The sequence below is a fragment of the Cervus elaphus genome, chromosome 23 (assembly GCF_910594005.1).
Source record: "Cervus elaphus chromosome 23, mCerEla1.1, whole genome shotgun sequence".
Classification (NCBI taxonomy): Eukaryota; Metazoa; Chordata; class Mammalia; order Artiodactyla; family Cervidae; genus Cervus; species Cervus elaphus.
In genome coordinates, this window is record NC_057837.1 from 55683811 (window position 1) to 55827989 (window position 144179).

Sequence of the window (144179 nt, forward strand, 5' to 3'; positions counted from 1 at the left end):
ATTGGGTCGGGCCCAGGGATGTGCCAATTGCTGTTGACTCTGAGGCTTGCTGTTCGCCAGTGTTCTGAGCCTCTGACATCTTCTCACACAACTTAAAGAAGGAACATTGTTTCCTCTCTCCCTGGGTGGGGCCCAGGAAGACCCAAATAAGCAAATAAATTGTTTATTTATTGGGCTGTATTGGGCCTTAGTTATGGCATGCAGGACTTTCACTGCAGCATGCGGGCATCTCCATAGTTGTGGCTCTGAGGCTCAGTAGTCCTCGTGTGCGGGCTTAGTTTCTCCGTACAAAAAATAGAAGCCCCTCTCTCCTAGAAGAAGGGAAGCCCCTGCCTGGTGGGGCAGAGGGCACCGGGTTCTGTTTTATTTCTTTACAATGCTTTGCCAGGGAGGATTCTCTGCCTCCTTGTTTTTTTCCCCATCTCTGTTTTCCAGATTAGCCTGACTTGATGGGCAACCCCTCCGTGGTCCTTGGGGTTTGTGAATGCAGTGGCCTCTGGCCGCATGGGTCCCCAGGGACATTCCTGCTCCCCCAGGGGAATGGCCATCTCTTCATAGGCACTGATTTTTCACATTTGTGTCAAAGCGCAAATTAGGTGTGGGGCGAGTCTTAAGGTCACTCAAGAGCTTTGGCTGCAGAGAAAGGATCCATGCTAATTGCCAGACAAAGCCATAGTAGGCAGTGTGCAGCAAACAGTGAGTTCAAGGGTATCCTTGAATCCATGGGGCAGGGACTCCAGGGGACCAGACGGGAGACAGGATTGAGGGAGGTCGTGTGTGTCCCTGTTGCGATGCTCCCCTGCCTTCCCCCTCCTCTCCTGACTCACAGGGAACTCCAGTCTTAACACGAGCCTCTCCTGGGACTCCTCTGACTACTTTTTGGACCTCAACTTTTGCTGTTCCACCTTCCCAGTGTCCAAACACAAAGGTGTACCAGGGAGCTGCTATGTCCTCTCCCCGGAGGACTGTGATCTCTGTGAAGCCTCAGAAGCTCTAATCCTGGTCCACTCAACAAAGTCTGTATAGACCAGTTGCAGGGTGAGCATGAAAACGCCAGGGATCTTGTCAAAATGCAGATTTTGACATGGCAGGAGTGGGGGGGCCTTCCCAACCCCGAGGTTCTGCGTTTCTTATTAGGGGTGCAGAGGCTTCTGTCATCACCTGTGCTGAGTCCACCAGCTCGAGTAAGTGTACAACACGCCTCCCAACAGAGCATCCCCACCCCTGTAGGTGTCCCTTTCCTCCCAGCCACTCACTGGATGCATCACGTACTCAGCAGGGAGAAGATGCTTCCTGTATTGGGGATGATGTTGGTCATGATGAATCACAGTCAACAAGATAGAACTAATTTCAGTACCAGGTGCGTTGTTCCTATGAACGATTCCAAGTGGGCAGGCTATGAGTGTCCCCTTTTATAGATGTGGAAACTGAGGCTTGGATTAGCTAATTATCTGCCAAGCTCACGGCTGAGCTAGCCTTTGGGTTGGGTATCTCTATCTGTATCTTCTCACTGAATGTGATGCAACATGGTCAGACTTCTGCCTCGGGGAAGATGGAGTAGATGGACTGCCTCCATCCCTCTGCTAAGTTTAGTGAAAACCCATCAACAGTGTAGGAGGGTTCCCTTGTCTCTGCATCTTCACCAGCACCTGTTATTTCCTGTCTTTTTGAAAACAGTCACTCAAACAAGTGTGAAGTGATACCGCCTTGTGGCTTTAACTTCATTCCTCTGATAATAAAGATGTGGAGCATCTTTTCATTTGCCTGTCGTTCATCTGTATGTCTTCCTTGAGAAAAAGTCTGTTGAGCTATTTTGCCCATGTTTTAATTGGGTTTGTGTTGTTGTTGTTGAGTTGTACAACTTCTTTATATATTTGGGATAGTAACCCGTTATCAGATAGGACTTGCAGATAGCTTCCCCCATTTGATATACGGTCTTTTCATTTTGTTGATGGTTACCTTCACAGTGCAGAAGCTTTTTTTTTTTTAAATTTGAGGTAGTCCCATGTGTTTCTATGTTTATGTTTAAAATCTCCCAAAACTAATGAGTGAATTCACTGTCATTGCAGGATACATGATAAACATAAAAATTAATTTTATTTAATTTTAATTCTGTATCAAATACAGAACACAAGACTAACAATGCACACATAGACATCAAATTAAACTACAACACTACTTGCAATTGTTGAAATAGTTAGGTATAAATGCAACAATATGTGCCTATGACTTGTGTGCTGAAAAACTATAAGTGCTGTAGCTGTTGCACCCTTAGGCATTTATGCCAGAGAAATAAAAACTTGTATTTGCACAAAGCCTGTGTGTTAATGTTCATAATAGTTTTATTCATAATAGTCAAAAATTGGGGAAAGCCCACATGTGTGTTAATGAATGAAAAGTGCATCCATACCATGTAATATTATTTGACAAAAAAAAAAAAAATCAAACTACTAATACTAAACATAACGGTAGATGAAACTTCAGGGAACTATGATGAATGAAAAAAAGATCCCAAAAGTCTACCTTCTAAACAATTTCATGTGTATAAGCTTCTTGAAATGACAACAATTTATAGAAATGGAGTACAGATTGGTCATTGCCAGGCACTGAGAAGAAGTTAGGGGTAGCCCGGAAGATGGTGTGGGTATTAAAAAACAACGTGAGGTTTCTTATGGTCATAGAAATGCTCTGTATTGTGACTGTATCAACATCGGACCCCCACAAGGAGACTTAGCACAAATTTGCATGATGCTACCACTGTGGGAAACTGGGTAAAAAGAGCAGGCAATCTTTCTGTGTTTTCTTAAAACTGCATGTGTCTCAGACTTCCCTGGTTTTCCAGCGGTTAAGTATTCACCTACCAGTGCATGGGACATGGTTTGATCCTTGGTCCAGGGAGATCCCACATGCCAAGGAGCAACTAAGCTCATGTGCCGTAAGTACTGAGCCCTAGCTCTAGAGTCCAGGAGCAGCAACTACTGAAGCCTAAATGCCTAGAATCTCAGCAACAAGACAAGCCACCGTAGTGTGAAGACTGCACACCGTAGCAATGAGAGGCCCCTGTTTGCAGCAACCAGAGAAAGCCAGCACGTGATACACAAAGACCCAGTACAGCCAAAACTAAAATCAAAATAAATAAACTAATAAGTAAAAAGAACTGCATGTGACTCTACAGTCACATCAAAATAAAATGTTTAATTATTTAAACACTCGCTGATAACACCTGAACTAACACATCAGTGTAAATTAAATTAACTACACTTCAATTTTAAAGAGTCACTGATATAAGGATTCTTTACACAGCTGATATGAAAGCATTTTTGAACCCCAACCTCCCTGAGACTAAGTAGGCAGAGGGCTGTCAGTAAGAGAATCCAAGAAGAAATCTACTTTGGTTTTCACACGTGACCAATCAATATTTGAAATCTGCACAACTGGCTGGTCTAAAATAAATATGTCTTCAGTGAACTGGAGAATGCAAATTCTGTTTTTGAAATTGTTCTGGGACTGACACAGAGAATAAAAAAAGGAAAAGAAAATTCAAGAAAGTGGAAAAAGCTATCTACCAAAATGAGTATAAAAGTCAAGGAAAACAGATCTTATGGAAAGAGGCCTTCTGGAATGAGTTGACCCAGATGCATTTGATAGAAATAAGTAAACATAAATTGTCTTGCTTATATTGAGAGAGTTTGACTTAAAACATAGTTCTTCATATCATCTGGATCAAAGTTCTCTACTTTATGGTGAAAATGGTGATGGGTCTTCTGAGACAAAGCTTCTCTATTTTATTAACTAAGACATCTTGGTGTTTAAATATTTTGGGGAAGAAAGTCAATTTTCTCTAATTGGTCAAGGAGGGACTTTTGTAATAACTGTACCAAGGATTTACTCTGCCCGAGAGCTCTTCTGAGGCTCCATCAGTCCATGGCACATAGCCTGCCCTCCTGGGGCTCATGGTCCACCAGGCAGCTTGCCTCATTTCATTCTCATGGTAAGGAGCTACTCTAACCATTTTTATTTTACAGTTTAGTGTTTCTCAGCTGGGGGTGACTTTGGCCTCCTGGGGACACACTGATACGTCTGGACACGTTTTTGATTGTACCGACTACAGAGGTGCTACCGGTATCTAGTGGGAGGAGACAAGCGATACTGCCATCCCCTTTCCCCCACAGGACGACCCCACAGCAGGAAATGATCCCAGTGTCAACTCTGCAACAACTGGGAAGCTGTTATGGCTGAAAAAACAGCTGCCGAGCAGTCAGTTCACTCTGGCTCTTGGACAGAGGAGATTAGCCTGTCGGCAGCATGGCAGAGAGTCGAACCCAGGTCTAAGCAGCTGCCCTGAAAAACAACTTGACTGTCTCTGCGTGAAAACCTTGAACAGCTGGCTGCTTGGAAGCACCTGATTTGGGGGGTGGGGGGGGGTCCAACTGTCATCACCATGGGGACCAAACATCAAGAGCCTTGAGCTGAAGACCTGCGGGAGTTCTCACATAATCCCATGCTGTTTACATTTTTCCAGACCTCTCCCCAGATTCCCACCTTGGATTCTGCTGGCCATTGACTCCTCACTGTTGTCTTTAAGTTTGGTTTGGGCTCTGCAAGGTCTCAAGCAACAAAAGTGAAGTTGACTTAACTCTGGCCCAGAGAAGGCATAGCTCCCCTACAATGTATGGTACTTCTCTTCTGCCTCAACTCAACTCTTTCATCCCATATTTTTTTCTCTTAGTTTGAGCAAAAAGATGATACAGGGGAAAAAAAATATGAGACCAAGAGAACATATTTAAAACTAATCTAACCATAAAAACCAGAGGTCACCACCACCTCCTCTCAGAGCAAACAGCACTTTATTACTTTCATCTGTGTTGGCTATTGAACCTTAAATTAGATCAAAGGAAACAGGGTGCTTTGCTGTTTCTTTCTCTCTTGCTTAAACAAATAGTAGCATTCTCAGAAGAGAACATGCACTACAGCAAATTACGTTATTTTCAATAAGTTCCAACAGTGCTGCTATAGTAACTGTCTTAACCATGATTAATGTAGAAAACATTAGGAAGGCATGTTATTATTATTCTAAATTAGGTTTTGCTTGAATTAATTTTTATGCATGGTTACTAAGATGTAAAAGAGTTTCTGAGTTGCTAATTGTAATATTCCTTCTTTGGAGATAAGATGAGATGGGTAATGCAACAGCACCCGCTGAATGATTTTTAGTTTGACTATTTGCCTACAGGCCAACATGTTATTTAGTCAGTAGCCTGCTAAGGAACTGTATCTTGACACTCATGGAGGTTTTAGTTCAAGACTTTCTTTTAGTATCATCCACCCGCTTCAAGGTTGCAGAAGAAGCACAATGGTAGTTACTGTCACATCATTTTCACAGTGCATTGAGGGAAGGGAGGGAGGGAGGCAGCCCCTGACTGAGCCAATGGTACCCTCACCTCTCTCTTTTCAAAGTTCCTTTTAATCAGTTATGATGGGAACAATAAAAACAAGAATGTAAGATGCACCAATTGAGCAATGGCCATATGCCAGGTATATATCAAATGCTGTCCATTCATCCATTTATTTCACAAACAACGGTGGAGTGTCTGCCACATGCAAGGTGTGGTGGGCATTGCTGAAGGACTGAAGGATGCTCTCTCTGTTCTCCTGGAACCTACACTTTAGGGAGATAGATGAGGGGTTATCTGGGAATAAGTGGGACCTGGGGAAAGTGGCTGGAGGTGAGTCAGAGAGAGAGCGGATATGTGGTCAGATATTGCAGAACCTCCTGTGACATTCAGGGGAGCTCAGTTTTTCTTCTGTAGAGTAGAAACCAACTCATGGGGCTTCCAAGGTTGTGCTAATAGTAAAGAATCTGCCTTCCAATGCAGGAGATGTAAGAGACACAGGTTGGATCCCTAGGTCAGGAAGATCCCCTAAGAAGGTCATGGCAACCCACTCCAGTGTTCTTGCCTGGAGAATCCCATGGACAGAGGAGCCTGGAGGGCTATAACCCATAGGGTCCCAAAGAGTCAGACATGACTGAAGCTTCTTAGTATATATACACAACATCAGTTCAGTTCAGTTCAGTTGCTCAGTTGTGTCCGACTCTTTGTGATCCCATGAATCACAGCACACCAGGCCTCCCTGTCTATCACCAACTCCCAGAGTTTACTCAAACTCATGTCCATCGAGTCAGTGATGCCATCCAGCCATCTCATCCTCTGTCGTCCCCTTCTCCTCCTGCCCTCAATCTTTCCCAGCATCAGGGTCTTTTCCAATGAGTCAACTTTACGCATGAGGTGGCCAAAGTGTTGGAGTTTCAGCTTCAGCATCAGTCCTTCCAGTGAACACCCAACACTGATCTCCTTTAGGATGGACTGGCTGGATCTCCTTGCAGTCCAAGGGACTCTCAAGAGTCTTCTCCAACACCACAGTTCAAAACCATCAATTTTTTGGCAGTCAGCTTTCTTCACAGTCCAACTCTCTCATCCATACATGGCCACTGGAAAAACCATAGCCTTGACCAGACGGACCTTTGTTGGCAAAGTAATGTCTCTGCTTTTTAATACGCTGTCTAGGTTGGTCATAACTTTCCTTCCAAGGAGTAAGTGTCTTTTAATTTCACAGCTGAAATCACCATCTGCAGTGATTTTGGAGCCCCCCAACAATAAAGTCTGCCACTGTTTCCACTGTCTCCCCATCTATTTCCCATGAAGTGATGGGACCAGATGCCATGATCTTAGTTTTCTGAATGTTGAGCTTTAAGTCAACTTTTTCACTCTCTTTCACTTTCATCAAGAGGCTCTTTAGTTCCTCTTCACTTTCTGCCATAAGGGTGGTGTCATCTGCATATCTGAAGTTATTGATATTTCTCCCAGCAATCTTGATTTCAGCTTGTGCTTCTTCCAGCCCAGCGTTTCTCATGATGTACTCTGCATATAAGTTAAATAAGCAGGGTGACAATATACAGCTTTGACATACTCCTTTTCCTATTTGGAACCAGTCTGTTGTTCCATGTCCATTTCTAACTGTTGCTTCCTGACCTGCATATAGGTTTCTCAAGAGGCAGGTAGGTGGTCTGGTATTCCCATCTCTTTCAGAATTTTCCACAGTTTATTGTGATCCACACAGTCAAAGGCTTTGGCATAGTCAATAAAGCAGAAATAGATGTTTTTCTGTAACTCTCTTGCTTTTTCAATGATCCAGTGGATGTTGGCAATTTGATCTCTGGTTCCTCTGCCTTTTCTAAAACCAGCTTGAACATCTGGAAGTTCACAGTTCATGCATTGCTGAAGCCTGGCTTGGAGAATTTTGAGCATTACTTTTATATACAACATAGCATGAGATTAAAAGCCAGCTCCATTTGAAGAACAAACAACAGGTTTGAGATGATTCACAAAAGATGAATCTCAGTCACCCAAGTACACAAGGAGGACCTCACATTATTCAGTGGGTAGCTACATGCAAAATAAAATGATGTTGCACTGCTTGAGCTGGGGAGGAATTTTAAATTTGGTGATACCATGTGTTGACAAAGATGTGGGGAATGTTAACATCACCAGGAACTATGAGGCAAATACCCTGACAATCAGCCAACCATTACTTAGTCAAACAGATCATAGGAATATGCTCAGAACCAGCCATGCCTTCTGTGGTTCTGTTTGTCGATACAACCCTCACACAGGTTCCCAGCGGGACAGACACAGGAGTGGGAAGGGAGAATGTGGTGGGTGCACACCATCACCTTTAAAGAGGAGATGCATGTCCTGTTGAATGGATAGATCTATAAATATGGAGATAAGTAATGTGAGAAAGGGAGAGCTGACAAGATGCCAATGTGCATTCTCCAAGAATACACTCAGGCAAAAAGGTACATGCAAAATGAAGGTGGTGTTACTTTTGTTGGGGAGGGGATGGGAGCCATGGGGCAGGAGAAAGGCAGGCTTATACTATACTGACAAAAAGTACTAAGCTCTCTGACTGATGGTATGTTTCACACAAAATATTTGGAGAATTTTCATTTACTTTAAGATTCTACTTTGCCAAAGAAGCTGCTAATCTAGGACTTTAGTCATCTGAAAACTTGAAACTAGAATGTGAACTCCCAAAGAGCAAGACCATGGCTGGCTGGGGAGGAGTATGTGTTGTTTAGTCACTTTAGTCATGTCAAACTCTTTGCAACTTTATGGACTGTAGACCACCAGGCTCCTCTGTCCATGGGATTCTCCAGGTAAGACTACTTCAGTGTGTTGCTGTGCCCTCCTCCAGGGGATCTTCCCAACCTAGGGATTGAACCTGTGTCTCCTGTGTCTCCTTCATTGCAGGTGGATTCTTTACCCACTGAGCCATCAGGGAATTATAAGATGCACAAAACTGCTTAGGAAATAGAAGTTACTGGGTCAGCAGTATAAAAGACTAATTAATATAAATGAATACAAAGTCAATATCTTTTCTTATGGATGTTTCTTCAAGCTCCATTTTGCTCTTCTAAGCATTTCTCACCATTGGTCTTTATTATGAGCACATGTGTTGGCTTCCTTGCCACAAACCACACTCTGTCCTTGGGGTGTTCTCACTTCCCCACCCGTCGACCTGGATCATATCTGCACACTCTTAGTTCTTGACTTGACTGTCACTTCTTCAAGGAAGACCTCCTGACCTCCAAATGAGGGCAAGATCACTGTTAAGTATCTTTCTCTCCCATTCGGCATTCTTTTGCTGGCGATCTCACATGATGACAATTATATAATTATTGTCTAACTATTTTTTAACGGCTGTATCTCCTGTTGGATTCCCCAAGCCCAGGTATTTGTTCTGATGTCACGGACTCCCTTGGACCAGACATCTAATATGTAATTTATAAATTTTATTGCTGGAATAATGAGCTGTTGGAATAAAGGAAAAATGAGAATTAGAGAATTTTTCTTCTTTGGAACAGCTTAAGTTAAAGGCTTTGAAAGGGCAGAGAGTTGAAGCCGTAGTGCTAACTCGCCTCTCCACGGACTTTAATTCTCAGCCCAGTCCTTGACCTTCATTAGCATGTTCAAGGGGCAACTTATTAATGGGGTCTCTGAGTTCACACAGATAAAAAGCACTTTTCTCCCCCAAAGTTTCCCAACATCTAGATGATGAGGGCAGGCAAGCTTCACTTTCAGATCTCAGGGCCTCTTTTCTCCTCAAAACTCATCAGATATTTTTGACCATAAACCTTCTTTTAAACAATTTGGTAAACAAAGGTTTAGGCTCTAAGAAAAAAGAACATGAGATGTTTATTCCTAATTGGCAGTTTTCTAGTGTCGGCCATGAACTGGTGATTTAAATTGTGGGTGGTGCATGTGTACTTATCTAGTGTCCCAGGAAAATATTTGGTCTCCAGAGCATGGCCCATTCTGTGGCTTTCTGTGGGGTTTGGCAGTCTAAGCCTGGGGGGGTTGGGGAGAAGCCACAGGGGTGGGAGCAGCTTAAGTCATCTGGCTCTAGATTTGAGGAGGTCTGCTGTTTCGGGCTTCCCTCTTTCCATCCTAAGCTTTGAAGTGGGAGACAAGACGCCAGGCAGGATTCTTTGTTCATTACTGCCTTATTTGTGTCTGTTTGTTAATTGCCTTTTATTATCTGTTGAATGGAATAATTTTGTGCACAATCCACTGAATTCTGCTTTTTATTAACATTTTATTTAGAAATGTTTTGTACTGAATGGGTTTTATGAGTGACTGTGTGTATGTGTGTGCCTGCATAGCTTTATCTAGCAGTAACTGATCCATTGCCAACAATTAAATCTCCAAAACTCAGGGATTGGGGATATATATTTTTCCAGTCCAAAACCCAGCGACCTTCTTTACCCTTCCAGATCCACTACATTTTCTTATAACATCGGCTTTTACATGTCCTTTGGGCAATTTTGTCACTTTGAAAAGATATTTTAAACTGAGTGATATTTTGGCAGTACATAGGTGATGTCTTACATGTTAAGTGTATGTCCTTGCTTTAATGCATGTCATATTGAGATCTTGGAGGGATGCCTAGCAACCTTCCCTGAAGACATATGCAGGGGAGACTAGTTTCCTCCACTCTTCTAGGCACATAGGATCTGGGTGTGAGGATCCCTCAAGAAAGACAGAGCCAGCTAACGGTTGCTTTACACTGTTTCCATTAAAAATTCAGCTCTCTCCCAATTGCATTTATCAAATTTTCTTTATCACTTTTAAGCCTGGAAGCAGAGCCCTAGCCTATTGATGGTATAGATCTTGGGATGTTTAAATAACTCTATATTACATTGTAAAGCCCCAACTTAGGGGGAAAATAGTTTCACAGGATAAACTCACTCTAGAGCCACTCTCCAGGTGTTAAAATTTAAAGTTCTCAGAAAAAGTACAACTAACAGCTACCTGAGGATTCAGAGGAGTAACCTGCAGCCAGCTTGTGTGGATGGTAAGTCAAACGTGAGAAGGGACCCATGCAGAGGTGAGTTTTCTGTTGTTTTTTCTCCTGATTGGTTTCCCAACATTGACTTCACAATGGCCTCAGCTGCTATACTTCATAGTAGTGAGCACACATGAGCACCCAAAACTGGAAAACAACCCCCATCGCTGTGGTCAGAGTTTCAGGAAAATGGGCCCCAGCAGGCCAGGGAGTGAGAGAAAAATTCACCTTTTTTCTTTTTCTATTCTTTCTCTCCTAGCCCTGCCTCAAGCCCTGCTACAACTTTGGAGCTGTGTGTTGGCAAAGAGGGAAATTCAAATGCTGAAGAACCCCTTAGTCCTCACAGAGAACTGGGAAAAGGATCCCCAAGAGGGTAGAGAAAGCAGGAGAAGAGACCTGGAGAAGAGTCTCTCAGATTCTGGATAAACCAACACAAGTCTCTAGCTTCCCCTCCAACAGCACTGTTATGCCCGATGTCCGAATCCCCGAGCGGGAAGAGAGAAGGCCTCCAAGACAATGCAACTCGCAAAAAGGGAAGTTTATTGCTGACTCGAGTCAGGGCTCCTGCCGCATCCAACTCAGTGGTGCGGGATCAGAGAGCCCCGAGCCCAAGCTGTTACACAAATTTATAGGGTGAGCACACGCCGTTGGTAGTTGGTTTAAGTGGATTGCAAAGCAATTTCATTGGTCAAAACTTTCGCGAGGGCAGGACTTTCCCAGGGGTTTCTGCCCCGTTCCTAATTGGCAAACAGCAGTCAGTGTTAAGCGAAAGCTGATCCAGGTGGCCTGATAATCTTACCACCCAGAAGTAGGAAGGCCTACTCCTAATCTAAGTTGCCTGCCATGGCATCACTTCTGCTCGCCTCACATTCCCCCCTGTCTGTTGTTCAAGTAGAGGAATCTTCCTCTTTTCCATCTTGGGCCACTGGCTGATATTGAGTATCAATAATGGCACTATAAGTGGACCCAGGAGGGTGGAAATTAAGGTAGTCAGCCAGGGGGAGCGTTGAAACCAAGACTCAAACCATCTCTGCTGGGCTTCCCATTCTCTCTTTTGTTGCACCAGTCCCTCTCTCACTTTTGCCATAGATTCTCTTACCTTCTTGTATGGTCTGCATAGAAACAACATTCTTTTCCCAGAGCCGCACAGACCCCACCCTGTTGGAGAAAAATCAAGTCTAATCCTCTTTTATTCTGCAAGACCACCTCAGACAAGGAAGTCAAAGACTTCTCTAAGTGACTGATTGATTCTTTTATGTGAGTTATATCTTCATCTACAGTGGCTCGTAGGGAGGAAAGCCCTTGGCCTTGCAGAGATAGTGAAGCTTGGTTAAATTGCACCCCTATCTGAGGTACTTGGCCCTTGGGATTGCGCCACACTCGGGGCTACCAAATCTCTGTTTCCTACGTCCCATTCCCGGGGCCCATCACAAGAGGTTACACAGCTCCAGCTCCTGCAATAATAGCTTTCCATGCCACCACAGGTTTTCCAGTTATTTCTTATGTTGCCCAGGCACGCGAAGAACCCCTCTTGGCCGAGTTTTCTCCCGGTCCCTATGGCCCCCCATGCCCCGAATTGTGGGGATTTCCCCCAGGATCCTTCCCCGGGGAAGACTCCCCTCAGATCAAAGTAAAGGTCTGGCCACCAGGTGTTCGGAGGGTGGACTCCTGAGGTTTCGTTGAGCAGCTCATGGGTCTGCCCGTCGCTGAGTTTCCAGTTGATCTTGGCAGGTTGATGGGGGTTGCGACTAGTCGCTCCTGGGTCGATAAGGGCAGCCATCAACAGGAGAACTAGGAGGCCTCCTGGCGGACGAGTTTCAGCTTCAAAGGATTTGACGGGTGAGGACTCGCCTTCCATTCTGCTCGCGCTTTTTCTTGTTCTTCCGGTGTGGGTTGCCGCACGTGATTGCAGTGAACCCAGGGTCCAATCCCGTCGACCTTGACAGCAGTAGGAGTGGTAAGGAGAACAACATAAGGGCCTTTCCATCTAGGTTCTAATACTTTAGATTGGTGCCATTTTACCCAAACCCAATTACCTCGGCCAATATTATGTGACGGGATGGCCCCCTTATTTTGACCCTCATGTATCTCTCGATTCAATTTCCAAACATGGTTATGCACCTTACTTAATGCCATCAGAGTTTGCTGGAATTGTCCCAAGGTCCTGCTCCTGCCAGCCCAAGACTGAACAAGGTTGCTATGGTGACCGCACTGATTGGCTCTCTCTTTTGTCTTAGCATTTCCTGGTCCCAATGTGAGTACATAACCTCTTCAGAGTGGTATAAGATTTTTGGCATTACAGCAACTAAGACACAGAGGGGGTGGCAGGCATTTTCCTTTGAAAATAGGACACACAGGAGGGGGTCTTCCATACAGAATCTCAAAAGGGGTAAGATTCAGCTTATAAGGGGTGTTGTGTGCCTGAAAGAGTGCGAAGGGAAGGAGGGTCACCCAGTCCCCGCCAGTCTCTATTGCCAACTTTGTCAAAGTTTCTTTTAGGGTCTGATTCATTCTCTCAACCTGTCCTGAGCTCTGGAGATTATATTCACAATGTAACTTCCATTTCGTCCCCAGAGCTTGGGCCAGCCCTTGTACAATCTGGCTCACAAAGGCAGGTCCATTATCAGAGCCCATAGTCCCTGGCAGCCCGTACCTAGGCACTATCTCCTCTAAGATCTTTTTAGCAACCACTATTGCTGTCTCTCCCTTAGTGGGGAAGGCCTCCACTCACCCCCAGAAGGTATCTACCAGAACCAACAGATAGCGATACCCGTACTTGCCTGGCCTTACCTCAGTGAAATCTATCTCCCAGTGTTGCCCTGGCTTTTCCCCTCAGTACCTCATTCCCGTGTGCTGCTTCTTCTCTGCCCTCATTAGCTGGCACGCTTTGCAAGTCTGAATTATCTCTTGTACAGTTGCATTTTGTCGAGGGAACCTCAGGCAGGCCGTCTGGAGAAGTGTTAGGGTCTTTCTTTCTCCCAAGTGTGTAATTGTGTGCAGGTGTTCATACAGGTGATGACCCAGGGTGGCAGGCAATATCAGGTTGTTGTTTTGATCTTGGTACCATCCATCTTTGTCATCCTTCTGGAGGGTGGTATCCTCGTTGATCCAGGCGAGATCAGGGAGGGAATATTCGGGAACTGGTGGCAAGGTCCCCATACCAGGAGGTGGAAGTCCCATGGCTAATATGGGGGTGGCGTAGTCCCGGCTAGCCACTTCTCGAGCAGCCAAGTCAGCGGCACGATTGCCCCATGCCTTAGGGTCTTCTCCTTTCTGGTGACTGGGGACATGTACTATTGCTACTGCCCGGGGCAGCTGGACAGCTTCCAGGAGCCTGTGGATCTCGGGCAAATTTTTGACCTCTTTTCCCTCAGCTGTCCGAAATCCCCTTTCTTGATATATTGGACCTTGAATATGCACAGTGCTGAAAGCATATCGACTGTCAGTAAAAATGGTGACTCTCTTCCCTTTGGCTCGCTCCAGAGCCTGTATTAGGGCAATCAATTCTGCTTTTTGCACAGAAGTGTTTGGGGGAAGTGTCTCAGCCCATATCGTCTGTCCTGAATCATCAACTGTGGCAGCTCCCGCCTTCTTTTGCCCATCTTTTACATAGCTACTCCCATCGGTGAACCATCCTAGCTCACTATTGTTTAGGGGTACATCAGTTAAGTCTTTCTGTGCTGCCAGGGCCTCAGCCAGTATCTCACTGCAATCATGGAGATGGCGGTCTTTCTCTGGGTTAGGTAGGAGTGTGGCTGGATTCAGGAAGCAAGGGGTCTGAAAACGCACCTGTGGGGCATCGAGCAGCAAGGCCTGGTAATGTGTCAAGAGGGCATTGGAGATCCACTTACCCGGCGGCTGCTTCAAAACCCCTTCAATGGCATGGGGGGTGTAAACCAAGAGTTGCTGTCCATACATCAACTTGTCAGCGTCGCGGACGAGGAGAGCAGTGGCTGCGATGATGCGAAGGCAAGGGGGCCACCCAGTGGCCACCGGGTCCAATCGCTTCGAAAGGTATGCCACCGGCTGCTTCCACGGTCCCCATTGTTGCGTCAAGACCCCCTTTTCTATTCCTTGCTTTTCATCTACAAACAGCTGGAATGGCTTATTTGGGTTAGGCAGGGCAAGGGCTGGGGCTTCTAGTAGGGCCCGTATGAGTGTCTAGAAAGCCTGTTTCATTGGCTCAGTCTAAGTCCAGTTTGGGGTCTCTTTACTTCCCTCATACAAGGGCCGGGCCTTCTCAGCAAACCCCATGATCCACAGTCTGCAATATCCAACAGTCCCCAGAAACTCTCTCACCTGGCGGGGGGTCTTGGGCTCTGGTATCTGTAATATTGTTTTCTTCATGGCCTGGGTTAGCCACCTTTGCCCCTGCCTGATCTTATACCCCAAATAGGTGACCTCTTGCCGGGCTATTTGCGCCTTTTTTTTTTTTTTTTTTTGCGCTAGCATGATACCCCAAGGTGCCTAGGGTCTGTAAGAGGTCCCCGGTGGCATGGCTGCATGCCCCCTCTGTGGTTCCAGCCAACATAAGGTCATCCACTTATTGTAGCAGAATGACCTCTGGGTGGCAAGTCTGATATTCGTAGAGGTCCTCACTCAGAGCCTCATTAAACAAGGTAGGGGAGTTCTTGAACCCCTGTGGGAGGCGGGTCCAAGTTAATTGTACTACCAGTTGGCCTTCCCCTTCGGTCCACTCAAAGGTAAATATCTCCTGTCTCTGGGCCACCAGGGGTAGGCTGAAAAAGGCATCTTTCAAGTCCAACTCAGTGTACCAAGTGTACTCAGGCAGCAAACTGCTCAGGAGAGTATACGGGTTAGGGACAGTGGGGTGTATGTCACTAACCCGTTTGTTGACTTCTTGCAGGTCTTGGACAGGTCCGTAATCTGTCCCCCCTGGCTTCTTCACTGGCAGTAAGGGGGAGTTCCAAGGGGATTGGCACCGCTTGAGAATTCTGGCATCCATGAGACGTCAAATGTGGGGAGTGATCCCCCGCCGAGCTTCCTGGCTCATGAGGTACTGTCTCACCCTCACAGGAGTTGCCCCGGCCTTTAGCTCAATAACGACCGGATGTCTCTGTTTGGCCAGTCCCATCCCTGCTGTTTCAGCCCAGGCCAACGGGTATTTATGGACCCACGGTTGTACATCTGGTGCTATGGTCTCTGAGGGCTTAGGCGAAGACATGTATCGGCTGTCCAAGTCCATCCGTGACTGTCATTCTCCCAGGGTCAAAATGAATCTGCAACAAGTCTCTTCCAAGTAGAGGGGTTGGGCATTCTGGTATCACCAAACACGAATGGGACACCTGGTGGGTCCCCAGATCTACTTTTCGTTCTGTGGTCCAACAATATATTTTGTCCCTGTGACTCCTTGCACCAAGCTGGTTTTCTTAGACATTGGTCCCAGTTTTTGATTTAAAACAGAGTGTTGGGCACCAGTATCTACCATGAAGCCAACGGGTTTCCCCTCCACATGTATGGTTACCCAGGACTAGGGGAGGGGTGCCGAGTCTTGACTCCCCTAGTCACTGTCTTCCCCCGCATATAGAACTCGAGTTCTAGGGGAGATTCTCTCTCTCTCTGGGTCGTTCCTCTCCTCGGGTCCCTCTTAGGGCACTCGTTTTTCCAGTGCTCCTGTTCTTTGCAGTAGGCACACTGATCTTTCTTTAGGGCCTGCCTTTTTGGTTTCTCTTTTTCTCTCGTCCGGGGGTCTTGAGATTCCCTCAATTCTGTTCCGGCCTTTATCCCCGCAAAAAGAATCTGGGCTAGCTCCCTCTGGTTCTTCCAGTTTTCCCTCGCTCTATGTTCTCTATCTTCCTTCCTGATCTTCTCAGCTAATTCCCTTTCCTCCCATCAAATTCGTTCTTCCCTTTCTTCTGGGGTCTCCCTATTATTAAATACCTTTTCAGCTGCTTTCAGTAAATCCTGTATTGTCTGTTCTCCCAATCCCTCTATCTTTTGTAATTTCTTCCTAATATCTGGGGCTGCCTGATTTACAAACGCTAACAGAACTGCAGCGTGTGACTCCTCAACCTGGGGGTCCACAGGTGTATATTGCCTGAAAGCTTCCATCGGCCTCTCTAGGAAGGCTGCCGGGCTCTCAGTGGGCTCTTGCCTTACTAAATTTACCTTTGCCAAATTTGTCGGCTTTCTTGCTGTGGCCTGCAGGCCTGCCATCAGAGTCTGGCGGTACACTCGAAGACGCTCCCTACCTTCCGCTTGCTCAAAATCCCAGTTAAGCCGCAACAGAGGAAACCCCTCATCCACGAGATGAATCTAAGAGGTCAATGAGGCCTTTGGGTTTCTCTGAGCTTATAAGAGGTGTTGTGCACCTTTGCCAGAATTTGCTCCCGTTCTTCTGTGGTGACTTTTCTTGACTAGCAAAGACAAGTTATGGGCCCTGGCCCTGACATCCGAAAAATGGTCAGTCATGAGGGAAAGTGGGGTAGATTCCCCCTGACCCATGGTCAAAGAATAAATGGTAGGGAAGAGAGAGGGAGAGAGGAAGTCACTGAGAACGACCACCAAAAATCCTACCGGGAGTGGTGGCGGCCAAGAGGTTGGGCTTATGGTATGCTTTTGGAACTGTTTATATGCCTGCATCATTGCACAGAAGTTTTCTTGCTGGGGGTGGGCACCCTAGGGGTTTCTAGCCCGTTCCATAACCCTCTTATCCTCTCACGGGAGTCTTCAAGTGGCAGGCACCCTAATGGCCTTTAAGTGCCTGACCTGTGCCCACACAAAGAATTTTAGGCCATGTCCTCAGTTAAGGATGTTAAAGGAAAGTTTCACCCGGTCGGGCTCTAGTTACTGAGGCTCACTTATTGTAGGGCCTTCAGAGTCCGCCAGAGTGTAGCCCTGGCCGGGACTCATCAATTGCCCCCACAACCATTTGCCTGTTCACTGAAACTCCTGAAAAGAGTAGGAGTTGAGGGCAGATCAGAGAAGAAGGGGAGAAAGAGAATAAGTCAGAAGAGAGAGAGGAGAACGATGCACCAGAAGAGAACGAGACCAGAGACAATGCTGGCACACACACAAACACGGAGAGCTGAAGACAAACACATGGACAGACAAACGTCGGCTGACAACACAGCGCTGGGTTTTCGGGCCCCCTGAGTTTTCTTGCCTCCCGGTACTAGGTTCACCTTACAGAATGGCGTCCACTGCTCAACAGACTTGGGATCAGGAGAGGAACTCTCCTTCCCGCAGAGCCGGCTGCCTTCCAGCGCGCTCGCTGGCCTTGGTCTTGTGCCAGCTGGAACGTCCAGTCTGTCCCCAACCCTCTATAGTAAGCTTTCTCCTGTGCCAGATACCTTCCTGCTTCACAGCAGGGCCTTGGATTTACACTGGACTTTCCTGTCCTGCCTGAGCACCGGTGCTATTATCTATCCTTCCCCTCTGTCCTAGAAGTGTTCTCTTCCCCCGGTCAAGGGATCCCGGACAAGCCCCCAAATGTTATGCCCGATGTCCAAATCCCGGAGCGGGAAGAGAGAAGGCCTCCAAGACAATGCAACTTGCAAAAAGGGAAGTTTATTGCTGACTCGAGTCAGGGCTCCTGCCGCATCCAACGCAGTGGTGTGGGGTCAGAGAACCCCGAGCCCAAGCTGTTACACAAATTTATAGGGTGAGCACACGCCGTTGGTAGTTGGTTTAAGTGGATTGCAAAGCAATTTCATTGGTCAAAACTTTCACGACGGTGGGACTTTCCCGGGGGTTTCCGCCCCGTTCCTAATTGGCAAACAGCAGTCAGTGTTAAGCGAAAGCTGATCCAGGTGGCTTGATAATCTTACCACCCAGAAGTAGGAAGGCCTACTCCTAATCTAAGTTGCCTGCCATGGCATCACTTCTGCTCGCCTCACAGCACAAGTTCAGCAAACACCAGAAGCTGCATGCAAAGAACATAACTACGATATGAGTTACCTCAAGTTTCAGATGGTCCTGGGGATGCCTGCAAGAAGCAGAACCAAAATTTAACAGTGAGGTGTTGAAAAATAAACTCACATAGCTACCACCTCTTACAGAGCTTACACTACATGGCAGAACTTGTAGTCTGAGCCTAACTGGGTTGATTACCTGGCAAAATGATGCAAACCACAATAAACCTTACCCAGAGGATTGTAACAGGAGTCAGAGCATAATGTTCAAATTGTTCAGAATCTAATTCAGAACAGCCTAATATACAAATCCAAGAGAAACATGACCAATTGTCAAGGAAAATACTACCATATGATCAGAAATGACCAGATAAAGATATTAAAGCAATTATTTGAACTATATTCCATCAAGTAAAAACAAACACAAACAAAACAAATAAATAGAAATACAAATTTCTCAGAAGGGAAATGAGTGGTATAAAAAAAGAATTGAATGAAAATTTTAGAATTAAGCAGTGAATTTAATTTGAAGTTAAATTCATTAGATGAACACAATATTAAAATGCAAATACAAAAAGAACAATTGGCTCTGAGGCTAAACCAAGAAAAAAATTCCAATCTGAAGAATCTTGAAAAAAATTTAATAAAAATGAACATCTACTGGATGATATCAAAATTCTAACTTTCTTGCCTGTTATCAAAAGGAAAGGAGAGATTATTGCAGGAAAAATTAAATAAATGATAGATGAAGATATCTTAAATTTGGTGAAAACCAAATTTATAGATTAAAAAACTAAAAATAATAATTTAAAAAAAACCCAAAACCCTCAAAACCACACAGACACACCTTAAAGTACTGAAAAGTAAAGAGACAGGAAAAACATTGAGAAAACAGTTTGAAGATGAGGATTCTTCATCAGAAATCATGGAGGTCATCTTTTTAATCACTTAGTCTTGTCTGACTCTTTGTGACCCCATGGAGTGCAGCATGCCAGACCTCCCTGTCCAACACCAACTCCTGGAGTCTGCCCAAACTCATGTCCATTGAGTCAGTGATGCCATCCAACCATCTCATCCTCTGTCGTCCCCCTCTCCTCCTGCCTTCAATCTTCCCCAGCATCAGGGTCTTTTCAAATGAGTCAGCTCTCCACATCAGGTGGCCAAAGTATTGGAACTTCAGCTTCAACATTAGTCCTTCCAATGAACACCCAACACTGATCTCCTTTCAGATGGATCTTCTTGCAGTCCAAGGGCCTCTCAAGAATCTTCTCCAACACCACAGTTCAGAAGCATCAATTCTTCACCACTTAGATATCTTTACAGTCCAACTCTCACATCCAAGTATGACTACTGGAAAAATCATAGCCTTGACTAGACGGACCTTTGCTGGCAAAGTAATGTCTCTGATTTTTAATATGCTGTCTAGGTTGATCATAACTTTCCTTCCAAGGAGTAAGTGTCTTTTAATTTCATGGCTGCAGGCACCATCTGCAGTGATTTTGGAGCCGCCCCCCCCCCCCCCGCCAAATAAATTCAGCCACTGTTTCCACTGTTTCCCCATCTATTTTCCATGAAGAGATGGAACCAGATGCCTTGATTTTTGTTTTCTGAATGTTGAGTTTTAGGCCAACTTTTACACTCTCTTCTTTTACTTTCATCAACAGGCTCTTCAATTCTTCTTCACTTTCTGCCATAAGGGTGATGTCATCTGCATATCTGAGGTTATTGATATTTCTCCCAGCAATCTTAATTCCAGCTTGTGCTTCATCCAGCCCAGCATTTCTCATGATGTATTCTGCATATAAGTTAAATAAGCATGATGACAATATACACCCTTGACGTACTCCTTTTCCTATTTGGAACCAGTCTGTTGTTCCATGTCCAGTTCTAACTGTTGCTTCTTAACCTGCATACAGGTTTCTCAGGAGGCAAGTCAGGTGGTCCGGTATTCCCATTTCTTCAAGAATTTTCCACAGTTTATTGTGATCTACACAGTCAAAGGCTTTGGCATATTCAATAAAACAGAAGTAAATGTTTTTCTGGAACTCTCGCTTTTTCGGTGATCCAGCAGACGTTGGCAATTTGATCTCTGGTTCCTCTACCCTTTCTAAAACTAGCTTGAACATCTGGAAGTTCACGGTTCATGTACTGCTGAAGCCTCGCTTGGAGAATTTTGAGCATTACTTTGCTAACCTGTGAGATGAGTGCAATTTTATGGTAGTTTGAGCATTCTTTGGTAGTGCCTTTCTTAGGGATTGGAGTGAAAACTGACCTTTTCCAATCCCATGGCCACAGCTGAGTTTTCCAAATTTGCTGGCATATTTAGTGCACCATTTTCTCTTTCCAGTATCATCTTTCAGGATTTGAAATAGCTCAACTGGAATTCATCACCTCCACTAGCTTTGTTTAGTGATGCTGCCTAAGGCCCACTTGATTTCACATTCCAGGATGTCTGGCTCTAGGTGTGTGACCACACCGTCATGATTATCTGGGTTGTGAAGATCTTTTTTGTACAGTTCTGTGTATTCTTGCCATCTCTTCTTAATATCTTCTGCTTCTGTTACGTCCATACCATTTCTGTCCTTTATTGTGCCCTTCTTTGCATGAAATGTTCCCTTGGTACCTCTAATTTTCTTGAAGAGATCTTTAGTCTTTCCCATTCTATTATTTTCCTCTATTTCTTTGCACTGATCCCTGAGGAAGGCTTTCTTATCTCTCCTTGCTATTCTTTGGAACTCTGCATTCAAATGGGTATATCTTTCCTTTTCTCCCTTGCTTTTCGCTTCTCTTCTTTTCACAGCTATCTGTAAGGCCTCTTCAGACAGCCATTTTGCTTTTTTGCATTTCTTTTTCTTAGGGATGGTCTTGATCCCTGCCTCCTGTACAATGTCACAAACCTCCATCCATAGTTCATCAGGCACTCTGCCTATCAGATCTAGTCCCTTAAATCTATTTCTCACTTCCACTGTATAATCATAAGGGATTTTACCTGAATGGTCTAGTGGTTTTCCCTACTTTCTTCAATTTAAGTCTGAATTTGGCAATAAGGAATTCATGATCCAAGCCACAGTCAGCTCTCAGTCTTGTTTTTGCTGACTGTATAGATATTCTCCATCTTTGGCTACAAAGAATATAATCAGTCTGATTTCAGTGTTGGCCACCTGGTGATGTCCATGTGCAGAGTCTTCTCTTGTGTCATTAGAAGAGGGTGTTTGCTATGACCAGTGTGTTCTCTTGGCAAAACTCTATTAGCCTTTGCCCTGTTTCATTCTGTACTCCAAGGTCAAATTTGCCTGTTACTCCAGGTGTTTCTTGACTTCCTACTTTTGCATCCCAGTCCCCTATAATGAAAAGGACATCTTTTTTGGGTGTTAGTTCTAAATGGTCTTGTAGGTCTTCATAGAACTGTTCAACTTTAGCTTCTTCAGCATTACTGGTCAGGGCATAGACTTGGATTACTGTGATACTGAATGGTTTGCCTTGGAAATGGGTCATTCTGTCGTGTTTTTTTTTTTTTTAAACAATGAGATTTATTTTTTAACTAATTAATTAATTTATTTTACTTTACAATATTGTATTGGTTTTGCCATACATTGACTTGAATCCACCATGAGTGTACATGTACTTCCATCCCTGAACCCGCCTCCCACCTCCCTCCCCATCCCATCCCTCTGGGTCAACCCAGTGCACCAGCCCCGAGCACCCTGTATCATGCATCAAACCTGGACTTGTGGTTCATTTCACATATGATATTTTACATGTTTCAATGCCATTCTCCCGTATCATCCTGCCCTCACCCTCTCCCACAGAGTCCAAAAGACTGTTCAATACATCTGTGTCTCTTTTGTTGTCTCACATACAGGGTTATCGTTACCTTCTTTCTAAATTCCATATATATATGCATTAGTATAATGTATTGGTGTTTTTCTTTCTGGCTTACTTCATTCTGTATAATAGGATCCAGTTTCATCCACCTGCTTAGAACTGATTCAAATGTATTCTTTTTAATGGCTGAGTAATATTCCGTTGTGTATATGTACCACAGGTTTCTTATCCATTCATCTGCTGATGGACATCTAGGTTGCTTCCATTTCCTGGCTATTATAAACAGTGCTGTGATGAACATTGGGGTACACGTGTCTCTTTCGATTCTGGTTTCCTCAGTGTGTATGCCCAGCAGTGGAATTGCTGCATCATATGGCAGTTCTATTTCCAGTTTTTTAAGGAATCTCCACACTGTTCTCCATAATGGTTGTACTAGTTTGCATTCCCACCAACAGTGTAAGAGGGTTCCATTTTCTCCACACCGTCTCCAGCATTTATTGCTTGTAGACTTTTGGATCGCAGCCATTCTGACTGGCGTGAAATGGTACCTCATTGTGGTTTTGATTTGCATTTCTTTGATAATGAGTGATGTTGAGCATCTTTTCATGTGTTTGTCAGCCATCTGTATGTCTTCTTTGGAGAAATGTCTGTTTAGTTCTTTGGCCCACTTTTTGGTTGGGTCTTTTACTTTTCTGGAATTGAGCTGCAGGGGTTACTTGTATATTTTTGAGATTAATTCTTTGTCCATTCTTCATTTGCTATTATTTTCTCCCATTCTGAAGACTGTCTTTTCACCTTGCTTATAGTTTCCTTTGTTGTGCACAAGCTTTTAAGTTTAATTAGGTCCCATTTATTTATTTTTGCTTTTACTTCCAATATTCTGGGAGGTGGGTCATAGAGGATCCTGCTATGGTTTATGTCAGAGAGTGTTTTGCCTATGTTTTCTTCTAGGACTTTAATAGTTTCTGGTCTTATGTTTAGATCTTTAATCCATTTTGAATTTATTTTTTCTGTATGGTGTTAGAAAGTGTTCTAGCTTCATTCTTCTACAAGTAGTTGACCAGTTTTACCAGCACCACTTGTTAAAGAGATTGTCTTTTCTCCATTGTATATTCTTGCCTCCTTTGTCAAAAATAAGGTGTTCATAGGTGCATGGATTTATCTCTGGGCTTTCTATTCTGTAACACACAGAAATCCCTTGCATTCCTATACACTAACAACGAGAAAACAGAAAGAGGAATTAAGGAAACAATTCCACTCACCATTGCAATGAAAAGAATAAAATACTTAGGCTTATATCTACCTAAAGAAACAACAGACCTATATATAGAAAACTATAAAACACTCATGAGAGAAATCAAAGAGGACACAAATAAATGGTGAAATATACTGTGTTCATGGATTGGAAGAATCAATATAGTGAAAATGAGTATACTATCCAAAGCAATCTATAGATTTAATGCAATCCCTATAAGCTACCAATGATATTTTTCAGAGAACTAGAACAAATAATTTCACAGTTTGTATGGAAATACAAAAAACCTTAAATAGCCAAAGCAATCTTGAGAAAGAAGAATGGATCTGGAGGAATCAACCTGCCTGACTTCAGTCTCTACTACAGAGCCACAGTCATCAAGACAGGATGGTACTGGTACAAAGAGATTCTGTCGTTTTTGAAATTGCATCCAAGTACTGCATTTTGGACTCTTTTGTTGACTATCATGGCTACTCCATTTCTTCTAAGGGATTCCTGCGCATTGTAGTAGATATAATGTTCATCTGAGTTAAATTCACCCATTCCAGTCCATTTTAGTTCATTGATTCCTAGAATGTCGATGTTCACTCTTGCCATTTCCTGTTTGACCACTTCCAATTTGCCTTGATTCATGGACCTAACATTCCAGGATCCTATGCAATATTGCTCTTTATAAGCATTGGACCTTGCTTCTATCACCAGTCACATCTACAACTGGGTGTTGTTTTTGCTTTGGCTCCGTCCCTTCATTCTTTCTGGAGTTACTTCTCCATTGATCTCCAGTGGCATATTGAGCACCTACTGACCTGAGGAGTTCATCTTTCAGTATCCTATCTTTTTGCCTTTTCATACTGTGCATACAGTTCTCAAGGCAAGATATTGAGGTGGTTTGCCATTTCCTTTTGCAGTGGACCACATTTTGTCAGAACTCTCCACCATGACCTGCCCGTCTTGGGTGGCCCTACGCAGCATGGCTTGGTTTCATTGAGTTAAACAAGGCTGTGGTCCATGTGATCAGATTGGCTAGTTTTCTGTGATTGTGGTTTCAGTCTGTCTGCCTCTGATGCCCTCTCTCAGTGCCTACTGTCTTACTGGGGTTTCTCTTACCTTGGACATGGGATATCTCTTCACGGCTGCTCTAACAAAGTGTAGCCACTGCTCCTTACCTTGAACGTGGGGTATCTCCTCAAGGCTGATGCTCCTGAACTTGGACGTGGAGTATTTTCTCTCGGCTGATCCAGCACTGTGCAGCTGCCACTTGCCTTCATCAGAAATCATGGAGGTCATCTTTAAAACCCCAAAATAAAGCAATTTTCTCCCCAGGCATTATGCTTGATGATTAGAAACTACAAACATTTCTGATTAGGAATGAGGCAAGGACACCCACTCTCACCACTATGATCCAAAATTTTTCCCGTCCTGGCCAGTGCAGTGAGAGGAGGAAAGGAAATGGAATATGTACAAATTGTGAAGGAAGACATAAATCTATCTTTGCTCTTAAATGCCAAGATCGTCTGTGTGAAAAGTCTTTTCAGATGAACCACCCTCTCCCAAAACCCTGGAATTAGTAATGGAGAATGGAAAGGTCATAGGATATGAGACTAGATTAAAATATGAAAGTCAAATATATAACCCAATCTTATCATGAGAAGGGGTTTTCCCTGATAGCTCAGTTGGTAAAGAATCTGCTTGCAATGCAGGAAACCCTGGTTCAATTCCTGGGTTGGGAAGATCTGCTGGAGAAGGGATAGGTTACCCACTCCAGTATTCTCAGACTTCCCTGTGGCTCAGCTGGTAAAGAATCCGCCTGCAATGCAGGAAAGCTGGGATTGATCCCTGGGTTGGGAAGATCCCCTGGAGAAGGGAAAGGCTACCCACTCAAGTATTCTGGCCTGGAGAATTCCATGGACTGTATAGTCCATGGGGTCACAAAGAGTCGGACATGACTGAGTAACTTTCACATCATGAGAAAACATCAGATGAACCTATTTTGGCATACAGATAAATAAGGAAAGCTTGAGAAGCTATCACAGACTTGAGGTGAATTAAGGATACACGGTGAGTTATATATGTGCTTTGGAAATTAATCCCTTATCTGATAAATGGTTTACCAATGTGTTCTCCCATTCTGTATGTGGCTTTTTCTCTCATTGATGGTTTCTTTTGCTGTGCAGAAGCTGTTGATTTTGATGTAGTCACACATCTATTTTTGCCTTTGTCGCCTGTGCTTTTGGTGTCATGCCCATGAAATCACTGCCAAGATCAATGTCATGAAGCTCTTCCCTGCACTTTTTAAAGATCCCAGCTATCCAATGGATTTGGAAAACCACAAAGTGTGGGGAGGGGGGGTCATTTGGATCTGGCGAATCCTAGATGGGAGAAGAAGGAAATTAACAGTCAAGAAAATCTCCAGGTGCCATTAGAGCTCAGAATCCCACCACTTTTGCCTTTGCTCTTGAAAATTTCTGTGAAAGAAAGTCATTGCAACAGTGAAGGACTCTGTCTGCTTAATCTGGAACTGAGGACACCCTCAGATTGGGGGCAAAAGAAGGGAAACTGGCGTTTACTATCCCTGTCTGACTGATACAGACTCAGAGGCCATTGGTGATGATAAATATTGGAACACAGCTCAATCCACAACCTTCCCAAGTGGTCCATGAATTTAAAAAATGAAAATCTTGCCATCACAAGCAATCAGAAGTCTGTTCACTCACTTTTATCATTCCAAGGGGAGAGATCAAAATCCGTGATGTCCTTGGCAGGTGGTGCTTTTAAAAACAGACCTCTAAGGCAAATGTGTCTGAATGAATGTTTAATCTTCTCTTTCTCCTGCTGTGGGCCAGAGAGCAGGGTTGGGTCCAGAAAGGAAGAGCCCAGAGAGTCTGGAGACTGGGATACCCCCTCTGCTCAGACTAATACCCAGCAAACATCCTTGATGTATTGCACTTGGAAGGGCCCCCCACACCCCTGCCATAAGCAACAGAAAGGGCTGGGCTGGTGCGTTTTCATCAAGCAGGAAAAGGTGGAGAAAGAAAAAGGTACAACAACACATACTTGGGCTGAGATTTCTGTTCTAAGCACCAAGGTGGTTTTAGCTCTGCTTCCCTAAATAGGCCTTACCTGGTGGTCCAGATGGTAAAGAATCTGGCTATAATGTTGGAGACCTAGGATTGATCTCTGGGTCAGGAAGATCCCCTGGAGAAGGGAATGGCAACCCACTCTAGTATTCTTGCCTGGAAGAGTCCATGGACAGAGGAGCCTGGTGGGCTACAGCTCCTTATACCTTATGGGGGTTGCAAAGAGTGGGACATTTTTCACACTTTCCCTAAGTTACCTGGTACTGTTAGTAATTGCTGTTTCAGATAAAACCTTCCTGAAACAATGTGTCTCCTCACTTGAGCTAGCCCTAGCTTTTACCATTTCCAGAGACCAGCTTTTATCTGGAAAATGCTAATGGGACCAACCAGCAAATACCTGTAACACAAAGCAGGCGAGGTATCTCTGAGCACCAGGAGTGTGGATCGAAGCTCATGGAGAAGTTCAGTCTGACTCTCTCTGTGGCCAATATCTGTTATGCCTGTAATTGCTACTAAAAGTTCAGGGTGGCATTTCACTGATGCGCCTAAAATAGTCTTCTTGGGGTTGTTGGATGTGATTTGACAGTGGTTAAGGTATAAGGGGCAGTGATCCCACTGAAATCTTGTCTAAGTCATTTTGATAAGTGAACTGCCTTGCAAAGGCACCTTAATTGCTCCCATATTCTTCAATTGTTCCATTTAGCTGGGTCCTTTAAAAGGTCATTAATCAATCACTAAAGATGAGGAAGGTTTTCCATTTTGCTTGCTTAACAAAACAGTGCTAACAAACTATCTCCCACTTAATTTCAGATTAGCTGATACCAGGGTGCCTGGTACTAGCAGGCAGTCAATCTCTTTAATTGTGCTTTGGAGAATGTGTCTGCTCAGCTCTGGGTCGATGGACAGGGACCTAAAGTTTAGGGTTTGGAAGGAAGATCTCTTGTCAGGACACAGGAGAAATCGTCAGCTGGATGCAGCTTATTTGCTCATTTGATCTTAAGTTTGATGAAGGAAAAAAAAATCTCATGCAAAACTGGAGAGACCAGGTCAGTCTTGTCAACCTGTATTCACACAAGGCATAGAGCTGTGCTTGAAACTTGGTTCTATTGAGTTGAACGATATCCAGTGATCTCCAACCAAAGATAAATACTATTGACATTTTGGACGGGAAGACCCTTTGTTGTGTGGGGGCTGTTCTGTGCATTGTGCGGTGTTTAGCCACATCTCCAGCCTTTCCCTCCAACCCTAGTAATGACAACAAAAACTGTCTGCAGACATTGGCAAACATCTCCTGGGGGCAAAGCAGCCCCCATGTATTGAGAGCCACTGGTCTAGACCAAGGGTTCCCAACCTCTAAGATCTAATGCCTGATAATCCGAGGTGGACCTGATGTAATAATAATAGAAAAAATTGCACAATAAATGTAATGCTCTTGAATCATACCCAAACCAATCCCCCTAACCCTGGTCCATGAAAAAATTGTCTCCCATGAAACTGGTCCCCGGTGCCAATAAAGTTGGGGACCACTGACTAGACCACGAAATTATGCTTTGTCTACATGTACCTGGAAATGGTTCATTTCTCAAGATTAATCTATAACGCGGAGTGAATATTGACTGTGTCTCCTCCACTTTTATTTGGTAGATGTAGTGGCTTTCCTGGTAGTTCAGATGGTAAAGAGTTTGCTTGCAGTGTGGGAGACGTGGGTTTGATCCTTGCGTTGGGAAGATCCCCTAGAGAAGAAAATAGCTACCCATCCCAGTATTCTTGCCTGGAGAATCCCATAACCTGGTGGGCTACAGTCCATGGGGTCCCAAAGAGTTGGACATGACAGAGAAATTTTCACTTTCATAGTGTTCATAGACCTCATTGGGGTCTTCTCTTCTCTAGAGTTGGCACATGTATGTTTAATATATGCACTTTTATATCTGTGTGCCTGTAACAGCCTATCTCTTGGTAGGTTCTTCATTAATTATCTTTAGGAAAAAATGAGCAGGTATGGCTTATGGAGATGAAAATACATATCAACCATCTTAAAACACTGCTTCCTTGTTTACTTTCCAGTGTAGCAAGAAGTCAGGGTAGAAGGCCCAGGGTGAGCATCCTGTCTGAAAGTAGACAGATCAGGTGTTGAGAACCGGGTCTCCTGCCTAGTGTTGGGTAGATTTGGGAAATCCTCGCAGCCTCCCTGTCCTTGGAATCCTTTTCCTGAAGATGCAGTTCTGCCTATGAGGTTGCTGTGAGCCCAAAGGAGTTAACACAGGCAAAGTTCTCAGGACTGGAGCTGGCATGGAGGGAGATGCCTAGGCAGGCTGCCTGCTGTCATGTGGGCATCCTCATGGGGTCACTTGGATGCTGTCCACTCTCAGGCCTTTTATTCATCAGTCTCTGTACCATCTGTGACTCTCCAGAGACCAAAGCCCCTGTGTTACCTCTCACTGTGTGTCTGGAGCCTTGCTGAATGCCTAAAACATAGTAGACACTCAAAGGATGATTATGGGATCAATTGGAGAAACAGGAGTGAAAGTTCCAGTTTGGGCAGAAGACGGCTTCTTCATGAACTCAGGATGCCTGTCCCAGGACGTGAACCCATGTGACACCACCCTGCCTCCCAACAAGGGCCTGTCACATCATCTAGCACAGCCATGACTCCTCCCAGCTTCCCAGCCACACACTTCCTGGGTCAGAACCACCTCCACACGTGGGAAACAATCAGCCATGAGTTGACCACCTGCTGCTACTGCGTGCCTTCCCTCCCCTTGGGAAGGAACTATTCCTGGAAACATATGGGAACCTTTGACGCCTTTGCTCTAAAAATAATAAAGAGAAGGTTTACATTCCAGGGGGATATTAGAAAAGTGACTTCAGATTAACACAGAGATAAAGAACAAATGTTTCTTTATAAGTGTATATATGTGTGTGTGTGTATATATATATGTAGAGATTAGCTGGAGTGAGATGTGGTAGTCTGTTTTTCTGTTGTTGCTTCTCTCACAGAAGGTAATTATAGTTCTGGGCATTTTGCGTGCACTATTTTGTATCTTGTAAAATTGCAGATAGCATGAGGGAAGCTGGTGAGATACTGAAGATTTGGCTGTGTTCTCCTGAAATCAAACAGAAACAAAATTCTCGATGTTAAAGCTTCATCCAGGATGGAGGCAGGTGGGAAGAGGGGAAGGACACAAGGCCTTAAAGAGAGACACATAAACAAAGTTCCTCTGCAGCTTTGATCCAAGCAGGAGGCTCTGTCCACATGTCCCCTCCTCCCAGGCTTGTCCACTATTCTCTCCTGTTGGAAGCTGGGATGGAAGGTGGGTCAGGTCCTGGGGTTTTCAGGAGTCTTGAGGTTACCTCCAAAAACATAAATATTCCAGCAAGACTGGACAGCTCCCATTCTTTCCCTTTCATTTCAGCTCACAGCCCCAGAAAGCAAACACCCAGTGGTCTGCCTCGGGGCTTCAGCAACTCTTGGAAATAAGCAATTGTTGGGGAGAGAAACTCCCTTACCTGATGTTTGATCATGAATAAATGAAAAGACTCCGGATCACAGAGGAGTAAGGCAGTGGTTTCTGCTTGGAAAACTGAAGAGGGTTTCAATCTTTTACCTTTCCTTTTGAGTGCGTGTGTCTGTGAGCATCTGTGTCACGTGTGTGTGAGAGTGTCTGTGTGCGTGTGGCAATGATTACACGTTAATAATGTTTTGACTTCTCCACTTTCAATTTCAGATCCATTATTATCCAGAAACAGGTTGTGAATTTAAGCACCATTCAATTGAAGTTGACAGGCATTATTGACAGCAAGAGACTGTTTCTAAACTTGAAAGTAGAACAGATAATTACACTTCCAAACAGACCCATACACGACAGATAAATCGGAGACGCACAGAATTTACATGGGAGGGGTTTTAAGATGGTCCGGTTCTTACAACATAGGACATGGGTGGCCCTCAAGGGACACTGCAGCTTCAAGTCCATTTTCAGGAAAACGTATTAGAAATTTTTGTGCTGTCATCCAACATTGACTAGATATTAACATTGAGGGTCCCGAGAGCGGTACTGATTTTCTTACTAAAAAATCTTATTATCAAAATAATTAATATCAGAATGTAATAAAAATGTTTTCATGTGAATCAATAAATGTATTTTCATTCTAAGTTAAACAGTAACAAGTCTATTTTGGTCCATATATTAAGTCATTCTGTACTATTTAACAAAAATTCAGAACAATTAAGTAACTTGCTTCAGGCCAAGCAGCTATTTAGAGAGAGAACCAGGCTGAGGATTTGGGTCTCCTGAGACCTCTTCTAATTATTTTTCTCTTGATCAAGAGGAGAATTCATATTCATGAGGATTGAAGGAAAATTGAAATCACTTTTCTATTTTTCATCTTCTGTCTCCTTGCTCCTCATGTAGTAATGGCTTTATATAGAAAGGCAAATAACACATGTTGAAACAACATACACACATATATGTTCAAGACAAATATATGTTTTCTTTAAAAAAAAGAATCCATATTTTCACCTGCAGTGAGATTCTTTGCTTTCCTAAGTCTTCTTTCTCGCTTGTGCTACTCTCTAGAGCAAAGTAAGCTGATGGAAGAAAACATTTTAATACAGATGAAGAGCGCAAGACCAGGTAATTTGATCACTGGAGGCCACCCTCCTTCTCCCCAGCAAACTTTAAGGAAAAATGACATGAATGAGCCAGAATTTGATTTTTTTTAATCGTGCCCTAAAGGATGAACCTAGATCCTTCGGTACTTTATTGCAAGCCCTGAGGTAGATTAAAATGAGTTTATCTTCCTCCTGTTCAAGTCATGACACATGGGCAGAAATATACATATGTCTCTTTTTCCAAGCTCTGTCTGCTGACTCTCTGGCACAGGTAGCAGCAACTGTCTGCTACTGGATCCTTCACTGGGATCTAGGTGGGCCTGGGGTCTGAGGATCCCAGGAAACACCAGGAGAGTTAAGTTTGTTCCCCAGAAATTGAACTGGGCAGCCCAGGACACTGCATGAGGCTAAGTGAACCCAAAATCAGCAATTCATCTATGAGTATTGAGCAGTTAGCTTGAGACTGGCCATTTCTGCCTCGTGGTCTTATATTCAGGTCCAGAAAGATAAACCAAAAAGATCACCAATATCATTTCTCTTGGTTGCAAAGGTCTGTGGACACTTGCTGATACCTAAATGATAGATTTGACTTGACTCGTTTACACATTTTTTTTTAGCATATATGGGCCAAGCATCTACTATGATCCCAGTGCTGGGCTCAGGCCTGCCACAGGCTATGGTCAAACCTCAACCTTATATAGGAATTAGGCAAGAGAAACCTGAACTCGGAGGGTGGGATTGGGGAGGAAAAGATGTCAGGGAAGGGTTGCTACAACCTGGGATGTGATGGGATTGGGCCCCGGCAGTGCCGGGCTGTGCTTGGGGACTGCTGCTGGGTACAGAAACATCTTCATCAGGCCTCAGGCCTTCCTGCTAATCCCCTTTGCTAGGGGCAGAGGGTTGGTGGGCTGGAGGCGTCCATGACTTTGGCATCAAGCTAGACTGGGAGAGTGTTTCCTAGGTGGTGCTAGTGGTAAAGAACCTGCCTGTCAATGCAGGAGACATAAGAGACACAGGTTCAATCCCTGTGTTGGGAAGATCTCCTGGAGGAGGACATGGCAACCCACTCCAGTGCTCTTGCCTGGAGAATCCCACGGATAGAGGAGCCTGGTAGGCTACAACCCACAGAGTTTCAGAGAGTTGGACACAACTGAACTGACTGAGCATGCACTTATCTTCTTATGACAAATGATAATGACGTAAGCTGAGAGTAGATAATGCACTTTTCTTTTAAAACAAGTTTTGTAAGTGACGCAGGTGATTCAATCAGAAAGAGTTCAGAAAGTGATGACATGGTTTGTGGGTACAGGATGCAAACATCTCCCATGGAGGCCACCAGCCCATTGGTTCCCATTTGGGTTCAGTCCTCATTCTAGAGAGGTCCCAGGGCTCAATGTAAGAGACAAGCACCCTGGCTGCATCCCAGGTGGACAGGGCGATGCTGTCCACAAGGAACAAGACAGAAATTCCAGAATAGCCTGTCTCTCTTGCCTGGGTGGTTGGAGGGTAAATGTGGGCTGTGGGTATCCTGGGGAGTGTTCACCTACGCGCCCTTCTTATTGGCAGTTTCTAAACTAAACAGCAAACCCTTTTCAGAAATACCTCATTAGTAATATAAATATCAGCCCACACGTCTGTCATTTAATTTGAATGATAAATATTAAAATATCAAACACTGCATTGTTTTCTATATTTAAAATTTACACACAGCTCTCTCTAGAGGTGGAAAGGAAGGGATGAGAAATTGAGAGGAAGGGAGCGAAGGCTGGGGGTCACAGACTCCACGAGCTGCCCATTTTTCCCCTCCCCCATCCAGGGCACACTTGTCAAGCTTCCCCCATCCCTGCTACGGAGGCTTCGGAAAATACAAAGCAACTGACACCCAACTGGCTGGGGTTGGGTGGAGATGGGGGGCAAGTGCTCCAATACAAGCTCAGGTTCCAGGGACGATTTTTGTGTGTTATAACCCAACAGCTTTTAAAAGTTTCAAACCGTGTGACACAATATTTCCACTGCTAACCATTCTTCCCTTGGGAAATAATCAATGAGGTGTATAAACATATCTGTATGAAGATATTCCTCACACTGTTTTTATAACAGAAAAAGCAAAAAGCAAGGGATCCAGAGTCTATAAGTAGGTGAAGAGGTAGATGGTTAAATGAACTGTATTTCCACATTCTAAATTGCCACAAAATCTTTTTGTGGAATCTGAGAACTTCCTGAATTATTATGTAGGAATTTTTCTTTTTTAAATAGTGCTTAGGCCTAATCCTCCAAAAGTAAAATTTTATGAAATCACTGGGTTGATATGCTACTTATATATATTTTTCAAGTACAAATTAAAAATACATAATGATTAAGACATCTTTATCCATATATGATCTAAGGTCCCCTTGGAAATTAGCAGTAGGAAAACATTGCATGTTGGGAAATATTGATCAGACAACTTCCATTGTGTCACTTTATAGTAATTAAGATGAGGGTAGAGTTTTATATTTGTTAACAGACAAGTTTATTCCACAGATGTTGCTACATGCCAGCAGTATGTTTTGTCCTGGAAACACAGGACAAAATTATGAAGTTCCTGGTGGAATAAAAAATAACAGATTATAAAACAATGTGTAACTTGTTACCTCATTATCATAAAAACACACACACATGCACAAACTGTAGTTATACCTGCACATTGAGATTGTGGGTAACTTTCTTTTTGCACATATATACTAATGGGCTTCCCTGGTGGCTCAGTGGTAAAGAACCCATCTGCCATGCAGGAGATATGGATTTGGTCCCTGAGTGGGGAAGATCCCCTGGAGAAGGAAATGGCAACCCACTCCCATGTTCTTGCCTGGAGAGTCCCACGGACAGAGGAGCCTGGCAGGCTATAGTCCTTCGGGTCGAAAGAGTCAGACATAACATAGCATCTAAACAACAACATAGAGGTTCTGCTTTATCTCAGATAAAGATGGGTGACTGCTGCTCATAAAATGTAAAAAAAAAAAAAAAAAACGTTAAATAGACTGGTGCATCTCCTCCTCTGAGGGTGAGAGGGCAACACCTTTTTAACAAGCAGGTACAGTGCCCACTTGTGAGTTTCTTTTTTTTTTTTTTTAATCAACAATTACCTTATTTAAAATTTTATTAAAGTGTAGTTGATTTACAAGGTTGTGTTAGTTTCAAGCCTATAGCACAGTGATTCAGTTATACATGTACATATGTATCTATTCTGTTTTAGATTCTTTGTCAAAATAGGTTATTATAAGACGCTGAGTTTCTATTATATTCAGTTTGGTTCATAGGGGACCCTCCATGGTGAAAGCCAGTTTCTTCCATGATCTAGAAACGCTGGTGGTAGTTCTGTGTTGCCATCCCAGTCATAGGAATTCCCCACCTGGGGAACATCATGGGAGGGGGACACATGCAGTCTTATCTGGTATTTAGAGGCAAGGTCTGGGCTCAGAGGCTCCGAGTTCTGATCCGGGTCACATTGTGACTGGTCTCTCTCGTTTCCCTGCCCGACAGCAGAGACACTCAAGACCGGGCCCCTTGTATGACTTCCTTGGTTTCATAGCACAAAGATGGGAAAATAGAATCTCAGTGAGACCTCTCTTCTATTCTCACCAGGACATCTGAAAACTGTCAAGGGCCTCTAATATGCATTCTATGCTTAAAAAGGAAAAAAAAATGACAAAGAGAGTTCTAGAAACCAGAGCACCCAGAGAGGATGTGACTGGATGAATTTACCTCCTGCTCCTTCAGGGCCATTCTCCCCTCCTAAATGCACTTAGAGTCCATTAGCTCCTGGGGATTTCCTCATGGAGAAATCAGGGCTGTGAGCTGTGAGTGAGGCCCCTTGACTGTAATATTCCAAACCTTCCAGTCACTGCAATCCTGGTCCAGGTGATCGCCACACCGTTTGTATTCTCTTTCAAGAAATGAATGTTTAGACTTTTAGCAACAATCTCAAAAGAGGGTCTTAAGGAGGCAGCCTTGGTCAGCAGGATTCTGAGATGGCTTCAAATGTTCCTGCCCCGGGAGCTTGTGCCCTGGTGATCCCTGCTTATGAGTAGAAGTAGGACCATTAATTGGATGGACTGTCACTTCTGTGATTAGGTGACATTACATTGCAAAGGAGAAGGAATGCTGCAGATGATGGAACTGAGGTTCCCAATCAAGGGGCTCTGAGTTCACCAATGACAGCTGATCCTGGGTGGGCATGGGGTAATCAGGTGAGCCTTTTAGAAAAGGATCTGGGGGTCAGAGCAGGAAGAAATCAAAGGGACTGAAACATGAGAGATGGTCACCTGCCTCACCTGAAGAAGCAAGAAGCCAGGACACCTACAGCTGAGAGGAAGTGGGTCTGTCTACAACCACCCCAGCTCAGAAGTGGATCCTGAGCCTTGGCCCCACCGAGAATGTTGATTTCAGCCAGATGAGACTCTGAAGAGAAGGCAAGCTAGGTCATGCTGGGACTTCTGTGCATGGAAACTGTGGTCCCAGCAGGTGCTGTTTTAGGGCACTGGGCTTGTGGAAATTTGCTACACATCATAGATGGCTGGTATAGGGTACTACTTTCTCTGTGGAGCACAGGGTGGTGGGGAAGTCCTTTCACCCCCAGCTGCAGGGGTGTATTCTCACTTATTCCAGTACTGTGAACCCGGCAGCCCCCACTTTGCCAGGAGTGTCTTCGCTTTTGGGTCATCGTCTTCACGGGCTGTGAGCCATCCCACTGGGAAACCAGAGTGATAAGCACCAAGTATGAACAGTGCTATGTATTTAGATGGTTTTCCACAGCCCTTCTATGCTTGGGCTTCTGCGGACCAACCATCAGTTTCAGCTTTTTCATGTTTGGAAAGACTAATAGAAATCCATCATCACTATTACTGCTTTACCTGTTTCTATGCTGATTGTCCAATTTTTAGGGTTTATTTTTTCATCCTGGCTGAGTCTTCACAGCCAACAACATGGTCTTCACTGGACTATAGTGCGAACAACATGCTTCACCCAACTATGACAAACACATCAAACACAGCCCATTTGAGGGACATTCCCCAAAATGTCTAACAGGTACTCCTCAAAACCGTCAAGTTCATCAGTAACAAGGAAAACCTTCACAGCCAAGATGTGCCTAAGGAGATGTGAGTACCAAATGTGATGCTGAGTCCTGCATCTGATCTCAGAACAGAAAAAAAGACATTCAATAAACACTAAGGAAATCTGAGTGCAGCACTACGGGCTTCCAGTAATGATAACAGGTCAGCATCGGTTCATTGACCAAAGGGCCATCCTAAAGTGAGATATTAATAATGGAGGAAATAGGGTGAGTGGTGTATGGGAATTCTTTGCTTTCCTTCCCGATACTTCTACAAGACTAAAACTATTCTAAAACAAACAAACAAAAAAGTATTTAAAAAACACAACATGATAAGTTTTGAAGCATGCCATTAGATTATCTTTATAGAAATATATTCAAATAAAATACCAGCCTTTTCTTTAGAGATCAAGCTCATTTTGGGGAGGGGGTTGGGCAGAGCTGGGAGGATGCCTTTTCTTGACAAGGCTAGTTCTTGGCAGCCTTACTTCGTGGGACGTGTTCATTACAATGATCTGCACCCAACACATGAAAAGTCTGAGGCTTGAGCATGTCAAGGCCACCCTTCTGCCATGCAAGAAAGTAGGAATGGGTTCTAACTGCACTGCTGGCCCCAATATCATTTTGATTAGAATAATCATCTCTTTGATGAAGAGTGAATCATTTAAAGAAGAAGTAGAGGAAACAGAAGGTTTCCTCCTCTTCATCTGGGCTTCCCAGGTGGTGCTGGTGGTAAAGACCCAGAGGGATGGGATGGGGAGGGAGGCGGGAGGGGGGATCGGGATGGGGAACACATATAAATCCGTGGATGATTCATGTCAAGGTATGGCAAAAACCACTACAATATTGTAAAGTAATTAGCCTCCAACTAATAAAAATAAATGAAAAAAAAAAAAAAAAAGAATCCACCTGCCAATGCAGGAGATGTAAGAGACACAGGTTCAATCCCTGGGTCAGGAAGATCCTCTGGAGAAGGAAATGGTAACCCTCTCCAGTATTCTTGTCTGAAGAATCCCACAGACAGTGAGGCAATGAATCAGTTCCAGAGCATGTTGAGACCATTTGAATGATTGTGTGGAACTGAACATTGTACTTTATGTCCCTTCTAACTGAGCTATTAAAAGATAGATTAAATGCCAGAACAGTGCTGGACATGTATAGAAATTGCTGTGTACAAGGTCATAAAAAACCAAGTCCATGAGAGGAGGCTGTGTGACCTGATGCCCCCATGGGCAGCACATGTGTCCTCAGGGATGACCGTTCACCCCTGCTGTTGGTGGAGGTGACTGCCTCAGGGAAGAGATGAGATAACCCCTGCTGTGTCTTGAGCCAACAAAAACAACAGCAGCGCGTCTCTCTGCTTTCTCAGCCCAGAGACGTCGTGTGGTGTCTGCAGCTTCGCCCACTGAGAAACGAGCCAGCAGAAATGAGCCAGCAAACTTAATGTTATCCAACTTTCTGCAAAGCAAATTTGCAGCCCTGGGTGCTGTGGGGAATTTTAATGTCCTGTGATGTATGGTGGGTGACAAGTTTGGGAACCTGGGACAAGTTTGGGAACAACTAACTGAGGGGCCCTCCGAGATGGTTTATTAATACACATCTCATCTATGGATCAGGGTTATAAACGGACTACTGAACTCCATTTAAAGTGTGTTCCTGATCCGATCTTGGTCCAGTTTCTAAATCAGCTGAGAAACTCCTTGAAAAATAGAAGATGAAGTTTCTATGGCAATGTGATTTGTTTTACCCCTAGAAAATCACAAGAGAAGTAGAAATCATCCTGACCCACCTCCTACTGCTGCCTTGCCTCTCACGGCCTGGAGCTGTGATCCAGCAGCACCAGGAGGGTGTGGTGTGTGGGCAGAGCAGCCAACTCAGCAAAGGAGTCCGGCAGGACTTGCAGAGGAACAGACAGGTTTCTTACCTTCTGAAATAAATGACGACTCATCGCAGAGTCACACAGAGCTCCAAATTTTAATTACTTACATCAGTGCACTTTTAACAGCCCCTCCTCATGATGCCATATTTCCTCTTTTTTTTTTGGTGGTTTCTGACATCCTTCTGTCAATGACTGTTCAAAAGCTAGTTGCAATTTTGGTGCTCTCACAGGAGGAGATGAGCGCTTGTCCTTCTACTCTGCCATCGTGAACCAAAACCTCTGTTTCCTCTTGTGGGAGGAACACCAATGCCAAATGCGTAGGTTGAGTCCAGTTAAAGTTAATTAATCCCAAGGTTTCAGGATGGACCCTGACCATCCACCTCACACTCTGGGATTGACCGTGATTCCAAAAAAGAGATGGTGGCCCAATCTGCGGGGACTCATTTCCAAATCTTACATTCTCCTCCGAGTGGGCTGGGAATGCACAAGGGAGCAAGGTGGTGCTCTCTTTTCATTAATCCTGCTGATATTCTGGCTTTCAGGAGGAGGGTTTTGCAATGTGATAGGTCCAGATTTGCAAGTACAAAACCAAGTTTTAAGTGCAAGGGTGCAAAACACAAAATTCCACTAGACAGCGCTGTCTGTTCCAATCAACTCCGTGGAAGGGAGCAGCCAGCATAGACTGTACCTTCTCCTGGCCTGTCCCCTCCAGGTGGCATGTAAATTAGCTGGCGGAACACTCTCCTTCCCCAGGAACTATTTTGGCTTCAGCAAGTCCTGACTTGGTTGGGGTAAGGTCATCTCTGCCTCCTGACTCCAAGATGCTGCTGAGAGGTGAAATCCCAGCCCTGGTGGCCGGAAATGCAGACAAAGCCAAAGGGAAAACAGAACTTAGAAGTCTCAGCATACCAAGTCACATTCTAGCCCTTAGGAATTCAGAATGCAGAGTGGGAGGCAAAGAGCTGATCTCTGAGTCAGGGAGGAGACGACATATGAGCTGGAGCCAGCATCCAGAGAAAGGAAGACGCTGCCATGTAGAGAGCGGCAGTGACAGGAAGGTGCTCTGGGCTCTGTCTGGCTCTTCTCAGAGGTCTCGCTCTGCTGGTCCAGGCACGAGGGGTCTCTGAGACATGCCAGGTCCTCATAATAAAGCCCCCTTTATGCTGCCTCTGCTCTGTCTGTTTTCCAAGAACCTTCCCTTCTGAGCTCTTAAAGCCATCTTCTTTGTTTGGTGGTTGGAGTCAGCAACCACCAAGCCCACAGCTTGAGTTGGAGGGGTCACCTCCCAGAGCCAGTTCATGACTGAGGAGGGGATGCACACAGGCGACACCAGCCCACGGTGGGCTCTGGGGGGTTTGGAGGCCGAAAGGCTCCCCAGGGCTCTTTCACCCTATGGCTGGTCCCACCAGCCTGGCCTTGGAGGGGTGCGGGGATGTGACTTGTGGCCAGGCCCTGCCTCAGACCAGTGGGGACATGAACCAGGAGTGTGTGTCCACCTGTCTCCCATGCCACCACCTCCACCTCTGCTACCTCCATGGCCGTCACCCTCTGTGACCCCACTCCCTTTATCCAGCACATGACCTCTCCTTCAAGCATATCCACCAGGCATCCACTGGCGGGGGGACATCCTGTGTCCCCACTCGGGAGTTGGTGAAGACTAGCATCACCTTAATTATTTCTACGCACTTCCTGGATGTCAGCTGCTGTACTGTCTTTATGTTTACTAACTCATTTAATCCTCAAGCAGCCCTACATGTTGGTTACAATAACTATCTCCGTTTTACAGATGAGATGAGCCAGAGACACACAGAAAACAAAAGTAAGCATGAAGACCTGAGTGGGAATGGCTAGCGATAACCCACAGAATCTTCCCTGACAAAGGCCTGGATCTTGTCCTGGGCTGGGTAATACCCAACCTGCACCCTTGTCCAAGGCACACGCTGGTATCACCAAGCAACATTCACATCCCCAGACACAAAATATCACCGAGCGTCACGGGAATATCCAGTGGGTCTGGTGTAAACTGCAGGACCAGCCAGGGCTTCATAGGTAGTTCAGCTGGTAAAGAATCCACCTGCAATGCAGAAGTGCCCTGGTTCAATTCCTGGGTTGGGAAGTTCCCCTAGAGAGGGAAATTGATAGCCACTCCAGTATTCTTGCCTGGAGAATCCCATGGACAGAGGAGCCTGGTGGGCTTCAGTCACAGAGTCGCAAAGAGTTAGACATGACTGAGTGACTCAGCACAGGACTGGACTGGACGCTGCATCTTAATCACACTGCAAACATGACTGCCATTCCCCTGGCAACCTGGGCTGAAAAGTTCAACACTTTTAACAACTTCGGTTCCAAAAAACTAGGAGGTGAAGAAAGTCCTCATGCTCCTTATGGTTACACAGACAAGGGAGGGCAGGAACACACAGAAAGATATCAATATTTCCATATCAGGCCAAATGTTATTGTTGATCTGCACCAAAAATAACCACTCTTTTGTTCATGTATTCACGTCTCCATCCACGAGGCATTTATTGAGGTGCTACAGAATTCAATGCAGATTTTCCCAAGAATACAAAGGTGACTCAGGATTGCTTTGAACTCCTGTTCTTGAGACAACCACAGTTCAGTGGAGAAGAAATTGCACAGACATAGCACAAAGGAGGTAGAACCGTGACGAGAGAAATGCAGAGGAAAGGACCACAGTGGGGGCGAGGGGTCACACTTCCCATGGGAGTCAGGTTGATGTGGGCTCTGCAGCAGCAAGTGGAGGGGCTGGTTTGAATGTGGGGACTGCAGGAGCAAGGGCTGATGGGGAAGGAAGGATGAGCCATGTTCAGGTCAATGGTGAGTATTTCTGTGGGATCGTCATCAGATGTGTGAAGGAAGGTTTGGTTCATTCCTAGAGGCCTTGATTATTGGGCTGAGAAGGTTAGATTTTTATTCTGTAGCCTTAAAAGTTTTCTGACCTTTTTTTGTGATGATAATCTGAATGTTTCTTTAGGTTGATTAATTATATGATTATTTTTTCAAGTTCAATCTGTCATTCATAACTTTGGAACAAATATGTTAACAGTTCCTCAGAGTCATGCAGCATTTTTACAATTTCTAATAATTATATAATTTTGTAGTAAAATGGGCCAGGAGGGCCTTGGCCAGCCTAGACTCAGAGGACTGGCAAACAAGGTAGTTTATTGACTCATCTAATGGGGAATGCTAAGAAACGGGGCTCACTTCAGGTGGGACTGGATCCAGGAGCTCCAACACTACAGGGCCTTCATCTCTCTCTCTTTTTCTCTCTCTCGGTGCTGTTTCCTTCTCTGCTGGCTCCATCCTCTGGTATATTGTTTCCAAAAAGAATCAAAGATGAGTCCTGGCTGTTCTGGGCTTCCGTGTAGCTGAGCACTGACAGCTCCAGAAGCAGCAATCTCTCTCCTCCCAGGATCTGTATTAACCTCTCCCTCCAACAGAACTTGACCAGTTCGGACAGGATCAATCCTGTTTTTCTTGTGTCTGGCCCTGAACCAGTCACCATGTACAAGGACTGAAGATGCTCTGACTGATGGGTGTGGAGGGTTCAGTGATGAACCCAATTGTGGAAGATGTAGGGCTTCAGAGGAATTGTGTCAATCCAACAAGAGACATTCCCCCAGCTCAGCAGTTAGAGGCTGGCACACAGCCTCGGAGTTCCCGCCCTTCAGGGCCAACCTCTCCACAATCCTGCAGTGTTCCGTGAAATCTCAATTTTGCGTGCATCCTACTGTACGTTGCTTAATTATGTCCATTTGTTTTCCCAACTGGGTCCCGAGGTCCTTGAGGGCAGTTCCCTTCTCCCTTGATCTGTGTCTCTAGCCCAGCAGAGTGCCTGCTCCATATTAAGTAAAATGCATATTCTTACTGAAAGTCAGGAGAGCATAGGAGCACTGGAATGAAGAACACAGGAGGGATACAAAAGAAACAGATTGTGTTCCAGAAATCTCAAGTCCAATTCTAATATTTGAAGAGCTCTCTCCAGGCACAGGGAACACTCAGAGAGCTGGAGATGGCATTATTAAGATGAAGACTGGAAATCTTGGCAAGAAACACGGAGGAGCAGAACCTCTGGTTCTTTCAGATGTGCTCCAACATGGTGAAAGCAGAAGCCTTGAAATGACATCTGCCCAGTAACAAAAGGGGTGTGTCCCTGGTGGCTCAATGATAAAGAATCCACCTGCCAATGCAGGAGATGCAGGTTCAATACCTGGGTCGGGAAGATCCCCTGGAGAAGAAAATGGCAACCCACTCCAGTATTCTCGCCTGGAAAATCCCATGGACAGAGGAGGCTGGCGGGCTAAAGTTCATGGGGTCGAAAAGAGTTGGACATGACTGAGCGACTGAACATGCACACTCACGGTAATGAGCAGCAAACCCAGTGGACACACATGTGGACGCTGTTGTGGACACAGTTTGCATCCATGGCCCTGGAGGATTTACTGTTTAAAGTGCCTGCAAATCTTGGCTGTCTTCATCTCAGCCATGCGCTTTCTCACATACCTTAAATAAATTGTGTTCATGTCTTTCTATGCACAGAGGCTTGGTCCACTCAGGTACGCATGTGCCCCTGGGCTTGGGGAAGCTATGTGGCTCTACTGTTTTGTTGGGGGTGGGGTCATTTCCATCATTCTGGCAGATTATTTCTTCCCTCAGGAGCTTGGATAAGTACCATGGAAGAGACACTCACTCTATAAGATGAACTACGATGACAAGTGCAAAGCAAACCTCTTCGTTACCAAGAAACTGACCAGGCAGAGGGAAAACAGCCCTTGTGCATTCCTGGAAAGCTGGGCACATTTTTGTTTATAGTCACTGTGCATGAGTGTCCATCCCCCCCCTCCACCCCCCAGCAGTTGTCAGGAGGTGATAATGAGGAAAATTGGAGCACATTTGGGTTTTGTCTGGTTTTTAAATTAATTCCATCACACATTGATGTAGGCAAGTGGCCTCTTTTGTCTAATTGATAATTGTATATGCCAACTAACTTACTTCTGAGGGTCATTCTCAAATTCTAACCATGTTCCCATGGTGTCTCTAGAGGATCAAATTCATTGTAGATTTGCCAAATTGCACTCTTGTCTCTCCTAGAAATCGCAGGCAGTGGTTCCAAACAGGCCACACTGGGCACACATTTCTCTTGCAGCTTCAATGCCAGCTGAGCCTTGGGGACTCAGAAACATGTCCTTCCTATCCAGAGCCCTACCCAGAGCCTCCCGTGGGTCCATCCTGTTATTGTTGGGTTTCCCACGGCCATCTCAGGTGTGCTGTGCCCAAGGCTGAGTTCACCATCTTCCCAAGCACAGTCATCTAGCTCTCTCTAAGTTTCTCTAACCTGCAGCTCCCCTCAGCACCAGTCCTATAACCCCAACTCCTCTGGGCCTCTCCACTGGCCCATCTCTGCCAACCACAGTCCTCCCTCTCCCCAGGTCCCCTCCCACGTCTCCTGACAACACTTTGTAGTCTCCAACCTCACTGATTCTATCCATCTCCCCTGGCCCATTCTTTCTCTGCACTGCACTGCAGCCAGAAAACTTGAAACATCATCTCAGGCCCCTGCTTAGCTGCCCTTAGGTGGGATGTTAATTTCTTACAAAGTTGTACAGGCAGCTCCTGAATGATCCGGCCCTTAAACTCCTGGTGCTTACCTGACAGAAGCTCATACCTGCCGTCCACGCACACACTTGCACATGTCTGTTCCCAGCAGCCATGTGCATCATAGCACCAAAATAGAAAGAATCCTTGTGTCCCCAGGTGGGGAATAGATAAAAAGCTGCCACACGTACACAAAGGGGATACAGCTCAGCACTGGGAAGGGACGAATGAGCATGGCTGTGTGATGGATTTGGACATCAACACAGAGGGAAAGCTGCCTGACACAGAAGCATGCACACGTCCCATGTGAGCAACACAAGTGATCTATAGAGAATAAAGCAGAATGGTCATTTCCTGGGATGGGGGAGGGTGGCAGCGGAGGGATGAGTCACAAGGGAACTTTGGGGGCCGTGGGAATGCCTCGGGTGTTGATTCTGGTCCTGGTGACGCAGGTGTGTACATGTGTAAAAATGTAGAGACATGAGCAGTTAAAACAGATGCTTTTTATTGTATATGAAAACAATTTAAAAACAAAAGAATAAAAGAAAACAAAAACAAAAACCCTCCAGGGCCCCTGATTCCTCCTAGAATAGAACCAGATTCTCTAACAAGTCTGCTGAGTGCAATGGCCTGGCCTCTGTCCTGGCACCCACCTCGCAGCTTCCATTTTCCTCCAAACACAGAAAGTCTGTCGACACCCATGCTGACCCCTCTTCCCTGCTTTGCTCAGATTTTCCTTTTGTCTGGCCACCTCCTGTCTGTCTGTCCTCAGGTTTGTGCTTAGTCATCACCTCCTCTGGAAGTGCTTCTCACCTGGGCCCTGAGACCTCGCCCAGAGGTGCTGAGCACACGCCCTGCCATAGCCCAAGATTGCTGCCCTCTGGCCAGAAGCCCTGGGAGCAGTGGCTGTAGCCTTCCCCGGCTGTGTCCCAGACCCCCATAATGATAATTGGTTCAATAAAGGAATCAAGTCCAGGAAGCAACATCTCTGAGTCCACCAGTGGGGGGATGAGCCACTTACACCCATGACCTTTGCCCTGCTCCTCTCCTTGTGGCCCTGCCCCCACCCGACCTGATGCTGCTATTCTGGAAGACTTGCCAGGAGCTTGACTTTGAGACATCCATTCTCCACGAATGCATCTCAAATACCACCTGCCCAAGACCCTGTTGTCTCGTTGCCATCTTAGCCTCATCATGTGGAACCAACATGTGGACTGGTCCCGTGACATGTCAGCCACCGGCTCCCAGGCAAAGGTCCCTGCGTGACTTCAGCATGCCCAGTGCCTCCCCAGCCACTTGGGGGAGGTGGTAGCTCCTAGGGACAGGGGCTTCCTGGGGAGGAAAATCAGAACGTACTTTTTTGGCAGGATCTGTGAAGGAAACACACGGAGCCCCTTACCCTCCCCTGCTTAGATCACGTTGGCAGGTGGAGTGGGGGGCAGTCCAGCATCTGGGCAGGACCCTGGCAGGTGACATGGGTCAGTGGGTCTCCTGTCACATGCTCTGCTGCAGGGATAGATGCTGCAGACAGTGTTTGGGTCCTTGAGGCAGCATGGGGCTGTTCTTCATCCAAACCTCTTTAACGTGACTCTTAGTACAAAGTTTTTAAATTTTTCATGAAGGAAAACCAAAAAATTAAATTAAAACTGTTAACAGTGACCTTCTGATAAACAAGTTCCTGGACCCGCCAGGCCTCGCGCAGGGAGGTACAGGCTGCGGTGTCCCCGTGTTCACTGGCCAGAAGAAGTCAGGCTCTAATTAGGGCTGAAGTCAGTTTCAGTTTTCAGGGTGGACCCAGGAAACACTGGAGCTTGTTTTGAGAGGCAGGTGTCAGGGCTTGCTGGCATCTTGCGTGCTCACTTCGGGTTGTATTGGCTTGAATATTTTATATTTGCCCTCATGAAAAATTAAACCAGAATGTTCTTACCCTTTAGCAATGCTCTTTATCATCAGGACTGATAAAGAAGGTGAGTTCCAAGGAGTCAAGAGGTGCTTATAATGTGCTCAAGATTCGTAAGATGCTGAAGGCAAGGGATGCTGGGTCCCTCGAGTGCACCAGCTTCTCCTCCTGCTCCAGCGAGTCACTGCCTGATGTTGGGCTAGGGCTGCAGCAGGGGAAGAGGGCTGCCCACCAATGGGGAAGAGCCCTGAAGACAGGTCATCCTGTAACCCTTGGCAACTTTTCAGCAATAGCGCAAGGGAGACCCGGGTTCTTCCTGATGTGGGTTTCATTTGATCACCCTTATCATGTCTGTGGGATGATACCTTGCCAGCACAGGGCTGTTTTCTGTCTCAACAAAATAACAGGATGGTTAGTTTCCTTCAAGTGGAAAGAAGACCACTGAGGCAGGCAGAATAATAGTCCAGAAAGACTCCCATACCCTGGTCAGCAGAACCTGTGCATATGTCACCTTACTTGGAAAAGGGAATTCTAAGGTGAGATTAAATTAAGGATTTGGAGATGCAGTGGAGGTGGGGGGTTATCTTGAAGAGGAAAAGTTAAAATTTTTACAGAACCTCCTGCTCGTTCTGCCTCTGTAACTCAGCTTGCTCCTTGCAAAGTCTGGATCATGTAGGTCACGTAGTCTCAGAAAGTGGGGACTTATAATACTAGGAAGTGGAGCTTATCTCACTCATCCCTGTCCTGATCTTTGTAATTGCTCAGCCCCTGCAAACCTGCTTAATCATGCCTGTCCATGTAAAGGTCAGGCATTCCCCTCCCCATCTTAACTACTGTTCCCGCCCTTGCGGAACCCTTAGTTTAAACCAGCCTATTAGCAGCTAGTGTTGCCCACTATAAAAACTCAGTAACCCCTTTGTTCAGGGCTCAGAGCTTGGAGTGTTAACTCCGCCGGACCCACAGGCGTAATAAACCTAAGTTCTCCAACTCTCCAGGTGTGGTGCTTGGTTTCTCGATTACTGGTTTCTGCAACAATCTTGGATTATCTCCGTGGGCCCAGGTGGGCAGAGAGGGAGGTGGGAGGCTCAGAGCCTGAGGAACACAGCAGGAAAGAGGGTTGAGAGGCTGTGCTCACTTTGAGATGGCAGGGAATCACAGTCCCAGAAATGTGGGCAGTCTCCTGATGCTGGAAAAGCCAAGGACTGGGATTCTTCCTAGAATCACTATGTATGGGTCAGGGGTCCCCAGAGGAAAAGAACTGATAGGATATATAGATACAGGTAGATGATAGATAAATAGATAGATAATGGATAGATAGATGATAGGATAAAGAGATGATGGATGGATAAATAGAAATGATAAGATTGATGGATGGATGGATAGATGATAGAGATAGATAGATGATGGATAGATGATAGATAGATAGACATAAGAAGAGATTTATTAGAGAAATTGACTTGTATATTTATGGAGACTGAGAATAACCACAATCAGCTCTCTGCAAGCTGGAGAAACAGGGGAATCAAGGTATAATTTAGCCTGAGTCCAACAGCCCCAAGTGTCAGGGAGTTGATGACATGGTGATGGAACTCCTGTTCTGGGTCCGAAAGCCTGAGAACCAAGAGCTCTGAGGTCTGAGGGCAGAGAAGAGGGAAGTTTCAACTCTTCCTTTTTATTCTGTTCAGGCTCCTGACAGATTGATCTGATGGGCCATCTCCTGCACTCAGTCTACTGATTTACATGCTAATCTCTTCCTGAGGCCCCACCCTATCCCCATCTAGGTACAGACACACCCAGAGTGAATGTACCACCAGCTGCTGGGCACCTCTCGGCCAGGTCAAGTCCACACAACTTTAACCATCACACTCCAGAAGGAAAGCACCCTTGTCGATACCTCGATTTTAGCCTAGCAAGACCCATTTCAGACTTCTGATCTCCAGCACCATAAGATAATCAATTTGTATTGTTTAATTCGCTGAGCTTGTATTAATGTGTTACAGTAGCAATAAGAATCCCATACACTCACTTATTCAATACACTTGTGAGGTGGGTGAATGAAAGCATGAGTTTGCTGAGACACAAAAGCATTTCTCATTATTTGCTATCTACAATGCCCATGTGCATGCAAACACTTAGCTTTGAGCCCCAATTCTACCTGGTCAGGGTGCCTGGCACATTGCTTTCCTTTCACCTAAGACATGGACAACAATAAGTTGATGGCAAGACCATGAGTGGGATGATGCATTGAGGGAGAGTCACTTGACAAAGTTAAGTACAGTTACCACCATCCGTAATGACCCACATATTCCCAGAGCCTGCCGCTTGAGGTGGGGCTGAGGTGAGTCCTGTCTAACTAACTTCCTTATAGAGGAAAGGCAGCCTCAGGAAAAGTTAAGCAAAGTTAAGAAAATGACTAGGGAAGTGCTTCAGCAAAGCAATCCTATTTAAGGCTGGAGTACTACCAGCTGTTAGTTTCCTGGGTGTGTTCCTCAGAGCCCTGGGGAGGTCAGAGTCCTGGCAGCGAGTGTGGGGCGCCAATGAGGAACATTACAAGGCATGATTCATTAATGACTCACGGAACACTCACTGAGTATCAAGAAGTCACCTGGACCACCTAGAGTGACAATCAAGATATTCATGTCACCACTTTGAGGACCAGTGATAGCCTTTGTTAATGCTTGGGCTCTTCTGCTCTGAAAATCGAGGCTGGCAAGAGTGTTTCTGTGTTTCATAGCCAGAGATGCCTCCAGTCCTGACCCGTTCAATGAAAAATAGGTCAAAACAAAAGCATATCTAACAGGGAAGTGAGTGGGCTGACTCCTGATCAAGCTGGACTGGGGTCTCACAGACTGTCAGGACTCTGACCATTTGCCCATCCCGAGTGTCCTTTCCACTGCAGTAAGGGCACTTATGGGGAGAAGGAGCTGCCCAAACTCTAAGCTGATGGAAACCAGGGATTTCTCTAAATCAAAATACTGCCCAGTTTGAAGGTCACTTTCAAATACTACCTCCTCCACATTGCCCAGACCTGAGGGGGCTTCTTCCTGTACACTTGGGTTGGCATTGATGAGGCTCCTTTATCGAGCATCTACCATGTTTCATTAGGGCTTCCCAGAGGACTCAGTGGGTAAAGAATCTGCCTGCAATGCAGGAGTCACAGGAGACGCAGATTTGATCCCTGGGTTGGGAAGCTCACCTGGAGAAGGGCATGGCAACCCACTCTAGTGTTCTTGCCTGGAAAATCCCATGGACAGAGGAACCTGGCAGGCTACAGTCCATAGGGTCACATAGAGTCAGACACGACTGAAGCAACTGACAATGCTTGTTTCATTAAACTGCTAAATCCATAGCCCCTATGAGGGCAGAGATCTTGGTGTCCCCACCCCCTCCCACAAACCCCAGTTCAGTTCAGTAGCTCAGTCATGTCCGACTCTGTGATCCCATGAACTGCAGCACGCCAGGCCTCCCTGTCCATCACCAACTCCCAGAGTCCACCGAAACCCATGTCCATTGAGTCGGTGATGCCATCCAGCCATCTCATCCTCTGTCGTCCCCTTCTCCTCCTGCCCTCAATCTTTCCCAGCATCAGAGTCTTTTCCAGTGAGTCAGCTCTTCGCATCAGGTGGCGAGAGTACTGGAGTTTCAGCTTCAACATCAGTCCTTCCAATGAATACCCAGGACTGATCTCCTTTAGGTGGACTGGTTGGATCTCCTTGCAGTCCAAGTGACTCTCAGGAGTCTTCTCCAACACCACATTCAAAAGCATCAATTCTTCGGTGCTCAGCTTTCTTTATAGTCCAACTCTCACATCCATACATGACCACTGGAAAAACCATAGCCTTGACTAGACAGACCTTTGTTGGCAAAGTAATGTCTCTGCTTTTTAATATGCTGTCTAGGTTGGTCATAACTTTCCTTCCAGGGAGCAAGTGTCTTTTAATTTAATGGCAACAGCCACCATCTGCAGTGATTTTGGAGCCCAGAAAAATAAAGTCAGCCACTGTTTCCACTGTTTCCCCATCTATTTCCCATGAAGTGATGGGACTGGATGCCATGATCTTAGTTTTCTGAATGTTGAGTTTTAAGCCAGCTTTTTCACTCTCCTTTTTCACTTTCATCAAGAGGCTCTTCTTCACTTTTTGCCATAAGGGTGGTGTCATCTGCATATCTGAGGTTATTGATCTTTCTCCTGGAAATCTTGACTCCAGCTTGTGCTTCATCCAGCGCAGCATTTCTCATAATGTACTCTACATATAAGTTAAATAAGCAGGGTGACAAGATACAGCCTCGACGTACTCCTTTTCCTATTTGGAAACAGTCTGTTGGTCCATGTCCAGTTCTAACTGTTGCTTCTTGACCTGCATACAGGTTTCTTAAGAGACAGGTCAGGTGGTCTGGTATTCCCATCTTTTTCAGAATTTTCCACAGTTTATTGTGATCCACACAGTCAAAGGCATTGGCATAGTCAATAAAGCAGAAATAGATGTTTTTCTGGAACTCTCTTGCTTTTTCAATGATCCAGCAGATGTTGGCAATTTGATCTCTGGTTCCTCTGCCTTTACTAAAACCATCTTGAACATCTGTAAGTTCATGGTTCACATATTGCTGAAGCCTGGCTTGGAGAATTTTAAGCATCACTTTACTAGTGTGTGAGATGAGTGCAATTGTGCAGTAGTTTGAGCATTCCTTAGCATTACCTTTCTTTGGGATTGGAATGAAAACTGAATGAAAATGTCAATTTTCATTCCACAAACCCCAGGTCCCAGTCAATAGACACCTGCTGAGTGAAGACGCAAATGCCAGCAGATGCTTGACATCATCACCTCTCCTTGCACAACAGCTTTGAGGGTCACCACATGGGAAAGCTATTGGAAGCTCAGAGAGTCAGATGAACTGCTGAAAATAATGGAGCAGCTAGCAGACACGTGACCAGTCCTTTCCAATACACTCTCTACTGCTGTGAGACTGTCTTGCAATTTCATGTGCTCCTTCATCCACTAGTCGACGATCCACTGAGTACCTGATCTGCTATTTCACTGGAGGTGTCTGTGAGGCATGTGTGACTTGCATCCCAGTCTGTGAAATGGCCGTGGTCATGGCACCTACTCCAAGGGTGGTGTGTGCTGTGTTTATGAAGCACATGGAAGGACACTTGAACTTGCATTGGCCCAGGTTAGGTGATCAGTTACTTTCACTCTCCTTCAGTCTGAGTTCCCTGGGCCAGAGATCTGGAATCATTTCCTCCTTTTTTCCCCACTGATCGAGACTGGTACATAGACAGATTCCATACTGACTTAAAAAAAAAAAAAGCACATACCATCATGTGTGTGTGAGTGTGTGTGTGTGTGTTTGTGTGGGTGCATGCACGCGCGCACGCACATGCTCAGTCACTCAGTCATGTCTGACACTTTGCCACCCCATGGACTATAGCCTGCCAGGCTCCTCTGTCCATAGAATTATCCAGGCAATAATACTGGAGTGTGTTGCCATTTCATCCTCCAGGAGAGCTTCCCAACCCAGGGATCAAACCCATGTCTCCTGCATTGGCAGGTGGATTCTTTATCACTGAGCCACCTGGTAAGCCCACATATCATTATAATGAATTACAATTTCTATTCATCCCACTAAAACCAATTTACAAAGAGATCGATCAGAACAATGCAGAGGAGCTGGAGTTGTGTGCAACGCTGCATCGTGAGAGAGCATTCAGAGGGGCTGAAAACCTGGCTGGAGAATTTGAGCCCCTTCCTGGAAAAGGCACTTCCCACAGGGACTATCAGTGACTCAAAGGACACATGGGCTTTTCCCTAAGGCACCCAGGTGATACTCTGAAGATGCAGTGTTTGAACAGGAAGAACTGATGACATTCTGCTGGATCTGACCTTGTCGATCTTAAAACACTCCAGCAGGCTGTCGCTGAAACAGCTCAGGTGGGTACAAGGCTTGCTTTTTCCCCAGAATGATTGCAGATCTCCAGGGCTTTGAGATGAAGTGACAGTTATATATATCACCACAAGTGTATTATTGTTATTTTTTAATGTGGAGGAAAGAAGAAGCTGAAAGAAAGAGAAAAATGGCAAATGAAGGAGAGTCCATAAAAGCTCATTAATTCTGAGTTGGGTAATCTGAAATTTGCGAACATTCAGACATGGGTCAGAAGGAAGATCCCTTTCTCCTTGTTAAAAATTGTTCAGCAAATGAGTTGTGAAGCTGGGGTGATTACAGAAGGTATATGTTGGCTTCTGTAGGAGAACAAATTGCTTTCAAGGTCACTGTGGTCACAAACATGAATTGGAAGAGAGCAAATAAGAATTCTATTTTGAGTTCCTCTCTTTAGTTGTTAGTTTCTTGATATATTTACTCAAGAAGAATAAAATAACACGCATCTAAAAACATTTTACATCCTGAGTTTTTCACTAATTAACACTGATCTTTTAATTTAGTGGAATTTCTTTGCATGGATGTTTTTCTTCAAAGGATTCTAAGCCTTCATTTAGACATGTAGTGGCAATGTGATTCTGGAAAAACTATATTAGTCATGAGCATGATGAAGGTAAAGATGAAGTTTTGTTTCTTGGGGAGTTGGAGGGAGGAAGTTGTGGGAGGATGTGGAGGGGGTCTTCGCAAGTGGCGCTAATGCTAAAGAACCCGTCTGCCAATGCAAGAGCCAGGAGAGATGTGGGTTCAATCCCTGGGTTGGGAAGATCCCCTGGAGCAGGGCATGGCAGCCCACTCCAGTATTCTTGCCTGAAGAATCCCGTGAACAGAGGAGCCTGGTGGGCAATAATCCATAGGGTCACAAAGAGTTGGACAAGACTGAAGTGACTGAGCATGCACACACATATTGTGGCAGGGCGCAGAGAAAAATCATGAAGATTGTGGAGTCCTCAGACTTCAAAGGAGTCAGGGGAGCCTGCAGAGCGGGGAAGGGAGGATCTTGCCCTCTCACTAATCCAGCTGAGCTGGTCACTTTTCCTAACCATGGGCCAAGTTGTGGAGGATCAGATGCTGAGATGGAGTTTGGGGTGCAGCAGGATGATGGTTGGGTGTGTGCCCTCTGGCTCCATCTTGTGCAGAAGGAGGAGTGGAATGGAGGAGAGGAAGATATAAACAGTTTAAGGAACCTGCTATGATGGAGCCGCAGCCACTGCTCACAGCTCTGGTGCTAAATCAACCCATTAAGATTCTGCTCCTGCAGTAGAGATGGCTAGATCTTTATACTTCTGCATCCATCCATCATCAGATGGCACTGTAGGGGGAGGGGTGCTTGATAGAGGAAGTGCTCAGTCCCTGAATTGGCTGCTGGCTGGAGGTCACCTGCCCACAGCAACCCAGAAGCTATTGGGAAGGGTGGTCTGGACAACTCACCCCTTGACTCCCTAGATTAGCTTAGTTCCCCTTTCTCTAAGATCAAAACAATATTTCTGCCTCTTTGGGACCCTGTGGAGTGGAATGGAAGACTCTGATATAGTGCTTAGCACAGTGGTTATTTTGGATTGAATGTCTGTGTCACTTGAATTCATACATTGAAACCTAACCTCCAATGGGATGATTTCTGGACATGGGGCCTTTGGGAGGTCATGATGGAGCCCCCGGGAATGAGATTAGTACCCTTATAGGAAGAAACCAGAGAGTTGGCATCTTCTCTTCCTACCAGTTGGGATAAAAGGAGAAGCCAGTGATCTACAACCCAGAAGGAGACCCTCCTCCAAGCCTGGCCACTCTGCAGGCTGACCTCAGACCTTCAGTCCCCAGACCTATGAGGAATAAATGCTTGTTGTTTAAAAGCCACTAGGCTCATGGTATTTTGATGTAGCAGCCTGAGCTAAAACATTGGCACTTAGTAAAAGTGAATGAATGTGAAAATGATGGTAATTTTGTTGTTATTGTTGTTGAGTTGCTATGTTGTATCTTTTATGACCCCCTTTGACTATAGCCCACCAGGCTGCTCTGTCCGTTGGATTTCTCAGGCAAGAATACTGGAGTGGTTTGCCATTTCCTTCTCCAGCATATCTTCCTGATCCAGGGATCAAACTCATGTCTCCTGCATTGGCAGGCAGATTTTTACCACTGAGAAAATATCATTATCATTGTGAATATTTATAAGAACCATGTTATTATTGTTATAGAATGCTTAGAGTTAATTAAGCATATGCAATCTCACCACTCATCATTGCTCAGTGAATTACATCCATGTTACAGGTGAGAGTCACAGGCTCATGAAGACTGGGCACATGACAATAACCAGGGACTGCCCTGGAAACTGAGATTGAGCACCACAAGTCTATTCTGAAATTTTGGTGTGGTCCTGCCTCTCAGGCACTTTTTGAGTTGACTCTGAACAGCCTCCATATTTTCACTGACTTTTCTGGTCCTGCTAGATGGATGAGTACTTTTATTTGAAGGCAAGGCAGTGATGGGACTTCCCTGGATGCTGTTTCTAATACAATGGACCAAAGACCCTTCTTTCCTTTGGTGGTCACTCATCCCATTGAGGAATCAGCGCCTTCAGTTGGAACACAACTGCTCCTGCTTATAAATTGCACAGCAGTCTGGGATTGTCTAGAAATTCAAATGTTTCCAACTTCAATGGAGGAAGAAGAACATTTCAGAGGATGCTTTTTTATCCTCATGGCCTCAGCATCAGAAGCACATGCATAATTTAAAAACTATGTATTTTCAATTATTGTGAGTTTCTCAAACAAGAGGCTTTTTTTTGTGAATGTTAAATGCAACTAGATGATCATTAAAATCTTGCTTGTGTTGACATTTCCTTCAGCTCTAAAACTAAGTTAAATTTTCTTAGTAGTAAATGAGACCTCTTGGGAAAAGTGCTTCCAAAGAAAAGATTTAAGCAGTTTTTTTTAGCAAAGAAAAAAGAAATAAAGAATGGGGGCATGAAAAGGAGAAATAGGTTTCAATTTTATGACTTGTTTGGGAATCAAAGTCATGGCCAGTATCCCACGGAGATGAAAATTATTCCAAGCCAGAGGAACAGGGCTGAGAATGTGTGTTTCCATGAAATGTACTGACATTATGATCTTACTAATGCATGCTAATATCCAGCCAAAATTGACTACATAACCAAAAGCACTGGGCAGTCTTACCTAAAATATCAGATACATATTCTGATTTAATCTCATTATTACAAAATTAATTCAGATCCTTGTAGGATGTTTTGAAATGCCTTCCAGAAATAACAAAACTGACAGCCTGATAAATCATATTTCAGTGGCACCTTAGTGAAAAGTCAGAAGAAATCAGTTTGATCCTCCTAGATGAACAGTTCAATGATCAAATTCCTTCCAGCTTTTAGAGTCGCCGTCTGTAAAAATATCCCACAGTTGACAGTGATGTTGAGGCATGTCAAGAATCACATTTCCCTGGTTGGAATAATTGATTTCTCACTAAATTCCTATACATACAAGTTTTATTTCTTTCAAGTCAAATTTCAACCCCCTCATCTGACTTTCCAAGATTTGTTAAATGTCTGTAAAACTGAGAAAGCTTAATTTGTTTTCAACTTAGAAAGCCAAGAACAATCTCAAACATTATAAATGATTCTTAAGGGTGGTCCCTAACATTCCTGGTGATGCTCTCAGAATGGTTGGCTTGACGTCTGGTAACTTTGGAGCTGTCTTTAGAACCAGGTGAGGGAAGTGTGGCTTATGAATCTCTCTTTGGGATCTTTGTCTCCACATCTGACAGCCAAGCACAACTGCATAAAATACAGGTGTGATGGTAAGCATAATTTTGTCATGTCCTGATGGCAGATTCCCCTTTTCACTTTTCCTTTTCATTCAAGTGTTTTGGCAATAAACAAAAAAGTAGCTGCTTTGCTTTTTCCAAACAAAGCTCTCAAAATATTGCTATGACTTTCTTTGCCTGTTCCATCCTAAGAGTCCATGGGGAACCTTATCGCTTTATGGCCAAGGCAACTCTGGAGCCAGGCTGTCTGATTTTCATGCCCACATCTTGCTAACTGTGGGGCCCAGGAAGAGTCATGAGACATCTAGGGGCTTTAACTTCCTCATTTGTAAAGTGCAGTTATTAACAGTATTGACCTGCTGGGTTATTATCAATTAAATGAATTAATACCTGCTAGTGGCTCAGACTACATGAGACACACAGTAAGTATATGACAGCTATTTATTATCCTTGTTGTAATCTTTCATTTGAGCTTTCATTTGAGACTTTGATTTATTCCTTTGACAATTCTACAGCTCCCTACAGGCTAATGGTCAGGTGACATAAGAAACTTTTCTCATCTTACCTTTTATCAAATGACTATATTTGGTCATATTTTCAGCTCTTTTGTTCCAAGAATCACACCTTATGACACCTTAACCAGCAGAATTTGAAACAAAGTTTCCATATTTGTATGGAGGGAGATTATATTAATACTACCGATAAATACTGATATACACCTACATTCATTTCCCATTACACAGAGGGCATCAAGTGACGTCTTCTGGTTGAAGAAATAGACACCCTGAAGAACAGAAGCTTTATGATTAAGGTTTCAGTTCAGTTCAGTGCTCAGTCATGTCCGACTCTTTGTGACCCCATGGACTGCAGCACGCCAGGCTTCCCTGTCCATCACCAACTCCCAGAGCCTGCTCAAACTCATGTCCACTGAGTTGGTGATGCCATCCAACCATCTCATCCTTTGCTGTCCCCTTCTCCTCCCACCTTCAATCTTTCCCAGCATCAGGGTCTTTTCCAATGAGTCAGTTCTTCGCATCAGGTGATCAAAGTATTGGAGTTTCAGCTTCAGCATCAGATTAAGGTTTGGGCTTCAGTTAAAGGTTGCATTTTTGTTTTAATATTAATATCTGTATGGATTTATAATAACACCTTCTAAAGAAGCTTCTGATTTGCTCTATATGTTCTTTAAATTTCCCTGCATAGGCTGAGTAGAATTGATACATTTATAAATCTGTCTATTCTACTCCATTCATTCAAGCAATATGACTACTCACACACACTGACGCTGTCCTAGGTGCTGAAGATACAAATTATATTATCTCTGCAGATGTGATGGAACCTGCATCCAAGGCTGCAATGAAGCAGTCAGGAAGAAGGGTGGCTATAATAGATACTGCTACATTAGAAAGTGTATGGTTTATAAAAGACATGAAACCAGAGAGTGGGGATAGAGGTTGGTGGTAGTGCCAGGGAAGTGGTTTTAAAAGGTGGTTAGGAAACATCATTTGAGGGGAAGAATTAAAGCTGAGGGTTTCTCTTATGACTCAGTTGGTAAAGAATCTGCCTGCAGTGCAGGAGACCTGGGTTCCATTCCTGGGTCAGGAAGATCCCCTGGAGAAGGAAATGGCAACCCACTCCAGTATTCTTGCCTGGGAAATCCCATGGACAGAGGAGTCTGGTAGGCTACAGTCCATGGGGTTTCAAGAGTTGGACATGAATTAGCAACTAAACCACCACTACATTAAAGTAGAAGTCTAAGTGATGAAAAGGAGTCTTCATCTAAAGATCAGGGGAAGTAAGTTCCAGGCTATGGGACAGCAAGTGCGGGTTATTGTTGGTGTGTTTGTATGTTGCATGTGTGTGTGTTTGTGTGTGAATGAGAGATAAAGAGAGATAGAAACAAAACCACTCCAGTATTCTTGCCTGGAGAATTCTGTGGACAGAGGAGCCTGGTGGGCTGCCGTCCATGGGGTCACACAGAGTCAGACACAACTGAAGCGACTTTGCATGCATGCATGCATTGGAGAAGAAAATGGCAACCCACTCCAGTATTCTTGCCTGAAGAATCCCAGGGATGGAGGAGCCTAGTTAGCTGCCATCTATGGGGTCATACAGAGTCGGACACGACTGAAACAACTTAGCAGCAGCAGAAACAAACAAACAAACAAAAATGTTAAATTAATCCTAAAATCAGTACTCCCTACCTCGCCTTCTTCCTGTCCCATGGGTAATACCAGCTCCATGCTACAGCCTGTAAGATCTTACCAGCTCAAGACCCACCACTGGTGTTGGACCCCTGGCACATCACCAGGCTCTAAGTGAGGTCCAGGATATTAGTTGAGACAGAGTAGATCCTCTTCCCTTTGCAAGGTGCTGCAGACTCCTACCATCTTTGTAGGTCTGACTTAGAATCTGATACTTTCCTCTCTCCCTAAACTCTGAGAGAGGAAAAGAGGTCTCTCCAGGCTAGAGGGAGACTGGTGGTGGTTTAGCCGCTAAGTCATGTCCAACTCTTTTCAACATCATGGCCTATAACCCACTAGGCTCCTCTGCCCAGGGTATTCTCCATGCAAAAATACTGCAGTGGGTTGCTGTGCCCTCCTGCAGGGGATCTTCCTGACCCAGAAATCGAACCTGCATCTCCTGCATTGCAGGTGAATTCTTTGCCAAGTGAGCCATTGACAGAGCATTTCAGTTTCTCACAACAGCCAAAAACAAACAAGTTAATAAGACAAGCATGGACACAGCACAGAGTCCTTTCCTAAGTAACCAGAGAACAGAGATAACCAAACACCTGTCTCTATGCTTTGTTTATTTATTCTTAGTACTCTTGGAATGATACAATAAATTGTTTAAATAATAATAAATTAGTTTAAAAAGAATTTTTTCCTTATGTTGGGCATACATAAAAGCAAGCAAGAAAATTAAACAAGTAGAGTGAAAAAAAGATTGATTAGAACTTTGAAAGAGAGAGAAATAACATCCTTTCTTCTGACAGGAAATGCCGTCATCTGATCGTGGGCTATTAACATGCCATTCGTATCCTGGAAGAATATCATGTTAGCAGAAATTAATCTATCAGCTTCTACGTGGTGACCAACCCTGTCAGCTTAATAGGCGCTCAAAAAAACTGATGATGTGGAACCAGAGTAAATAGCAATGTAAAGAGAGATACACCGTGGTTCTTTAGATGCCTGAGTAGATTAACCTGATTATTGATTAGCTGGCTTGTAAATTAATGAGTTATCCCTATTAATTATGTGTGTGTCTTCATAAACGTCCTCATTGGATTTTCTAGTGATGAAGTGAGCTAAGTAAAGAATAAAATGAGGGTGATGCCACAGGCAGAATCTTAGGAGGTGGGTCAGAGTTTCTGTGGGCAACTCCCCCAGGGCATGGTTCAGTTTTCTGTCTTCTCTAGGGCAGTGGGAGGGTCAGGGCTGACCATATCTGCCAGATGGTCACTCAGCCTCCAACTCCACCTCCTCTGAAGGCAGACCCTCCATCCAGTGAACACCTGCATTGGCCCATCCCAGCGGTGCTTGTGGGGCATTGATAGTCATTGTGTTTTCTCCATCTTGGTTAACAGCCACGAGCCTGTTGAGAGCAGAGTCTGTGACTGATTATTTTCTTTCTTCCTTGGGCTGGAAGCAGGATGGGTCAGCACTGAGTGTCAGATAAGTTGAGGAACTGTGTTTCCATCATCAGAAAGCCTTGGTTTGGGCCAGCCTTGGCAGAAGCCTCATAAGCATGCTGCCCAGAGGACGATGATTCTGGTATAATGGTCGTGCAGGGGGCACTTTCTATACCCAGAGAGTTGCAAGCTGAAACATGTGGAGGGAATGCTTACAGTGATCCTGCCCAACTGTGAAGTTCTCATACTAGATCTGATTCCTCACACCCAGCCCCCAGCCTCCAGCACCTCCTGCCTTCCTGAGCATCTGGTGTCACTCGTTTCCTGCAAATGATCCCAGCTCCGATTTACCCATCAGGCACTTCCATCACTTTTGGTGATTCACCTGCCCTATGTCTTATATAAACTCTGACATTTCAGAAAGGAGATACACTCTTCTCTGACATAAATATTTCGCTGTTTTAAAATTATATTTTGGAATATTGTCATACACATTTGGGAAATGAAGAAAAATAAAAGCAGGTGATGAGTGATCCATCATGATACAGGCATCCTGGCCATTAGCATTTTGTAAATTTAACTCCACAGGATCGTGTATAGAAAACTACAAATTGTGAGATGATTGTCTCCATAGGGTGTGCACTCATACCGCTCGCAAGCGGAGCTTTCTGGCAGAACTCAAACAGCTTGTATTTGCCTTTTCACCACATCTACTTGAAGTGGATGGTGTGGTAGGAACTGCGTGAATCATCTCCTTGGTAGCATGACACTCCTCTCAATATTTCATGGTGGGGTGGAGAGAGAACAGGCTGTCCATCCCCAGGCTCAGCTGTGCCGCTGGTCACAGTGTGATGGGAAACACATCTCTTCCCATCTCTGAGATACAGCTGCTTTTTCCTCCTTGGTGGAGGACAGATGAAATAAGCACCAGGGTTCCTACCAGCTATGAAATTCTATAACTCCATGGGGCTTCAATAAGGGGTCAGTAGGCGGGGATGTCTACACATCCACTGGAACTTGAGAGGGTGAAATGAATGCTTGAGTTCCCCTTTGGAGACGTCAGATCCCAGCAAAGCAATCACTGCAAACAGAGTGCTTGGAAGAGTTGTATGCCGGACGAGGTGTCGCACAGCCAAGCAGCCTCCTCGATGCTGCCCGGGGGGCTGTTAGTCTGTTGATGAGAACCATTTATCTTTTATCTTGCCCCTGTGCGCAGGCAGTGAGATCCAGAAGAGACGGCATTATTTGTTGGATTAAAACTCAGAATGCATCACCATATAAAACCAGGGAATGTGTTTCTCACAATTTTTTTTTTTTACTATATATATTTGAAAAATCCTAATTTGACTTGTAACTCAACTTTTTTACTTTGACTGTGGATGTGAAGGCTTCATGTAGGGAGAGTCAAACATTAATAATTCAACTGTTCTTAGTAAGGAAAATCCTCTGCAAGGAAAATAAGGCAGATGTGGACACATAGGAGGAGCTCTGTAAAAGTTCCACAATAAAAAGGGTAGATGAGTGAGCCAATTCACAGCAAAAACAAGTGGTCCTCTATGATCATGAATTCATGGATTTCCAGTTGTTTGATCAAACAATCAATGGATGACCCTGGATGTTTAAGCTGTAATGAGAGTGTATTGTTTTAGCAATGCTGATTTTACTTCCTAGCTCACTGGCAGGGAGACAGGCATCCAGGGAAAAGGCAGAGGCTGCTCCAGGCTTTACTTATTATCTGATAAGCTTGTAAGTGGAGTCTGTCTGCTCACTGCCCAAAAGCCATTGTTGAAGCCAAGTTGGTGGAAAGCAAAGTTTGCTTTAGTTTGTATGCTGGCAACTGGGATGGGGGGAAGGGGTGGATGTCTGTCCAAAGCCCAGCTCCACCATCACAACCACCCTACCCCTGGCAATCAGGAGGCAAGTGCTTTTTATAGGCTGAGGGAACTGACTACATGCAGAAATAGCATATTCATCTCTGACAGTCATCTTGAAATTGGTCATGGGTATTTCATCAGTATCATCTCAACTGTTTTAAATAGTTAGTCTTCAGTTTCAGGGTCGGTTTTTTCCCCATTTCTTTGAGGACAATTCTCAGAATTGTCACAGCTTATGCTGTAGCTATAATCTGATCATCATGGTGTTAACTTCTTTTATCTGGTGGGGGTTTCAGTATCTACAAGACAGCTCACAGGATGTGGCTCAGAATATTCTTTATAGCCCTTGAGGAGTAGCTAAAGATCCTTGACTTTACTTAAATGAGTGCATTATTATTATCATTAGGCTTCCCTAGTGACTCAGACAGTAAAGAATCTGCCTGCAATGCAGGAGACCAGGGTTTGATCCATGGGTCGGGAAGATGTCCTGGAGAAGGAAACAGCAACCCACTCCAGTATTCTTGCTGGGAAATCCCAAGGACAGAGGCACTGGTGGGCTTCAATATCTACAAGACAGCTCACAGGATGTGGCTCAGAATATTGTCTATAGCCCTTGAGGAGGAACTAAAGGTTCTTGACTTAACTTAAATGAATCCATTATTATTATTTGGTCTCCTTTGACTGTTTTCCTTTGTTTCTGCATTTTCTCATTTCTCTGATTAAACTTCTTCTTTGGCTAAAGCGTTTCCACAGACAAGAGGCAGGCTGAGGACATGGTAGGGGGTTGGGGGGTGGGGGGATGGCAAGAACCACAAGATCCAGCTCTGCTTCAGTAAGACATGATAATTTTCTGTGCCATCCCCTGGAGATTCTAACCTGAGTCTGGGATGGGAACTCTAGTTCTCAAACTTGGACAGATGTTGATATCACCTGGAGAGTTTCTGAAACACTGATACCTAGGCTCCAATATCAAGGATTCTAATTCAGTTGATATGGGGTATGAACTGAGCATAAGTTTTTTTTTTTTTTTTTAATGTTCTGAGTGATTCCAATATGCAGAGAAGTTTGAGAACCACTGCTGTAGACTGAACCAGTGTCACAGGTGACTCATGACCACCTAGGAGGGCAGCAGCCCAGTGCATTATCTGGGTTGCTGCTGTGTGGCTGAGGTGCAAAAGGTCCCCGAAGAAGTTTTTGATTGGAAACGTCTGATGCTTAGATGGTCTCGTATCCTTCTTCACAGTTGAAAAGTAGAAAATGAAATATGACAAATGGGCTTTTTTTTAGTTTAAAAAATTTTGATTCCTTTATTTATTTTAAATGGAGGATAATTACTTTACAGTATTGTGATGGTTTTGCCACACATCAATATGAATGGGCCATAGGCACATATCACTCATTATTAGACAAATGCAAGTCAAAGTCACAGTGAGGTATCATCTCACACTGGACAGAATGACCAACATCAAAAAATCTACAAACAATAAATGCTGGACAGTGTGTGGAGAAAAGGGAACCCTCCCACACTGTTGGTGGGAATGCAAACTCATCCAACCACTATGGAGAACAGTATGGAGATTCCTTAAAAGACTATAACCCAGCAATCCCACTCTTGGGCATATACCCCTAGGAAACCAGAATTGAAAAAGGCACATGTACCCCAGTGATCATTGCAGCACTATTTACAATAGCTAGGACATGGAAGCAATCTAGATGTCAACTGGCAGATGAATGGATAAGGAAATTGTGGTACATATACACAATGGAATATTACAGACAAATGTGCTTTTAAATATACAGCTACTCTTGCAAGAAAGAAAATAAAATCTGTAGGTGCAGTAAAAACAGAGAACTGAAGAGACAGCTGCATTCCTACCCTGGTGTGTTAAAGGGAGGACGGGTGACAGTCTCAATAACCTTGGGCAGGGGTTCTAGATGCCAGCTCCAAATCAAAATCATCTGGGGAGATTTTAAGCCGTATTAGTGCTCAGTCTTACTCCAAACCTGTTAATTAAATATCTGTGTGGATGGGGCTCAGCCGTCAGGCTTTGTAATAAGTTCTCCCAGATGATTCTAATATGCGGCAGGTTGATTTGGGCTTTAATTCCCACATTAAAGTCAGACATGAACAAGGATGCTGATTATCACTATATTATTCAGCATCACAGTGGACATAGTTGGGCACGACAGAAACAACTTAGCACGCTTGCACAAACAATAGAAAATAACACTACACTAAGTTCTATTTTAAAGTGGTATTCACAGCACCAAACCTCCCTAAAGGTAGTTAAGAATAAAGCTATTCTGTAATAATCTAAACAGGAAAAGAACTTGAAAAAGAATAGATGTATGTATAACTGAATCACTTTTCTGTACACCTGAAAACTAACACAACATTGTTAACAACTATACTTCAATATAAAATAAAAGTTTAAATAAATATAAAAAAGGAATAAAGCTATTGAATCTAAAAAACAATAACTATATATACACATATATATAGTTATATATTACTATATATATCAGTTCAGTTCAGTCGCTCAGTCGTGTCTGACTCTTTGCAACCCCATGGACTGCAGCACACCAGGCCTCCCTGTCCATCAACAGCTCCCAGAGTTTACACAAACTCATATCCATTGAGTCAGTGATGCCATCCAACCATCTCATCCTCTGTTGTCCCCTTCTCCTCCTGCCTTCAATCTTTCCCAGCATCATGGTCTTTTCCAATGAATCAGCTCTTCTCATCAGGTGACCAAAGTGTTGGAGTTTCAGCTTCAACATCAGTCCTTCCAATGAACATTCAGGACTGATTTCCTTTAGGATGGACTGGTTGGATCTCCTTGCAGTCCAAGTGACTCTCAGGAGTCTTCTCCAACACCACAGTTCAAAAGCATCAATTCTTCAGTGCTCAGCTTTCTTTATAGTCCAACTCTCACATCCATACATGACTACTGGAAAAACCGTAGCCTTGACTAGACGGACCTTTGTTGGCTAAGTAATGTCTCTGCTTTTTAATATGCTGTCTAGGTTGGTCATAACTTTCCTTCCAAGGAGTAAGTGTCTTTTTATTTCATGGCTGCAGTCACCATCTTCAGTGATTTTGGAACCCCCCCCCCAAAAAAAAGTCTGCTAGTGTTTCCACTGTTTCTCCACTTATTTGCCACGAAGTGATGGGACCAGACGCCATCATCTTAGTCTTCTGAATGTTGAGCTTTAAGCCAGCTTTTTCACTCTCCTCTTTCACTTTCATCAAGAGGCTCTTTAGTTCTTCTTCGCTTTCTGCCATAAGAGTGGTGTCATCTGCATATATAAGGTTATTGATATTTCTTCCAGCAATCTTGATTCCAGCTTGTGCTTCATCCAGCCCAGTGTTTCTCATGATGTACTCTGCATAAAAGTTTAATAAGCAGGGTGACAATATACAGCCTTGACATACTCCTTTTTTCTATTTGGAACCAGTCTGTTGTTCCATGTCCAGTTCTTATTTTTTTTTTTTTTTCATGTTCAGTTCTAACTGTTGTTTCCTGATCTGCATACAGATTTCTCAAGAGGCAGGTCAGGTGTTCTGGTATTCCCATCTCTTTCAGAATTTTCCACAGTTTATTGTGATCTACACAGTCAAAGGCTTTGGCATAGTCAATAAAGCAGAAGTAGATGTTTTTCTGGAACTCTCTTGGTTTTTCAATGATCCAGCAGATGTTGGCAATTTGATCTCTGGTTCCTCTGCCTTTTCTACAACCAGCTTGAACATCTGGAAGTTCACAGTTCATGTATTGTTGAAGCCTGGCTTGGAGAATTTTGAGCATTACTTAACTAGCGGGTGAGATGAGTACAACTGTGCAGTAGTTTGAGCATTCTTTGGCATTGCCTTTCTTAGGGATTGGAATGAAAACTGACCTTTTCCAGTCCTGCGGCTACTGCTGAGTTTTCCAAATTTGCTGGCATATTAAGTTCAGCACTTTCACAACATCATCTATTAGAATTTGAAATAAGATTTTAAATATATATGTATATATAGATATATATATATAAACGTATAGTAATGTAGTATTAGTCATTCATTTGTGTCTGACTCCTTGTTATCCCATGGACTGTAACCTGCCAGGCTCCTCTGTCCATTGACTTCTCCAGGCAAGAATACTGCAGTGGGTAGTCATTTACTTCTCCAGGGGGTCTCCCAACCCAGAGATGGAAGCCAGGTCTCCCACACTGCAGGAAGATTCTTTACCATCTGAGCCACCAGTGAAACCCAGTCCTTTGGATGATGTTCACGTAAAGAGCTGGCAAGATCTAAAAGTTTCATTGGCTCATGTGGCTTCTTGGGTCAATAAATTGAAAGGGAGCAATGATGGAGATCAAACCAGTCAATCCTAAAGGAAATCAACCCTGAATGCTGATGCTGAAGTTGAAGCTCCAATACTTTGTCCACCTGATTTGGACTGACTCATTGGACAAGACCTAGATGCTGGGAAAGATTGAAGGCAGAAGGAGAAAAGGGTGACAGAGGATGAAACGGTTGGATGGCATCACCAATAAAGTGGACGTGAACTCAGACAAACTCCAGGAGATGGTACAGGGAGGCTTGATGTGCTCTAGTCCATGAGGCTACGAAGAGTCAGACATGACTTGGCAACTGAACAACAACAGTGGTGGACACCTGCATCCAAGTTTGGGACTGTTGCTATAATCCAAGTGACGGGAATCCAGGGAATTGTGATAGAGGTGGCAAGAAATGGTCAAGTTTTGGATACATTTTGAAGGTAGAACCAATAGGATTTGGTGAAGAATTGTCCATGGAATATGAGAGAGGGGTGACTCCAGGTTTTGGCCAGAAACACTGGAAGGAGAGTGTTTGCATTGCCTGAAATGGACAAGACCATGGAACATTGGTGTAGGCGGAAGTGCATCAGGGGGTTGGTTTGGATCTGTACAGTTTCAGGTGATAATTAGATTATCATGCTGTTAGTTGCATATGAAATTCTGGAACTGAGAAGGAAGTGCCAGAAGTTTAGGCTAAAAATAAAAGCTAAAGATTTGTTAATACATGATGGTGTTTTAAAACAGTGGTCACAGGACCTACAGAACTTGGAAACTTGTTAGATTGCAAATTCTTGGGTCAACTCTAGATATCTAGGGACTTCTGAGAGCTGCTGAATAAGGAACTTCATGGGTAGGGGCTATCTGTGTTTAATAAGACTCCAGGGTGTTGAGAAGGATGCTGGGGTTGCGACGCTGGTCAGAGGGACAGATTCTGCTTGGATAGAGAGACACCTGTTCCAGGCACTGATGCTTGGGTCCTGCTGAGACTTAGAGGACAGGGCAGGGAGAGAAGAGAGAACCAGCCAAAGAGACAAAAAGAAAAGCAAGTGAGGTGATATGAGGAAGATGGAAATTTTCCCCAGATAGATGCACAGATTCAGTGCAATCCCGAACAAAATCTCAGAAGTTAACAGAGCTTGACAGCTGATTCTAAAAGTCACATAACAGAGTAAAGGGCCAAAGATGGATAAGACAATTGTGAGAAAGACTCAGGCAGGATTAACCTCAGCAGAAATCACAAGAGCTGTAGGAGATTTGTGTGTGAGAGGAGGGCAGTCTCAAATCAATGGGGAAGGATGGACTTTTTAATAACTGGTATGCAGACAATTGGCTGGACATATGGAAAAAAAATATATTTAGATCCCCAAATAACACCATACACAAAAATATATTCCAGATGGATTAAAGGCTTACATGTGAAAGCAAATGTTTAAAAAGAAAATATAGGATAATATCTTTATCTTTCTGGGACAGTAAAAGAAAAAAAGTCTGATTAAAAAATTGATACGTTTGATGACAAGATTTTACATATTTGAATGACAAAAGCCAATTTCACAAATTGGGAGAAAGTATTGGCATTAGTGGTAAAGAACCCATCTGCCAATGCATAAGATTCAAGAGATGCGGGTTCGATTCCTGGGTTGGGAAGATCCCCTGGAGGAGGGCATAGCAACCCGAGTATTCTTGCCTGGAGACTCCCATGGACAGAGGAACCTGGTGGGCTACTAGGATCACAAAGGGTCAGACACGACTGAGCAACTTAAATGCACACATGTGTTTATGATAAAATTGTTCCAATCAAGATACAAACCCTTCTACACTGCACTAGGTTGCTCTTTCTCTCAAATATCTTCCTCTCTTGAGCCTACCCTCCATTGCCCTCCACTTCTGATGTCTATTTATTGAGGAAAATGGGTCTTTTGTTTTGCCTTCTGTATGTTGTGGATCAAATCTCCCTGGTGTCGTTTAACATGGTTTCTCTATCCCCTTATTTTCTGCCAACTTGTGAACTGAAAAGTAAGTGTGGAGGTTTGATTGCATCACAGTATGTGTGTGGGTGTGTGTGTGGGGGTCATGTGGGTCTGTGGTGTCAGTGTGGTGTGCCTGTGTTGGTCTATGTGTGGTGTGCTCGTATTTGTGCTGTGGTGTGGGGGGGTTGTGTGTATGTTTGTGGTATGTGACATGATGTGGTGTGTGTGAGTGAGTGTGTGGTGGGGCAGGTGGAGAGAGAGAGAAGGCAACAGAAGGCTGAGGCACTGGGGTCTGGGGTGGGTGGGGAGTTTGGAAGCCAACGGGGTCTCAGGAGGGTAGATGGTCCCTCCACGGAGCAGAACTAGAGGGGGCTCTTGCATCTGTGGTTCCCAGTTAATGCCTAAGACACCCCACCATGATAAACATCCAAACTTTCAGGTGAGAATCTGCACTCTGGGGCGATGGAGCCTGGGTCTGCCTGGCAGAGCTGGAACAGATTAGACCTGAGGTTGCATTTATTCAACCCCAAAGTCTTGGTTCGTCCCTTCACCCACCAATGTGAGCTCTCCCCACTCACCTGGCCCAGGGCCCCATGCAGTCTCCAGGTCCCCTGCCATCAGAGGGAGGAGGAGGGGAGGGAAGGACAGAGGTGGAGACAGAGACAGACAGGTGACATATGCTGAGCCCTTTCTTGCTCAGCAGGGGTTGGGGGGGTTGATGCAAGATTCCAGGATCTCCCTGCCCCCGAGGCTTTCAAACAAAACCTTCAAGACTGCCCACAGTCTGCAGCAAATCTGTCAGCTTCCCTCACAGGTTTGAAATGATGTTGTGTGAAGTACCACTGTGGAGGCACCATCACATGTCCAGTTTGCTTCTGAACTTACTGCTGGCTAGAAACACAGCCTCCAAAGCAGCCTTTTCATTCATTGCAGTTTGGAGTTTGGTTATTTAGAACAAATGTGCTGGCAGGGTACTTCTGGGCTTTGGGCGGGGGGGATTTGACATGGTGGGGACATGGTTCTGCTCCATGGTATGAAATTCATCAATCAGAATTCCTTTTTAATGGGTTCTTCAGAGGGGTCTGTATCACAGCATGGCTATAAATAAACATGGGACCTAGGGGGAAATGGGCTGTATGGCCTTCCTGCGTGCCTGGTGGCTGCCAAGGGGTGGAGAACTGTTTCACCCCTCCTTTCCTGCCCAGTGCGCATGTAGCACCCACATCCTTGAGGGTTTGAACTAAAGGGATGAGGATAGAGAGATCAATAAGTTAACAAGCTAGGGATCCTGTTCTAAGGGAGTGTGCGAGCAGTTCCAACCAGGTCCACAAATACTAATGAGCATCTATCCTCAGTAGAAGGATATGATAAACCAGGGATGGGGTATAGGTTGGGTTCTCACAGCTTTCTCTTCAGCAGGAGATGCAAAGAGAAATCTGGGAACAAAGAGTCAGCTGTGGATACGTGCATGCCTACCCTCTCCCAGAGGATGTGGTGGGGACTCTGGTGCCCTTAGAAGCTGGTCTCTTAGTTGAGTCTTGGCAGGGATGTTGGAGGTAGGAGGTATGGAAGCGGCTTCCTGCAGCTTCTTCCTGCTGCCTCATCCTGCACCAGCTTCTGCTCTCAGGCTCCAGGTCTCCAGCTGTGTTGGGTTTCAAGTTCTAAGAAGTTATCCTGCTTCTTGAATCCCCCACGTTTCCTCCCCATGGTCCAGGGTGGAGGGAACTCTCCACATCAGCCTGCTTCTTAGGTCTCAGCTTAAACTTGACCCATTTTGAGAAAAATCTAACATGATTCAATCTAGATGTGTTTACTCCCCTAGGAGCCCACATCGCCCATCTTTCTCCTCCATAGACCTTATCACCTTGCTTAGAGTCTGAGTCTGACCAGAGTCTCTTTGCAGGTGACTAGCCTCCACATTCAAGCAGGAGGCATTGTGTCTCATTTGTTGTAGTGTTCTAATTGTCCAGGACAGCACTTGAAATGTAGGAGGCAACTAATAAATGTTTGTAACATGAATAAAGGGATACTCACATGTAAAAATGAATGATATTATCATGCCCTCAGGGTGTAAAAGTTTTGACAAAAAATGGCAAAAGTGGCTACGTGGATGAATTAATAAGTTGGCTGGTATTAGAGAGAATGTTCTTTGAATGATAAAACAGTCATTCTATCTCCTTTCTCCCTTGATGCCACAAAGACTTGAAAATTAAATATTTATTTTCTCACCCCACTACACTAAGGGCTGACCACAAGGCAAAGTTCTGACAAATAATAAGGCAGAAGTACGATAGGGGGCATTCAGGAATGTAGCTTACTGTCTTGTAAAAGAAGTCAGTACGTTGTTGGTGCTGCCCCGTTTCCCGCTAAACATGGATTTGATGGCTGGTATGGTGGCAACCATCTTGTGATGATGTTCAACAGATGTGACAAAAGTCAGTCCACAAGAAGAATAATAACAGCAACTAAGATAGAATGAATCTGGGTATTCAGTGGCATCAGTAAGCCAGTGAATTTAAACTGACAGCCAACTACCTTTTGACAACTTACAGTGTAAGACAAACTCCTGATTATTTCAGCCATTATTTATTTAGATTTCATTAACTCATAGCTAAACCTGCTTCCAACTGGTATTGATAACAGGATGAGGTACCTGGCATTTTATGTTTCAATTCTGGACCAGGCTATGGGTGAATTCTGTATGGTACAAAGGTACTGAGCAGAGGCTGGTCACATGAAGAAACAAGGAAGGATGTAAGGATGACGATCTTTGATGGACCCCCTGCCTCCCACAGGCAGAGCAGTATCCTTCCACCTACACCCAAGGAGGTTACAGATGACACAGTGATGGCTACCATTAATTGCTTGTTCTCTGATCTGCTGCTGCTCCCTCTAAAAGCCCTCCTTGGAAAAGATAACAGCTTTTATTAGGCTCTAAAGACATGGAGGACCTTGATGACTCTTTCCAGACTTCCTGTCTGTGCACAGCCGGGTAGCCCTGTGCAGGAGAGCCATGTTCTGCTCAGTGTCAGGGAGGTTTCGTGACAAGAACTTATTTTGGCCTCACGAGTGCCCAAACCCAGGGGGCCACCCCGGGCCCCTCTCTGCCATCTGTTCAAGGACCCCCTCACCTGGCATTCTGAGTGACGCCCTCCTCTCCTTGGAGTCCCTCCTATCCTGACTCACCCTGGAGCCTTCTGAAGCACGGTCTGGACAGAGTCCAGGCTCAGTACACAGTCGGCACAATCAGAAAGCACAGTGTGATTGAAAATCCGTGCCGTAATCCCCAAGTCTGAGCACTTATATTGGCTCCCATAGAAGTCCATAGCACCCGAAGCCCTGGTTATTATTTCCTACTCTCAGCAAATATGTACTGAGCCCGGGGTGTAGGGCTGGCTCCACACATACGCCGAGCACTGCAGTGGGGAGGAAAACCATAGCTCCTGCTCTCACAGAACTACGCAGGGGAGACAGATGCTAACCACCTATCCACATACCATTACAACTGCAACAACTGTCACAAGGGAGCAGTTGGGGGGCTATAAAGAGAGGATGCACTGGGTGGGTGAGAGCCCTCTTCTGGGTTTGCAGACTTCTGTGTCCTCACCTGGCCAAAGGGGCCAGGATCCTTTGGAGCTCTTTCATAAGGGCACTTCATCCTATTCACAAAGGCTCCACTCTCATGACCTAATAACATCCATAAAGGCCAAGATATCAGTACTACCACCATCACCTCTGGGAGTCAGGATTTCAACCTGAATCTGAGGGAGATATAAACAACCCGACTAGAGCAAAGTGCAAGATGGGTTCTGAAGCCATGATACGTCTTCATATCACTGTGTCCAACGTGCAAGGCAAGGAACCAGTTAAAGATGGAATCTCCTGAGCATTGATACGTTGGCTTTTCCGTTTTCTGGAAGATGGTTTGTTGACTTCATGGGGAATAACCAGGAACTCAAGCCAACCAACCAAAAAGAAAGAAGGAAAGAAAGAAATGAAAACCAGTGAGCACCGCTTCTAGGGGCAGAAGAGGAGATTCATCCACCACACTGTATAACAACTTGTGTGTGTGCTCAGTTGCTGACTTGTGTCTGACTGTTGGCTACCCTGTGGACCGTAGCCCGCCAGACTCCTCTATCCATGGGATTTCAACTATACTCCAATATAAAGTAAAAATTAAAAAGGAAGAGATTCATCCAGCTTCTTAGAGTGTGACTCTTTGGGGGTCTCCCCATGCTGTCTGCTCCCTTCCTCTCCTCGCTGCCCTCCCCCGCCCCACAGTGTAACATTTGAGGATAAAAACAACAGAAAGATGAGAGAAGCCTGGAAGGAAGTTTGGTGATCAGAGTCCTGCCGTTGCCACAACTCATTCCCTTAATTACACTGAAAATCGTTCACTCTGCACGTTAACATGTTTCTGAATGACGGGGCTGCAGAAGCCTGTGGGGGTTAATGAATTATGTAGCATGCATTTTCCTTTACCACAATTAGTATTTACTGACCAGTTTTCTAAACAAATATATATACATATACTTCTAGAATTCAGGGGTGGGGAAATAGCTGGCAAAACAGACTTCATCTTTGAGAATAACTTCTTTATTCACTTATCTTTTATCACAATGTTGAGATTGATTTAAAGATGATGAACTGACTTTTGGTCAATGAGTTTTTTAACACCCCCTGTCTAAAATATGAATATTTCAGTGTACTAGCTGCAAGGATTGGATGGTTCTGAAATGAAGACCAGGAGAGGGAAGGGTAGATTGTCACAGCCTCTGCAGTCATTTGGGGTTGAAGGTGCCAGCTCCCCAGGGGGGGCTCAGCAGGAAGAGGCCACCTGGGGAGGAGCTGTGAGGGTCCCAGCCTCATGCTCATCAGGAGACGATGACAGTGGGGGTGAGGAGAAAGTCAAGACATGGCTCAGACCACTGACCCATTAGGAAACTATAAGGCACATTTTATGATGTGATGAAAGGGTGCAAAACTGGAGTGACACTTAATCCTTGTGTCTTTCTATAAAAAAAAAATCTTTCTATAATAAAGATTAATTTCCAAGCTTTGCTGTAAAAAAAAAAAATAGAAAGTGTAATTGTCAGACTCTGGGGTGACCAGCAGTTGGGACTGAGGTGAGGAGTCTTATCTGCCTGGTGCCCAAGGGGCTTTACTTTGCAGGAAACACTGACAGAGGTTAAGAGACCCCAGGTTCTCTGCTCATGGAGCTTGCACATAGTGAGATGCACTCTCTTCTTGGTCCTCTAGCTGATTTGAAAAATATTTCTTCTGCTTTCTTCAAAATCCTGAAGCAGAGAGACTAGAAAGAACCTGACTGTCCTCTGGTCCAAGTTCTTACGATGTCCTCTTTCAATTTGTTCATTTAGTCCTTCATCCCTACACTCATTCTTCATCCACCTACCATATGTATTTACTGTATACTCTCTACTAAACATTATTTAGTAGAGATAAACATATCTCTCCTAAACATTATTAGGAACCCTTGTCCTTGCGTTGGGCAGACACTAGATGCTCACCATGGGACTTTGTGAGAAGAATGTAAGGACCTTGAGGACCTTGAAGAACAGACCCGGCCAGTCAGGTTGGCTCCATCTCTGCCTTTCCAGAGCCCAGGGCACCTCATTGCCCTGCTCAGAGCATCCTTCCAGCCCTGACTCAGCACCTACCGTGCAGCAGATCTGGGCAAAGGGAGCCTTGCGGGGGAGGAACCCGAGGGGAAAGGGGAGTGGACAGGGACCTGGGGAGCAGGTGCAGCGGGTGCCTTGTGCTCTCTGAGGGGTAGCAAACCTTCAACTGACCCTCGGCCTGTCAAATCGGCCAATTCCACGACAGGGCATCCCATTGCTGAGTTCCAGCCCTGACCAGGAGCCGCTGTTCCCCTTTCAGTAACCAGATGTGCAGGCCCCTGGATCTGGGTCCCAAGAGCATTCATCTTTCCTGCCTCCCTGGCCTTCATCAGCCTTTCCTCTTCTGAAGCTCCAGCCATACGATCATGAACACAAAGGTCCTCTATTACACCAGACCGTTTATAAATTCCTGGGGGGTTTCATTTCCAGTATCCTGGAGTTGCTGATGTCCAGAGCCACACTGACCCAGGCTGGCAGGACTCTGAGGAATCTGATGCAACAACTCTGACTGTCTCTTCTTGCTCCTTAAAAGAGGATGAGCTAGCAGGAAGCTCTCAGGAAAGCCCAGCCTGGCCACCTGGATCTCCTGGGAGAGGCACCTTCCTGCCTGCCTATGTTTAAAATCAGACTCGGCCTCTCAGGTGGAGACAACAGGCAGTACTGAAAGCCCTCTCCCTTGAAAATTAGACCTGAGCACACTGCTTCATAAGAACCCCGCACCCAAGAGTGTGGCCAATTGCCATTGCCCAGGAGGATGTCAGGGTTAAGGAAACCGGGCTGCGCACACGTTGCCATCCATGAGCTGAGACACCTTCAAAAAGCCACTTAACTTCTCTGCACCTTCACGGCTTCAGGCATGAAATGAAGGGATTAGGGGATGGCTGGAGCCCTTTCCAGAAATAAACGGCCATGATTTGGGGTCTTTTCCCAGCTGGTCCTGGAGGAAAAGGGCAGGTCAGAGAAGGTCTCAGAGATATAAGGACAAGCATGAAATATCAGCCCAGTTCCACTGGGGAATCTCTAATTACCTGGGAAGAAAGTTCCAGTCTGTGTGTGGGCCCTCAATGCCATTCTGGCATCAACAATGCTCCTCTGAGCTGGGAGCCTGGATGCCCTATGTGTATTTGTTTTTCTCTTTTTGACTTACTTCATTCTCTATGACAGACTCTAGGTCCACCCACATTTTTACAAATGATCAAAATTTATTCCCTTTTATGGCTAATATTCCATTGCATGTGGAATAATTTTCTTTTTTAAGAACAGGAAGGTGATTTCTTTAATGAAAAGTAATATGAAATAAGTGGCTGAATCTGGGCAAAGGCATGGGAGTTGTTTCCCCTTCTTTTCCTTCTGTTTCAAATAAAGGTGAGCAGAGTGGGAGATGTAGCAGGAACTCCCGCCTTTCTTTCTTGGGAACAATTCACTGGAAAATTGTTCCCTTGGCCTGGAGGCTCAAGTGACAGAGTTCATGACACGAGGGGACAGAATCTAAACAAGGGAAAGGAGGCATTTCGGCAAATATTAAGCAATAAATGAGATCCACACAATCCCTGACACAAATTAATTAAGTTGCTATGGAATGCAGCTCAAAGGTAGACCAGAAGGCAAAGGTGAAAACGGCCCCAAAGAGCAGAATGACGAAAAATGTAAAAATAAAAGGAAAAAAGGCTGGGAGAGTGTGTGCCAATGAGGGGGATGCAGGGCGGTGGGAGGTGCGTGGTGCAGGGACCAGGGCAGCAGGAGGCATGGCTCAAAAGATGCTCTCAAGGCTTTCCTCTCCTCCAATTGATTTAGGATTTAGTAAAACACTCGGAACCCTGCGCGCATCACAGGAGCAGGCAGGGTGGCCTTTAAGCTCAGGGAGGATTCGTGGAATTCAAGTGACAAGATGTGTGTTTGACTGCGGTGAGGCCTCCTTCTCCCCGTCTGTTAAATATTATTTTAAAAATATTTTGTTTTACTTACACTAACTAGCCATCTGCTCATGCAAATAAGCATGGAGAAACAATTGCAGCCTGGCCTCTGGGTGTCAGGTGGAGAAGTCTGAGAGGAGATGCATGAGGGAGTGTACCAGGGGGGCCTGGTGGAGCCTCCCACCCCATCCCGGTGTCTAAAGATGTCTAATCAGTGCCTGGTAGACTCAGGAAGCGGCTGCTTCTAGCGATGTTGTCTGTGTTCTTCTCTTTGTCCCCTGTGGTTTGGGAGCAGGAGAAAGAAGGTGTCTGAGAGTGTGCAAGTGGAAAGGATCGTAATGCATCCACCACCACTGTAATTCTCCCTTTGGGGAAATCTTCTTCAGCACAGATGCTGGTAAAACATCGAAACAGAGCAGCCTGGAGAGAACCCTGCGACCGAGAACTGAACACATAACTTGCTAAGCCCATGCTGGTCCCTCTGCATCCTGAAGTACTGACCCAGCGGGACTGTTCCATGGAGCTTCTGCCCCAGCACACAAGCCTCCCACCGATAGGAAACCCCAGACACAGGATTGAGCTGAAGTCATGTCAGGATGGCGTTCCCCGTGCCCCCTGCCCCCCCAACTAGGGACCAGGGTGAAGAACAGAGCTTTGCTTGTCCACTCAGGTTTGAATTGGGCACTGCAGGCCCTTAGCCCAGAGGGGAGGCTGTGTATCGGGTTGGCCATTGTCAGCCTTGTGGGAGAACATGGATGCAGCAAGTGGAGGAGATGCATGGAGATATGCACCAGGATGGAGAACAGGGACAGACTCCCGGACACATGCAGGGACGTGAAGGTGGTAGCTGCATACAAGCCCAGAGAGAGCTTCAGAGGGAGAGTAGTACATGGATGGGAGGAGATGGAGGCAGAGGATTGAAGCAGGGCTGGCGCAGACCCTGGGGTCCAGAGGAGGCCTCCTGGCCACAAAGCCCTCCATGTCTAGCTCCATCCTTCCCCTGACCTACTGCACGTCCAGCCTGTGGCTTCAGTGACACAACCCCGTATCTTTCCAATAAACCCACCCTTTTGTTCTTCAGCTACTTCGAAGGCATGTCCTTGTCTGAAATATCTTCGCCTCTGTTAATAGACCAACTGACCAGGTGCAGCCATGTCTCTGAATTGAGTTCAGCATCTTCCCTGGGCCTTGCAGAGAGGTGTAGATGCTCCTGCTTCATGTCTGAGCTCCACTCTGTTCCCAGAGCCTGTTAGATTTCACGGGTCCAGAGCACACCTGTGGGCCTTGCTCCCAAAGCTGCGGCCTGACAGAGGGGAGGCCTGGTGCTGGACCAAGCCTGGGGGAGCCAGGCCATTGGTTCTGATCAGGGGCGAGAGCCAAGTCATGTCCATTCAAGATGCCTGAAGATAGATCTGAGCCCCTCAAGTGGTGATGCAGGATTAAAACGACCATTTAACATGCAGACTGTGTCACAAGTTGGGGTCAACTACAGGACTGTTGACAGGATGTGTCTAGTTCTTTTAAATGAGCCAACCAGTCCCATTACCCCTCCTGTCCTGCCTCTCTTGGAGTGGCTCCCAGGTTACCTTCTACTGACCCCTCCCTTCTGGAGCAGCCACGTGCCAAGCCACTGGCACCTCCCCCAGCGCAGCAGAAGATGTTACACTCACCATGCACCATGGCAAAAGCCCTCAGCATCACCTCTCTCTCTCCGTCACTCACTGCTCACATCAGAACCAGCATTGCAGCCAGCAAGTCCACCTCCATGTTTCCCATGTCTGTCCACTCATCTCAGTCCCGTGTTGCCACCCTGGTCAGGGGTGACGTCCATCACCTCCTCTGGGATGACTCTGACAGCCTCCTAGTGGGTCTCCCTGACTCCTGCTTGCTCTACAATCCAATCCTTAGGGTGTTTCCAGGGAGACCCTTTGAAACATAAACTCCCGTTTAAAGCTCTGCAGTGGTGCTACTCAACACTGGGAACAACACCCAGCCTCCCCAGCATGGCCTATCCAGCACTCTTGCCTGATTGCACTTTTATTCCCCTCATCCTGCCTGCCATCTTCCGGCCTGGTCAGGTCTCAGACTCACTAAACGTGTCCCTGCTCAGGCTTCCAAACCCATCTGCTGCCATTAACTGTGACTCAGCCTCCACGTTCTGCCCAGGCGTCTCCTGTTCACAAGCTCTGCTCAAATATCACCTCCACTGAGAAGCCCTTCTTGACCACTCCACTCACCTTGTCATTCTCCATAACACCCTGACTTGTGGCCCTGAATTCATTTAATTGACCTGGAGTGATGTCATTTAGATATTTGCTCAAATTATCTATGCCCCCCACCCCCTGCTGATATGCACAGTCAGGCAGAGCAGAGCTGATATCTCTCCTATTCACAGGGTACCCTGGCATACCGCCAGGCACAGACGGCTTGCTCAAGGTGTAGTTTCTGAATTAATAGCTGCCCACCCTCCTTGTCTGCTTTTTGCTTAGTTAGCCTGTCTCGAGGCTTATCAGTTTTATTGAGCTCTTCCGAGAGCCAGCTTTTGGCGTCATTGTTTTTCTCTATTGATTTCCTGTTTTCAATTGTATTGATTTCTGCTCTAACTCTTTTTATTCCTTTTTTCCCTGCTTATTTTGGATTTAATCTGCTCTCCCTCTTCTAGTTTGCTAAGGTGAAAACTTAAACTGTTGGTTTTAAACCTTTCTCTTTTCTAATATACATACTCAAGGCTACACATTTCCTTCTTAGCCCTGTGGTCACTGCAACCAGAAATTTCTGGTAAATTGTGTCTCCAGTTTTATTTAGTTCAAAATATTTTAAAATTTCCCTGAGGTTTTTCTTTTTATCTGCTTTTGGCCCATGTTTTTTTTTTTTTTGTTGTTGTTGTTGTTTTGCTTTTTTTCAGAGCTGTGTTGTTTTTTCTCCATACATTTTGGAATTTTTTTCATTATCTTTCTGTTTCTGATTTCTAGTTTGATTTCACCGTGGTCTGAGAGCAGGCATGCTATGATTCTATTCGTTTAGATTTGTTAAGGTGTGTTTCATGGCCCAGAGCTTGAGAAGAATGTGTTTTCTGCTCCTGTTGGATGAAGCTGTCTATAGATGTCAATTACATCCACTTGATTGATGGTGCTGTTGAGGTCAACTATATTCTCACTGCCTTTCTGCTGGCTAAATCTGTCTGTTTGTAATAGAGGGGCGCTGAGGTCTCCAATTATCACCATGGATTCATCTGTTTCTCCTTGTAGTTCTATCTGATTTTGCTTCAGGTAGTTCGATGCTCTGTTGTTAGGCACATACCTGTTAAGGATGGTCACGTCTCCTATAAGAATTGATCCCTTTATCATCAAAGCCCTTCTTCATCCCTGATAACTCTTTGCTCTGAAGTCCGCTCACTCTCACATTAATGCAGCTATTCGTGCTTTCTTTACATGTGTCTTTATATTTAAAGTAGGTTTCTTGTAGACAATACAGAGTTGGGTTGCGTGTTTTGATCCACTCTGTCAATCTCTGTCTTTTGAATGGGTGCATTTTCCCACCAGTTCAAAGTGACTCGTGAGAGAGTTGGATTCATGTCTACCATGTCCATCCCTGTTGGTTATTTATTGCCCTGGTTGTTTGTTCCTATTTTTGTCTTCCATTCTTTCTCTGCCTTCCGTAGTACACCGCTTCACAGATGACATGAGTACCTTGTCATAACAAAACAATCCTAATTCCTTTCTTCTGTTGCTTATACCTTACTTGTCACGCCCTTCACCTCATACATGTATGCATACTGCCCAGGTCACAGCAGACTCAGTATCACCCCAAGCTTAGATTTCCATTGGTGTTTTATAGAAGTTCACCACTGTTGCTGGTATGCTGGGAAAATGCCTAGTCATGGAAATGATATGGCTCTAGGGTTTTGATAACTTCCTGTGAGGCTACAGGGTCTCATTCATGTTCTGGTGAAGAAGCCATGATGCGGTTTATAGAGACGCAACAAGGGGTTCCCGACTGTGAATTGTGACATTGTCTTACCCATCTGTCTTATTTTTTCTGTCTTCAGAGGCTGTGGCTTATTTTTACTTGTATAAATACATTCCCAATGAAGAGAAAATTAAACATGCATGTGTTTTCAAATTAAGCATGCATAACAGAGTCCTAAAAAATGTTTTAATGGAACAAATCAGTCAATCTGTCAAGAATATTGTAACTTGGCAGGGGGCAGTACAGGTAACTTCTAGAATTGTACTTGTGTTTTTAAACTGAGAAAAGGTTAAGGGCTGGGGTGTAGATTGAGACTGTTTTATCCATATCTCCATCTATATCCATATCTATAGCTATTTGTTTCCCTGGTGGCTCAGGTGGTAAAGAATTCACCTGCAATGCAGGAGACCCAGGTTCAATCTCTGGGTCAGGAAGATCCCCTGAAGAAGGGAATGGCAACCCACTCCAGTATTCTTGACTGGAGAATTCCAGAGACATAGAAGCCTGGTGGACTACAGTCCATGGGGTCACAAAATCAGACATGACTGAGCGACTAACACACATATCTATGTCTATGTCTATATCTGTCTATATAAAAGAGAGACTTTCGAAGGTTCATGTGGCTTCTAACTGCCGACCATATCTAGGACGCTGATGAAAACCACACAATTGTGAAAGACCTTGGTTTCTTTGAGGGTTTTAGAAAATCATCCCCCTTTTTTCAAATTCTCCTGAATTAACTTTCTCCTGAATCCAATCCTGGGCAGGGGTTCTCAGTCCTGTGCCCAACTTAGCATCAGCCGGGGGAATTTTACAAATACAGTGGTGCTTGGACTTCACTGTAGGAGATTCCACCTGCCTTGTTCTTGGGTAAGGCTGGACATCTGCATTTTCCATCTTCTGAGCAGTGGTGACTGAGAAGGAGCCCACATGCACTGCCAGCACTGGATATCCCAGGAGGAAAGGAGGCGGGGTGCCTGTGTACCGACACCTACGGAAGCCCCTTGATAAAAAAACTTCATTAATATAGTTTTTCCCTGTAATACTGCTTTAAAAGACTCGATTGTGATTCTTGCTCCCCACCACTGGTTTTTGGATGGATGCAGAGGAAACCAAGGTGAAAAGTGAAAGTGAAGTCGCTCAGTCGTGTCCAACTCTTAGTGACCCCACGGACTGCAGCCTACCAGGCTCCTCCATCTATGGGATTTTCCAGGCAAGAGTACTGGAGTGGGTTGCCATTGCCTTCTCTGGATATAGACATAGATATAGATATATAGATATAGACATAAACAGCCTTTCTTTTCCCCCTTCCACTCCCTGGACATTCCTGGGAAATAGCATGTGTGTGGATCAGGTCACTGATTTGAGCAAAGGGTAAGTGAGGAGCCAAGGCCAGGATACAGCAGCATCATGCAGGTGGTCCTTGCCCTTGTGGGGGCCAGTGAGAGGGAGCCCCAAATGACAAGACTCCAATAGACCCCCGTGGTCAGGAGACTTTCACAGTTGACTGTTTAAAAGACCAAGAATAGCAAGAGATGAGGAATCCAGTGATTTTCCTTCAAATGATTTTGGGTTGCATAAACTTTTATTTTCACCAAACCAAGTAATTGTGATTGCTTTTCATAAATAATTGCTGTTTTAATAAGATATGCACGCTAATATTTTCTTTTGTCATAAAATGTGTTTCTTTCACACACTTTAAAAAAAATCTATGTGAAAAATGAGTATGACTTTTGGAGGTCTTAAAACAAAATATTTCTCACTGAGATAAATAGGACCAGCTTCTTCATTTGATGTTTTCTCTCTTAAGTGCAGCAAATGAAGTTGGAGATGGGTACATGCGCCTACATAATGCTTGTCCAATAATGAAGATGCTTGAAGACATGGTGTGGGTTACAGTTGATTCTTATTATCCATGCCTCCTCTATTTGTGAACCTGCCTACTCATTACGTTTAATTTGCAATCCCCCAAATCAATACTTAACAGCATTTCGACAGTCAACTGCAAACGTGTGCAGAGCAGTGAGAAATGTGGGTCACCAGAGGGCATGTTCACAGCTGATGTGCAGCTAAAAGAGACCCTCAGATAGTGACCAGGGGATGGATGGGGACCAGAAAGGTCAGTGCAGACAAGTGTGAGAATGTCCAGCTCTGAACCATCTGGCCAGGGTTCAGATTCAGACTCCGGCACCGTCGGGGGGCAGCCTTGGGCAAGTTACTTAATGCTTCTGAAAGGTGCTCTTTACAAAGTAAAGAAAATAGGATGTACTAGGATGGGTTGTTTTTAAGATTTAAGATGATTATATAATAAGAGGGCGATAGAGGATAAGATGGTTGGATGACATCACCTATTCAACGGACACGAACCAGGGCAAACTCTGAAAGATGGTGAGGGACGGGGAAGCCTGGTGTGCTGCAGTCCATGGGGTCCCGAAGAGTCAGACACAACTTGGTGACTGAACAACAACAAAAGTAATATATAGATAGAATATTCTATCTATACATGATCCCCTAGTAGCCATCATTCAGTATTCACTACTCCCAGGTTTGCAGGGAATTTATAAGAAACCTACTGCTATTAATTATGAAAGCCAACTACATATTCTTTTGTTTTTCTTGAAGCAGCATTTTTTCAAAGTGTAACCTCCTGTAGCTCTATAAGATATCTCAGAAACAAACAATCCACATGAAGTCAGTTCAATTCAGTTCAGTTCAGTAACTCAGTCGTGTCCGACTCTTTGCAACCCCATGACTGCAGCACAGCAGGCCTCCCTGTCTGTCACCAACTCTCAGGGTTTACTCAAACTCATGTGCATTGAGTCAGTGAGGCCATCCAACCATCTTATCCTCTGTTGTACCTTTCTCCTCCCACATTCAATCTCTCCCAGCAACAGGGTCTTTTCAGATGAGTCAGTTCTCCACATCAGGTGGCCAAAGTATTGGAGTTTCAGCTTCAGCACCAGTCCTTTCAATGAACATTCAGGGTTGATTTCCTTTAGGATGAACTGGTTGGATCTCCTTGCAGTCCAAGGGACTCTCAAGAGTCTTCTCCAACACCACAGTTCAAAAGCATCACTTCTTCCGGGCTCAGCTTTCTTTATAGTCCAACTCTCACATACATACATGACTACTGGAAAAACCATAGCTTTGACTAGCCAGACCTTTGTTGGCAAAGTAATGTCTCTGCTTTTTAACATGCTGTCTAGGTTGGTCATAACTTTCCTTCCAGGGAGCAAGTGTCTTTTAATTTCATGGCTGCAGTCACCTTCTGCAGTGATTTTGGAGCCCAAAACAATAAAGTCTGTCACTGTTTCCACTGTTTCCCCATCTATTTGCCATGAAGTGGTGGGACCAGATGCCATGATCTTAGTTTTCTGAATGTTGAGTTTTAAGCCAACTTTTTTACTTCCTGTTTCACTTTCATCAAGAGGCTCTTCTTCACTTTCTGCCATAAGGGTGGTATGATCTGAATATCTGAGGTTATTGATATTTCTCCTGCCAATCTTGATTCTAGCTTGTGTTTCATCCACCCCAGCATTTCTCATGATCTACTCTGCATATAAGTTAAAAAAGCAGAGTGACAATATGCAGCCTTGATGTACTCCTTTCCCAGTTTGGAACCAGTCTGTTGTTCCATGTCCAGTTCTAACTGTTGCTTCCTGACATGCATACAGATTTCTCAGGAGGCAGGTCGGGTGGTCTGGTATTCCCATCCCTTTAAGAATTTTCCACAGTTTGTTGTGATCCACACAGTCAAAGGCTTTGGCATAGGCAATAATGCATGAGGAGATGTTTTTTTCTGGAATGCTCTTGCTTTTTCAATGATCCAGTGGATGTTGGCAATTTGATCTCTGTTTCCTCTGTTTTTTCTAAATCCAGCTTGAACATCTCGAAGTTCACAGTTCATGTACTGCTGAAACTTGGCTTGGAGAATTTTGAGAATTACTTTGCTAGCGCGTGAGATGAGTGCAATTGTGCAGTAGTTTAAACATACTTTGGCATTGCCTTTCTTTGAGATTGGAATGAAAACTGACCTTTTCCAGTCCTGTGGTCATTGCTGAGTTTTCCAAATTTGCTGGCATATTGAGTGCGGCACTTTCACAGCATCCTCTTTAAGTATTTGAAATAGCTCAACTGGAATTCTGTCACCTCCACTAGCTTTGTTCATAGTGATGCTTACTAAGGCCCACTTGACTTCGCTTTCCAGGATGTCTGACTCTAGGTGAGTGATCACACCATTATGGTTATCTGGGTCATGAAGATATATATATATATATATATATATATATATATATATATATTATAGTTTTTCTGTGTATTCTTGCCACCTCTTAATATCTTCTGCTTCTGTTAGGTCTATACCATTTCTGTCCTTTATTGTGCCCTACTTTGCATGAAATGTTCCCTTGGTATCTGAAGATACCAGGGTATCTAATTTTACCTAATTTATCTAATTTTACCTAATTTATCTAATACCAGGTAATCTAATAATAGAATTTTCCCATTCTATTGTTTTCCTCTATTTCTTTGCATTGATCACTGAGGAAGGCTTTCTTATCTCTCCTTGCTATTCTTTGGAACTCTGCATTCAAATGGATATATCTTTCCTTTTCTCCTTTGCTTTTCACTTCCCTTATTTTCACAGCTATTTGCAAGGGCTCCTCAGACAGCCATTTTGCCCTTTTGCATTTCTTTTTCTTGGGGATGATCTTGATCCCTGCCTCCTGTACAATGTCAGGAACCTTCGTCCATAGTTCATCAGGCACTCTGTCTATCAGATCTAGTCCCTTAAATCTATTTCTCACCTCCACTGTATAATTGTAAGGGATTTGATTTAGGTCATACCTGAATGGTCTAGTGGTTTTCCCTACTTTCTTCAATTTAAGTCTGAATTTGGCAATAAGGAGTTCATGATCTGAGCCACAGTCAGCTCCTGGTCTTGTTTTTGCTGACTGTATAGAGCTTCTCCATCTTTGGCTACAAAGAATATAATCAATCTGATTTTGGTATTGACCATCCAATGATGTCCATGTGTAGAGCCTTCTCTTGTGTTGTTGGAAGCGGGTGTTTGCTATGACCAGTGCGTTCTCTTGGCAAAACTCTTTTTGCCTTTGCCCTGCTTCATTCTGTTCTCCAAGGCCAAATTTGCCTGTTACTCCAGGTATTTCTTAACTTCCTACTTTTTCATTCCAGTCCCCTATAATGAAAAGGATCTGTTTTTTGGGTGTTAGTTCTAGAAGGTCTTGTAGATCTTCATAGAAGCATTCAATTACAGCTTCTTCAGCATTACTGGTCAGAGCATAGGCTTGGATTACTGTGATATTGAATGGTTTGCCTTGTAAATGAACAGAGATCATTCTGTCATTTTTGAGATCGCACCCAAGTACTGTATTTTGGACTCTTTTGTTGACTATGATGGCTATTCCATTTTTTCTAAGGGATTCTTTCCCATAGTAGTAGATATAATGTTCATCTGAGTTAAATTCACCCATTCCAGTCCATTTTAGTTCGTTGATTCCTAAAATGTCAATGTTCACTCTTGCCATCTCCTGTTTGACCATTTCCAATTTACCTTGATTCATGGATCTAACATTCCAGGTTCCTATGCAATATTGCTCTTTATAGCATCAGACTTTACTTCCATCACCAGTCGCATCCATGATTGGTTGTTGTTGTTATTTTGGCACCATCTCTTTATTCTTTCTGGAGAAGGCAATGGCACCCCACTCCAGTACTCTTGCCTGGAAAATCCCATGGACGGCGAAGCCTGGTGGGCTGCAATCCATGGGGTCACTAAGAGTCAGACACGACTGAGCGATTTCCCCTTTCCCCTTTCCCTTTATTCTTTCTGGAGTTATTTCTCCACTATCTCCAGTAGCATATTGGGCACCTACTGACCTGGGAGTTCTTCTTTCAGTGTCCTATCTTTTTGCCTTTTCATACTGTTCATGGGGTTCTGAAGGCAAGAATACTGAAGTGGTTTGCCATTCCCTTTTCCAGTGGACCACGTTTTGTCAGAACTCTCCACCATGACCCGTCTGTCTTAGGTGCCCCTACATGTCATGGCTCATAGTTTCCCTGAGTTAGACAAGGCTGTTGTCCATGTGATCAGATTGGTTAGTTTTCTGTGGTTTTGATTTTCAATCTGTCTGCCTTCTGATGGAGAAGGATAAGAGGTTTATGGAAGCTTCCTGATGGGAGAGACTGGGGGAAACTGGGTCTTGTTCTGATGGGTGGGGCCATGCTCAGTAAATTTTTAATCCAATTTTCTGTTGATGGGTGGGATTGTGTTCCCTCCTTGTTATTTACCTTGGGCCAAACTATGGTGGAGGTAATGAAGATAATGGCAAACTCCTTCAAAAGTCCTATGCATGCACTGCTACTCTCAGTGCCCCCAACCCTGCAGCAGACCACCATCGACCCAAGCCTCCACCGGAGACTCCTGGACACTCACGGACAAGTCTGAGTCAGTCTCTTATGGGGTCACCATTCCTGTCTCCTGGGTCCTGGTGCACACAAAGTTCTATTTGTGTCCTCCAAGAGTCTGTTTCCCCAGTCCTGTGTAAGTTCTGGGGGTTCTATGGTGGGGCTAATGGAGACCTCCTCCAAGAGGACTTATGCCATACCCGGCTCTGCTACACCCAAAGCCCCTGCCCCTGCAGCAGTCCACTGCTGACCTGTACCTCCGCAGGAGACACTCAATCATACTTCTGTCTCAGAACTGTGTCTCAGAACTGCCACAAGAAATACTGTTGGCAAATTTTGAGCAATGTATCTCCCTGAGGATTCACAACTCACATTAGCATATTAAAGGCTCTGAAAAGTCGTTCATTGGTGTGTGTGTGGGGTGATATTCATCTAACTTTGTTTGATTTGGTATTTTTCAAAGATATCTGCATACTTAATAGATGTTTTAATAAGAAACTGTATTAATATGCCAAAGAATCTGTAGTGGTCTAGGGAACACATTGGGAGAATGATCAACACTTTGGCCATGAAGCAATATGTGCTTCAGGAAATAATGAATCTGTCATCCTTAAAATAGTTTCAGTAGAGGTGGAACAACTTTTTGACAGAAACATCATAGAGAGTATTTGAGCATCAGGCCTGGAGGTTACCCTAGAGAAACTTACAGGACACTATTTAGTATGGTGATGAAGAGGATAAGGTATAAGTCAGCTAGTCCTGGGCTTCAATCTCAGCTCCATCTCTTACTGACTGACAAAGTGTATGATTCAACCTCCTCAAGGATCTGTTCTCTGATCTGCAGATTGAGTATAATAACAAAGCCCCTTCATCAGGCTACAGTGAAGCCCATAGGAGGGAGTACATGGAAGGTATAACTATTTTATTAGAAGGTATCTTTGCTCTTCAGGAATTCGCAATTCTGGGCAATTCTCTCCCTCATCACTGAGGTTAAAGTAGTGAAAGTCTGAGTTGTCAACAGGGAAGATTTCTTCACAATAGTGAATAAAATCGCTCTGAAATGATAGAAAAATCTGTGATCCCAGGACTTTGAAAAGTCCAAGTTCTTTCTGGCAGTTGTTGTTACAATATTGATGTGGGTGAAGGAGGATGGCTGCTCTGTGCAGCTAGAAGTGTCCAGGCTGTTCTGTGTATTTCAGTGATTAACATCGAGGTGCTGCAAAACAATAAACAGTTAGAGCTGGAAAAGAAATGATATGGAGGGATCTACATTGTAGGGCATCTGGGAGCCAGCGGCTCCACCCCAGCGGAAATGGATTTAGACAACCCTCCGGAGCAGCAGAAACAAATGGCACAGTCCTTATGAAAGAATATTGTAAGGGCATGTAATTCAAGCATGAACACAGCCTTCGGTGAAAGTGGATAAAGGGATTAACATACAGATCAACCCCAAGGGGAGGCAACAGCCACAGTGCAAAATTAGATTGGCTGGAGACAGGAGCTAAGGATGTATTTTACTACTGTCATCCAGGAAACAAATTAGTCTTCCAGCTTCAGTGTTTGGAACCCACTCCTACCTTGCTCAGTCACTGAGAATAAATGAAGAGTACAATATATTAATATGACATCAGTAAAATGAAAAGAATCGGAGCTGGTCCACACTGGTGATGTTCTGTGGACAAAGCTCCATGTGTGTGTGCTAAGTTGCTTCAGTTGTATTTGACTTTTTGCAACCCATGGGCTGTATGTAGCCCACCAGGCTCCTCTGTCTATAGGATTCTCCAGGCAAGAATACTGGAGTGGGTTGCCATTTCCTGCTCCAAAATAAACTATGAAAGTGAAAGTGTTAGTCACTCAGTCGTGTCTGACCCCATGGACTATAACCTGACAGGCTCCTCTGTCCTGGAGATTCTCCAGGCAAGAACACTGGAGTGGGTTGCCATGCCCTCTTCCAGGGGATTTTCCCAACCCAGGGATCGAACCCACATCTCTTATATCTCTTGCATTGCAGACAGATTCTTTTACCACTGAGTCTCCGGGTAGCCATACTATAGTGTACCTTAGTGTATAATTTTTTTTTAATGACTATATTTGGGTTAGTAAAGCTTCTCAGATCTGTCAGTTTTGTGTTTTATTAGCTTTGAAAAGTTCCCAGCCAATGTAATGTTGCTTTGTTCCAGTTTCCTCTCTCCACTCTTCTGGGATCCTGATTGCATGCATGGTCCTCCTTTCAGCACCCCAGGATGTCTTCCACCTTATTCTATTCCTCTCATGATTTGTCAGTCAATGACCACGACTGACATTGACATCTCCCACTTCTCTAATTCTTTCGGCATCCAATCTATGTTCCATTCATTGACTGGTTCTAAAATTTTAAGCATTTTTCTGAAATTTCCAATTGACTCTTTTTTTTAATAATTTGCAGATTCTTTGTAGAAATTCTCAGTGGCTTCTAACTCCTTGAACATGATAGTCATAGTTTTTTTTTTTTTTTTAATTTAGTGACTCTCATTTCTGGATCTTCTGTGAATTTGTTTCTATTACCTGTTTCTACTGCTTTAATACATGTTGCCTTGCCATCTCAAGATGCCTGGTAATTTTATACTGTGTGCCAGTCATTGTACATTTATACTTGTTTGTACATGTGTCTTTTTTTTTCCTTTTTTCTGTTTTGCATATAGGGTTATCTTTACCATCTTTTAAAATTCCATATATATGCATTAGTATACTGTATTGGTCTTTATCTTTCTGGCTCACTTCATTCTGTATAATGGGCTCCAGTTTCATCCATCTCATTAGAACTGATTCAAATGTATTCTTTTCAATGGCTGAGTAATATTCCATAGTGTATGTGTACCACAGCTTCCTTATCCATTCGTCTGCTGATGGGCATCTAGGTTGCTTCCATGTCCTGACTATTATAAACAGTGCTGCGATGAACACTGGGGTACACGTGTCTTTTTCAGATCTGGTTTCCTCGGTGCGTATGCCCAGGAGTGGGATTGCTGGGTAATATGGCAGTTCTATTTCCAGATTTTTAAGGAATCTCTACACTGTTCTCCATAGTGGCTGTACTAGTTTGCATTCCCACCAACAGTGTAAGAGGGTTCCATTTTCTCCACACACTCTCCAGCATTTATTGCTTGTAGACTTTTGGATAGCAGCCATCCTGACTGGCATGTAATGGTACCTCATTGTGGTTTTGATTTACATTTCTTTGATAATGAGTGATGTTGAGCATCTTTTCATGTGTTTGTTAGCCATCTGTATGTCTTCTTTGGAGAAATGTCTGTTTAGATCTTTGGCCCATTTTTTGATTGGGTCATTTATTTTTCTGGAATTGAGCTGCAGGAGTTGCTTGTATATTTTTGAGATTAATCCTTTGTCTGTTTCTTCATTTGCTATTATTTTCTCCCATTCTGAAGGCTGCCTTTTCACCTTGCCTATAGTTTCCTTTGTTGTGCACAAGCTTTTAAGTTTAATTAGGTCCCATTTGTTTATTTTTGCTTTTATTTCCAATATTCTGGGAGGTGGGTCATAGAGGATCTTGCTGTGATTTATGTCAGAGAGTGTTTTGCCTATGTTCTCCTCTAGGAGTTTTATAGTTTCTGGTCTTACATTTAGATCTTTAATCCATTTTGAGTTTGTGTTTGTGTATGATGTTAGAAAGTGTTCTAGTTTCATTCTTTTAAAGTGGTTGACCAGTTTTCCCAGCACCACTTGTTAAAGAAGTTGTCTTTTCTCCATTGTATATTCTTGCCTCCTTTGTCGAAGATAAGCTGTCCATAGGATTTATCTCTGGGCTTTCTATTTTGTTCCATTGATCTATATTTCTGTCTTTGTGCCAGTACCATACTGTCTTGATGACTGTGGCTTTGTAGTAGAGCCTGAAGTCAGGCAGGTTGATTCCTCCAGTTCCGTTCTTCTTTCTCAAGATTGCTTCGGCTATTCGAGGTTTTCTGTATTCCCATACAAATTGTGAAATTATTTGTTCTAGTTCTGCGAAGAATACCGTTGGTAGCTTGATAGGGATTGCATTGAATCTATAGATTTCTTTGGGTCATATAGTCATTTTCACAATATTGATTCTTCCAATCCATGAACACAGTATATTTCTCCATCTATTTGTGTCCTCTTTAATTTCTTTCTTCAGTGTTTTATAGTTTTCTGTGTATAGGTCTTTTGTTTCTTTAGGTAGATATACTCTTAAGTATTTTATTCTTTTTGTTGCAATGGTGAATGGTATTGTTTCCTTAATTTCTCTTTCTGTTTTCTCATTGTTAGTGTATAGGAATGCAAGGGATTTCTTTTTTTTTTTTTTAAGGGATTTCCGTGTGTTAATTTTATATCCTGCAACTTTACTATATTCACTGATGAGCTCTAGTAATTTTCTGGTGGAGTCTTTAGGGTTTTCTATGTAGAGGATCATGTCATCTGCAAACAGTGAGAGTTTTACTTCTTCTTTTCCTATCTGGATTCCTTTTATTTCTTTTTCTGCTCTGATTGCTGTGGCCAACACTTCCAAAACTATGTTGAATAGTAGTGGTGAGAGTGGGCACTCTTGTCTTGTTCCTGATTTTAGGGGAAATGCTTTCAATTTTTCTCCATTGAGGATAATGTTTGCTGTGGGTTTGTCATATATAGCTTTTATTATGTTGAGGTATGTTCCTTCTATTCCTGCTTTTTGGAGAGTTTTTATCATAAATGGATGTTGAATTTTGTCAAAGGCTTTTTCTGTATCTATTGAGATAATCATATGGTTTTCATCTTTCAATTTGTTAATGTGGTGTATTATATTGATTGATTTGCAGATATTAAAGAATCCTTTCATTCCTGAGATAAAGCCCACTTGGTCATGATGTATGATCTTTTTAATATGTTTTTGGATTCTGTTTGCTAGAATTTTGTTAAGGATTTTTGTGTCTATGTTCATCAGTGATATTGGCCTGTAGTTTTCTTTTTTTGTGGCATCTTTGTCTGGTTTTGGAATTAGGGTGATGGTGGCCTCATAGATTGAGTCTGGAAGTTTACCTTCCTCTGCAATTTTCTGGAAGAGTTTGAGCAAGATAGGTGTTAGCTCTTCTCTAAATTTTTGGTAGAATTCAGCTGTGAAGCCATCTGGTCCTGGGCTTTTGTTTGCTGGAAGATTTCTGATTACAGTTTCAATTTCTGTGCTTGTGATGGGTCTGTTAAGATCTTCTATTTCTTCCTGGTTCAGTTTTGGAAAATTATACTTTTCTAAGAATTTGTCCATTTCTTCCAAGTTGTCCATTTTATTGGCAGATAGCTGCTCTTAGTAGTCTCTTATGATCCTTTGTATTTCAGTGTTGTCTGTTGTGATCTCTCCATTTTCATTTCTAATTTTGTTGATTTGGTTCTTCTCCCTTTGTTTCTTAATGAGTCTTGCTAACGGTTTGCAGTCCTATTAGCACTGTTTACAACAGCTAGGACATGGAAGAAACCTAAATGTCCATCAAAAGAGGAATGGATAAAGAAGATGTGGCACATATATAAGTGGAATATTACTCAGCCATAAAAAGGAACAAAATTGGGTCATTTGTAGAGACGTGGATGGACCCAGAGACTCATATGGAGTGAAGTCAGAAAGAGAAAATCAAATATATATTAATTCATATATGTGGAATCTAGAAAAATAATACAAATGATCTTATTTGCAAAACAGAAATAGAGACACAGATGTAGGGAACAAACATATGGACATCAGTGGGGAAAAGAGGGGTGGGATGAATTGGGAGATTAGGGTCAATCAATCAGTATCACTACTGATACTAGGTATAAAATGGATAACTAATGAGAACCTACTGTATGACTCAAGGAACTCTACTCAGTGCTCTGTGGTGATGTAAATGGGAAGAAAATTCCAAAAAATGAGGATATATGTACATGTGTAGCTGATTCATTTTGCTGTACAGGAAAAACTAACACAACATTGTAAAGCAGCTATACTTCAATAAAAATTAATAAAAAATTTAAAAAAATGTTTGTAAATGATTCAGGTCCTATTTGATTCGTTTTATGTTTGGGATCACCTCAATCCAAGTTCAATGACCGAGACTATTAGATATGCAAAGGTTATAGTGACCAGTTGATGTCTAGCTTATTTCAGTTGAACTTAGACAAAAAGCAGCTCTTAATTTCAGCTGACTTTCCTTTATCTTATCCCACTAATTCCTCTCTATCTTGTTAGCTTTCTGCTGTCCTCTTAGAGAAGTTTTAATATGCTGTATGCTTTTTCTAGCTGCCCTAATTTGAGGGTTAGCCTTCACTTAATCTGCCATTTAAAGAATGTTCCTTTACTCATTAAATACAGATATGTGGAGTTTTACTTTGTGCTAGGAACTCTGTTCAGTTCAGTTCAGTTCAGTCGCTCAGTTGTGTCTGACTCTGCGACCCCATGAATCGCAGCACGCCAGACTTCCCTGTCCATCACCAACTCCCAGAGTCTACTCAAACGCATGCCCATCGAGTCGGTGATGCCATCTAGCCATCTCATCCTCTGTCGTCCCCTTCTCCTCCTGCCCCCAATCCCTCCCAGCATCAGGGTCTTTTCCAATGAGTCAACCCTTCACAAGAGGTGGCCAAAGTACTGGAGTTTCAGCTTCAGCCTCAGTCCTTCCAAAGATGCTGGTTATTCAGTGGTGAACCAGAGCAAGGTCTTGCCATGTGAAATTAGTCATCTAGTGCCCAAGGTTAATTAATGACTTTTGTGCCTGTAGTACCTTAGAAGGGTAGATTTGAAATGAGTCCAGAAATAACATCATGCTCCATGATCTGTTGGCACAAGGAAGGCTGCTAGGGTAACTTGCAGCCAGTGCACGGAGGATCGTCCTGTCCATCTTACCACAAGGATTTGGCCTAGAAAGTGAAATAGGTCTTCTTGTGCCCTGCTCTGGCAACACTGCACACCGACCACAACAACTATGCTATGTCCAATCCCAACTGATCTTACTTATGGTCTAACTGCGGGGAGAGGAGCAAAGGGAGATGGTGAAAGAACTTTCTGATGAACTATTTAAAACGTAAACACTGTTGATAGCCCTAAGAGCCCCATGGCACTCTGAAGCAACATTGCTTCCTCATCACGTCATTTCCACATGTTTACACTAGCACTTCAAAGGCCCATTAGATCTAAACCCTTTGATGTATGACCAGCTACTTCAGCAGTGACTTTCTGTGAGCTCAAATCTATATCCAATGGGAAAAAGGACAAATTGGCTCTTTTATCAAACACTTTCAGTATCAACTCACAATGAACAGGGACATTTCCCTGCACTTAAAAGCTACATGATGAGTTTATGAGCAGGACAAAGTGAATAAATATTCAACTCAGGAGCTTGATTAGAAAACAAATCAGTACTACATAAGCCGGAGCTGTCTCTACAATTCTCTTCAAGCTGAGTTTTTCCAACATGCTCTCTCCCTGGGGACCGCTTGCATATGGTGTGATAAGAAGTCATTGAGCATCCACTGCTCCTTGGCCTGCGGGGCGGGTCTGGAGATGGCCCACGGCCCTGGAATGCTATAGACATGCTGCTGAACAAACTCTCAAAAAGACTTCTTTTGCCATGTCTGAGAAATGATCATTAATGGACATATTTTTATGATGTGAAACTGAACAACCAGATCTCCAACCCATTTTATTTTCTTTTGGGCCAAACTGATGCTCATGGTAGTTGCTGTCCCCATGCCTCCTGTCCAGGCTCAGTACTCACTGAGCAGGTGGTGAGGATGGGCCAGGAGTTGTGCACTCAGTGAGATTCATTTACAATGAGTGCTGGCATCTCCTCTCCTGGCCCTTCTTTGAGAAGAGGTACCATCTGCTGAGACAGGCTTTATCCACTGAAGAAAATTTGGAAGGGAAGAAATACATTTTAAAAATTAACAATAAAATAACCTGCAAGTCTAGAAGATACATGGGACACTTTGCTTTTTAAGACATCCTGTTGTGAGAAACCCCCCTCATATAAGTCAACCTGGCTGTCATAAGGCAGGGCCACAGACTGAGTGGCGCTTTTTTCCTTCCCTTCTGGATGCTGGAAGTCCCAGGTCAAGGGGTCAGCAGGGTTGGTTTCCTCAGAGGACCACGAGGGTAGGTTCCTCCCCAGGCTTCTCTCCTCAGCTTGCAGATGGCTATCTTCTCTCTGCATCTCCACATGGTCTTCCATCTGGGTCTTTCTGGGTCCTAATCTCTTCTTCTCATAAGGACACCAGTCATATGGAATACCAAACCATTCGTATCACCCCATTTTACTTTAGTGACCTCTTTGAAGACCCCCATCCCCAAATACAGCCCCATTCTGAAGTCCTGGGGGCTCAGGGCTTCATCATATGAAGCTTAAGAGGATACAATTCACCTCACAAACTTTTCTAAAAGGGCACAAAAGTTTAAAATAGATGGATACATTTGACTACATGAAAATAATTTTTTTAATTCTGCATGATAAAAGTTATGAAAAGTAAAAAGAAAAGTGGGAAACTGTGGGACATACTTGCTATTTATGTCACTAAGGGCCATTTCTTAAAAAATGAAAGAGAGAGAGAGAAACAGCAGATAGAACAATACATAATTTTGTTCAGTTGACAAAAGAATTCCAATGCAAAAATGGACACACAATACAGGGAGTTCACAGAAAATGAAACACATAAGTGGCTCTTAAATGTATAAAATGTTGCTCAACATGAAATACAAGCTTCAAATAACCTTGAAATGACATTTTTAAGTGGCTACATTGGCAAAAATGTGATAACCCAAACTTGACCAGAATTTGTGGATTAGATTCTTTCATATATTACCAGTGGGAGCACAAATTGATATGACCTCTATGTTGGACACTTGGCAAATCTATCAAAATTACAATTATACAAAACCTTTGACTTGGATTCCTCACTCCTAGAAACGTGGGCTACAACAGAGCTCCGACTATGTGAAATGACTTATGCACAAGGTCATCCATGGTATCCTCCTGCACTGTGGTAAAATGTTGAACACGATCTAAACATAAATCAATAGGTCTGCTTCCATGGGACCTTTCACAGCTCTTAGGGGAATAAGGAAGCCCTATATATTCTGATATAAAACAATCTCCAATGCATATTCGGTGGAAAAGCCAAAGATGACTCAGTGTTTGTGAACTCTATCATCTGTGAGCCGATGTATTCCTAGTGTCTACATTTGCATGTTTCTGAGAGCACATGGTGAGAACTGTTGATCCTGGTTGCCTTGAGGGAAAAGGACGTGGCGCCTGGGAGACAGGATGGATAGGACATCATATACTCTTTCCTCCCTTGCATTTTAAACCTCACAGAAGCTTCAATAAAGACGTTGGAAGCAAATAGGACAAAATGTTAATGTCTATTCTGAGGTAGGTGCAAGAGTGATCTGCTCTATTATCTTCTGTACTTTTCATGCTTATTTGAAATGTTTCATAATTAAAATTTAAAAATAAAATATCACATCTTTTTGCCTACTAAGTTTTTAAAAAAGATTCCCACACACTTACACCTAAATTTGCTCATATTTTTAACTGTTACATGTATTTTATTCAGCACTGTCAGAGTTGCTAGAGTAAGAAACATAATCTAATGGGCCATAGTCAAGTAGGGAATTTACTGGCTCCTTTTTCTGGAAAGTCCTGAGCATCGCCTTCAGTTATGGTTGTATCTAGTGGCACAAATGGTTGGATCTAGTAGCCCAAATGGTGTCCCTCTCTTGTCTTCCTCCTTCTCTGGCTCTTCCTGCACTTTTCTCTGGCAGGGCACCCTCTTGTTGAGGTATGGATGGTCATAGCAGCTCCAGGCTAACAGCCTTCACGTTTACTAAATTTTTATAAAAACTCTTTCCCAGTAGTTCAAAAAAAGGTGGGGGGGGGTTCCCTAGGTCATGTTAGGTCATGTGACCAGCCCATTCAATTACTGAGAGTCTAGCATAGCCAGGTGTGAGTGGACATCATCCCCGAGGTTGGACTTGTGTCTCCCTCTTCCCAAAGCTAAGGATGGTGAGTGTGTGATGGTCGGTTTGGCAAAGGAACACAAACATCTCTTTTCCCTCCAAAGGGAAAAAGGATGCAGTAGGCATGCTACATCTGTTGGATCATCGAGAAAGCAAGAGAGTTCCAGAAAAACATTTATTTCTATTTTATTGACTATGCCAAAGCCTTTGACTATGTGGATCACAACAAACTGTGGAAAATTCTTAAAGAGATGGGAATACCAGACCACCTGACCTGCCTCCTGAGAAACCTGTATGCGCATCAGGAAGCAACAGTTAGAACTGGACATGGGACAACAGACTGGTTCCAAATAGGAAAAGGAGTACGTCAAGCCTGTATATTGTCACCCTGCTTATTTAACTTATATGCAGAGTACATCATGAGAAACTCTAGGCTGGATGAAGCACAAGCTGGAATCAAGATTGCCAGGAGAAATATCAATAACCTCAGATATGCAGATGACACCACCCTTATGGCAGAAAGTGAAGATGAACTAAAGAGCTTCTTGATGAAAGTAAAAGAGGAGAGTGAAAAAGTTGGCTTAAAACTCAACATTCAGAAAACTCAGATCATGGCATCTGGTCCCATCACTTCATGGCAAATAGATGGGGACACAGTGACAGATTTTATTGTTTTGGCTCTGAAATCACAGCAGGTGGTGACTGCAGCCATGAAATTAAAAGACACTTACTCCTTGGAAGAAAAGTTATGACCACCCTAGACAGCATATTAAAAAGCAGAGACATTACTTTGCCAACAAAGGTCCGTCTAGTCAAAGCTATTGTTTTTCCAGTGGTCATATATGGACGTGACAGTTGGACTATAAAGAAAGCTGACCGCCGAAGAATTGATGCTTTTGAACTGTGGTGTTGGAGAAGACTCTTGAGAGTCCCTTGGACTGCAAGGAGATCCAACCAGTCCATCCTAAAGGAAATTAGTCTGGAATATTCAGGACTAAGGACTGATGCTGAAGCTGAAACTCCAATACTTTGGCCACCTGATACAAAGAACTGACTCATTTGAAAAGACCCTAATGCTGGGAAAGATTGAAGGTGGGAGGAGAAGGGGACAGGAGAGGATGAGATGGTTGGATGGCATCATCAACTCAATGGACATGAGTTTGAGTAAACTCCAGGAGTTGGTGATGCACAGGGAGGCATGGCGTGCTGCAGTCCATGGGGTCACAAAGAGTTGGACATGACTGAGCAACTGAACTGAACTGACTGAACTGGGCATGCTATGGTGTCAAATGTCCATTAAGAAATCTGTAATTTCAGTATCTTAAAACACTAGCCATAAAACTACCAGTTGACACAGCAATCCCTCTACTGATCAAATATCCTGAGAAAACTACGATTCTAAAAGACACATGTACACCAATATTCTTTGCAGCACCATTTAGCCAGGACAAGGAAGCAACCTAGATGTCCATGGACAGATGAATGGATAAAGAAGTTGTAGTACATATATATGATGGAATATTCCTCATCCATTTAAAGGAACATATTTGAATCAGTTATAATGAGGTGGATGAACCTAGAGTCTATCATACTGACTGAAGTAAGTCAGAAAGAGAAAAACAAATATCATATATATGAAATCTTGAAAGATTACACTGAAGAACCTATTTGCAGGGAAGCAATAGAGACACAGGCACAGAGAACAGACTTGTGGACACAGTGGGGGAAGAAGAGGGTGGGACAAATTCAGAGATTAGCACTGAAACACATACATTACCATATGTAAGATAGACAGCCAGTAGGAATTTTCTGTATGACCTGGGGAGCTCGACCCAGTGCTTTGTGACAACCTAGATGGGTGGGATGGGGTGGAAGGAGAGAAGGAGGTTCAAGAGGGAGAGGCCTTTTGTGTACCTGTGTCTGATTCATGTTGATGTGTGGCAGAAACCAACACAGCATTGTAAAGCAATTATCCTCCAATTAAAAATAAATAAATTAAAAAAAGAAATCTTGAATCCCAGCCACTTCCCTGGACAGGAGAGGGCATAAAGATGAAAACCATTGGCAGGTATCTGCAGGGTGAACATGTTGGTTTTTTTTTTTTTTTTTTTTTAGGAGCTCAGTACATTTATTTATTTATTTTATTTATTTTTTTTTAATTTTTTTTTTCCAGTGGGTTTTGTCATACATTGATATGAATCAGCCATGGATTTACATGTATTCCCAATCCCGATCCCCCCTCCCACCTCCCTCTCCACCCGATTCCTCTGGGTCTTCCCAGTGCACCAGGCCCGAGCACTTGTCTCATGCATCCCACCTGGGCTGGTGATCTGTTTCACCATAGATAGTATACATGCTGTTCTTTTGAAATATCCCACTCTCACATTCTCCCACAAAGTTCAAAAGTCTGTTCTGTATTTCTGTGTCTCTTTTTCTGTTTTGCATATAGGGTTATCGTTATCACCTTTCTAAATTCCATATATATGTGTTAGTATGCTGTAATGTTCTTTATCTTTCTGGCTTACTTCACTCTGTATAATGGGCTCCAGCTTCATCCATCTCATTAGGACTGGTTCAAATGAATTCTTTTTAATGGCTGAGTAATATTCCATGGTGTATATGTACCACAGCTTCCTTATCCATTCATCTGCTGATGGGCATCTAGGTTGCTTCCATGTCCTGGCTATTATAAACAGTGCTGCGATGAACATTGGGGTGCACGTGTCTCTTTCAGATCTGGTTTCCTCAGTGTGTATGCCCAGAAGTGGGATTGCTGGGTCATATGGCAGTTCTATTTCCAGTTTTTTAAGAAATCTCCACACTGTTTTCCATAGCGGCTGTACTAGTTTGCATTCCCACCAACAGTGTAAGAGGGTTCCCTTTTCTCCACACCCTCTCCAGCATTTATTGCTTGTAGACTTTTGGATAGCAGCCATCCTGACTGGCATGTAATGGTACCTCATTGTGGTTTTGATTTGCATTTCTCTAATAATGAGTGATGTTGAGCACCTTTTCATGTGTTTGTTAGCCATCTGTATGTCTTCTTTGGAGAAATGTCTGTTTAGTTCTTTGGCCCATTTTTTGATTGGGTCATTTATTTTTCTGGAATTGAGCTGCAGGAGTTGCTTGTATATTTTTGAGATTAATCCTTTGTCTGTTTCTTCATTTGCTATTATTTTCTCCCATTCTGAAGACTGTCTTTTCACCTTGCTTATAGTCTCCTTTGTAGTGCAAAAGCTTTTAAGTTTCATTAGGTCCCATTTGTTTAGTTTTGCTTTTATTTCCAATATTCTGGGAGGTGGGTCATAGAGGATGTTGCTGTGATTTATGTCGGAGAGTGTTTTGCCTATGTTCTCCTCTGGGAGTTTTATAGTTTCTGGTCTTACATTTAGATCTTTAATCCATTTTGAGTTTATTTTTGTGTATGGTGTTAGAAAGTGTTCTAGTTTCATTCTTTTACAAGTGGTTGACCAGTTTTCCCAGCACCACTTGTTAAAGAGGTTGTCTTTTTTCCATTGTATATCCTTGCCTCCTTTGTCAAAGATAAGGTGTCCATAGGTTCGTGGATTTATCTCTGGGCTTTCTATTCTGTTCCATTGATCTATATTTCTGTCTTTGTGCCAGTACCATACTGTCTTGATGACTGTGGCTTTGTAGTAGAGTCTGAAGTCAGGCAGATTGATTCCTCCAGTTCCATTCTTCTTTCTCAAGATTACTTTGGCTATTCGAGGTTTTTTGTATTTCCATACAAATTGTGAAATTCTTTGGTCTAGTTCTGTGAAAAATACCGTTGGTAGCTTGATAGGGATTGCATTGAATCTATAGACTGCTTTGGGTAGAATAGCCATTTTGACAATATTGATTCTTCCAATCCATGAACACGGTATGTTTCTCCATCTGTTTGTGTCCTCTTTGATTTCTTTCATCAGTGTTTTATAGTTTTCTATGTATAGGTCCTTTGTTTCTTTAGGTAGATATACTCCTAAGTATTTTATTCTTTTTGTTGCAATGGTGAATGGTATTGTTTCCTTAATTTCTCTTTCTGTTTTTTCATTGTTAGTATATAGGAATGCAAGGGATTTCTGTGTGTTAATTTTATATCCTGCAACTTTACTATATTCTGAACATGTTGTTTTATGTCTATAACTTTATAAGTTGGTGTTACAGGCCAGCTTTTCACTTTTCAGGAACCAGTTAGCATTTACACACTGGAATCTGTTTAATTTGTCACCTTTGTTCTAAAGCTCCCCGCCCCAGCTCTTCACTGCATTATTCAGTAATGATTTTTCTGATACGATGTCAGATAGCTTACAGAAGGTCCCAAATTGTGGAATATTTGATTGCATTCTTGTTGGGACACTTAATCCTTTATCCCTAGATTCCCTGTAATTTAACAGCTAGGTGTAAAGTATTGATTAACTTTAGACTGAATGTTTTTTCAACAAGAATGCTTCACGGTGAGGTTGTTTACTTCTTACTGATTTTCATTAGGAAGTGTAGACTAGAGGCCTGTCCTACTGACAGTCATGGTAACTTTCGCCGCTTGGTTGAGCATGTGACCTCAAGGTTTATCCATGTGAATGTGTATTCCTTGTTCACAAGTAACAGGGGAAGTTTGAGCATGTACTTAGGAACTGAACAAAATCCTTTCCCTGAAAAGCTTCTTTCTAATTATCATAGGCATCCTGACACTCCTGGGTCAATGACGTGCTGGTGGGGGTGCTACAAATACGCAGTTCCCTAATTCCACCATTGCTTCCTCATCTAGCTCCTGCCACTTCTCTGTAAAGAGGAGTTTTTTCCTTACTAACTGAGGATAAACTAGTTCTGAGTAAATGCTTAGTTCTTTCCCATTAGGTTCCAATTTTCAGGGTAAGGAGTGGTTGCAGTTGTCACTTTGAATAGCAGCATTCTTTTTTCTTTTTTCATGTCATGACTTGGGGTCCCCACAACCTAATGCTGAGACAGGTTTTGGGGTGCAGGATCCTCTTTGGAGATCAATACCTGTGAAGGGGAGGGACGGATAGGGGTGGGCAGAGGAAGATGTTAAACCACTCATGGCAAAGGTTGATGAAGCCTTGTCTAGTGTGGAGGGGCTCTGGGGCCAGCCCTGCCATTCAGAATCAGGAGCTGCCCAACTGCCCCAACTGGGCTGATATGGTTAGACCTTTACAGCCCCGCCCCACTCAGCCCTCCTGTAACCCTTAGAGCATAACCTTGAGCCAGGTGGCTCCCTGAACTTAAAATAGTCCTTGGAGAGCTGACAGCTTGGTGCACCTTCCCAGGTGGCTCAGTGGTAAAGAACCTGCCTGCCAATGCAGGAGTTGCAGGAGACATGGGATCAATCCCTGGGTTGGGAAGATCCCCTGGACGAGGGTGTGGCAACTCACTCCAGTATTTTTGCCTGGAGAATCCCTTGGACAGAAGAGGCTTGTGGGCTATAGTCCATGGGCTTGCAAACAGTCAGATACAACTGAAGCAACTTAGCATTTTGTTCTGTATTTTAATAACTTGATGGACTCATATTTTATGTTCTATATTTTACAGTAAAAATATGTTTGAGGGGAGGCTCAAATATCCCACATTTAACCAATGGAATTGCTTTTGACACATGATAATGTGTCTTTGAACCTTACTGCCTTCTAACGGAAGTGGTATTTATAAAACAAGATCTGAGTTTTGGTCCCAAGATACTGCTTCTAAACCCTCTCACTGGAGAGAACTAGGATGTGTGTGTTCATTTTCTATTCCAATTTAGCATCACAGAATTTATTTTCTTGTCTTTTTTAATTTCATATATATGTATATATATTTGTATACATATGCACTAGTAATATTAAGTTACTTGTTTAGTCTAAAATGTACATTAAATGGTGTCAAAATTATGATATCAAAATTATTATTTAAAAAAACACTGAGTGAATGTTAAGGTTTCTCTATAGTTCTTTTTATCCTTAGAATTATAATCACCAAGGATTTAGATTCAGGTTGCTGTTTTCAGAGATTACAAGGAATAATTTTTCTCTGTGTTATTATGTTACTACTTTGATATAAAATTAGGTTCATTTGTTTCAGCTTGTTTTCAGCTTGAGGGCTGGAATTTTCCCTTTCTGATTTACTTTTTTTTGACTCTGTAAAGCATCTGCCAGCTTTGAATCAGAATTCTTACTTTGACATTTTTCCCACTGAGATTCCTTTCTTCTTCCTTAGTTTCTAGGCATCTAAAATCAGCATACTCACAAATGTCCTATCTGGGTACACTGGCGCTTCTTATGCAGAGAGGGAATAGGAAAGCACTTCCCCAAATGTGAATTATGAAACACCACATTCATGAGATGCTTCCTGAGAAATAAATTTGGGAAACTCTGTGACTGCCCCACCAGTCACACACACACACAGACTCACTCAGGACACAATGGCAAATGAAAGAAGGCAAGAGAGCCTTCAGTAAGAATGGAGGTTTAACTTCTTTAAATACAAAGTGCTATGGAGTGTTTGATCTTCAAATGGGTTTTGGATTACATACGTTAACAATCTATGGGATTAGTGCTCTGAGGTGTATATTTTGTTTTCCCTGATTTACATGCAACTTGTGCAAAGCAAAGATTAGGGTTGTTAAGTCTTTTCCTGATATCTTTATTATGACTCATAGGCCTTAAAATAAGGGAACAGCAAAAGTTTGTTTGCCTCTCAGGAAGGAGCCAGCACCTCACAGGTGTATATTTAGATATAAGCATCATCAGAGAAAAGACTATCTGTTGCCTCTGCTGGAACAGAGAACTCAATTCTATTTGGCACAACATAGGTGCCTGATGCTGTCTGGTGTAAAAAAGAATGAAGGGTCATTTGATGGGCATTTGTTTTCTCTGAGAACTAGAGCCTCCAGACATGCTGACTAGGTAAAGATGTCCTACACTTTTAACAGGGCACCTCAGATTTTAGAAATAATAACTAAAAATATACAAATAAGAGGCTTAGGGAACTCCTAAGATCCCCTGGAAAATTACATAGGGAATTTCATAATGAATATTAAGCAAATGTTTTTAACCTATGATCAAAATATACATATATAGTCTAAAGAAATCTAGAAAAGAAAAATGTAAGTAAGGAGAGAAACACATTTTAGGTTACGGTATTATTTACCAAAGCATGTCTCAGGAAAAGCAAGATTTAGGTAGTGTTAACAAATGTTCACACATGGTTTTATATTGACATAAGTTTAGGAGTCTTTTTGTTGGACAGTTTGGAACTAGTTTCTTTAATGTAGAACTAAAATTAATTCAACATTCAATTAGTTCTCAATGCAGGAGGAGAAGATAGTTGGATTAACAGAGGATGAGATGGTTGGATCGGCTCTCAGAGCATAAGAGTCAGCATCATTGACTCAATGGACATGGGTTTGGATGGACTCTGGGAGTTGGTGATGGACAGGGAGGCCTGGAGTGCTGTGGTTCATGGGGTCGCAAAGAGTCGGATATGACTGAACTACTGAACGGAACTGAGACTAACATCTAGAGTGAGTCTCTAATAGGGGAATAGATAGTTTGTGTCATTTCCAAATGTTTTACTTTTCCAAGTATTGCCTGGAGAATTCCATGGACAGAGGAGCCTGGCAGGCTATACAGTCCACAGGGTCACAAAGAATTGGACACAATTGAGCACATACACACACACGCACACACACACACACACATGCATGATACCTAATATGTCAAAGGATCTCCTGGACAAAATAGATAACATGCAAGGATAGATGGGTAATGTAAGCAGAGAGATGGAAACTGAAAAAATCTCTAAGGAAAATGATAGAACCCCAAAATACAGAAAAAAAGAATGCCTTTGAAGGGCTCAGAAACAGACTGGAGAAGTGGAGAAAGGAGTCAGTTAGCTTGAAGACATGTCAGAAGAAAGCTTCCCAGACTGAGATGGAACAGCTAAGATCACTGGGATAATTTCAAAAGGTGTAAATGTGAATATTTGAAAAACCACAAGGAAAAGAAAGCGAGAACTGATCAGAAGAAATGCTGAAGTACTAATAATTGATAAATTTCCAAAATAAATGACAAGATATCAAAACACAGATCCAGAAAGCTCAGACAACACGAAGCATAATAATTATCAACAAATCTACACCTATGCATGGGGGCTTACCTGGTAGCTCAGCTGGTAAAGAATCTGCCTGCAATGCAGTAGACCCTGGTTCAGTTCTTGGATTGGGAACACCCGCTGGAGAAGGGATAGGTTATTTACTCCAGTATTCTTTGGCTTCCCTGGTGGCTCAGCTGGTTAAAAATCCACCTGCAATGCAGGAGACCTGGATTTGATCCCTGGGTTGGGAAGATCCCTTGGAGAAGGGAATGGCTACCCACTCCAGAATGCACCTATGCATAATGTATTCAAATGGTAGAAAACCGAAAGCAAAGAGAAAACCAAAAGAAGCAAAGGAAAATGGTTTTACTCCCTAGAGGAACAAGGATAGACTTTACAGTAGATTTCTCATGAGAAAGCATGTAAGAAATAAGAATGTCATGAAATATTTTAAAGATTGACAGAAAACACCTACACACCTAGAATTCTATATCCAGCAAAATTATCCTTCAAAAGTGAAGTAAAAATATTTTTGTCAGAAAAACAAAAACTATGGGAATTCATTGCCAACAGACCTTCCCTACTTGAAATGGTAGAAGAAATCCTTCAAGAAAAAGAAACTGATACAGAGTCAAAAATCAGATTACATACTAAATGGAAGAACTTCAGAGAAAATATAAATGAAGATAAAATGTTTAAATTAAATGTTAAATTAATACTAGTAACAAAAATACTGGGTGATCACAGCATATAGATAGTGAAATAAATAACAGCAGTACTATGAGGTGTGTGAGGGGGAAACTGGGAATTTTGTATTAGAAGATATATGTAGTACAGTGTTATATGAAGGTGGATGTAGATTAGTTACGTACATATATGGTAAATCCTTTAAATATCGTTGAAAGAATTTTAAATAGAAGTATAACTGATTTTCTAAGAGGCCAGATAAAACATAACCATATAAGATTCTCAATTTAACCAGAGAAGAAAAAAAAATGAAAGGGATGTAAAGATATGCAGAACAATGACAATGAAAATAAAATACATTCAAATACAGTAGAATGTAAGTCCTCTCCATTAGTTCTTTTAAATACAAATGGTCTAAATACACTAATTAAAAGGAAAAGATTATTCAATTCAGTTCAGTCACTCAGTCATGCCCGACTCTTTGCGACCCCATGAACCGCAGCACGCCAGGCCTCCCTGTCCATCACCAACTCCCAGAGTCCACCCAAACCCATGTCCATTGAGTTGGTGATGTCATCCAACCATCTCATCCTCTGTCATCCCCTTCTCCTCCTGCCCTCAATCTTTCCCAGCATCAGGGTCTTTTCAAATGAGTCAGCTCTTCGTATCAGGTGGCCAAAGTATTGGAATTTCAGCTTCAACATCAGGCCTTTCAATGAACACCCAAGACTGATCGCCTTTAGGATGGACTGGTTGGATCTCCTTGCAGTCAAAGGGACTCTCAAGAGTCTTCTCCAACACCACAGTTCAAAAGCATCAATTCTTTGGTGCTCAGCTTTCTTCACAGTCCAACTCTCACATCCATACATGACCACTGGAAAAACCATAGCCTTGCCTAGATGGACCTCTGATAAAAGATTATTAGAGGGTATTAAAAAAATTAAAACCAAGACAGACTACCTGTTGTCTATAAGACACCTACTTTATAGTTAAATGCCCAGGTACATTTGAAGTTAAGAGATGGAGAAAGAGACGCCTACTAACACAAAAGACATTTGAAGCAGTTACATTAATGTCAGAGAAAGCAGAGTTCAGAGTAGAAAGGTTATTAAGGATAAATAGAAGCAATATATGATGATAAAGCAACCAATTCTCCAAGAAGAAATATGGTTGAACCTTGAAGACATTATGCTAAATGAGAGAAGACAGTTACAATAATCATATGCTGTACAACCCCATTTATAGAAAACATCCAGAGCAGGCAAATCTATAGTGACAGAAAGTAGATCAGTAGTTGCCTAGGGCTGGGGTAGGGGTTGGAAGCAAAAGGGAATGACTGATATTAGGAGCAGGGTGGCTTTCTGTGGTTATGAAAAGGTCTGCTATTGATTGTGGTGAGGGTTGCACAATTCTAAATACATAGAAACCATTGGACTGTGTGTTTAGTATGGGTGAATTTTGTGGCATGTGAGTTACATCTCAATAAAATATTTAAAAATAATAGAGGAAACTAGGTGTTGGACATAGGAAACTCTGTGCGCCATCTTCACACTTTTTCCCCCTTGCAAATCTAAATCTCTTAGCATAAAATAACAATGTTTATGTAAAGAAACAAATCACCAGCCCTGATTCCCTGCTCTGTGTTTCTCTTCTATCTTCCAACTAAATGGCAGGGATGGTAAGGGATGGGCATTAACTACTCTGCATTCCAAAGGTGGAAGTGTCACCAGGTGTCTCACTGCATTGGGCTTCTGAGAAGGAAAAGACACCCCCGGGCAGCCTCCAGAAGTCGGTAGTGGAGTGAACGCAAAACTCTATCAATTATGCATCTGCGTGAGAATGAAATAGAGCACACCGTGTAAAAATAGATAATTTGCAAAAATATTTTATTTGCACCTAATTTTCCAATTATGCCTGTGCTTGGAATCACATAGCATTTGCTACTTGCAAATTGTTCCTCTCCTTCACAGCCCTACAGTACCTCAATGAAACTATACCAAAACATAATTCTATTGAGTTAAGCTAAAAAAATAAAAAGGAAGAGCTAACGTATGTGTGTGTATGTGTACAGAAGAGCTATTATATATATATATATATATATACACATATATGTGTGTGTGTATATATATATATATATATATATATATATATATATATATATATATATATTTCAGCTAGAGATTTTAATTTAATTGACTCCTCCAAGCTGAGCAAATGATGCATGAATGTGCGTCTAGATTCAATGTTCAGATTCTTCAATAAAAAGGGAGGGTGTGTGGGGAGGCCATTCCAGATGAGTCATACAAGAAGCGAAGAATTACAGATTCTGCCTGATATGTGGATTTTCTTCCACTTTCTATCAAACTGCTCGACGTTATCAAATGGCAGGATAATTAAGCCAGCCCAAGGGAGTCACACACACTTTGTTGGACACACCCTTTGAAAAGTCCAGATACAATGGTCAGCAGTTTTGGGTCCCAGACTGTTCCACTCACTTTCCTTGGAGAATGCTGATCAATGAGCCAGTCAGGCTGGATCAAAGGCAGCGTGATGAAATGCCACCTTACAAAGTAGTTGAGTTCATGGATCTGCCCAAATGAGTCATAAAACTAGTCATCAATACCCTCCATCGAGCAGTCCTGAGCTGACATGTTTAGCTTGAGGGATACTCCGATCAAAGGAGCTTACTGTATGATCGCTTTGGCCTCTCATTCATCACCTTTACCTTCTAGGAGGAGAGGGTGGGAAAGAGAAGAACACCACTGTCATCACTGAACCGGAGCTCAAGCCCTGGTTTCTATGCTTACAGAGGTGCAGAGTCTAAAAATGCTTATAATGCAATCTCCTATCAGGAAAAGAGGTGTCATTGTATTCTGTTTTGCAATTTGTATTTCCATCAGCCTCTATTTAGTGTTGGCCATAAAAACCCATGTGCATTGAGAAAAAGCAGTCCAGTATGTGCCTTTCTTTTGCTGATGCCATTTTTCTAGAAACTAATGTTGTCTGTGTGAGAAATATCACTGGCACAAGTTCCTGAGCTGTGAAATCCTCCTTAAGTATATTCAGAATGAAGTGGGGATATAACTGTGGGGGTATCATGTAGGTGTCCCCCAGAATTCTGCCGGTTGATGACTGGCCCTCAGAGATGCAAAGACAACTGCCTAGATTCCACAGAGATGGTCCTTCTCCCCTCTTGCTATTATAGACAAGCAGGTATTGTGTTTGAGGATTTTAAGTTGAGAGCTAGCTGTCAATACATCTTGCTTCAGAGGGAGATTACTTGAATTGGCAAATCTTCGATATTTTAAAACATGTGTAAATTCTGCAGTCTACAACACATATTGACTACTCAAATTTAACTGTGGAGTTGAAACACAGTCAGGAGTCTCCGTATATCACAAAAGTAGATCACTCCATTCGTTTATTCTTCACTGGCTCATTCCTTTAATCAATGCCACAAAGCCAAAGGAATGGAAAACTCATACTTCTTGGGTTTCCCTGGTGGTAAAGAATCCACTTGCCAATGCAGAGGACATGGGTTTGACCCCTGGTTTGGGGAGATCCCACATATCTCGGGGCAACTAAGCCCAAATGCCACAACTATTGAGCCTGTGCTCTAGAGCCCAGAGCTGCAACTACTGAAGCCCATGGACCCTAGACCCTGTGCTCCACAAGCGAAGTCACTGCAGTGAGAAGCCTGCACACTGCAACAAAGACCCAGCACAGTCAAAAACAAACAAATTATATTTAAAAAACAAAAAGAAGCCTAATAGTTCTTGGTTTAGGCTGGAGGGTGACTTTGGGGGAAAATTCATGGGAAAATGGCATTTGGTTTGGGCCCTGGTGATGTCTGTTGGTGATGGAGAGAGGGAAGTACAGGGGACAAGGGGAACCCAGGCACATACATACTTAAGACAGATGTACTAGAGAGATGAAAAGGGAAACAGTACTTTCTCAAGGGCTGTGGATGGAGGTCAGGATGGTCCCAGGTGAGGAAGTCACCTGAGCTTCAGCTTCAGCATCAGTCCTTCCAATGAATATTCAGAGTTGCTTTCCTTCAGGATTGACTGGTTTGATTTCCTTGCTGTCCAAGGAACTTTCAAGAGTCATTGTTCAAAAGCATTGATTCTTTGGCACTCAGCCTTCTTTATGGTCCAGGTCTCACAACTGTACATGACAACTGGAAAACCATAGCTTTGACTATGCGGACCTTTTTTGGCAAAGTAATGCCTCTGCTTTTTAATATGCTGTCTAGGTTTCTCATAGATTTTCCGACCACATTCACATGTCTATCTTGAATAGCAGCCATGACAACTGGGCAGGGTGTTGCAAGTGGGGTCAGGGCTGGGCAGGTTTCCCTGGTTCTAGAATCTGTTTTCATATCAAAGTCCCCTGGGGTCATGTTAGCCTTTGTGTGAACCCTTTCCCAAATATGCATCACTTTTACTTTAAAGTCACCCTCAGAGATTTTCATGATTACATGCCTTGTGCTTGTATGGTTTTGTTGTGCTGGCTTTGGGTTGTAATTCTACATGTCCTTACCAAATCTCCTTGGTAAAGCCAACCCAGCAATTCAGATTGTAGGCTTGACATTTTTTTTTCTTTTGCTCAGGATCTATGAACTAAAGTCCTCACTGCTCTTCCCGGCTCCATATCACCCTGAGTAACAATATGGAACAGGGTGGGAGCTTTCTTAATGACCTGCAGCTGCCATAATAGGTCACCAGAACTTGTTGGCTTCAGACAACAGAACCAGGCACATGCTCATTCACTTTTCAAGAGGGCAGAGGACTGAAGTTCAGTCACCAGCAGGGTTGTGCTCCTTCAGCAGGATCTAGAGCATCTCTCTGCACCACCCCCAGTGGCTGGGAATCCAGGTGTCCTTGGTTTGTGGCCACATCACTCTAGTCTCTGCCTCTGTCTTCACATGGTCTCCTCTGCTCCTCTCTAGATCCACATCTTCTCTTCTCTTGTCTTCTATAAGGACATTTGTCACTGGATCGTGGGCCCACTCAGATAATCCATGATGACCTCACCTCGGGAGTATTAACTGAATTATGTCTGCAAAGACCCCTTTTCCTTTTTTTTTTTTTTGTTTTTGTTGGCAAAGTAATGTCTCTGCTTTTTTTTTTCTTTTTCATTTATTTTTATTAGTTGGAGGCTACTTACTTTACAATACTGTAGTGGTTTCTGCCACACATTGACATGAATCAGCCATGGATCTACATGTGTTCCCCATCGTGATCCCTCCTCCCACCTCCCTCCCCATCCCATCCCTCTGGGTCTTCCCAGTGCACCAGCCCTGAGTGCTTGTGTCATGCATCCAACCTGGGCTGGCGATCTGTTTCACACTTGATAATATACATGTTTCAATGCCATTATCTCAGATCATCCCACCCTCGCCTTCTCCCACAGAGTCCAAAAGTCTGTTATATACATATGTGTCTCTTTTTCTGTCCTGCTTATAGGGTTATCATTACCATCTTTTTAAATTCCACATCTATGAGTTAGTATACTGTATTGGTGTTTATCTTTCTGGCTTACTCCACTCTGTATAATGGGGTCCAGTTTCATCTATCTCATTAGAACTGATTCAAATGTATTCTTTTTAATGGCTGAGTAATATTGCATTGTGTGTATGTACCATAGCTTTCTTATCCATTTGTCTGCTGATGGGTATCTAGGTTGCTTCCATTTCCTGGCTATTATAAACAGTCCTGTGATGAACATTAGGGTACACGTGTCTCTTTCAGATCTGGTTTCCTCGGTGCGTATGTCCAGGAGTGGGATTGCTGGGTAATATGGCAGTTCTATTTCCAGTTTTCTAAGGAATCTCCACACTGTTCTCCATAGTGGCTCTACTAGTTTGCATTCCCACCAACAGTGTAAGAGGGTTCCATTTTCTCCACACACTCTCCAGTATTTATTGCTTGTAGACTTTTGGATAGCAGCCATTCTGACTGGCATGTAATGGTACCTCATTGTGGTTTTGATTTGCATTTCTCTGGCAATGAGTGATGTTGAGCATCTTTTCATGTGTTTGTTAGCCATCTGTATGTCTTCTTTGGAGAAATGTCTGTTTAGATCTTTGGCCCATTTTTTGATTGGGTCATTTATTTTTCTGGAATTGAGCTGCAGGAGTTGCTTGTATATTTTTCAGATTAATCCTTTGTCTGTTGCTTTGTTTGCTATTATTTTCTCCCATTCTGAAGACTGTCTTTTCACCTTGCTTATAGTCTCCTTTGTTGTGCAAAAGCTTTTAAGTTTAATTAGGTCCCATTTGTTTATTTTTGCTTTTATTTCCAATATTCTGGGAGGTAGGTCATAGAGGATCTTGCTGTGATTTACGTCAGAGAGTGTTTTGCCTATGTTCTCCTCTAGGAGTTTTATAGTTTCTGGTCTTACATTTAGATCTTTATTCCATTTTCAGTTTATGTTTGTGTATGGTGTTAGAAAATGTTCTAGTTTCATTCTTTTACAAGTGGTTGACCAGTTTTCCCAGCACCACTTGTTAAAGAGGTTGTCTTTTTTCCATTGTATATTCTTGCCTCCTTTGTCGAAGATAAGGTGTCCACAGGTATGTGGATTTATCTCTGAGCTTTCTATTTTGTTCCATTGATCTGTATTTCTGTCTTTGTGCCAGTACCATACTGTCTTGATGACTGTGGCTTTGTTCAGTTCAGTTCAGTTCAGTTGCTCAGTCGTGTCTGACTCTTTGCGACCCCATGAATCACAGCACGCCAGGCCTCCCTGTCCATCACGAACTCCCGGAGTTTACTCAGACTCATGCCCATCCAGTCAGTGATGCCATCCAGCCATCTCATCCTCTGTCGTCCCCTTCTCCTCCTGACCCCAATCCCTCCAAGCATCAGGGTCTTTTCCAATGAGTCAACTCTTCGCATGAGGTAGCCAAAGTGTTGGAGTTTCAGCTTCAGCATCAGTCCTTCCAATGAACACCCAGGACTTATCTCCTTCAGGATGGACTGGTTGGATCTCCTTGCAGTCCAAGGGACTCTCAAGAGTCTTCTCCAACACCACAGTTCAAAAGCATCAATTTTTTGGCACTCAGCTTTCTTCACAGTCCAACTCTCACATCCATACATGACCACTGGAAAAACCATAGCCTTGACAAGACGGATCTTTGTTGGCAAAGTAATGTCTCTGCTTTTTAATATGCTGTCTAGGTTGGTCATAACTTTCCTTCCAAGGAGTAAGCATCTTTTAATTTCATGGCTGAAGTCACCATCTGCAGTGATTTTGGAGCCCCCAAAAATAAAGTCTGACACTTTTTCCACTGTCTCCCCATCTATTTCCCATGAAGTGATGGGACCAGATGCCATGATCTTAGTTTTCTGAATGTTGAGCTTTAAGCCAAGTTTTTCACTCTCCTCTTTCACTTTCATCAAGAGGCTTTTTAGTTCCTCTTCACTTTCTGCCATAAGGGTGGTGTCATCTGCATATTTGAGGTTATTGATATTTCTCCTGCCAATCTTGATTCCAGTTTGTGCTTCTTCCAGCCCAGCGTTTCTCATGATGTAGTCTGCATATAAGTTAAATAAGCAGGGTGACAATATACAGGCTTGACTTACTCCTTTTTGTATTTGGAACCAGTCTGTTGTCCCATATCCAGTTCTAACCGTTGCTTCCTGACCTTCATACAGGTTTCTCAAGAGGCAGGTGAGGTGGCCTGGTATTCCCATCTCCTTCAGAATTTTCCACAGTTTATTGTGATCCACACAGTCGAAGGCTTTGGCATAGTCAATAAAGCAGAAATAGATGTTTTTCTGGAACTCTCTTGCTTTGTCGATGATCTAGCGGATATTGGCAATTCGATCTCTGGTTCTTCTGCCTTTTCTAAAACCAGCTGGAACATCTGGAAGTTCTTGGTTCACGTATTTCTGAAGCCTGGCTTGGAGAATTTTGAGCATTGCTTTACTAGCGTGTGAGATGAGTGCAATTGTGTGGTAGTTTGAGCATTCTTTGGGATTGCCTTTCTTAGGGATTGGAATGAAAATGGACCTTTTCCAGTCCTGTGTCCACTGCCAAGTTTTCCAAATTTGCTGGCATGTTGAGTGTAGCACTTTCATAGCATCATCTTTCAGGATTTGAAATAGTTCAACTGGAATTCCATCACATCCTCTAGCTTTGTTCATAGTGATGCTTTCTAAGGCCCACTTGACTTCACATTCCAGGATGTCTTGCTCTAGGTGAGTGATCATACCATTGTGATTATCTGAGTCATGAAGATCTTTTTTGTACTGTTCTTCTGTGTATTCTTGCCACCTTTTCTTAATATCTTCTGCTTCTGTTAGGTCCATACCATTTCTGTCCTTTATTGAGCCCATTTTTGCATGAAATGTTCCCTTGGTATCTCTAATTTTCTTGAAGAGATCTCTAGTCTTTCCTATTCTGTTGTTTTCCTCTATTTCTTTGCATTGATCGCTGAGGAAAGCTTTCTTATCTCTCCTGGCTATTCTTTGGAATTCTGCATTCAAATGAGAATATCTTTCCTTTTCTCCTTTGCTTTTTGCTTCTCTTCTTTTCACAGCTGTTTGTAAGGCCTCCTCAGACAACCATTTTGCCTTTTTGCATATCTTTTCCATGGGCTTTGTAGTAGAGCCTAAAGTCAGTCAGGTTGATTCTTCTGGATCCATTCTTCTTTCTCAAGATTGCTTTGGCTATTCAAGGTTTTTTGTATTTCCATACAAATTATGAAATTATTTGTTCTAGTTCTGTGAAAAATACCGTTGGTAGCTTGATAGGGATTGCATTGAATCTATAGATTGCTTTGGGTAGTATAGTCATTTTCACAATATTGATTCTTCCAATTCATGAACATGGTATATTTCTCCATCTATTTGTGTCTTCTTTGATTTCTTTCATCAGTGTTTTATAGTTTTCTATATATAGGTCTTTTGTTTCTTTAGGTAGATATACTCTTAAGTATTTTACTCTTTTTGTTGCAATGGTGAATGGTATTGTTTCCTTATTTCTCTTTTTGTTTTCTCATTGTTAGTGTACAGGAATGCAAGGGATTTCTGTGTGTTAATTTTATATTCTGCAACTTTACTATATTCATTGATTAGCTCTAGTAATTTTCTGGTAGAGTCTTTAGGGTTTTCTATGTAGAGGATCATGTTGTCTGCAGTGAGAGTTTTACTTTTTCTTTTCCTGTCTTGATTCCTTTTATTTCTTTTTCTGCTCTGATTGCTGTGGCCAACACTTCCAAAACTATGTTGAATAGTAGTGGTGAGAGTGGGCACACTTGTCTTGTTCCTGACTTTAGGGGAAATGCTTTCAATTTTTCTCCATTGAGGATAATGTTTGCTGTGGGTTTGTCATATATAGCTTTTATTATGTTGAGGTATGCTCCTTCCATGCCTGCTTTGTAGAGAGTTTCTTTTTTAATCATAAATGGATGTTGAATTTTGTCAAAGGCTTTTTCTGCATCTATTGAGATAATCATATGGTTTTTATCTTTCAATTTGTTAATGTGGTGTATTATATTGATTGATTTGTGGATATTAAAGAATCCTTTCATTCCTGGGATAAAGCCCACTTGGTCATGATGTATGATCTTTTTAATATGTTTTTGGATTCTGTTTGCTAGAATTTTGTTAAGGATTTTTGCGTCTATGTTTATCAGTGATATTGGCATGTAGTTTTCTTTTTTTGTGGCATCTTTGTCTGGTTTTGGTATTACAGTGATGGTGGCCTCATAAAATTGAGTTTGGAAGTTTACCTTCCTCTGCAATTTTCTGTAAGAGTTTGAGTAAGATAGGAAGAGTTGAGTAAGACCTCTTCTCTAGATTTTTGGTAGAATTCAGCTGTGAAGCCATCTGGTCCTGGACTTTTGTTTGCTGGAAGATTTCTGATTACAGTTTCGATTTCCGTGCTTGTGATGGGTCTGTTAAGATCTTCTGTTTCTTCCTGGTTCAGTTTTGGAAAGTTATACTTTTCTAAGAATTTGTCCATTTATCCCAAGTTGTCCATTTTATTGGCATATAGCTGCTGGTAGTAGTCTTTTATGATCCTTTGTATTTCAGAGTTGTCTGTTGTGACCTCTCCATTTTCACTTCTAATTTTGTTGATTTGGTTCTTCTCCCTTTGTTTCTTCATGAGTCTGGCTAACGGTTTGTCAATTTTATTTACCTTTTCAAAAAACCAGCTTTTAATTTTGTTAATTTTTGCTATGGTCTTTTTTGTTTCTTTTGCATTTATTTCTGCCCTAATTTTTAAGATTTCTTTCCTTCTACTAACCCTGGGGTTCTTCATTTCTTCCTCCTCTAGTTGCTTTAGGTGTAGAGTTAGGTTATTTATTTGACTTTTTTCTTGTTTCTTGATGTAAGCCTGTAATGATACGAACCTTCCCCTTAGTACTGCTTTTACAGTGCCCCATGGGCTTTGGGTTGTTGTGTTTTCATTTTCACTCGTTTCTATGCATATTTTGATTTCTTTTTTGATTCCTTCTATGATTTGTTGGTTATTCAGAAGCATGTTATTTAGCCTCCATATGTTTGAATTTTTAATAGTTTTTTTTGTAATTGAGATCTAATCTTACTGCACTGTGGTCAGAAAAGATGACTGGAATGATTTCAATTTTTTTTAAATTTACCAAGGCTAGATTTATGGGCCAGGATGTGATCTATTCTGGAGAAGGTTCTGTGTGCACTTGAGAAAAAGGTGAAATTGATTGTTTTGGGGGTGAAATGTCCTATAGATATCAATTAGGTCTAGCTGGTCCATTGTGTCATTTAAAGTTTGTTTCCTTGTTAATTTTCTGTTTAGTTTATCTATCCATAGGTGTGAGTGGGGTATTAAAGTCACCCACTAGTATTGTGTTATTGTTAATTTCCCCTTTCATACTTGTTAGCAATTGCCTTACATATTGCAGTGCTCCTATGTTGGGTATGTATATATTTATAATTGTTATATCTTCTTCTTGGATTGAACCTTTGATCATTATGTAGTGTCCTTTTTCTCTTTTCACAGCCTTTATTTTAAAGTCTATTTTATCTGATATGAGTATTATGACTCCTGCTTTCTTTTGGTCTCTGTTTGCATGAAATATTTTTTTCCAGCCCTTCACTTTCAGTCTGTATGTGTCCCTTGTTTTGAGGTGGGTCTCTTCTAGACAGCATATATAGGGGTCTTGCTTTTGTATCCATTCAGCCAGTCTTTGTCTTTTGATTGGGGCACTCAACCCATTTACATTTAAAGTAGTTATTGATAAGTATGGTCATGTTGCCATTTGCTTTGTTGTCTTGGGTTCACATTCATACAACCTTTCTGTGTTTCCTGTCTAGAGAAGATCCTTTAGCATTTGTTGAAGAGCTGGTTTGGTGGTGCTGAATTCTCACAGCTTTTGCTTGTCTGTAAAGCTTTTGGATTTTCCTTCATATCTGAATGAGATCCTTGCTGGGTACAGTAATCTGGGTTGTAGGTTATTCTCTTTCATTACTTGAAGTATGTCCTGCCATTCCCTTCTGGCCTGAAGAGTTTCTATTGAAAGATCAGCTGTTATCCTTATGCGAATCCCCTTGTGTGTTATATGTTGTTTCTCCCTTGCTGCTTTTAATATTTGTTCTTTGTGTTTGATCTTTGTTAATTTGATTAATATGTGTCTTGAGGTGTTTTGCCTTGGGTTTATCCTGTTTGGGACTCTCTGGGTTTCTTAGACTTGCGTGACTATTTCCTTCCCCATTTAGGGAAGTTTTCAGTTATTATCTCCTCGAGTATTTTCTCTTGGCCTTTCTTTTTGTCTTCTTCTTCTGGGACTCCTATGATTCGAATGTTGGGGCGTTTCACATTGTCCCAGAGGTCCCTGAGGTTGTCCTCATTTCTTTTGATTCTTTTTTCTTTTTTCCTCTCTGCTTCATTTATTTCCACCATTTTATCTTCTACCTCACTTATCCTATCTTCTGCCTCCATTATTCTACTGTTGGTTCCCTCCAGAGTGTTTTTGATCTCATTTATTGCATTATTCATTTTTAATTGACTCTTTTTTATTTCTTCTAGGTCCTTGTTAAACATTTCTTGTATCTTCTCAATCCTTGTCTCCAGGCTATTTATCTGTAACTCCATTTTGTTTTCAAGATTTTGGATCATTTTTATTATTATTATTCTAAATTCTTTTCCAGGTAGATTCCTTATCTCCTCCTCTTTTGTTTGGCTTGGTGGGCATTTTTCATGTTCCTTTACCTGCTGGATATTTCTCTGCCTTTTCATCTTATTTAGATTGCTGTGTTTGGGGTGGCCTTTCTTTATTCTGGTAGTCTGTGGTTCCTTTTCGTTGTGGAGGTTTCTCCCAGTGGGTGAGGTTGGATGATTGGCTTGTCAAGGTTTCCTGATTAGGGAAGTTTGCATCTGTGTTCTGGTGGGTGGAGCTGGATTTCTTCTCTCTGGAGTGCAATGGAGTGTCCAGTAGTGACTTTTGAGATGGGTCTATGGGTTTGGTATGACTTTGGGCAGCCTGTATGTTGACGCTCAGGGCTATGTTCCTGTGTTGCTGGATAATTTGTGTGGTATGTCTTGCTCTGGAACTTACTGCCTCTTGGATGGTGGTTGATTTCAGTGTGGGTATGGAGGCTTTTGGATGAGCTCCTATTAATTAATGTTCCCTGTAGTCAGGAGTTCTCTGGTGTTCTCAGGTTTGGGGCTTAAGCCTTTTGCCTCTGGATTTCAGTCTTATTCTTCCAGTAGCCTCAAGACTTCTCCATCCATACAGCACTGATAATAAAACTTCTAGGTTAATGGTGAAAAGATTCTCCACAGTGAGGGACACCCAGAGAGGCTCACAGAGTTACATGAAGAAGGGGAGAGGGAGGAAGGAGACAGAGGTGAGCAGGAGGAGAAAAAGGGGGATTCAACAGAATAGAGACAGATCTAGGCAGTACTCTGTTCCCTAAGTGTTCTCCACAGCCCAGAACACCCACAGAGATTCACAGAATTGGATTGAGAAGAGAGGGAGGAGGGAGGAAATAGAGGTGATCTGGTGGAGAAAAAGGAGAGTCAAAAGCGGGAGACAGTAATCAAACTGGTAATCACACTCCTGAGTAAAAATGGGTACTGAAGGTTGGATTCTTAAATATCCAAAGTTGATATTAAATACTGAAAAACAAAGACTAAAAATCTAGAGTAGAGGTTAGACTCTTAAAAATATAATATTAAAAAAACAAAAACACAAAAAGTTTAAGAAATATATATGAAGTTCACTTTAAAAATAGTGTCCCCCCCCATTTTTTTGCAAGGTTATGAAAAATGAAAATTAAGGCATAATAGAGGAGTAATAGAGAACTTTAAAAAAAAGAAAGAAAACATGTTTAATTTTAAAAAATAAGAGTAAAAATATATCTAGGAATTTCTCTGGAGCTGTTGCGGGCAGTGTGGGTTTGGTTCAGTTTCAGATAGCTCCTTGTTCCAGCTTACACTTCTCAATATCTATAGGCCCCTTCCAGTGTAGTCGGTGTTAACTACAGGGATTTTAATCTGTTGCATCTGTCACTTCTAAAGTGGTTCCCTTTGTTTATTTGGCTTCTGTTTGCAGGTCTCTACAGAGTCTAATTTCCGCCCTGACACAAGTGGGCAGAGGTGGTCTCTTGTTTAGGTTCGCTTGTTTAGTTGTGCTGTGGGGAGGGAGGGGCACTGCTAACAAATATCACTGGCATGTGTGGGGAACACTCGCAGTGTTCTGGCCACACTGGGTTTGCCCCCACTCATGGCGTGTGTGCTTTCCCCGTCTACACTGCTCCGGCTCCAGGCTGCTCTACAGCGAGCGGGCCCTGAGTTGCGTGCACTTCCCAGGCCCAAGCTGCTCAGGTTCAGGTTCTCGGGTACTCCACAAAGGTGCAGACTCAGCTGGGCCTGCGTTTTGTGCCTTCCCAGTTGGAGCTGCTCAGGCAGCCAGGAGCTTGACGAGCACACTCTCCCCGGTGCAGTGCGACTTCTCACCTCTCCATCCCTGCCTCAGTTTCCGGGTGTGCCGGTCCAGTGCGCCTTGTGTCTCTTCTGGGGAGCTGATCTCTGGCTTCCATCCTCCCAGCGGATGTCAACCATCCAGAATCTCAGGAAGTCTTTGGTTAGAAACTGGAAGCCTGTTTGCAGTTTGGTAGGGGATGCCCTCTCTTGGGCCGAATTTGCCCCTTTCCCCTTCCCCCTGCCTCCTGCCTCCGGTGGGAAATGGGCCGATCCGCAGCCGGCTAGCTCTTCTCTGGAACTGCTCAGTCCTTCCTTTGTTCTGCAAACGGCTGGCAGTGCCTTCAGTTAGGGCTTTTCACAGGTTAATTCTCTCTCTCTCTCTCTCTCTCACTATCCCACAGTTTAAGTTGCTATCTCACGTTAGCTCCCTCCAATTGCCCTCAGGGCATTCAGGCCTGGTCCTTACCCTAAGCAATGCCACCCCGCTCCTCTCCGTCCAGCCCCCATTTGCTGGTGGCGGATGTGAGCATCTGGGGTACTTTTCTGCTGTGAGTTGCTTTTAGGCATGTAATCTGTGGGTTTTATTTATTTTTCCTCCTGGTTGGGTTGCCCTCCGAGATTCGAAAACTTCCCCCAGACCCGCAGGTGTGAGGGTTTCCTGGTGTTTGGAAACTTCCTCTGTTAAGACTCCCTTCCCAGGAGGGATCTCCATCCCTAACTCTTTTGTCTCTCTTTTTATCTTTTATATTTTGTCCTACCTCCTTTTGAAGACAATGGGCTGCTTTGCTGGGTGCCTGATGTCCTCTGTTAGCTATCAGAAGTTGTTTTCTGGAGTCTGTTCAGCGTTCAAATGATCTTTCCATGAATTTGTGGGGGAGAAAGTGGTCTCCCTGTCCTATTTCTCTGCCATCTTAGCTCCTCCCCATCCCCCTTTTCCAAATAAGGCAATGTCCACAGGTCCCAGGGGTCACACTGTGGATCTATCTTTTGGGGGACATCATTCAGCCATCTGTAAGTCCCAAGACAAGATCAGCATTCTTATCAGAGTATGCACTGTAAAGTTAGGTGCTACTGTTAAGACTTCAGTGAAACTTGATTCTCCCTGGAAATATCTTAATTCCCCTTTGATCATTTTCTCAGTTGGCTTGTAGTCATAGGATATGATTATGAAGAAATGGAATAATTTTTTTGTAAAAAAAGATCCTGCCAAAATGCACATAAAAATGAATAATGTTGGCCTAAAATGTGTTACTTGGAATGTTTTCCAACTAGACCAATTTTTTTTTTATCCTTAGAGCCATTTACAAAATTACATTAGACAAACCAGAGTTCTTATTTTAGAGCACATCTTTTGCTTAAAGTGTCCAGACCTGAACTTCTTTTTCCACACCTAACTTCACCATGCCTCTTATGTATCTCCTAGGACTGAACTTTAAATAAAATAAAATTAAAGCCCTGTTTGAAGGATATTGCCACAATAAGCCTCCCACTACTAACTGATCAAGGCTGAGGAATTGCTAAGAACTTTTATGATTGCCAGAAGGCTATTCAGTGTTGAGATAAGAGTTGCTGAAACCATCTTTTCTTTTAGATATTTGACTTCACTTTAGCTGTGTTTTCTAGAGAAATTTTAATAGGTTTTGTTGGTGATTTATTTTTTTCCTTTGTACAGTGTTTGAAAATCTTGCCTGAAAATCTGAGTCTGCAATATATTTACCATCTGCTCAACTTGGAGTGTGTAAATTTCATCTTGAGCTTCAAGAGGACACCTGCCTCCTTTTTAAGCTGCTGGTCAGTCCTAGTGTTTGATGGACATTTACAGAAACACATGCGAGCATTCTTAGCAGAAATGGCCCTGGGCACAGACTGGCTCCTGCGTCAAGGTGAGTCACCCACTGTGACTGCAGTAGGCACCACCCTGAGTGACACACCCCAGCTCCCCTACCAACTGGTCATGCATGGTAAAGGAAAACTAAGTGCAAAAATAAGGGTAGAAACAAGTCTTAGGAAACCTCACTGTATTCCTGTTGAAACATCATAACCTCTTTGAAAAGACAAAAAGTTTCATATTCAGTCAATCATCCCCACTCCACAATCAACTTCCAAACACAATGGAATTGAAAGGAGAGGATGGAATTATTCACAGCATTAACTAGAAATATATTCTCTCATTCTGAGCATAGATACAGAATCCAAGATCAGATACCAGCAAACTGAAGGCTGGTACCATAAGTGCGTGGACACACACGTGTCTCCACACATACACACTATTAAATCATAAGACAGGTGTTCATTTACCATTTGTTGTTTTAATATAAAGGAACATATGAATTCAATTCAACTTAGTAGCATATTTTTAAAAAACAGTCATATCAACAGATACACAAAATTAGGTAATATAATTCAATATCCAAAGATGAGTTTTTAAAAAACAGGCAGATTAGGAATAAAAGAGAATACCTTAACACAATAAAACCCCAAGCAAATACAGACTGTTTTGAAATGATTACAGCCAATGTCAAGGCAAAATTCCCTCCTCATTATTTATTAAGTAAAAATAAAAACCCATAGAGGAATTAGTTCAGGGTCAAACAAACTAGCCATTGGAACAAAATAGGAAGTCCAGGTATAAAAACAGGCATGGGGCAGTGGAGTGAGATGGAATGCCCTCTGTAAGTTGGGGAGAAGTGATGGGCATTCTATTAACACAAATGGTGCCAGCATTTTCACCTTCCTGGCTGACAAATGGACTATTACATCCTTACTTTTCATCATACCCAAATGTCAATTCAAAGTTGACTATAAACTTAAATGTGAAAAAGTGAAACCATTTCAAGCAAAACAAAGCAAATCCCTTTAGGTAAATGATTGCAGACTATTTTATTATTTCGAATGGAGACAAATTTCTTGATTTGGACTAAAAAGGCATAGACCACCACCAAAACAAATGCTGCCCCATTTCATTACATTTAAATTTAAAGTATCTGTCATTTGCAGGATACCTTAAATAAAACAAAGACAGACACGTTCTGGAATTATGTACTCATAGCTTGTTAACTGATGAGGGAGGAATATTTGAGTATGAAGAGAAAGGTACTAAGAGTCAGAAGAAGAACAAATGAAACAACCGATGGGAAACAGAGGATCCACAGAAGAGGAAATCTAGATGAGCAGTAGGCACAGAACAAGGTGCAGACTCACTAGTAACTAAGCATGTGCAGATTAAGACCACAGAGATGCTCTTTCTCACTCATCCATCAGAAGCGGAACTTCTGTCCTCTGCTGGGGGAGGAGGGTGGCTGAAGGTGGAGAACCATCTGGTGACATCTGTAAGGGATACTCCACCATCCAAGTATTTCATAAATTCAACTCCTAGGCACATAGCTTGAGCAGGGATTGTTCCTAAACTCAAAAAGACATGTGTACCTTCAGGTATTGCTTGTAATGACAATAAAGTGGAAACAATCTAGTAGTCCATGAGTAGGGAGATAAATTGGAGAAGGAACTGGCAACCCACTCCAGTACTCTTGCCTGGAAAATCCCGTAGATGGGGGAGCCTGGTAGGCTACAGTCCATGGGGTCACAAAGAGTCGGGCATGACTGAGCAACTTCACTTCGCTCACTTCACTCACTTCATACTTTATCACTGGGGGAGGAAATGGCAACCCACTCCAGTATTCTTGCCTGGAGAATCCCATGGACAGAGGAGCCTGGAGGGCCATGGTCCATGAGGTCACAGAGAGTCAGACACGACTGAAGTGGCTGAGCATGCACGCACGCAGGGAGATAAATAAATGATGATTTATTCACACAATAGAAGAGAACATGGTAGCTAATGTGAACTGGAGCTACATATGCCAACATGGGTAAATCTCAGAAATTTAACACTGAGTGAAGAAAGGGAGAATACTACTGGATCAAATAAGCAGTACCCTTGCATTTGTCTAATATTTCAGAATCCTCTAAAATGTGATGCTATATATTGCTATTGACACTTAGGTTTATGGAGAATAGATTTAAAAACGACAGTGAATGTGATAGTTCGATCCCTGACAGCCAGGACCTCTGAGGAGACAGAGGGGGAGGGAGGGTGGGATAATGGTTCCAAATACAGAACTAAGTAAAGATCCTGTGTCCTAGGTGCACAAAGTTGTGTGGGCTCTTAGCCAGTGGAGCTGCCCATGTGGTCTGAGAGGTTAGGTGGGGTAAAGGCTGGACACGTCCCTGCTCCCTGTAACTTCATAGACAAAATACTGGGATATGAGCCTGGAGTCTGAAGGCCCCCCATTCCTCATATTTGGGCTCTTCAGTTGTCAACATAAAGTCAATCAAGGTAGAGGGCCCCACACTCTCGGCCCTAATCCAATAGCCACCCAATCCCCTCTTTTTACACTTTCTGTTAGGAAGACCAAAAAAAAGGTCCCCAGCCTTCTGTGCAACTAGAGATCTCTGGAGGATTCAGAATTGGCCACAGAGGAAAGCTGCTGGGCACATCCAGGAGAGCAGCAGGAGAAAGAGCAGGAAGAAAGGAGGAAGCATTTCTTCTGCTTCCTTGGCTAAACTCTGGATGTGATTGCAGAGCTTTGGCAGCCATTCTGTGACACAGAAGAGAAGGCCAAGAGAATTAGAGACTGCAATGAGTTCCTCAGCTGACCTTGGGGGCCCTTCCTTCCGTACATCTTCAGTAGGAGAATTAAATCTCTCTGTTGACTGTTTTCATTATGATAAGTCATCCAATTAAGGCATTTTGTTTAGGGAGGGGTCATTTGTCAGAAAGTAACTAAGATACCTGTGGAATCTAAGTAACATTGAACAACTGGAGCTCACCACTGAGGAATGAGTACCCGACACTGTGTCTGTGCTAAGTCGCTTCAGTTGTATCCAACTCTTTGTAACACTATGGACCATAGCCTGCCAGGCTCCTCTGTCCTTGGAATTCTCCAGGCAAGAATGCAGGAGTGGGTTGCCATTTCCTTCTCCGGGGATCTTCCCGACCCTGGGGTCAAACCCGTGTCTCTTCTGTCTGCTGCATTGGCAGGAACGTTCTTTACCAGTAGCACCACATGGAAAGCCCACTGGACACTACACTCATAATATAGTCTGTGCCCATCTCTCTGGCCCTTTTCCCAGCACTAATTCTAGGGACAATGGCTGGGTCTGGGTTACTTAGAACAACCCTGACGGTGGCAGGCTTTGAATTGTGGGCATCAGTCCAAGATAGGGGGTCTTGAATGAACCCTCTGAGAAATGTTCACTGCAAATCTGACTCTGAGATGCTTACTCTGAGAACTTGCCAGGCCCCACATCCTCCCCATTTTCCCTCCTTCCAGTCTCTTCAGGGACTGATTTTATGATTTTCAACAGGAGAGAGCCGGGATCATCAGCCTGGAACCGTAGAGCTGACGGTTGTTAATTACAAATAAGTCAAATACAAAAATATTCACAGGATACAAGGTGATATGTTATTACACTGATTAAATAAAAGGCTATTCTCCAAATCCAGAGTAAACATCAATATTTTTGCTTCCCTTTTACTGTTAAGTGCTTCCCCCCCCCCATCTTTAACATCAACGTTATTAAAACTGCACCAGGAATCTATTTAAAAAATCTCACTGTGACATTTCTGCAGAAAAAAAATGACCTTACCATTTTATAGGTGCTGCAATCATTTGGCAGCATACATTTTTTTTTCCTCCACCAGTAAATCAACATTCTAGAAAAAGCTTGTTTAAAACTCTTTATTCGATTGTCATCTGTAAGTGGGCCAGTGCTTCCAATCACAGAGAATGAAGAATGGTTAAATTGCAGACAATTTCCATGCTCAGGTGTCTTGCAAACTGTCTTTCATCTTGATCATGCCTCACATTTCATTTCCAAGGTGAGCTGAAACATTCCCTGGGCTCAGAACTGTGTCTTAAGAGTCGGGGGTACAAGAGAATCCACAAGCTAATGAACAGAGTTGAAAAGTGACTGTATGTCACTGCAGGCATACATCAAACTTTTTTTCCCCCAATGATTTGTGTTCAGCTTGTTCCTTCCTCATATTGCCTCTCAAATAATGGAAATAGAGTGTGTGGAATCCTTTTGTCTGTATCAGAAAGCCACAAATGATGGCCCTGCACCCGTCTATCAACTGGTGGGAGTGACGATGGGGATGATGGTTGTGCTGGTGTCACAGCTTCTGCTGTTGGTGATGGTGATGGTGAAGTTCATGAAGATGAGGATGACAATGGTGGTGATGCTGATGAGTGTTTATAAAACCTGCAATATCTGCATATTCGGGGTTGAATTCTTCTCTAGGTACCCTGCTGATCACTCTGTTCACATATTTCCCTTAATCCTCACAAGAGCCATATGAAGTAAATCTTCCTATCATTACCGCTATTAGTAGTCATAGTAATTAATACCCCCATTAAATGGATAAGAAAAGTAGGCTCGGTGAATGGATACACCCAGTACACATCCAGAAGTGGGGAACCTGATTAGGGTTAGTTGTTTTGCAGAAATCCAGAGGGGAAAGAAGGATCAGGCCAGTGTGGAGGTAGTTAACTGCAGAATGGGTCTTTGTTAAGGAAACAAAAACATGCTTTAAATTTCTCATAAAAATTCCCATTTATAGAAGACACACTAACCATCATTTCTCGCACATACTCAATATTAAATCAACACTTAAGGAATGCAGATCGAGCCTTTACCCTCGAGGCACTTTGGCCATCTGATGCTCAGAGCTGACTCATTGGAAAAGACCCTGATGCCGGGAAAGATTGAGGGCAGGAGGAGAAGGGGGTGACCGTAGATGATATGGTTGGATGGCATCACCAACTCAATTGACATGAGTTTGCACAAACTCTGGGAGATAGTGAAGGACAGGGAAGCCTGGTGTGGTGTGCTGCAGTCCAAGGGGTTGCAGAGTTGGACATGGCTTAGGGACTCAACAGCAACAAGAGGCATGGTGGGTAACTCTGCTTTTAGCATCAACCCTGCCAGCACAGAACTCACTGGTAGAAGCAGCACATAAAAAAATCTGCTGCTGATATGGATAAATGCAAACCTAGGGCCTACAGACTCCACCCTGTGGCCCCAACTGAGGGGCCCAGGGAAGACACCAGACTTTGCACCAGCCAAGGTCTGCCTCCTGGTCAGAAAATTGGGAAGCTGAGACCATGGAGGCTTAAAGAGGCTGGTCACAGAGTTTCAGGGCTTGGGCCACTGCCCTGGCCAGCCAGTACCACACACCTACAGGACCTTATGGCAGAGGGAGAAGTCAAGAAGGAAGAAGAGAGGGGACCCCTGGGGCCATGGGGTGTGTGGTGGGGACTTCCTGATCTTCCACTGCCAGTCCATGTGGCCTGACTGGAGACTGTCTGATCTTTAGACAACCTTCCTCCCTTTTCCTGAACTAGTTAGGGTGGAATTCTGTCTTGACTAGCTCAACTGTCTTAGAAAAAAAGTCTATTATTGTGGATATGCTGCCTAAAAATTTCAGTATATGCATTTTTGAAGTTGAACTCGAATTATTCCTTTAAAAATAGTTTTCTTTTTACCTCAGTGATTCTCTTAACATTGGTTGAGAAAGGTTCTCCCCTGAAATAAATGCTACACTAGACATTTCAGGAAAAACAATGGGTACACCCCCCATGGTGCAGCCTGCGGTCTACTTGGAGGAGACAGATGGGTAGACAAGGACCAGTGGTGATGTGGAGCTCGCCTGTGGACTGATGTGGGCCTTGGAGACCAGATGCCCAGGCACCTGAATGATCCCCAGGGAGAAACCACACCCAAAGGTCCTGGAGAGACAGTCTGATGCCCTCTAAACAAACAAAGAGTCCACATAGCATGCCTGAAACACAATAGAAACTCTTTCCAGATCAGCCTTGGATACAATCAAGTCAACAGGAATAATCAAGAACTCACACCAGGAAGTGTTTCAATAAAGTGTGTTTGGCCATCACATCAGAGCATGACTACCCCCTTTGGAACCTCTCTGGTTCCAGGTCTCCACTTAAACCACGTCTTGTCACAGAGGCAATTTCTGACCAACCATGAGCACACACAGCATCCTTCTCTACCCATATACTCATGCTCTAGCCCTCAGCCCCACTTATTTTTTTCTTCTAAGCTCTATCACGCCTCTGTGCCTGCATGGTTCCCCTCTCCCAGAATGTCAGCTCCCTGGAAACCTGGGCTCCTCGGACCTGGATGCTATGTCTACAACTCCGAGAACCAAGCCTGGTGCCTAATTGGCTTTCCACAAACACTGGTTGAGTCAATAAATTAATCTTAAAGAAAACATGACGGTAGACCCACCAACAACATTCAAATTCCAACAACAAGCCAGCAAACCTACACCGCCAGTGTAGCAATAGCACATATCATAAGACATACCTCAGCCGACATGGTTCACGGTGGTAACTTTACCTGATCTGCAGGATGGCCCCGTGAGTAGGTAGGAGGGTCCTCATTTCCAGGTAAGTCAATGGAAACTCCTCAGGGTGACATGAGTGACTCTCTCAGTATCTCTCAGACTCCGCAATGTGGTCTGTGGCAGGAACAAGATTCCCTTCCAGGTCCATTTAATTTCAAAGCATGAGTCTGTAGCTCTCCCTTCTCTACCTGCAGAAGGCAGAGTTCAAGAGGTTTAATAGATTTTCCTGATTTCCGGAATGGTTTCCACAGATCTAGTTGATTTTGTGTCTCCATCCCTTCCTGTACAAAGACCTCAGGGTTCCAGGTATCCTCAGGTTCTGGGGACAGCCCCCAGGGATCTCCGGAGGACACCCCCTGCCTCTCTCCACCAGCATTTGAAGCGGCAGCTACCCAAGAACACCAGACTCCACTGGAGGTGCTGTTTCCATAGGAAATGGGTTTAACAGGGGCATCATTCCATATCAGTGCTTTTAAACAGTGGACTGAAGTCTGCACTGAGATTTGACTGGATTCACAGTTCTGCAACACAGTTCCCAGATCCATCACACAAAACCCAGGGGTTCGTGCTTCTGATCTCTTTGTATGTTGGGTTTTCTTAGCAACACACTTCAAAGACTCTAAAAATATGGGAAATGTTACTAAATTCTTTCCCCTTCATGCTAGTTAGTTAGGTTATTATTTTCTCTTTTAAAAAAACAAACAGAAAGGCAACAACTCATTATTTCAAACAGAATTTGAAAAAATGTGATTTTTGAGAAAGGTTTTTGTTTTGGTTTAGTTTTTGCCTCGAGGGACACGGAGGTGCTAATTCTCCACCCTGGCTATCCTTGTATCCCCTGTGCCAGGGTTAAAGTTCCTTTCGCCTCCATTCCCTTCCCACCCACTCATGGTGCCCTTCCCTGACAGACACATAGAAGCCTCGTGGTGACCCTTCACTTCAGTCTGACTGTCTAAGGAACTTTTCAGGCTTTAATAGCTGCTTACTTCTCATCGCTCAATTAACCTTTTATTGGTTAAGGTTTTCTCACCCAATATTCCAGATTTACTTTCCTCCCTAGAGAGCGTGTAGGCACAGTGGTACTAATGCTATGACCATATGTTCAAAAGAAATAGCTTATTAGAAGCATTGTTGCCTGAGAAACACAGGCTGAAATGTTTTTCCACTCAATTATACTTTTCCATAAATATAATTTTAACTTGGTTTTCTCCTAGGCTTAAATACGAAATAAACATCTAGCTTGCCTGATGCACTTTCAGAATCAAAACCGTAAACTACATAAATTTTTTTTTTGTTTTCCATATTATGACCTGTCACCTAAGGATAGGACCCCCTAGGCTAATAAGCATGAAGCTTACAATCCTTTAAAATATCTTGCCACACAAATATTGTTTGTGGGAATGTAAAATGGTACAGCCACTCAGGAAAAATATTTGGTAATTTCTCACAAAACTGACTATGCAACTACCATACACCCCAGCAACTGCAATCTTGGATATTTTCCCCAGGAAAATGAACACTTGTATGCATACAAAATCCTGTGCATGAGTGCTCATAACAGCTTTACATATATCATCCCCAAAGTGGAAATAATTGAGATGTCTTTCAGTGGATAAATGATTAAACAAATGTGGTCCATCCACATGGATGTGCACACAAGAATTAAGAAGAAGCTCGAGGGTATTAAGTGAAAAAAAGTCAATGCCAAAAGATAAGACTCCATATTCTATTTATATAAGGTTCTTGAGACAACAGCGTTTAGAAATGGAAATGGAACTGGTTGTTTCTGGGGATAGAAAGAAGGGGAGGAGGTTTGAAAGGACAAAGGAGAGAATTTTGTGCTGATGGAATTGTTCTGAATTTTGACTGTGTCAATGCCTACGTTCCGACAGTGAGTTTACCATAGTTTGCAAGATGTTACTGAAGGGTAGCAGAATATGGCACTCCAAAACATGCTACTTTGGTAAAAAGATTGTTTTGAACTGCAGGCAGCTGAGAAGCGGCAGATACAATAAAGGCTCTCTGTCCTCTTTTATTTCCCTAAAAGCAGGACATACGTTTATAAAGATGCCCTCCCCCATCATCTAGGAAGGACAGAAAACAATGACCAGAGGCCACTTGAGACTTTTATCAGCCCAGAGACGGCAGCAGGGGAATGTACATAACCAACATTAGCATACATATGTTTTCTTCCACTAGTTCTCTTATATATTTATTAATACATGCATGCATGCTAAGTCATTACAGTAATATCCAACTCTTTGTGACCCTTTGGACTGTAGCCCTCTAGGCTCCTCTGTCCATGGGATTCTCAGGCAAGAATACTGGAATGGGTTGCCATGCCCTCCTCCAGGGTCTCTTCCTGACCCAGGGATTGAACCCGTGTCTCTTACATCATCTACTTGGCTCTTTACCACTAGCGCCACCTGGGAAGCCATATATTTATTAGTACTTTCCTACAATTTTCTGCTCCTAGAAATTCAAATTCCTTTTTCCTTTGTCTTGACACTTCTTTACAAAGTGTATTCTGTTGTTAAGATGTTATAGAAGCCCAATTCTAACCACCTTTTAGAGTTACTTTCCACTGATTACTCCCCTGGGTATGTGCCGTGCACATGTTAATAAGCTTCTGTTTGTTTTTTTCTTGTTAATCTGTCTTTTATTGTTCTAATTTGCAGCATCCCAGCCAAGGAACCCAAGATAGGTAGAGGGAAAAGGTGTTTTTCTCCCCGTTACAACTAGGGATAACTGGACAAAGCGTATGCGGAATCTCTTACATGACAATTTCCTACAATTGTATGTGGATCCACAATTACCTTAAAATAAAATTACAAACACATTGGCAAATTTTTATCTAAAGGGAAATGTCAAATGTTCCTACCAGACAGCAGTTAAAAAGCCAAACTGTAAGACTAAGTCCAACAGCTTAATTTCTGAGAATTAAATAGGCATTCATCTACAAAAGAAACTTCCAAAACCTGCCCTTAAAAGTGATGACAAGTTGTAACTAGAGATAAAAAAAGTTCTTTCTTGATAGTTCCTCTTCTTTTCAACTCTGCTTTGGGCCAAGTAACCGCTGAAGTTAATTCAGATTAGGTGTTAATGTTTGATCTGAAGTCAGGTGTTACTTCTCCTAGCTACTCTTTGCATTTCATTGTGAAGTTTAAAGTTAACCCAAAGGAGAGTTTTAGGGGAAGCACAGACAGGTGAGGACGTTTCTTTGATGCCCCTCCAGCCCACAGAGATGACCCCCTACCAACCTGCCCCCATCTGACACTGTCCTGTCTGAACTCAGGATTGCTGACGACCAGGCAAGGTTGGACCAGCTGGCTGCCTCACCAAGGGTCTTGCTGAGGTGCAGTGGGATCTGCTTCCTCTGTGACTCACATTTAAGTCTGTAACAGAGTTTTTCTCCTGGCGAGGCTGCTGTCTTCATTCCTGCCTCGTGTCTGCTGGGCGTTCGATCTTGAGGATCAGGTTGGAAGTTGATGCTTTGATTGTCTTTGATGTTTTCAAAGGCAGGAAAGGCTGTCATCTTTTCAAGTGGCACTCAGCTCTAGGTAAAGAATGTTTCTGATTTCTGGAGTGTCTATCAGAGGCAATTATACCCTGATTGACCCGTTTGCCATTCAAATGTCTCCTAACACTTGCTCCCATGTTGGGAAGTGAAGATCTTATTTCTATTCTTCTGCTCAAGCCTGCCTGCTTTGAGAGTTCACCAGAGTTCTAAACTTTGGGGATGAAAAGCACCAGATGGTTGGTATTTTTTTTTCTGCACAGCTGACATTTTTCAAAATCAATATTTTAAGCCCAACACAGAGAACACAGAATCTTGTCTTTATTTCAAGACAGGTATGAAAAATAGCCAATCTGCATAGATACAGTGACAAGTGGTAGAGATTCAAAGACAGAAAGAGACATGGCTCTTGCCCACGAGGGGTTTACAGTCTGGATGTGTGGTGGGGCGGGTGGGTGGTGAGGGTCCTGAAGATGAACGACATGGCACACACTGCTGCATGTGGAGTATTGTGGTTTCCATGTTCCCATGTCCTTGACACGTAGAGGTATTAACGTGAAGGGTCCCTTCATCCCGGCAAATGATGCTCCTCTTAAAAATTAATTTGTCATTGATTATTAACCAGGATACACTTTTCTCCCACATCCCTATGATTTTATTGCCTGCTTTCCCACTGGGGCATTTCCTTTTTCATTACTGTTTTATTTTGTAGTTTTAAAATTCTCTATTGTAGAGTAGCTCCAGTGTACTAAGACCTAGAGTTTTAACCTCCCTGCTCATTCGGATTTGAGAGGATAAGAAATGTTGATAAGATGTTACTAACAAACCCACTCTCCCCCCTTCATTTCTTTTCCCTCTCTTTCCAGGAGTAACCAGGGTCCTGATGTTTAAAGGCAGTTTCCTCCCCATGCTTCTTTTTCTATTTTTTATATATGCATGTATCTGTGACATGTAGTTTGTATGTTTTATTCGTAACTAAAATAAAGTGTATCAGATTGTTTATAACCATTTGAAACTTGCTTTTTCTCCCATGCCACCTTATGCTTTTGATGTTTTTTAGATGGATCAATATTTATACCAATTCACTTCAGTCTCTAAAACAGAGTTTGGCAAACTTTCTGTTAAAGGATAGAAGGTAGGTATGGCAGGCTTTGTGGCCACAGGGAGTTTGCTGATGTCTGCTCTGCAGTATTCCATTGCAGACCAGAATTTGTATACATTTCCTTATTTTTTTTTTTATTTTATTTATTTATTTTTTTTATTATTATTTTTTTTTCCAGTGGGTTTTGTCATACATTGATGGAATTTAGAAAGGTGATAACGATAACCCTATATGCAAAACAGAAAAAGAGACACAGAAATACAGAACAGACTTTTGAACTTTGTGGGAGAATGTGAGGGTGGGATATTCCTTATTATTTTTTAAAAATCGTTCTCAATATTTTATATTATTAAAAAATGCATCACTAAACCTACGAATACACTGTCTTTTTGTGCAAGTGTAAAGAGGTGGAAGGTATTTATCTGGAAATTGTTTGTTTGACTTTCCCCTCCATGAACTGTGAGAGCAGCTCTATCCACAGTAGATGGCATGTGAGCAGAAAAATGAATATAATTGGTTTTATACCAGCCACTGCAATCAGGGCAAGAAAAAGAAACATTTTTTTAAGGTGTTGAGATGTCAGGGGTAATTTGTAACCATAGTGATACAGAGATTATGCTAAAGGATTTAATCCTTCCATCATTCCTTCAGTGAGGATCTGCAAATGTAAAACTTGTAGTTTCTTTATGTCTGAAAAGTTCTTTATCCACCCTCATCCTCAAACAACGGTGTATCTGGGTACACATTGATAGAAACTTACATTTCACAATTGGAAGCTTTCATTGTCTCCTAGCTTATCATGTGCTTGATGAAAAAGATGTAGTACCTAATTGCTGTTTCTTTTAAAATATTTTCTCTATGATTGCTTTTGAGATTCCCTTAGTTTCTTTGGCATCCTGCTGTCTCTGCACAATAAGATTAATTGAGATTTATATTATTTATGAGCCTGTCAGTGTGTAGATTCTTGTTCTTTGACTCTGGAAATTTCTGAAGCAGACGCTCTGATTATTGCTTCTCCTGCAATCTCTTTATTGTCATAGCTGAAAATCCTACTGGATGTATTTTTGAACCTACTCAATTTACCCTACTGGTCTCATAACGTCTGCCTCTTCTTTTTTCATCTCTATAAATCCCTGTAGTGCATCCTGGGAAATTGTCTAATTTGGGTGGCTTATGAAAAAGGTGGAAATTAAATGCCAATAACAAGAACATTGGAGATTTAGGCAGAAATGATCAGAGTTAAAGAGTTCTGAGGTCTATATGCTCTTTGAAAGGATAATATACACATTGATTAATTTTAGACTTTGAAGGTTAAATATCTAATGTTAAATTTTTAAGGGTTACTAATAAAAGAATAGAAATAGAAGGCAAATCTGATGAAAGGTTAAAAAATCAAAAGGAAAATGAAGATTAGTCCATCAAACAGCATAGGAAGGAGAAAAGTCATCAAGACATTATGATCATATAAACTTACCCAAATATTTCAAAAACCACAATAGGTAAATATAGATTATATTGTTTAGTCAACTCTACACCTAAAGCAATTAGAGAAGGAAGAAATGAAGAACCCCAGGGTTAGCAGAAGGAAAGAAATCTTAAAAATTAAGGCAGAAATAAATGCAAAAGAAACTAAAGAGACCATAGCAAAAATCAACAAAGCTAAAAGCTGGTTTTTTGAAAAAATAAACAAAATTGACAAACCATTAGCAAGACTCATTAAGAAACAAAGAGAGAAGAACCAAATTAACAAAATTAGAAATGAAAATGGAGAGATCACAACAGACAACACTGAAATACAAAGGATCATAAGAGACTACTACCAGCAGCTCTATGCCAATAAAATGGACAACTTGGATGAAATGGACAAATTCTTAGAAAAGTATAACTTTCCAAAACTGAACCAGGAAGAAATAGAAGATCTTAACAGACCCATCACAGGCAAGGAAATCGAAGCTGTAATCAGAAATCTTCCAGCAAACAAAAGCCCAGGACCAGATGGCTTCACAGCTGAATTCTACCAAAAATTTAGAGAAGAGCTAACACCTACCTTACTCAAACTCTTCCAGAAAATTGCAGAAGAAGGTAAACTTCCAAACTCATTCTATGAGGCCACCATCACCCTAATTCCAAAATCAGACAAAGATGCCACAAAAAAAGAAAACTACAGGCCAATATCACTGATGAACATAGATGCAAAAATCCTTAACAAAATTCTAGCTAACAGAATCCAACAACATATTAAAAAAATCATACACCACGACCAAGTGGGCTTTATCCCAGGAATGCAAGGATTCTTCAATATCCGCAAATCAATCAATGTAATACACCACATTAACAAATTGAAAGATAAAAACCATATGATTATCTCAATAGATGCAGAGAAAGCCTTTGACAAAATTCAACACTCATTTATGATTAAAACTCTCCAAAAAGCAGGAATAGAAGGAACATACCTCAACATAATAAAAGCTATATATGACAAACCCACAGCAAGCATCACCCTCAATGGTGAAAAATTGAAAGCATTTCCCCTGAAATCAGGAACAAGACAAGGGTGCCCACTCTCACCACTACTGTTCAACATCGTGTTGGAAGTTTTGGCCACAGCAATCAGAGCAGAAAAAGAAGTAAAAGGAATCCAGACAGGAAAAGAAGAAGTAAAACTCTCACTGTTTGCAGATGACATGATCCTCTACATAGAAAACCCTAAAGACTCTACGAGAAAATTACTAGAACTAATCAATGAATATAGTAAAGTTGCAGGATATAAAATTAACACACAGAAATCCCTTGCATTCCTATATACTAACAATGAAAAAACAGAAAGAGAAATTAAGGAAACAATACCATTCACCATTGCAACAAAAAGAATAAAATACTTAGGAGTATATCTACCTAAAGAAACAAAAGACCTATACATAGAAAACTATAAAACACTGATGAAAGAAATCAAAGAGGACACAAACAGATGGAGAAACATACCGTGTTCATGGATTGGAAGAATCAATATTGTCAAAATGGCTATTCTACCCAAAGCAATCTATAGATTCAATGCAATCCCTATCAAGCTACCAACGGTATTTTTCACAGAACTAGACCAAAGAATTTCACAATTTGTATGGAAATACAAAAAACCTCGAATAGCCAAAGTAATCTTGAGAAAGAAGAATGGAACTGGAGGAATCAACCTGCCTGACTTCAGACTCTACTACAAAGCCACAGTCATCAAGACAGTGTGGTACTGGCACAAAGACAGAAATATAGACCAATGGAACAGAATAGAAAGCCCAGAGATAAATCCACGAACCTATGGACACCTTATCTTTGACAAAGGAGGCAAGGATATACAATGGAAAAAAGACAACCTCTTTAACAAGTGGTGCTGGGAAAACTGGTCAACCACTTGTAAGAGAATGAAACTAGAACACTTTCTAACACCATACACAAAAATAAACTCAAAATGGATTAAAGATCTAAATGTCAGACCAGAAACTATAAAACTCCTAGAGGAGAACATAGGCAAAACACTCTCCGACATAAATCACAGCAAGATCCTCTATGACCCACCTCCCAGAATATTGGAAATAAAAGCAAAACTAAACAAATGGGATCTAATGAAACTTAAAAGCTTTTGCACTACAAAGGAAACTATAAGTAAGGTGAAAAGACAGCCGTCAGATTGGGAGAAAATAATAGCAAATGAAGAAACAGACAAAGGATTAATCTCAAAAATATACAAGCAACTCCTGCAGCTCAATTCCAGAAAAATAAATGACCCAATCAAAAAATGGGCCAGAGAACTAAACAGACATTTCTCCAAAGAAGACATACAGATGGCTAACAAACACATGAAAAGGTGCTCAACATCACTCATTATTAGAGAAATGCAAATCAAAACCACAATGAGGTACCATTACACACCAGTCAGGATGGCTGCTATCCAAAAGTCTACAAGCAATAAATGCTGGAGAGGGTGTGGAGAAAATGGAACCCTCTTACACTGTTGGTGGGAATGCAAACTAGTACAGCCACTATGGAAAACAGTGTGGAGATTCCTTAAAAAACTGGAAATAGAACTGCCATATGACCCAGCAATCCCACTTCTGGGCATACACACTGAGGAAACCAGATCTGAAAGAGACACATGCACCCCAATGTTCATCGCAGCACTGTTTATAATAGCCAGGACATGGAAGCAACCTAGATGCCCATCAGCAGATGAATGGATAAGGAAGCTGTGGTACATATACACCATGGAATATTACTCAGCCGTCAAAAAGAATTCATTTGAACCAGTCCTAATGAGATGGATGAAACTGGAGCCCCTTATACAGAGTGAAGTAAGCCAGAAAGATAAAGACCATTACAGCATACTAACACATATATATGGAATTTAGAAAGATGGTAACGATAACCCTATATGCAAAACAGAAAAAGAGACACAGAAATACAGAACAGACTTTTGAACTCTGTGGGAGAAGGTGAGGGTGGGATGTTTCAAAAGAACAGCATGTATACTATCTATGGTGAAACAGATCACCAGCCCAGGTGGGATGCATGAGACAAGTGCTCGGGCCTGGTGCACTGGGAAGACCCAGAGGAATCGGGTGGAGAGGGAGGTGGGAGGGGGGATCGGGATGGGGAATAAGTGTAAATCTATGGCTGATTCATATCAATGTATGACAAAACCAAAAAAAAAAAATAAAATAAAATAAAATAAAAATAAAAATCCAACCAATTATTTTTTACAAAGATAAATTTAAAATGTAAGGTCTCCCAAAATTCAAAATAAAAGGATTTAAAAGTATACCATACAAACACTATCCAAAAGAAAAAAAAAAAAAAAAAAACTAAGGTAGCTATATGAATCTGACATAATGGGCTTTGGGCTAAAAGAGGTTATTAGGGATGAAAAGGTTATAACATCATGAGAAATGTGATGATTCACCAGAAACACCATATACACACAATCCTGAACTTGTATGCACCAGACAGCATAACTTCAAAGTGAATTAAAAACTGATATAGACAGAAAACCAAGAGGATGCCAAATCAGCAGTGATGATGAGAAAAGCAATGCAGGTTTCAATAAATGATAGACAAAACAATAAATGGAAAGGGTATAGACAGGTGTCAATTAGTGGAAATTAGATCCATGAACCCAACAATTAAATACTTTCTTTCCAAGCACCCCTGTGTATATTCTAAGACACAAAGAAAGTCCTCACAGATACCAAAAAAATCAATTTAGTGCACCCCAGAGAGTTGAGTTTTCACAGCTAGCATGAGGTAGAATTCAACTAAAAGAGATAGGGCTTCTCTGGTAGCTCAGTGCTAAAGAATCCACCTGCCAATGCAGAAGACATGGGTTCGACCCCCGATCTGGGAAGATCCCACATACTGTAGGGCAACTGAGCCCATGCACCACAACTACTGAAGCCTGTGTGCCCTAGAGCCTGTGCTCCGTCCACAAGAAGAGAAGCCACAGCAATGAGAAGCCCACACACCACAATTAAGAAGTAGTCCCTGCTCTCTGCAGCTTAAAGAAAAGCCTGCAACAAAGACCCAGACCAGCCAAAAATAAATGAATAAACAAAATTATTTTTAAAAAGGAGATAAGATATTTAGCACAAAGCTTGACATGTAAGGTTAAATGACTATTATTGTGTTGTAAATATTATTTGTAAATGGCCTCAACTTACAGATCTTCCTTATTTTTCTGTTTTTAGTCACCTTTCTTGACTTCAGAATAAGCAAATCAATCTGTCAGCCAGTCAACTATTGCGTGAGTTAGAGTTTCCATAACAGAGTTGAGAACAGTGTTCAAAACTCAGACAAAGGGCACTCATTTTATGTATCAGGACGCTGTACAGTAAGGGATGGTCTCTGCCCATCTCGAGCATTTTCCCCCTAACAGTGTTGAGAGCTGAAATTTCTCATTTTTTACTCTCATCCTGGATTCTGTTGGGTTCTGCTTCCTGATATCTTGCTAAAATATCCAGAAGGTTGAGAGGCCACTGAACAAGAAAACTGTCTACCACCGCCTCTCTAGTTTTACAGATGATGTTCTTTCAGAGGCAGCTTTTCACTTCCTGGTTTCTGTGAGCTGGGGCTTCACTCCTGGTCCATGAACACTGATTCAGGCTCCTTGGAGACTGCTCTGGAGTCAGGCGAGGACCCAGGTCTCCTCTCCTTCAATTTGGAGGCTGACCTCCAACCATCTAGACAGCCTGTCCTGAACATCTGCGGACCCCACAGAACCTCCCTGTGGAATGGCAGTCCTTCTGAGGCAACGCTGTGCTTGCTTCAGCTCAGGCAGCAGTAAACCGCTGGATCTCATGTAATTTCATCAGGCGCACACACCTCTTTTCACTGCCCAGGCTCTGGGCTGTAGTCCAGCTCTCAGTTTTACTTACATGGTTCCCTGTGCACTGTTGATGTTGTCCAGTTGCTTAGTCGTGTCTGACTCTTTACAACCACATAGACTGCAGCACGCCAGGCTCCTCTGAGTTTGCTCAACTCATGCCCCTTGAGTTGATGATGCTATCTAACCATCTACCTAACCATCTCAACTTCTGCAGCCCTCTTCTCCTTTTGCCTTCAACCTTTCCCAGCATCAAGGTCTTCTCCAATGAGCTGACTCTTCACATCAGGTGGCCAAAGTTTTGGAGCTTCAGCTTCAGCTTCAGCATCAGTCCTTCCAAAGAATACTCAGAGTTGATTTCCTTTAGGATTGACTGGTTAGGTCTCCTTGCAGTCCAAGAGACTCTCAGGAGTCTTCTTCAGCACCACAGTCCAAAAGCATCAATTCTTCAGTGCTCAGTCTTCTTTATGGTCCAGCTCTCTTTATGGTCCCTTGCCCTGTATGCAGCAGAAAGTCCTAATCAGTGTGGCCCTAGGTTTTCCTTTTCAATGCTGTTGTAGGTTTCCCTTTGTTCCTTTCAGCAAAAACTTGGTTCATGGCACAAGATATCTACAATCATTTCTCCATTTTATCAAGATGCCTCTCTTTCATTTTATGATTAGATGTGAAACTGGATTTTAAATCCAGACGAGGAATCAAATCCAAGATAATCCTTCTGCCCATCATTTTGGTACTTCTGGTTTGAATAATGTAAACATCATGTAGCTCAGAAGTAATCAGCAAAGGTCTCCCAACACCATGGAGATTGTTTCTGGCAGCAGAAAAATACATTAGTTTTCCATTTCTATAAACTGAATGCTCATTTAGAAGAAAAATGAAGTGTTTACTCTGAAACTACATATCATTAAGCAGATATTTTTGAACATTTGAATCAGAAATATGTTTGTAAAAATTCTGCACCCAGACATAAACCCATATGGCATCATGGTTATTTGCTTTTGGCATGCCAATTTTGCAAGTTTTGTGTTTTCCTTTTCCTTCAAATTTGGAGTGAAGACTCAAGAGATTGCAAGGAGGTTCTCAATTTTTCATTAAAAAACAATTAAATAGTAAAAGGAGTAACATGTAATCACAAGTTGTATCTTGAATAGAAATAAGGGGAGGGTTTCCAAACTGGAACCGTTTTACCACCGAGGGGGCAGGTGGTGAGGTCTGGAGACATTCTCAATTGTCACAACAGGGGGACACTACTGTCATCTCATGTGCAAAGAGCAGAGATGCCACCAGAATTCCACAGGGCACAGCAGAGTCCTCTAGCCCCAAATCAGCCAGTTATGAACAGTTTCAAGGCTGAGGAAAAGAATATCAAGAATAAGGAAAAGCTGGTCTGACTAGGTTTTCAGAGATGCCATATTTATGTAATCCCAGAGAAGCTATGTTATCCTTCCTCCAGGAAAAGGTACACACCTTTTCGATCTTACACGTCCCTCTAAGACAGGCTCCTGACCTAAGGCGTGTCTTAAAATCTTGCAGAGTGTGAATGATTGGTCTGTCACTTGCAGAGCAGCCATGGGTCTTAAAAAAGACACCAGCTTTAGGTGAAAATATCTAGTTTCCAGCCAGCACTGCTACTTGACTGTGGAGAGAAAATTCTTTCATCTCTTTAAGTTTCAGATTGTCAGAGTTAATGACACTGACCACACAGAAACATTTAAAGGAAAATTAAGAACACAATCATGAGAGCATGGTACACACGGACATGGCAAACACAATCAAGGGATAATGTAAGTTTTTAATATTTCATATACTTTCTATTTCACCATAGATGTTTGAGCCTCCAAATCCATTTTTTCAAGTGCAGCTTTTTTTTTTTTCCTTATGGCGTACTAAAATAAAAAAGGCACAGTGTAAATAACCTTTATTCTCCCCTGGGTGCTTTTATCCTGCCTTTATTTACCCATATTTGTTTTTCCTTATCCGTTCCCCCATTTCACCTGCTGCTACTGCAAAGCAATTGAAATCAGAGTAAAGAAGAATCACTCAGGAGCCTGCCCAGGGCTGTAATCAAACCCTATGAATGTTTCCATCCTTCATATCAAAGCTAGAGAAGCATACAAGTTAGAGAAGGGAGTTGCCATTTAAATCATTGTAACGGCAATAGCCTTTCTTCTTGGGAAGTAAAAGCTAGAATTAATATTTTCAGTAGTAAAGAGGGAAAAGAGGACCGAGTGAAAATGAGAATGGGCATTTACCTCTGAAAGGGAAAAATCTTCCTTAAAGCCTCACGCAGAAACAGAAATCAGGAAGCCAGGAGCCCCAGCCTCTGGGTTAAAATATTAGGATTTGAGCTTCCCTGGTGACTCAGTGGTAAAGAATCCACCTGCTGGTGCTGGAGATGTGGGTTCGATCCCTGGTCTGGGAAGATCCCACAGCTCGCGGAGCAACTAAGCCACAACAATTGAGTCTGTACTCTAGAGCCTGTGAGCCACGCTAGAGTAGCCCCCACTCCCAGCAACTACAGAAAGCCCATGTGCAGTAACGAAGACCCAGCACAACCAAAAATAAATAAACAAAATAAATCTTTAAAAATATATATTAGGATTTCTTCATCTTCTCCCTCCCCTTTCTACCCTGGGACAGAGAAGGGACATTACCTTTAACAAAGAGGGGAAGCCGCCTGTGTTTAGCCCGCATGTATGGTGATGTACTGGAGCCATTCACTAGAGTAATTCTCTCAAGGGCACCGAAGGGTCCATTCCATTGTCCCCACTTCACAGATGGGGAACCAAAATGGAGACAGATTGAGTGCCCTGTTCAAGTCACCTACACCCAAGTGGATGATGAGGTCAGAACTTCATTCATTTGACTCTCTCACCCAGGACGCTTCAACCATGTGATGGACTTTGTGCTGGGAACCAGAGGGTTTATATACCCATAACACATTTCATTAGGGCTCCCCAGGTGTTGCTAGCGGTAAAGAACCTGCCTGCCAATGCACGAGACATAAGAGACTGGGTTGGGAAGATCCCCTGGAGGAGGGCACGGCAACCCACCCCAATATTCTTGCCTGGAGAATCCCATGGACAGAGGAGCCTGGTAGGCTATAGTCTATAGGGCAGCGAAGAGTTGGGCTCGACTGAAGTAACTTAGCATGCACACACTTTGTACTGTACCTAAAGTCTTCATCTCATCTGTGGGAGTGAAGATCATAAATATCAGAGTGAGAGACTGACTAACAAGAATGCACAAAGCCAGGCAGCCTTGACTTTGGTTTACACGTTCATCTTCCCTGTATGTGGCCAGAGTCTATTTTAAGAAAGGAGAAATAACAAAAGCGCTTAGTTTTCCCATCAGCTTTCTGAGACCTCGATGTTGTTAATTGCCTACTGTATCTGTCATTACTGCATTTTTTTCTGGTGTATTTAGATAAAACTCTATATGCTAGTTAATTAGAATGATTAAAGAAATGAGGCTGCTTTAGGTCACCCTGTTATTACATTAAACAGGAATTCACCGCATGTGGAAAAGGACGTTTGGGCTCTTTCTATGGGCAGCCAGATAACATGCCCCAATTTTCACAACTGTGGTCGAGCTAAAAGGCTGAAGAATCGCACTTCAGGTGTGAAATGGAGGTTGTGTTGTTTAACACCATCCCGGGGAAAACTGCATAAACGCATTAGGGCAGGCAATTTGGGGCATGTTTGTACGATCTCCTGGAATTGGGGTGACATTTACAGAGGAGCGTCTCTCCTATACCGAAAAATGGCTCAGTTCTGCCCATGTCCAGGGAGAGCTGCTTTCACAGATGGACTGGGGTTGTCCTCTGCACATCGAGGTTCTGGATGGCCGATGTCACCGGATGCCTGGACCAGCAGTCGTGGTAACAGGGCCACTCTCCCTCCACACTCGCTGCGTGCCCGGCCCTGCGCTGAACCCTGTCCCTGAGTTGTTCCATGTGACCCTCACGGACTATTGTCATCTGGAAAGAGCACAGGCTGCCCTGTTGATCCCACATGGTCTAGAAAGTAGCTGAGCGTTTGCCTGAAATCCAGCGTCCTTGACCAGCACTGACCAGCAACTCGGGATTTGGGTTCTGTTGTCAAATAGCCTGGATCAAATTCTGGTTTCTCACTAAGGAGTTCAAGGACCCTTGACACCTACTTAACCTCTCTGCAGCTTAACTCTCCTGCCTGCAGTGGGGAGAACTACCACCCTCAAGGGGTGCTGTCCAGGCCAGGAAATGGTGTGACATCACTAACTGCCACCTCTCTCCATGAGTCATCTCCTCCCCCGTCTCTCAGCCCCTTCAGGAGACTGGGGAGAAGCAAGGGCTTCTAGCTGTGGGATTTGATTGCTCAAAGGGGCAGGATGTGAAGGCTTGGGAGAGATGAAGCACGGCCTCACAGACGGGGAATGGGGACCCTGAAGTTGGTCATGGGGTGACCCTGGTTCCACCTCTGTACCCTGACCCCACTTCCCTGCAGGAGTCTGGACCAAGAGGGCACAAAGGCATGCCGACCTTCCAAGGAAGAGCCAAGAAGTAAAGCAGGACAGTCTCTCAAAACAGTATAAGGGCTGCCCTTCCCCCCATGGCCCCCGGGGCCTTCGAACCAGAGAAGAGCTTGCCTCTGGGTGAGTAAGCATGGTCTGTGCCCCCATGGAGGAGCAACCACGTGGCTGGGAAACCAGGATCACCCCAAACAGGCTGACATAACGGGCACCACCGCCAGGCCTGCTCCATCTTCACTCTGGATCCCCCAGGGTCCATGCTGACTGCTGATCCGTCTGTCTGTGGATCAGAGTTGAGGTGGGAAGAATCATGGTTCAAGCCTCCGCTTTGCAACCATCCGGCCAGATGACCTTCCAAGTCCCGGAGCCCTGACGAGCTGTTTTGGTCACACCACAAGCACCCAGTGCCACCTGGTGTTTATCGGGCACTTGCTGTTGGCCGGCAGCACCCGTTGCCTGGATGCCTCCCGCACCAAGCCCTTCGCATGCATTCTGGCATTAGTCCCCATGGTGACGCAGACACCCCCATTTTGTGGGCAGTAACAACTGCTCAATAAATATTTACGTCTATATTTACAATAGTGATAATTACTTTTATGGCACAAAATGAGGATTTCGGGCAGCTTTATTGCTTAGAGAAAAATGTTTAGTGGTTTTTAGTGAGATAGGTGATAAGTCAAGTCCTTACCAGCAGACCGTCACTTTGTTAAATGCTCCACTTCAACGTCCAGGGCTTCCCAGGTGGCTCAGTGGTAAAGAATCTGCCTATTAAGCAGGAGACATGGGTTCGATCCCTGGATCAGGAAGATTCCCTGGAGGAGCAAATGGCAACCCACTCCAGTATTCTTGCCTGAGAATCCCATGAACGGGGAGCCTGGCAGGCTACAGTCTGAGCGGTTGCAAAGAGTCAGACCTGACTGAGCACACATGTACCTTCAACATATGTATCATGAGTCAGTCTAGCAGGTGATGTTTTCATGTTGCATAAAAATAAGCTTATTGTATCAAGCTTCCATTGTGGTAACAGGGTTTCTAGTTTTTCAGTACTTCAGACAGGTAAACAATTCTCTGTTGTGAGGGGTCCTGGCCTCCACCCACCCAATAGCAACAGCCAGACTCTCCTAACAGTCAGATATCCCCCAGCTGGGTAAACTGACCTGACTGAGAACCACTGCCTTGCATCAGTTATCACAAATTTAGGAGTGGGGTCTAAATGCAATGATAGATTTTAGGATTTTTTCCTTTGTTTTTTAATAAAAAAGTTTTTTTTCCCAACAAAGAGATATTATTGATATGTCTAAAAGTGATTTCTTAAAAACTTTTGCCTTCCTCTCATCCAGTCTGTGTCCTTTGAATGTGATTTCTCTGGAGTGTGGGGATGCCGGGTCGGGATGGATGGGGTAATTAATGGATGTCTTCAAGTACTTGCTGACTAAGGTCACCTCTGCTTCGAGGCTGGTGCCAGGCACGTATGTCTCATCTTGGATAGACAGATGCTGCCCCTGATTATATTTGAAGAAGAAAGAAAACATGTAATTTGATTATCTGCATGGAGTGGCTGTGGTGTAGATAATCCCTTCCTCTCAAATGGAAGAATTGTTGCCACAAGTAAGAAGAAGAAGCAGTGTCTGGCTGAAGGCAGTGTGGTGTGATAGAAATTAATGATGCTGCCTGGGTGGATGGTTGGTTACATCTTTTCTGGCTTTAATGTCGTCTTAACCATGCATCTGTGCTAACCTGCATGACCCTAGCGGCGGTCTGTCTTCATCTCTGCCCCGCTAAAGCAGACTTAGCACAACTGATGAAATGAAGGTGCAGGATGCCCTCTACATGCTGGCTAGTGGCCACTGAAAACTTACCTATGCTCAGAAATAAGGTCTCAGAAGGAAACATACAATCCTGAATCTGTTGCTCATCTGATTCACAAAACCCAGGAACTGCCAGGATTCCAAAGTACCAAGAAAGCTGGTGGATGGGAAGATGCCTACACCAGGGCATCTAGCTTATTTTCTTCCCCCACCCTGGCCTCATTTGTGTGACTTTTTCTCTACAGATGCATCCAGAGCCTGGGAATGACAACTGTAGTCTCTGGTCACCGGTAGGAACAGGCTGGAGAAGCTCAGTGTTGGCAGACATAAGTCAGCTCAACCTGGAGGAGTGAGTCTGAGCTCTTCCCCACTGATGAGAAGAGTGATCAGAAAATGAATCTCTAAGTCACAAGAGCTCACTGACCTGGGAGCACAGAAGTAATGCTTGCAGCATGAATGAATCAATGAAAGAATGAGTAGATGAGATCATCAGTAAATCTCCTGTGGTGTTCAAAGAAATCCATCTCATAAAAACAAATGACAATAACCATACTAAATGTAACACTCATCACAGGCTGAGCACCACTCTAAGTGCTTTACATATTAGTAAAACACAAAGCATAAGTACTGTTCTGATCCCATTTTGAAGATGGGGAAATTGAGGCACAGAGAGATTGAGTCACTTGTCTGAGGTCACAGAGCTTGTCCGTGATGGTGCTGGGTGCCTGAGTCTGCACTCTCAGGCACGTCACTCTATTTCCCTATATTCTCTGATAGTTTGCATTATTAAAGGGGTCCGCAT